The sequence below is a fragment of the Eumetopias jubatus genome, unplaced genomic scaffold (assembly GCF_037043125.1).
Source record: "Eumetopias jubatus isolate StellerSeaLion01/CBP00866 unplaced genomic scaffold, mEumJub1_p1.0 scaffold_1, whole genome shotgun sequence".
Taxonomy (NCBI): domain Eukaryota; kingdom Metazoa; phylum Chordata; class Mammalia; order Carnivora; family Otariidae; genus Eumetopias; species Eumetopias jubatus.
This window is the reverse complement of record NW_028274807.1, coordinates 41,996,449-42,140,627: the sequence shown is the minus strand read 5'-3', so window position 1 is coordinate 42,140,627 and position 144,179 is coordinate 41,996,449. Positions and strand designations below refer to the sequence as shown.

Sequence of the window (144,179 nt, the reverse complement as noted above, 5' to 3'; positions counted from 1 at the left end):
TGTTTTATTTTTCTTTCCAAAGTTCTACTTCATTTCTTCTATTTTGTAATTCAGATTTATGGTATTTTTAGGTCTTGTATAATTGTTTTAATTTTTTAGTTGTTCTTGAAGTAGTGCATTAAGGTTTACATTTGTTATTATTAGTATTATAGTTTACATTATTTTCATTGTAGGGGTTTTACTGTGCTCCTTATTTTCTCTCTCTCTTTTTTCTTATAATAACTTTGTATAGAATTCACTATGACCCTTTTGTGTTGCCTTTTTTTAACTTACTAGATTATTATTATTTTTTTAATAAAAGATACAATGTAGGAACAGCCAGTTGAAAGAGATGAATAGGGTAAAAAGCGGGGATAGGGTGCAGAGCATTCATGCCCTTGCTGGGCATGCCACACTCCCAGCACCTGGATGTGTTCACCAACCCTGAAACTCTGAACCAATTTGGTTAGGTATACTTAAAATTTTTTTTTTTGTAATTTTTTTTTTATTTGAATATAGTTGACACACTGTTACATTAGCTTTGGGTGTACTTTAAAATAGTGATTCGACAAGTCTATATATTAGGCTATGTTCCCCACAAGCGTAGCTACCAACTGTCCCCATACATCACTATTACCATATCATTCTCTCTATTCCTTATGCTGTGTCTGTTATTCCCATGACATAGTCATTTGGTAACTGGCAACCTGTATCTCCTTCCTTTTACCCATTTTGCCCAACCCCTTACCCCCACCCCTAGAGTTGCTCTTTTTTTAAAAAAATTAGTTTTATCTTTCAAAAAGATTTACTTTACTGATTCACTTGAATGCACTTAAAAAATAAATTTTCTTGATTTTAAGCCTACATTTAAATCCAAGCGGTTTGAGTGAAGTCTTTTTAATTACTCACAATTACTATTTCTAAACCTCGAGGGCATTCTAAGTCAAATTGCCTTATACAGGATTCCATCTTTGTGCTCTTTTTTGTTGTGACACGGTTCAAAATTAGTACTGGCATAAAAGCATTGAGACATAACATGTTTCATGTTAACTTGGCCCTGAATCACTGAAGCCCATCTTTACCATAGTACTCAATTGGTAAAAGTAATGTATTATATCTATGTTGTAGTTTCTCATAGGTATGTTTTCTTTAGTCTTTATTTTTATTAAATAAGAATAAAACAATCATTTTATCTTAAAAAAAGATGTGATTTAACATAGTTCTAGCTTTCCAGAGCTCCCTCTCCTTTCTTTTAATTTCAAAAAAAAATTTATAGTGCTGAAAACATGGTGATTTGTTTTCTGAGATTTCCCGACTTTATTCCCCTCCCCAACTTGAATTTCAGTGTTCCTTGTCTTTGTTTCTATTGCCTCTGCAGATTTATTCCATTCTCAGCAGCTTCTTCTCACACCATTGTTCTGCTGTTATGAGGAGATTGGAGAGATTCAAAACCTGTACCTCTGCCCATGCTATTTTCTTTTCTTATTGTCAGAATTCTAATTATAGAAACATAATGAATAAAGAATGCAATGCTGGGCGCCTGGGTGGCTCAGTTGGTTAAGCAACTGCCTTCGGCTCAGGTCATGATCCTGGAGTCCCGGGATCGAGTCCCCCATCGGGCTCCCTGCTCAGCGAGGAGCCTGCTTCTCCCTCTAACCCTCCCCCCTCTCATGTACTCTCTCTCTTTCTCGTTCTCTCAAATAAATCTTTAAAAAAAAAAAAAAAGAATGCAATGCCAACCTGTCAAAGTAAAGTTACCCGGAAAGAGAGAGAGAGAGAATGGCATGAGACAGGAAAGTGAAACTAGAGAGCATGGTAAAACAGTAGCTGGGTAACATTAGAGATGTTCTTTGCAGGGATAGAATGCAATAGTAGCATTCGATCAGGTAAAGGTGTCTAGAAAAGTAAAATTTGTTAATGAATTGGACTCTAGGGGAAAAATATGTATCCCTTATGCTAAAACCCATAAACCATGTGATTTTGTTTTTTTCAGATTATAACAGAAGAAGTAGCATCAGCAAGATGCTTAAAATACTTTTCCTTAAAATGCGGAGATGCAAGTAGGCGTGAGTGAATAGAAATCACTACACAGATTGATGTATATATTGGGACTCTTTATTTGCATGGACAGGAAAGAAATTTATTCTTAACATTTAAAAAAAAGGTTTTATCTTTCAATCAAATGTTCAAATCTGTGGCATTGGAAGAATAATTGTATGTGTATATAGGAAAAATAATGATATTATATTCACAGTGAAGTAACGATTCCATCAAAATTATTCTTAACCTCCCAAGCAATACCAATTCTACTTTCATCAGATGCAGTTAATGCTCAAAATGACATTATCTGGAGAATTATTCATAGGGAAAAAAAACAACAAAAAAGCTTTACAGTTATAGATACAACTAATTAAAAAGAAAAGTCAAAATTGCTCTTCTCTATAACTGCCTATCAGAATTGAAACTACTTTAAACTCTTATGTAAAGAGTCCCATTTTCAGGTAGGTTTTCAGGATTTATTAGTTTTAAATCTTTGAGTAAATCAGTCTTTATGCATACTTTCATTTTTTTTTAATTTCCATTTTAGATAGTTAACATAACAGTGTAATATTGGTTTCTGGAGTAGAATTTAGTGATTCATCACTTACATAAAATGCCCAGTGCTCATCACAACAAGTGCCCTCCATAATACCCATCACCCATCTCGCCCATCCCCCACCCACATCCCTCCATCAACTCTCAGTTTGTTCTCTATTGTTAAGAGTCTCTTATGGCTTGTTTCCCTCTCTCCTTTTTTCTTTTCCCCCTTTCATATGTTCATCTGTTTTCTTTCTTAAATTCCACATATGAATGAGATCACATAGTATTTGTCTTTCTCTGACTGACTTATTTCACTTAGCATAATACACTCTAGCTCCATGCACATCATTGCAAATAGCAAGATTTCATTCTTTTTGATGGCTGAGTAATATTCCAGTGTGTGTGTGTGTGTGTGCGTGTGTGTATGTATTTATACCACATCTTCTTTATCCATTCATCAGTTGATGGACATTTGGACTCTCTCCATAGTTTGGCCATTGTTGATAATGCTACTATAAACAGGAAGGTACATGTACCCCTTCAAATCTGTATTTCTGTATCCTTTGGATAAATACCTAGTAGAGCAATTGCTGGGTTGTAAGGTAGTTTTATTTTTTTTTTAAATATTTTATTTATTTATTTATTTGACAGAAAGAGAGAGAGAGACAGAGAGAGAGGGAACATAAGCAGGGGGAGTGGGAGAGGGAGAAGCAGGTTTCTTGCCCAGCAGGGAGCCTGATGCGGAGCTTGATCCCAGGACCCTGGGACCATGACCTGAGCCAAAGGCAGATGCTTAACGAATGAGCCACCCAGGCACCCCAGGTAGTGCTATTTTTAACATTTTGAGGAAATACCATACCATACTCTTCTCCACAGTGGCTCCACCAGCTTGCATTCCCACCAACAGTGCAAGAGGGTTCCCCTTTCTCTGCATTCTTGCCAACATCTTTTTTTTCTTGTGTTGTTAATTTTAGCCATCCTGACAGGTGTGAGATGGTACCTCATCATGGTTTTGGTTTGTATTTTCCTGATGATGAGTGATGTTGAACATCTTTTCATGTGTCTGCTACCCATCTGGATGTCTTCTTTGGAAAAGTATCTATTCATGTCTTATGCCCATGTCTTAACTGGGTTACTTGTTTTTTGGGTGTTATACTTTCATTTTTAAAGGCACTACTAACACGGGTTTTTTTTATGTGAAAAATTTTAAATAATGAGCCAGACAGAAGTACAAATTTTCATTCATCAAATATTTACAAGGTACTGCGGATAGAGCATCATAGATGACAAAAGTCCCTGATCTCCAGGAAATTCCATGACAGAGTTATAACCAAGCTGTTTGCTGCCTGCTGATGGGCCAGCCATTGTGTACTATTTCTAGGACAATGGGCTGCCTCCCCTTCAGGATACACAAATAAGGAAATAAATTAGCAATAGGAAAGATCCTATGTTACCAGTTTATTAAATACCACAGCACTTTAAATGAACCTGGCATAAATAGTGTTTACATGAATAAAAGTCACATATGTAGTGAACTATTTTCCAAACATCCGACTTTCTCTCTCTTCTAATATATATTGGAAACAAAAAAAAAATAAATAAAACTTGAACTTCCATCCCAGGAAATTCCGGGAATTCCAATATGTTCACAGGATTTCCCTTGTAAAAAAGAAGAAACACTCTTATTCTTGCTCCTGTCTTTTGCTTGATTAGGTTGAATTGTCTCTTTATTCTTTCTGTATGTCTCCATTCTTCAGTGCACAACTAACAGAAGTTTTTTTTTTTTTCCTATGTGCAAGATTTTAAGTAGATATTTAGGAATGATGGTGGTTACTTACAAATCTAAAAAGGAAACAACTTGAGAGTTGAACATTAGACATTCCTTGAATAGCCACTCATTGACCCTGCTCTGTGACTGGGAATTTCTTTCTGAAAGGTTCACATCTGAAGCTTTCTTCCATTGTAAGTTGATGTGGCTGTTTTTCTTTCCCTCCAGAGAACCTGCACCCATCTCTTGAGTTATCAGGAGGATAAACGAAAATTTATTTTATTGAATATTTAGAGGGATTTAGATATCATCCTTCCTCTCCACTCCTATCATGGATAACCAGGGATTTCTCTTTCTTAAAGGTTAATTACTGAGATAACTTTGATCTCCACTAGTGCTTCCCATTCTTACCAAGTGTCATTTTAAGTGGGAAAGGGAGGTGTTTTGTAGTGGTGGAGGTACTATTCTGTCCCTTATCAGAGTAAAACCTACAAATGATGGCACTTGTTCTTTCCCCTGTAGCTAGCAAATTTGATACAAGAAGAGTGCACAAACCACCCTCTGCTACCCAAAAATAGAAGAGTTAACATTCCATTTCCTAATGTCAGCTTTAAGAAGGGGGAAACAACTGTAGTAGCTTTATTTTAAGAAGCTTGAAGTATTTTCAGATCCATTACTAGTGAGCAAAAGTTGAATAAAATGCATATAATAAGTATTGTTTCTATAACTAATACATTTTAATATTATAATATATTTTAAATAGAAGGATAAAGTAAGGAATGCTCTATCAAGAAAATGAAATTTAGATGAGTTGAAACTATTTTTAGCCATGCTACATTTCTCAATTCAACTTTCTATTATTTTTTGATTATTTTATTCTATTATTATTTACTTTATTAAGTGTGCCTAAAATATAAATATGATATTTTTAGTTTGAAAAACGGCCAAGGTTTTAGAAAACGAACAAAGAGATTTTTGGTCCCTGCTGATCCAGTCAGACTTTGCCTGAGTTAACAAACCAAAGATAAAAAAAAAAAAAAGCACACCCTGCATTATTCTTCCAGCCTTCCTTTCCCCCCGGCCCCCAAACCTCATAATGTAGCACACATTTTCTAGGGTCTTATCTATGCAAATTGACCACCTGGTCTCTCATGCAAATTAGTCATGTTTTTTGAAAGGATAAGAAATAAGGTAATGTAATGTTCTTTAGCTCCACTGACTTTCCTAGAACATTTAAACATGACTAATTCAATTCCAATGGTTTATTCTTGAATATTGCCTTGATAAAATCCCAACTCATAAGATATTATTGTCAAACAGCAATAGAAATCCATAGGGTGTCAGACCTAAACTACAGATAAATATCTTTCTTTACCAAAGAATTTTATGAAGACTGAATGAGACAGGATATTTGAAGGGGCTTTGTTAATAAAAAGAATTATACAAATTATGAGATATTATTATCACTCATTACATTTATGAATTTTAACTTCCATTTAAAATCTATTACTTGTTCTACTTGGCATTTGCTTGGATGCATATGTGGTTACTTTTGCTCAATAGAATCCCTTTCCCTAAAATGAGCCTCATAATGGATTCTTATTAAAACAGTATAAATGTCAATTTAAGATTCAGATGGGGCAAATTAGTTCTAATAACTGTGGCACAGTTCAGCACTCAATCAATTTACATATCTTGAGTTAATTTCTCTTAAATATACTGTCATTACAAGTTCCATGTAAGCCTGGGTGAGGTATATTAGAATTCTATTAATGTAGTAGAGCTATTTATTTCTTGAATACATCAGCGGTCAGTCTCTCACTTTCTTAAAACTGAGCTTTTATCTGGTTTCTCTGACAGTGTGTGTCCAGAATGAAAATCTGGTCAAGTTGCCAGGTGTAACATGCCTATCCTGGCCATCAGAAAATGGATTTATTGTTATTATTAATTATTATTATTACTACTATTATGATCCATTAAAGATCAAAACACAAGATAAAGGATAAACATCCATTATATTTCCATTGCCAGGAATGTATTTATGAAGATTTACTTAATCAAATGCAGTGAATCACAGTCTTTTCAAGCTTGCATCTCGAAGGAAAGTATATGCTTCAATTCATGCTGGGAGAAGAATGGTGAATGCTATTTTCAAACCTGAAACCAGCTCTGATTGACTTCACAGAGTGAGATATGTTATGGAAAGTTGTAAGAAATGTACTTTTCTCATTAAATAGAGATAGTGGTTACTAATCAAGAAGTTATCTCCAGGCCCAGGCAGAAGGAATATGGTTGTCAGAGGGATATTTTGGAGCTGATATCTGACTGGTCAGCTTTAGGAAATTTAGGTAACAAAGTTTGCTTGAGAAAAGTAAAATAAAACCTCAGGGTGTTTTTAGGGCACATGAAATTGAGCCTTGAGGATGGAAAGTAAAACATGGTGACTAAGAGTGACAACACTGTATACCTGGAATTTGAGGAGAGAGTAGAACCTAGAACCCTTTCATAATGTCGATCAGATTGCCACAATGCCCACCTTAAATATCTTACAATTTTGTCAATTATACCCCAGTCAAGTTCAAATTAAGGAAAAGAAATTGAGTCTTTCCTATATTCTGAGGAAAGTTTATCTCCTTTGGTGAATAGAGAGAAAGCCTGAGGGTAGTTCTCAACTTCGTGCACATGATAGGTCTGTGCTTAGTATTGCAATTCTAAATTAATACTGATGATGATGGCTAACACATGGCAATGTGTTCCATGTTTCAGACAATGTTTAAGTGCCTTATGTGGATTAACTCATTTAAATCTCACAACGATCCTATAGTGGAGATTGGCTGAGGCCTGGAGAACTACAGTAACTTGCAAAACATTACACAGATAGGAATGGAGCAAAGCAGGGTTTGGATTCAGAGCAATCTGGCTCTGGGGCCCATTCTCTTAGCTATTATCCTGAAGCTCCTAGTCAACTGTTGTGACTGATGATGACGATCAGAATTATGCCCAGATGTAAGGGAAGAATAAGTTCTGAACTATGCTGAGTTGCTGCTGAGGCATCAACAATCTTGGCGCCACCCACAAAGGGTCAACTGTATAAAGGAGTCATTCTTTTTTCTATTCCTTCATATCCCAAACATTTCTGTGCAAAGGCTATGCTAGCCACTATAACAATATAAGGGTGAATCAGGTGCCCGAGGAGTGTACAGAGAGAGGGGAGATATCGTAAATAACTATAATGAAGGCAGGGTGTGATAAGAGCCATAAAAGGGGTACAGAATTACTCTGACATAAAAGAGAAGAAAAGATGTTTTCTTTCAAGGAGGGGGCAGATTATATTCTTTCTTGCATGTCTGAATGTCCAAATCAGGATCATAGCTACTATAACTTAGTTTTTAATATTAGCAGGGAATTTGAATCAAGTGCTCAGGTTCCATGGACATAGTTCACTGGAACATAGTCAAGCCTTCCCCATGTTCTTGTTTGGGAAATCCTTTTCCCTTTATTATCTACACACTTGAACTTCTGTGCTATTCAGAAATGCAGACATAATTAAACATAAAGTTAAACATTTCTGTTGAAGTAATTGCTTTCTGATAGAAGGCAGGCTATGTTCACAGTTAATACAAGTTATCATTTAGTAAACTGAAAGGGTAAATATTAAAATATATGCCCCATTTGGTGGATGACTGCTTATAGCATTTTTTTTATTTCCTTAAACTCACTTTCTTTCTCTCTCCTCTCTCTTCCTCCCTTCCCTCCCTCCCTCCCTCCCTCTTATCTTTCCATCCTTTGTTTCTCCTTTTTTTTAAACAACCCAATAGACTTACCTATCATCTGGTTAAAAAACGATGGAGCCTATTGAACTACTGACTTCATAAACAGATACCCATTAATCAAGTGAAGGGGAGCTTTTACCTCACAGAATCTATTGCAAAAAGTAACACTAGTGATGTATAAAATTTATACTTTAAAATTCATAAATCATATGGAAAAAAGTCCCTCTTTAATAAGAACCTTCAATTATAAGGTTATGACAAAATAATCCCTTAGAAATTTATGACTGATATCAGACTTAAAAAGTCTGATTTTAAATATTATAATATCCCTTTAGCAGGTGTATAAGAAGTGAAATAATTTTACATCGCAATTTAATTAAAATAACATGAAGCATTTTCATAAGAATGTATACAAGGATCGCTTATTTCTGTGTCTGAAAATATTCTTTAAACATTATTTGTGGAGTATTTCTGACTCTAGTATGTAACAATAAGAATCAGTTATAAAACTCATTTGAGACAAAAATAGCAACCAACTGAATTATCTCACTTGGAGTTTTGCCAACTAGCAGACACTGGAAGTTTGAATCCTTGTCCTGAGGTTGTTCTGACTATAAACTTTAAATGAACCCAAATATATTAACTATATTGATATTCTTGAATGAGATGCCCCTACTAGGATTACATCCATATGTGCCGGCTGTAATTGGGAAAAATTAGATTTAATATTTACAAGAAGTCAGGCCCAAAAAACCAGCTGTTCCCAAGGCCTACGTCCCTTTGGGCCTTTATACTCAAATGTCCCAGAATATATATTCCCGCTATCCATTCCAGAAAGGATGAAGTACATTTTCAACTGGAAATAATTGTAGAAAAGATCCAGATCACAAAAATTTTAAAAATAATTTCATAGATGATCTTAAAACATAACAGCTTTTAATTACTCATATACTGGCATATTCATAACTCAAAGCAGGCATATACATAGATGGACCAATTGAAATGATCACGTGTTTGTACATAATGCAAAAATCTACGGCACTCAAGAGGTTCAGTATAACTGCCATGGGACTGGATGCTGCCCACAGTATTTCCTTTTCTAGTATTTCGGGAATTGTATGAATTGTTCATTATAGACACATATTTTGTGCAGTTGGCAAAGCAATAGACTAAGAGTTATAATCCCACTTTAATAACTTCCGAAAAGTATTTTCCTTAACAGTTGCTACTCTCTTATTTAGTATATTAATATTCTGATTCAAAAATATTGATTTCCCAAATTGTATGTATGAAATGAAGGCAAGCCTATTTATATTAAGTTGCAAATTAAGTAAAGAAATACATATATATATATATATTTCAGTTTGAGGTTAGGTAGTGAGAACTATGTTTTTGTATATGTCTCTGCCTAACTGAGAGGGGGAAATTTGTCCATGAGGAAGAAAAAATGCACAAATTAACAAAGAACAGGGCGCCTGGGTGGCTCAGTTGGTTAAGCGACTGCCTTCGGCTCAGGTCATGATCCTGGAGTCTCGGGATCGAGTCCCGCATCGGGCTTCCTGCTCAGTAGGGAGTCTGCTTCTCCCTCTGACCCTCTTCCCTCTCATGCTTTCTATCTCTCATTCTCTCTCTCTCTCTCAAATAAATAAATAAAATCTTTAAAAAAACAAAAACAAAACAAACAAAAAAAACCAAAGAACAACGACGGAAATTATATGCAATTTTTTTTCTCATTCTGGACTCCCTCCCACCCCCATCTCCCATGCTAGGTACATAAGTTTGTTTTGAAAGTTCTGACCACTATCAAGAATTGTAAAGGGTCAGAAAGTATACCTTACTAGAGAGGCCTAATGAATTAGTCTGCTGCCATTTTTTTGAATTCTGGTAGAAAACATGAAACTTCTGTGTCAAAGACAAAGGGCTTGTTACCCCCATCGCAGCGAGCACTATGAGCTTCATGTGTATATCAGTTCTCCTTACCCCTCTGGACCCATGATAGGGAGATGCAGAAAGGCTCAAGTGAATGCTGTGTATGTAGCAGATTTCCATCACAGCCAAGGAACCCCAAGTTTAAGAAACCCCAATATTTTATAAGGAGCTGCAAGCAGACCTGTTTGACTTTGCCTTGTAGGAGACAAGTGGGTTTCTTTACTCTATCTTGGAGGGAAACACACTATTTCTATCTGCTATACAGACATCCTTAAAAACAGTTCAGAAAAAAGTGTACTTAGTCGTAGTGTCCTTGCTCACAAAAATGTGCAGAAATATGAGATATCCATGGGAAATGGTCTCCAAATAATTGTACCTTTTTGTTTCTGCATCATCTTTGCTATGGCATTCATTTTGAAGGTTGCAACATTTTAGTTCATCTAACTGATAGGGGCTGGGACCAAATCTACTTAGTTTGTCTCAAATAGCATTTAATTAAGGCATTCCCAGCAAGATTCCAAGCAGAAGGATGGGGTTGACATGCACTATTTACCTCAATCATGCCATACCTCCATGAACCATTAGGGTGTCTTGTAGAAAGCCAGATGGTTTCTCCTTTAAGTTTCCATATTGACCTTTCCACCTGGCTTAAGGAATTAAGCCAGGTGCATAAAACTGTTTTCAAGATTGCCCAGCCTCTACATTGTCTTGCAAGTAAGAAATATAGGGCAATTGTCTCATTCATATCAACCCTAGTCAGTGAGTTCTGACCGAGCTGGATGCCTTCTAGGGCAGAGGGGGTATTTCCTTAAACACGGAAGGTCTCTTATTACCCTTACTAAGGTGCAAGCCAATATGTTTTTTTGGGAGAAAGACATGTTAATGCCTAGCTTCCACCTGAAAATGTAATTCTGAAGATGCCCTTGGAAAGTGTTGCTTATAATTGATGGTGACCAAATAGAACCTGCATCAGTGAGGGGGCACAAGTTGAAAGTGCTTCCAATGTAGTCCACCCGGCTGGATTATTGCCTTGAGAGTTCAAAATTCGGTTTAAATAATTGAGTCTATTCTTTTTTTTTTTTTTAAGAAGGACTACCAGTTTTTCCACAGTACCAGCTGGTTGGCTTTCCTCTGCCCAACTAAATGATTAAGAATTGGGGTGGGGAAGACATCCAGATGTATTTTGGGAGTAAAGGCCATCCGGTGCTCTTTCACGTAGACATCTTGAGAAAGTTAAGAGACATGGTCAGACTCATCTGGAAGGGGATGGATGGGTGACCTAGGATTCAGTTGACTTTAAGTAAATAAAGTCAAGTAAATAAAGTTTTAAAGAGCCATACTGAGACATTTTCTTTCATGTGAAAGTTTCCACAGAAGGTTCTGAAAGAAAATTATGATTAATTTTCCTCCTTTCCTTATTCTTTTTGGTACCTAAGATGTTCTCTCCCCAGGTGCCAGGATTTGTGCTCTCCTTCATGTTCATAAAATCAGTGTCTCCATTTCAATAGCTAAAACCTCACCCCTTTTCCGGTCATCCCCTACTCACACCAAACCCTTTCAGACAAAGGATCATTTGCAAGAGCAGCAAGGGCATTTCTATAAGACTTACAGATACCTACTATGTCCTGTACTTTGTCCTGTATGGGCTACTGTAGGAGGATTCAATAAGCAGTGGGCAACCAAATGGTCATTATCCTTATGATGTAAGACCATATCAAGCAAGAAGAGATCCAGGTGGCTAGACCTGAGTTTGGTTTGAATCTCTTATGTCCCGTTTTGGCTCAGCAGTCAAGGTGTGACAACCAAGCTAGCCAAGGATTGCCCTTAGGAAAAAGAAAATAGCATTATGGTAAAAAATAGAGCAGAATCTCACATTTTCAAAAGATGTCTGTATGCTACCCCCACACCTTGTTCATCATTGTCACCCAGGAAGTGGCTGAGGGAGGATTATTTGTTTCTGAGATGACCATACTCAGTGACCAACCTACCTTATTAAGTTGTGGACAAAGAGAAAGTATGAAAGCTAAGGATAGGAAATGTTCTTCATTATTTTTGAGAAGATAATTCTAAAACTAAGTGATACCAGATGTTTGCGGATATCAGGGAGTGTGGAAAGTCCATCCACATGGACCATTGAATATTTTTACCCTCAACAAATTTTTCAATCATTTTTGAAATAAAAAGCATACCATTGTCTGATTGATTATGGTCTGAAAAGAGAGGGAGAGCCTTTATCTTTGGTCCCTGAGAGGTAATATCCAAGCCCTTGTAATGTTCTGCCTGCTAAAAATATCTTTGTTTACTGGCAGGTTTTGAGATGTAGTATGATTTAGAGTGGGGTTTTTGGGTCATGAGGTCTCCGTCAATCACCTGAGGGGCTAGAGACTGTGGTCAGCCATGTTGGTGGTCAATCAGGTTTATGTGATCAAGCCTCAATAAAAACTCTGAACTACAAGCAACAAGTAAACTTCCCTGGTTTATAATATACCATGCATATTATCACAAAGCAAGTTTGAGAAAGTAACACTAAGACTCTTTGGGATAGGACAACTGGAAGCTCCATATTTTGGAAATTTCCTGGGCTCTGCCCTATGTACTTCTTTGCTTGGCTGATTTTAATATGTATCCTTTGACTAAAATAATCCATAACGTGAACATAACAGCTTTCAGTGAGTTCTTCTAGTGAACTGGTGAGCCTAAGAGTAGTCTTGAAGGCTACTGAACCTATAATTGCTGTCAGAAGTGAGGGTGGTCTTATAAAGTGTGCTTCTTAACTTTATAGTTGGTTGCAGACATGAAGGGTGAAGGGAGTCTGTGGACATCACAGTGACTCATATTAATTCAAATGCCAGAATGTTGTTGACAGAGTGGACTGAAACACCAAGTCTGTAACCTAAAAATGTCTCAACAGTGGTGAGGCACCACTGAGAGCCCTAAGATGAAGTCAAAGGTAGAATGCAGTATATCTGCCTTGAGTTTTGCCCACTGAGCAGAGTAAACATTGCCATTTGTAAAAACTGAGATATAATTGACAAATATAACATTGTATTAGTTTTAAGTGTACAACATAATGATTTGGTATTTGTATATATTGCAAGATGATCACCATAATAAGTCTACTTAACATCTATCATCACATGTAATTACAAAAATTTTTTTCTTGTGATGAGAACTTTGAAGATCTACTCTTTTAGCAACTTTCAAATATACAATATAGTATTGTTAACTGTAGTCACCATGCTGCACATTATGTCCCTGGGACTTCTTTATCTTATCACTAGAAGTCTGTACCTCTTGACTCCTCTCAACCATTTCACCCACCCCTCTCCCCTCACCTTTGGCAAACACCAATCTCTTCTCTGTATTTGTAAGTTCAATCTTTTTCTTTCATTTTTTAAAAATTTTTTTAAGATTCCACATATAAGTGAGATCACACAGTATTTTCCAGTTTTGATTCTATAGAGCTGGTACTGAGTTTGGATATCCTTAGCAGCCCCATGGACATCATTGGATTCAGTTTAGTTGAACCAGGACCAAGCCATTTACAGGAATCTGTGAGTTAAGGGCCTAATGAGCCAGTAGCTTTGATTCAGTAAGTGTAGTGGAGGATAAAGTTTCTCCCAATGGGAGAGTTGCCACTTTTTCATGTAAAGTTGAAATACCACTGGAGCCAGGCCTAGTGTGTTTTTGAATATGTCAGGTGAGGCTTTCTGGTCCCTTCCCACCTTCATAGCCATTGAGTGCAAGCTGACCCACCCCAAAATGGGAATATCAGGCTGCAGAGTCATAAGGCCTCCCTCGGTTAGGTATTTGTTTTTGGCAAGAGCTCATCAGTGAGCTGATAGCTGCTTCTAAAAGGAGTATACCGAGTAGCTGTATCAGGGAGGCAACCAAGTACAGAATCACAAGGGGATGTTCTTGGTGGAGGCTGTTTTCTATTGCACAGTGTCTCACTCACAAGATCAGATATTCATAGCTCAAAGCGATTATTAAAACTATGGGGTTGCCAAGATCTCAAGTGTTCCATAGCTGGCTGGACAGGTTCCAGTGCAACCTGATGGCTTGAGCTCTGCTCAGAGGATGTTGACTTGTGCATTTTCTGATACAAAGAATCAAGTTAAATGGCCAAGTGAGATAGTGCTATCTCCAATGCCTGAAGTGTCATAACATGATGATTCTCATTTTTTTGTCATGGAAGATCCAAGGAAATAGTAGGATTTCTTCGATTTCTGGAAGCACTGAGCATTGTTAGTCTACCTAAATAGTCCCAATAAATTACTTGGTGTGAAGGCCCCTGTGTATTTTTGTAAGGATTTATTAGCCACTCTTGGTGATTGAGATTGGAGCTCCTGACTTGCCAACCAACGGACATTGCCTATCTAGTGACAGCTTTGGACATTAGAGGGTAGAGGCATGCATGCTAATTTCTGACCTGCCCATTGGTAGAAAGTTTCAGGAGAGTTTGTCACACTAACAGTTCTTTCACTGTGGCTCTTCCCTGACTGAGAGCAGGCCCTATGGCACTTATGGGATAGTGAAGTATAAACACATAACACATCAATCCTACTGTACATTCAGATCTAGAAGCAACAACAGCACATTGAATTGACCCCACAAGATCCATCTACAATGTTATGTTAGATTCCACCCCTCTCCCACTGCCCCCCCACCCCTGGAATACTGTCAAAACAGCACCCCAGTTGAATTTGGCCATCTTCTTGCCCTGGTAGGATGATGAGCTGGGTGCTTATATTTAACAGAGTCATAAAAGTTTGAGTCTCCTTTGTTCTTGAAGTTTCCCAGTATACATGAATAGGTGCATATGGTTTTCAGTACCTCTTGAGGACAGGGAAACCTCAGCCCACCTCTAATTTTCTTTCCCCATAAACCAACTGAGATTAGAGTAGTGGGGGGAGTGAGGGATAGAGGACACGGGGGTGAGGGGGAACGCTCTGCATTAGTAAGCACAGCATATTCACTTTTGGTTTCAGATGGTTCAGGAACTACACATGACTCCATTGAAAACATTCCTAATGTTTTTGACCTGTCCACCTGTCCAAGTTCGTCATTACCATCTATTTCAGCCTGAGGGACTCCTGGACTCAGAGTTGTAGCCACATTGCCTTTCAGCAAGGGTAGTGATGCTTCTTGCCCCGTTGCCATGATAATATCCCTACCTCCTCCTGCCTGGAGGACAATGACCAATAATTACATAACTACTGGGGCAACTATATTCAATCCTGCTTTTCATCAGTCACTCAGCCTGTAAATACTCATTAGCAGGTAGGACAGTAGGGGACACTTACTTCCTCCCTGCCACCCCTCTCCCCTGCCTCTGCTTACTCTAAGCAAGAATGTTCCTTCTCAAATCCTAGGGAGTCTTTCCATACCCTTTTCATATGAGGCCCTTAGTCCTTTTCTTCCAGAAAGCCATGGCTCTCTTAGCATCTGATCTCCGTTGATGAAGGCTACTTGCAAACTAATAAGTTAGCCTGGCATACATTCATGGAAGCTGGAAGAAGATATGAGACTCCAAATCAGAAACAAAGGACTCTTTCTCACTCAGAGCACAACAGGAAATATGAGCCTCCTGTTTGCAGTGGCGCACTTTGCCCCCAATCCCACCACGTCCCACAGGGTGATTTTTGTTACAACTGAGAAACGCTGAGCTTAGGGAACCTGAATCTTTTATAATGAGCTACAAGCAATTCTGAACAATCATTGCCTTAGAAAAAGGTATTATCTTTTTTTATACTGGACAATTAACAAACCTGCATTCTTCTTTGGAGGGAGATACTATTTTCCAAGGCTGTTTTCCATGTCAACATACTTGTAAAGGTTGTTTGGAACTAAAGGGCAGTAAAAGCGTTTGTTTTTGTAAGATATGCAGAAATGCTAGATTTATGGAGAATTGTCTTCTATCAACCAGTTCTTAAAAGTAATGATTTTTTTCTTTTTGCATTCCTACCAAAATATTACTCTACTTACTTTTATTCTAATAAACATATGGATTAGAATAGAATCTGTCATGGGGAGAAGAATGGCAAAACGAAGCCTGCTGGAGGTGGGCATGTTAGTACAAAAGTGAAGGGTCACAAGTAACTCAGCTTACAAGTTGGGGCATGATGATCTACTAATAGGGGAGAGTTCATTGATTAAGGCAGCATATGTTTATGAGCACCTACAATGTCCTATATGCCACTTGTTACTTTTAGACATACAAAAGTTAGAGAGAAGGCACATAAAGTAACTAATGCAACTGGTGGTACTTCAGTTAAGGGACTGACTCTGAGTAGTAGGAATCAGGTAAAGAATGTGTGTCTTGAAGGGATAGTGTCAGTTTTCCATGGGTAATGCAGTTGGGTGGGGAAAGGAACTCTATGAAGAAAAAAGTATGAGTACTGGCAAACATCTACAGAGTATCTCAAGAAACATTTGGTAGTTTGGCTGAAATGGAGATGAAAGAATGGGAGAGGAGATATCATTGGGTAGGTAAGTAGGTCCAGCCAAGGGCAAGCTGTAACTTCTATACTAAGAAGGTTGGGCTGCATCTCTAGGGTAAGAAAACCTTGAAGGTTTATACATGGAGTTATGGCACCATCAATTTGCATATGCTGAGAACATTTTGACTATTGTAAAATAAATATAAGAAAGGATTGGAGTTAGAGACATTTGAAAGGCAAATGTGATCATACTTGCAAAATGTACTAGGGGGCAAAGTCAAGGTAATAGAAAACAGTGGGAGACAGTCTTTTCAAACTAGAGGGGAAGGTTTATGTATAAGAAGAGCAGGAAAAAAAATGACATCTCTGTTTTAAAACTTGTTTATTGGAAAAGTAGCCAAACAATGTCATTTTGATGATTATATCACTTTGATAATGATAGAGGCTTATTCACAAAACTTTTAAGAATAAACTTGTTAAATACTGTAATGTAAAGAATGTGCTTGAATTGGTGCTGCGACTTTCTACCCTCCCATTTTGTTTTATGCATTTGTAATGAGGCATAGATTGCACAAAACTTTCCTCATTACCAATGTTACACATTTTTGAAGTAATCTCTTGCAAAAACAGAATTAATATTTGGACAGTTTTTCCTGTGTTTAACAGTCATGACTTGAATTTTTTTATGACTTGAATATTTTTATTTGAATCACCTGAAAGTAGAATAACACTATTTGTTATAAATTCTAAGGTTTAAAAAATATAGACCAAATACTCAAAGAATCACCAGAAACTAAAGCTTTATTAAGTCTGAAATCAAATTTCTAATCTATCAAATAATCACAAAAACTATAGCTTTGTTAAATTTTGAAGTCAAATATCTTTATTTCTATACTCAGAGGTTATTAATATCTCTGTTAAGGGGAAAACTTTTTATTTATAGTAATCAGTGTCCTTATGCAGAGATAAAAATACAAAGAATCCTTGCAAATAATTAAACATCCTAATTCTGGATAGTCTTTGATTAATACATTGGAAGGCAAAGCACCTCCAATGTCTTGGAATGTGGCACTGAGATAACGCTGCAGCTGATCTTTCATTGTTCTAGCTGAAGATTAATTACCTCCCTTCCTCCTATAATATCCGTTTAGTACCTTATAAATTGGATCCAGCTATTAGCACTATTCATTTATTTCCTGTGAAGATGGTCAAAGTTTTATCTACTTGAGTGTTAGATTTAGTATAACTTTTCATTTCCTTCTTAGCTAAATACATGTTCTTCTAAATAGCTTTATTCTAATGTCTTTCCCTCACCTCACAACTCCCCCACCCGGAGACACAAACACAATGCACACACTCACACACTAACACAAAAGATCTTTCCCTCTTTTCCATGGTAGCTTTGTAATAGATTTATCGTATTTATCAGGATTGAAAAAGTATCACAAAATGAGGGAAAGATCATGACTTTTAGTGAGGCTATGCCTCTGGACTGTGAAGTTTACAAATTGTTTTTTTTTTTTCTCCCCCTATCTTGGTAGGACAAGATGGGTAGGGTGGCCTGGAGTTGGGTATTTCTCCCACCGCAGGTCAGTTAGATTCTGATAAAACCCCAGCCTGTGAGACTCTGGTTAACTGGTTTTCCCTGAGGGCAGGACTTGTTAAGAAACAAGTGCTTTCTGGGTGTTATGAACAAACAATGAATCATGGAACAGTACACCAAAACAAATTATGTAATATACGGTGATTAACATAACAATAAAAAATTAAAAAAAAAAAAGAAACAAGTGCTCTGGTGTATTTCGAACAGTTCTTTTTCCCCCAACCATTGCCGTAAGGAAGAGGGGATTTTTCTGATATTTACTGTGAGAACCTGGTTGTGCTCCTGGAGGTAAGACTCACAAAAGCATGGGGACCCCATATGACTGGGTCTCCGTGGAGTTTTTAACTCTTAGACTTGTCCGCACTAAGCCTCCAGCAATTTGTCAATTACAGTTCAAGTTTTCCTCCTCCAGCACTGGTTCCCCAGGCAGTTTCACTTAGTTCCCGTAAGCTGTGACTCCCCATGTGCCCTTGTTTGTCTCTCCAATCTGGGGAGCAGGGGTTTTCTCTGTGTCCTCAGCTCCTTTATGGATCCAAGAAGAGTTCTTGATTCTTCACTGTGTTCAGCTTTTTACCTGTTGTTGGGACAGAGTGATTTGTTAGCAACACATGGTGATAGAGAGATATAAGCTGGGCTTCAGAGGCTGCCCATCTTCTAAATTTAAGCAGGTATTGGGCATCCAGGTAGGCTAGGTTCAGTGCTTCGCATAGGGCAATTTTCTTGTCCTACTTCTATGTTGAGAGGTCATGGAATCAGGGTGGTATGACAGGGAAATAGGCAATCTATTCAGCCAAGTGACTTGTACTTCTAAGACATCTTATCTAACTGATGTGTACCCTGCAAAGAGATGGGGAATGTGAAGGTGGGTAGAGCTCTTAACTTGGCAATAATAAGCTAGGGGTCCAAGTCCATGACCGAATGATTGCAGTCATCTTCGGGGTAACCGTGTACTTGGACCCCTCAAAGTACAGACAAGGGAAATGATCAGCACAAAGGAAGATGTTGGCTTATTTGGTAGTGTCATTTATAGTGTTGGTTAAAATGAGTATTTGTCCTATCTTTGCAAGATGGAATTGTTTTCTGAGCTTAAAATATAATAGAGGAAAAAGTAATATGCAAGATCACCCACCAAAAAATGGAACTGACTATAAAAAGTTATAAAATCTGTCTTAGGCTTCTGTTGCTACTGTCCAAGTTCTTTTGACTTCATTAGGCTTTCTAAGACATAGCAATCTCCGTATAAGTAGGGGGGCCTGGGGGTCAGACGAAATGGGTTCAGATATTAGTTCTAATATTACTAGCTATGTAATTTGGGGTAAATGATGTAAATTCTCTGTGCCTTTATTATCTCATCTATAAAACAGGTAAGATAATTTATGTTGTGAGGTTTTACATAAGCTAAAAAAATCAAAGTACTTAGAATAGCACCTACTTACTCCATTATAAACATTTAATAAATGTTAGCTATTGCAATTGCTATCTAAAGTTAACAATGAAACTGTAAGATGAGATTTTCTAATCATTAATTCCAAGCAGACAGCCTTAGTTTACCATTACTGAGAGCACCATCAAGCCCCCCCAAATGGAAAATATAACTTGATGATTGTTATTTTCTATGTTGCAGGCCATAAAACTTCCTTTTAAAAAAAATTAAAATAAAAAAAAAATCAGTGTGGACATCCTTAAATATTTGCTCCTCTCCTCATAGGTCCTAAAGATCCCAAGTATCAGATCCCCTTCCTTCCGCCAGTGGTGGGCTTGTTCTGGAAATTACTGCTGCTCAGTTCGGTAGTTCCTCACTGAAACAATTGAGTTGATTTTCTTTCTCCCTCTGGTTCTTGCTACTCATTTGTGGAGAAATTCATACTTTAAAGTTTATTTCCCACTTTGGTTATGGGTTTCTGCTGTCTTTGTGAGTACTTTCTCTTATTTGGCAGCAAGACATATTGAGATCCTATAGGGCAGGGGTATTGTTTATTTTTATAGTTTATTCTTTTGTGAGGCTGTTACTCAATTTAGAGAATACATTGTATTTTGTGTGAAATGCTACAAGGCAAGTTTAAGCAGATGACCCAGGTAGACTTCTATTTTTTAGACATACTTTTGGTTACTGTCCTTTTGGAATGCAAAAATGTTCTATGTTTCTAGTCTGCAATGGACCATCTTAACCATTTTCAAACCCTATTTCAAATAGAAATAGGGAGATACAGAAAACACATAATCAGAACCTACAATATTTTCTCACGCTGCTAAAGCTTCTTTTAAATTTTAGAGGTTAAACTGAAAGTTGATTTGGTTATGCTGACATATGTTATTATTGTATTTACTTTTTATAATAATTTATTAAGTGGAAAAAGGGATTTCCCTCTTTCTTTAAGAACTATTAAGTTAAATAATTTAGAAACCTGGTATGCAAATTTAGGAAGATTTTTAATATTAAACATAAGTCTTTTCATTGCTGGTCCCAGGAGAAAATATGGTTGGGGTTAGGCGGGGAGGAACCGTCAAGTTTTCAAAGTTTTAAGAAATTCTAGCATTGTTATATGCATAATTTGGGAATGATCCAAAGATCTTAGAGATATTTTTCTTTCTTAAGAAGTCACTGCAATCTTCTGCAATTTTTTTTTTTTTTTTTGCATCTACCCTCTTTCTAGAATGTTATTGATTACCCAGTGAGATGCTTGGTGTAAAGTAGAAACTTGCCATGAGGTTGAGAATAAAACCATGTTCAGATTTTTGGAGATTTGGTGAGTCATTGCATCTGCCCTCTTTTCTACATAATGCATAAACTATTTCTTTATTCTCAAGGAGACAATTTAACATTTTTGTACAATAATGGGAATAAAGAAACCTACCATTTCAGTTAGTTAACCAAATTACATTGAATACATGAGGCAAAGTTTCATTCGAAAATGAGAACAGTCTGATACCAGAGTCTGAAAGATTCTTCATGTCTTCTTACTATAACACAACATTTCAAGCTTTAACAAATCAGTTTAACGATAATGTAATTAACTTTCAATGTGAGAGAATTTGCAGATGGTGCTGAAATTCTAATTTTATTTTACAGAATAGACTTATAGTGGTTGCTGAGTAGAAGAACATTTTCTTAATTGGTGCAAAGCAGAGTATTAAACTGATTGCCTCGATTCTATTTTTCTTTAACTATATAAACATTGACCTTTAAATGATTAGTTTTATGAACTTTGTGTTGCCAATTTGCATAGGAAACCTAATAACTGATTTATTGTCAGTGAAGTGGGAATTAAATATAAGGACATTAATAGCTATAGGTATATAATATTTTCACCAGGGAAGATTCGTTCAGTCTTCCTCAGAAATGCATCTCAATTAGCTATAACATTGAAATGGAGGAAGAATCACAAGACCAAAAGAGCCAAATGTCTGGGAAAGAAAATGATAAACTTTGCTACAAAATTATTAACTTCCTGGTTTTCAGTTGTAGCAAGGAGGGAGTATCACATTACTTTGTCTTAGAAGCCAGTGATATAAAACACTGACCCAAATTCTCACACTGGTAAAATTCAGTGTGTAGAAGCATAACCACAATTATTAGATGCTTTTCTCCTAGGTAAATTAACTCCCTGGTTGTTTAAATAGAAAAAAAAAGTTCTTTGAAACTATTCAATAGCAAATAGACTAAAAAGATATTCCCTTATAGTGACAACTTCTGCTTCCTTCACAGACTTATAGTGACAACTTCCGCTTCCATCGCACTACTTACAGTGACAACTTCCGCTTCTTTTGCACTACTTATAGTGACAACTTCCGCTTCCTTCGCACTACTTATAGTGACAACTTCCGCTTCCTTCACACTACTAGCTGAAACAATCTTTCCCTTTCCCAGTAATAGCTGTTACTATGCTCGTTTCAATTCTGCAAATGAAATGCCCATGGACCAGCAGAAGCCAATAATTTAGTTCAATAAGATTGTAAATTTAGATTCAGGAAGACATTGCTCTTTTCTATTACAGTTTTACATTCAGACAAGCTAAACCACAGTCATCTATGCCTTTTTTTTTGAGAAACAAGTATATATCAGACTATTGGATTTCCATTTGGTGAAATTAGGAGTTGCAAGCTTAATTTTCAAAGCCCTACATTTTTAAGTGCCCAATAACGTTGGAAATTTCTTTTTTCACACTTTTATTTGATCGTTATAAATTTTGTTTGAGCAGTGATTTTGTTAATTTGAGAAAGCAGAATGGATATGGTGTTTGTAATTAGAAAATTTGGTTCTAATCCTAGTTTTACCACCAGCTGACTTTTTAACATTCTTCAATACACTTAACGTCCTTGAGTCTAATTGTCTTCATTAGTAGAATAAGGAAGTTGGATAAAATGATCTTTTTTTTTGGTTTTCACCTCCTGGGCTTGTACTTCCTGTGACTTGCTCCAATACTGAGGCTACCTGTTTCGAGAGATTTTGAAGTTTCTGAACAGAACCTTTAAATTTATTTTAAATTTATTATTTATGTTGTATTCATTTCCTGATTTTTGTGCACTTTGTGATGTACACAAAGCTCATATTTCTTATATGTAAGTGACAGAAGCAGAAATCTGATTATCTAATTCATTTAACAAGTATTTTAAATTAAATTCACTTAAGTGTCTTAAGATGCATCATTATACAAAATAGGCGAAGATCAGAGCTTACATTTCACTGAGAAGAATGATAGACAAGAAACCAAAAAACCCCATGACATATAAGAAACAAAAAATATACATGCATAACATTATATTAGAAATTCTTCCATGTTATGGAGAAGGAAAAAGAACAAGTAAGGGGGGGTTTGTGGTGGACTGCTTTATTAAATAGAGTAGGCAGATAGGGCTCATTGAGGAGCAGTTAGAACAGAAACTTGAAAGAAGTGGAGGAGTTAGCCAAGCTAATATCTGATAAAGAGCAGTTCTGGAAGAAGAAACAGCTAAGTTAAGATCCTCATGCAGGAAGGTGTCTGTTGTATTCACAGAACTGTGTGAAAGTTGGTATGGTTGGGATTGTGTGAGCAAAAGGAAGGGTAGCAAAAAATGTGAAAAAAGTGTGCATGGTTTTCACTGATGGCCCCAATATTTTATGCCTTCCTTTCCCCAGACACTTTGATAGTGATTCTCCAGACTGACTCCTTCTCAAGACTGACTCTGGGTTTGGCCATGTGATTTGCTTTGAGCAATGGGAAGGCAGCAAATTGGATTCAAGGGAGCTAGTAAAAGCCTTTTCCTTTCTCTTGGAACCCTGCCACCATGATGGAAGAAGGCTGGGACAGCCTAGGGAGGGTGAAAAGCCCCGAGGAGTGGTGCAGAGGCTTCTGGCATCTGCCTGGGGTCATCCTGGACCAGACAGCCCTGGGGAACCCACAGCTGATATTTGACACTGCCCAGCTGCCCAGCAGGTTCATGAGAACTAATCAAGTGGTGTCTAAAGGCAATTTATTTTTTATTTATTTTTATTTTTTAAAAGATTTTATTTATTTATTTGACAGAGAGAAACACAGCGAGAGAGGGAACACAAGCAGGGGGAGTGGGAGAGGGAGAAGCAGGCTTCCCGCCGAGCAGGGAGCGGAGGCGGGGCCCGATCCCAGGATGGTTTGTTTCATAGCAGTAACTAGCTGATCCCAGAAGTGTTGTCAGTGTGATAATAGAGATGGGGAGTAAATACCCTGTTAGAATTGTATACGTTTTTGATTTTACTGAGTAGAATAAGAAATCATAGCAAAGGTTTGAGCAGACATATGGCATGATCTTTTATTTAAAAAGACTCACACTAGTTGCTGTGTCTCTATACCTCTTCATTTGAATTCTAGAAGCCCTGGCCTATCCTTAGAGCGCAGAAGAGGGATTGGTACCTTGTGTGGTACATTTGCTCAACTTACGAAGAGAAATGTTATTGTTAATTTAACTTGGATTTAGTACGACCTTCTCATGGATGCAAGAGTTTGTTCTGACTTTTCATCTTTCTTCCAGAGAATTTTTTCTATTCCCTTTTGCTCAAAGATGACTGCTGTGTGTCAGGTATGACCTTGTTACCTAACTGTCATGTTTAAGAGAGCTAGTGGCTTTACATGGGAGTTAAAGTCTCTTGTATTTATGAGAAAAGAGCCAGGGGATGTAGAGCCTATGACATTTTTCTAATATTGTAGAATCTCAGATTCCTGGGAATAAAGCAACCAGATGAAATATCTTCTCATTGTCTAGAATCCTCATTCTTCTAATATTCTAAGAACCAACCTTTCCATGACACTTAGTTTAATACCTCACACAAAGTGATACTTCTTGGACACTGTTGGCAAAAAATGTCTTCCAAAGCTAGAGCTTCAGATCTATATTCCAAGTTATAGGAGTCATATTGCTTTTGCTAAAACAAAAACCTCTAGGGTTTCAAAGATTATCTTACTTCTTTTTTTTAAAGATTTTATTTATTTATTTGAGAGAGAGAGAGAGAAGCAGTATGAGAGGGGAGGTCAGAGGGAGAAGCAGGCTCCCCGCTGAGCCGGGGGCCTGATGTGGGACTCGATCCCGGGACTCCGGGATCATGACCTGAGCCGAAGGCAGTCGCTTAACCAACTGAGCCACCCAGGCGCCCAAGATTATCTTACTTCTTGCTTCGAAAATAATTTTTTTTAAAACAAGTAAAATTCTTTATTTAAAGCACATTTCTTTTACGGGGAGAAAAGTTTCTTTAAAGCACATTTAAAAAGTGCTCCTTAGCCCTTTCCTGTAAAATAATTCAATTTTATAAAAAGTAAAACTAAAAGCCTAGTCCTCTTTAAACATTTATTTTTCTCTTAGGAAAAAAGCCCAATGCAGCTAGAACACCAACCTTAATCATTATCAAGCCTAATTTTGCCTCTGTTGGCAACATGAACAGCGACATGTTGACAAACATGAATTTTAAAAAGTAAAGGAATTTCAAATCAAAAGATTTCATTTATAGCTTACCAATCACGTACTGTTAGCTGACAAAAATAAAATCTGCTATAGGATAGTTGCCATCTACTTAAATGTACATAATCATGGCTTTTTTCATTTAAGATTACCTGAAGATCCAATTCCCCCAAACACAATAACCTCTTATTTTTATTTTAAAGATTTACTTAAAATATAAACCATTTGGTGCCTGATTTTAAAAATAAAATATAAAGGCTAGCCCAGGGACGTGCCCTGCTTGAGAACCAGCTGGCAGCTCTGAGCAGTATTAGGAGCTCTGACGGTCTTGGTGGCCTTTATGAAGAAGTCTCATATTCTGTATGCTTTAGTTTAAATAAACATCAATATTTCGTTCTGAAATTTGAGTACACAATCCACAAAATAAAAATCACAGTAGTGTTTTCTCCTGTTACAATGATGTAGTATATCAATTCCTCCATATAACCTACCTTTCCAGACAGGTAGAAATTACATTTGCAAAAATCCAGAACAAAATTACTCAGAAGATAGAGAACTCTTATTTGGAAAACATTTCACAAGATTACATCGAGATTGCACAGGAGACCCCAGTGATCACTAGGAAATCTACCACAGTCCAGTTTTTCCAACCCGAGGAGGTCCAAACTTTGGGGAACCATATGGACACTTTCTGCTGCTGTCCTGAAAAATATTCGCTCAAAACGAAACTTACAAGTAGCAGATATTCCAAGATTAGAGTTCATCTGTGTATCCCACGTATACTGGCAGTGCCTAGGTTTGCCCAAGAACTCCCAGACATCCAAAATGTTGCTGGGTAAACCACCGCATTGGGTGTCTTCATGATCCCCTAAATTTGTATCTCCTGCAAATATAACGGTAGCTGACTCTGGAGCCTCTTGCATTTTCTTTAAAGCCATTTTTAACTGATTCATTCGTTCCTTAGCATGCCCTCTGGTGCTCTCCAAATGAGAAGTCATAAGGCAAAGTTCATTTCCTGACACATTTGCATACACACACAAAAGGTTTCTCATCATTTTTGTATTTGGAAAAGGGATAATCTTGGCTTTTAAATTTCACTCTCGATTTCTTCAACATTATAGCTGTGAAATATCTTTCTTCATGACCTGTAATAATCTCATAACTACTTGCTCTCTTCTTTAGGTAGCTATAATACGGGGGAATAACTTGTAGGAATATCACATCTGGGCTGTACAAAGTTAGATAGGAACACACCCCTTGGGCCCTCTCTTGCAGATTGTTTAGGTCCAATCCATCAACATTCCAGGTAATGAAAGAAAACAGGCTGCCATCTTCTTGCTGATTCCCTTCAGATGTACTGGCTTTAGAACTAATGGAATCAGTTGTCTCCTCATTCGTGAGTTCAGCACAGGACTCGGGCCCCGCCGCCGTGTGAGGGCGGCTCTGCGGCGCGCTCTCCTGCCCGGGCGGCTCCAAGGAGTTCAGCGCTCTTTCCGTCTCCCAGTCGTTCTCGGCCAGGTAGCACTGAGCCACGGCGGCGTCGCAACTCGCGACCGAAGCAAACTCCACACACAGAAGTCGCTGCTTTTTCACCTCGGGCTCGCCCTCTGCCCGCTCCGCCTCTCGAAAATAATTTTTTTAAGAAAATTTTTAGCTTAGGGAGAATCTTTCTCTTTCCTAAATTTTTGTTTGAGTAAAGTATATATTAAAAATTTCTTCAATATCTTTGTCTCTCTCCTCTTTTCTTGTTTTTGTGATCTATCTGGTTATCATCTACCTAAGAAATACAAGATCCTGATGGACTATAATTCTTTTTTTTTAAAGATTTTATTTATTTATTTGAGAGAGAGAGAATGAGAGATAGAGAGCACGAGAGGGAAGAGGGTCAGAGCGAGAAGCAGACTCCCTGCTGAGCAGGGAGCCCGATGTGGGACTCGATCCTGGGACTCGAGGATCATGACCTGAGCCGAAGGCAGTCGCTTAACCAACTGAGCCACCCAGGCACCTGGACTATAGTTCTTAAGAAACTAGTTGAGTTTCAGAGTATCTGAGCTCTAGTCCTGGTTCAATCATATAGTGGGGAACATGAAACATATCAATTAATCTGTTTTCTTTATATATGTTTAAAATTGTTAATAACTGTTTAAATGATATTTCTTTTACAAAAGCAACTTTGTATTATTATAACTAATCCTCATAACAAACATTTGAGGAAAATATTAACATCATCTACATCTAAGCTATAATATATTTCTAGATATTAAAGAAAACCCTGACTATAAGTTAATTATGAATTTTTTTCAAAGAAAAAACTTATCTGCCCAATATTAAAAATTAAACTATTAAGGCTGTAAATGAAATAGTTAAGTGTCTAGCATAGGTTGGTAATACATTAGGAGATCTTATTTCAGAGACTCATCAAATAGGGATTCAATTTTTTTCACATGAAAGAAGTCCAGAAGTTAACAGTCTAGGGAAAGTGGTTCCACTCTGACCTCAAGGATACAAACTCCTATTTTTCTGCTCTGCCATGTTTTGTGTGAGGCATTCTTGTCAACATTGTCATCTTATATTTCAGAAGATGACTTCTTCTCCCCCACTGCCTCCCAGCCCCCACATATTCTGTAGTCTTGGCGAGAAGAAGGGCAAGGGAAATGACAAAATGACGTGCCAACTTAGTCTCACTTATTTATTTATTTATTTAGAGAGTGAGAGAGCACAAGCAGGTGGAATTGCAGGAAGAGGGAGAGGGAGAAGCAGGTTCCCCGCTGAGCAGAGAGCCTGATGTGGGCCTCAATCCCAGGACCCTGGGATCACGATCTGAGCCGAAGGCAGATGCTTAACCAGCTGAGCCACCCAGGCACCCCTTAGTCTCACATTTTTAAAGTTTTTCTGGAATCCATACTTAAGAGATTTCTGCTGAAATTTCACTGGTCAGAAGTGGAAGACAGGTTGAGAGATGTAATTGTTTATAGCTGTTCTAAACAAAATCTAGTTTCTGTTGGTTACAAAAAAAGGAAGAAAAATAGACATTGGGTAGTATGATGGTGAATTTTATGTGTCAACTTGGCTAGGTTATGGTCCCCAGTCGTTTGGTCAAACACAAGTGTTGATGTTGTTATGAAGGTATATTTTAGATGTGGGTAACATTTAAATCAGTAGACTTTGAGTAAAGCAGATTATCTTCCACAGTATGAGTGGGCCTCATCCAATCACCTGAAGGACTTAAGAGAAAAGACTGAGGTCTCCTGAGAGGAACAAATTTTCCAAACTCAAGACTGCTAGCAACATCAACTCTTTCCTGGGTTTTTAGCTTGCTGGCCTGCCCTGCAGATTTTAGACTTCCCAGTCCCCACAATCATGTGAGCCACCTTCTCAAAATAAATCTCTCTTTATCTATATAGACAGCTTATTGATTGTGTTTCTCTGAAAAATTCTGACTGATTTTGGCACTGAGAGTGGTTTAGAAGAACCAAATCTTAAGGATAGTTTTCCGAATTGATTCTGACTTTTCTGGAATTGAGTCTCTAATCTGATCAGTTATAAAAGCATTAATGACTAAATTTCCAGTAGTAAATGATAGTTCATGGTATGATGTGGCAATAAAGATATGCAAAATATCATCTTGGATACTTCCAATCAAAGACTTATAGAAGGCAAGTTTTGGGGTGACCATGTACCTGATACCTTACAACATTTTTGTCAAACTAACAAGTATAATGAAATTGGCTGGTTGCCCCTAATTGTGCTGGAAAAAGTGGGGAAAGAAAATGATGAGTTCAAGGATTTGAATTCCCAGTCTGAATACCAGTAAGTAACCTGAAAGATTCTATGTCTGCCCTGACAGAAACCTTTATATCCTGTAGCCACAGAGATTGCTGAAAGCCAGACACAGAGTCTCATCCTGCTACCGGCTGAATTACAACACAAACTGATTCCAAACCTCACAGAATATCTACTGGTAAAGTGAGGGCATTGATTGAGAAGGAATAGAATTCTGAAGGCTAGAATGGGGCCATATAGGAAGATCCTGATGAGACTGGGGACAGGGAACCTCTAATACTTCTAGTATTTTTTGTCCATAGATGCAGCTGTCCTACCCCCACCTGAGAAGATTAATGCTGATATGCCTGAAGAACCCATAATGGCCTCCTGTGAAGCAGTTTCCCTGCAAAACACTGCAGATTCTCCTCAGGACTCACTTCTTTTCTTCTAGACTAAACTCACTTCCCAGCAGGCACTGAAAGTTGAGGTACAAAGTGGACCATAAGGAGGTGATCTCAAAAACGATCCGACGTTTCCAATTTATAAAGACAGAAATCCAGGAAATATGTGTGAGAATGGATATTAAGGGCTTTGAATAATGGTAGAAGGAGCATAAAGTTGGATCAGTCTTAATTGATTGATATATATCAATAAGCAGAGATTCCAGATTTAACGTTGCAGCTCGGAGGGTTAGATAAGGCTCTAACAGTTTGTTTGGTTGTTTGGCTGAAATATGGACCAAAAGGTGACCTATATTAAATAAGTTGAAATACCAGAAGTACCTTGGTATATAGTAGAGGAAGTAATCAAAAGGTTTAGAGAGATGAGAATGTAAGAATTGTGTTATCATGTAAGACCTGCTCACCCACCCTAGGTGCATCTAGAGAACACACCTGTCATCACTACTGTGAGAAATAAATTTGTGATGTGGCAAGCATCTTTGAAGAGCTCTGTGGTCACTCTTCTCTGTAGGTCAGAAATTATATGAATTGGGAAACCTAAATGCAATGGGGCTTGTTGGATCTTGGGGCGGCAAGACCCAAGAGGCAACACTCGATCACCAAAGGCAAGGTGGGTGTGGTTATCATAATGGACAACAAAGTCAAACCAGTAATCAGAATAGTCTGACTGGTAAAAATTTATGGCATCATGGTGTTCCTAGAAGTGAAATAGATGTGAAATGTACTAAATTCTTCCTTGGTTTGTATACACAAAAGAGTTATAGGCCAAGTAAATAAAAGTCTTGAATCATAAAAACTTGAATAATAAAAACAAGAGAGTCATGGTCCCTCAATCAATTCTAAGACTCAAGCCAGTTTATAGACCCAGAACCCCATGAATAAAAAGGAAGCTGAATCCTCTTGAGTAAGAACTTAGCTACACCACCCAAAATTTATACCATTACTCTTTCTCCTAGTCTTTCCCAAAGGGATCTACACCCTTTTACTGGGTGACTGGACACTGGGGAAAAAGAAATAATCAGACTTTTCAGGGATTCCTAAACACTGGCTCTGAACCGGGGTGAGACCCATTTGGAGACCCAAAATGCCACTGTGACCTATCAGGTGGAATAGAAGCTTTAGGAGTTCATTTGTTGTTGTTGTTGTTGTTGTTGTTTGTTTTAGCTTAGGGGGTCCAGTGGGTCCCTTAGCTCATCCTGTGGTTATTTCTCCAGTTCTGGAATACATAATTAGAATAGACATACTTAACAATGGGCAAAATCCCCACATTGGTTTCTTGATCTATGGAATGAGGGCTATTAAGGTGAGAAAGGCAAAGTGGAAGCCTTTACATAGGAAAACTGCCCCTCTAGGAAAATAGGAAATCAAAAGCAATACCTCATTTCTGGAGGGATTGCTGAGATTACAGCTGCCATCAATGACTTGAAAGATGCAAGGGTGGTGATTCCACTGCATTCCCATTCAGCTTGCCTATTTGGCTGTGCAGAAAACATGAATTTTAGAGAATGACAGTGGATTGTTGTAAGCATAACCAGCTGGTAACTCCAGTTGCAGCTGCTGTACTGGGCGTAGTTTCATTGCTCGAGCAAATTAACACATTCCCTAGTACCTATATGTATTGATCTGGCAAGTTATGTTTCTTCATCCATGTTCGTAAAGACCAGCAGAGTGGTTTGATTTCAGTTGGCAGAGCCAACAATACACATTCACTATCCTACCTTAGGGATATAACAGCTCTCTAGCTCTAGCTCTATGTCATAATTTAGTTTGCAGGAAGCTTGATCACCTTTCCCTTCCACAAGATATCCCACCAGTAGTTATGTTGATGACATTATGCCATGGAGTGCCACTGAGCAAAAAGCAACGACTGCCCTAGACTTATTGGTAAGACATTGCATATCAGAGGGTGAGAAATAAATCTGACAAAAGTTCTGGGGCCTTCTAGATCAGTGAAATATCTAGGGATCAGGTGGTGTGGGCCATGTCAAGATATCCACTTTAAAGTGAAGGATAAATTGCTTCATCTGGCCCCTCCAACAACCAAAAAATATACATAAAATGTAACGGGTCTCTTTGGATTTTGGAGGCGACATATTTTTCTCATTTGGGTATGTTATTCGAGCCCATTTACCAAGTGACCAAAAAACTGCTCTTTTGATTGGGGTTCAGAGCAAGAGAAGGCTCTGTGACAGGTTCAGTCTGCCATGCTAGCAGCTCTGCCACTTGGGCCATATGCTCCGGTGGATCCAATGGTGCTTGTGTGTCAGTGGCAAATAGGATTGCATTTGGAGCCTTTGCAGGCCCCTATAGATGAATAACAGCTTAAAACCTTCAAATTTTAGAGGGAAAACTTGTCATCTTCTGTGGATAATTATTCTCCTTTTGAGAAACAGGTTTTGGTTTGCTATTAGGCCTTAGTAGAGACTGAATGCTAACAATGAGCCACTAAGTTACCAGGCAACCTGAAATGTCATCATGAACTGGATGTTGTCTGACCCACCAAGCCATGAAGTTGGGTGTGCACAGCAGCACATCACCATCAAATGCAAGTAGTGCATATGAAATTGGGTTCAAATAGCTCTGGAGGATCCAGTACGTTCACTTAAGAAATGGCCCAAATGCCCACAGTCCCCACTCCTTCCTGTTACATTGCCTTATTTCTCACAACCTGTAGCTATGGCTTCATAGGAAGTTCTTTATGATAAACTGATAGAGAAAGAGAAAATTTGGGCCCGGTTTAGAGATGGGTGTGTATGATGGGCAGACGCCATTTGGAAGTGGATAGCTCTAGCACTATAGCCCTTCTCTGGGACATCCCTGAAGGACAGTGATAAAGGGAACTCTTCTCAGTGGGCAGAACTTCAATACTGTATCTGGTTATTCATTTCTGTGGAAGGAGAAATAGCTAAATGTGCAATTGTATACCAATTCATGGCCAGTTGCCAATTGTTTGACTAGATAGTTAGGGACTTGGAAGGAAAATGATTGGAAAATTAATAAGAAAAAGATTAGGGAAGAGATGTAGATAGGCTTCTCAGAATGGGTGAAAAATGTGAAAATATTTGTGTCCCATGTGAAGGCTTACCAAAGAATGACTTCAGTAGAGGGAGATTTCAATAATCAAGTGGATAGGATGACCCATTCTGTGGATACCAGTTGGCTACTTTTCCTAGCCACACTTGTCAGTGACCAATGAGCTCATGAACAAAGTGGCCACGGTGGCTGGTTATGTATGGCTCGGTAATACGAACTTCTACTCATGAGGGCCAACTTGGCTACAGCCACTGTTGAGAATCCAGTGTGCCAGCAGCAGAGACCAACACTGAATTTCTGTTATGAAGACATTCTCTGGAATAATCAGCCAGCTACCTGGGGGCAGGTTGATTAAATTGGAGCACTTCCATCATGGAAGGTCAGCATTTTGTTCTTACTGGAACAGACACTTACTCTAGATACAGATTTGCCTTTCCTAAATGCAATGCTTTTGCCAAAACTACCATTTGTGGGCCCAGAGAATGCCTTATTTACTCTCATGGTAGTCCACATGGAATCGATTCTGATCAAGGAACTCACTTCACAGCAAATGGGCCCATTCTCCTGGCATTTACTGGTCTTACCAAGATCTGCCTGTGTGAAGCAGCTGGCTTGATAGAGTGGTGGAATAGTCTTGTGAAGATTCAGTTGCCGTTCTGGCTAGACAGCAACACCTCACAGGGCTGTGGCAAGGCTCTCGGGCGTTTGCACATACCCTAAATCAGTATTCAACATATGGAGCTGTTTCTTCCACAATTAGGATTCATGGATCCAGAAATTAAGGGGTAGAAATGGGAGTAGCATCACTCATTATTACCTCTAATGATCTGATAGTAAAACTTTTGCTCCTTGTCCACATATCTTTATACCCTCCTGGTCAAGAAGTCTTAATTCCAAAGGGAGAAATGCCTCCACTAGGAGACACAGAAATGTTTCACTAAACTCAAGTTAGAACTGCCACCTAACCACTTTGAGCTTCTGATGCCTTTGAATCAACAAGTAAAGGAGATATTTACTATCCTGGCTGTAGGATTGATTCTGATTATCAAAGAGGAAATTGGACTACTACTCTACTATGGGGGTAAGGAGGAGTATATCTGGAATACAGGAGATGCCTTAGGGCATCTCTTGGTACTACCATGCTTTGTGATTAGAGTCAATGGAAAACTACAAATCAGTTCAGGCAGGACTAATAGTGGACCAGACCCTCAGGAATAGAAATTTGGGTAATTCTACCTGGTAAAGATCCATGACCAACTGAGGCAACTGCTGATTGCAAAAGGAATAGATTACTGAAGAAGGTAGTTATAAATGCCAGCTATGGCCATGTGACCAGTTACAGAGACAAGGACAATAACTGTTATGGGTATTACCTCCTTATTTTGTTAAGAATATGTGTGTGTGAAAAAAAAAGAATGTGTGTGTGTGTGGCAATATCTTTGTTTTCTTCCCTTTCTTATCATCTTTTCACATAACATAACATGTATTAAGTTTACATCATAATAATTAAATTATAGGTCATCAAGGAGAAGAGTGAATATCACCTAAGGACTTCACATACTCTTTTGGGAAAGTATTTGTGTATGTACAGATTTACACAGGTGTAAATGTACACAGGAGATGTACACAGGAGATGTACACAGGAGATGTACACAGGAGAATGGAATGTGGAATGTACACAGGAGAATGGAAGGTGGAAATATGGCCTTGTTATTGTCTTTATTTTGAGAATAAGTATATTTAAAGAGATGCATATGGGTGCCTAAATGACAAAGGGTAGACTCTAATGGTTAATTGTATGTGTCAACTTGGCTAAGCTATAACACCTGGTTGTTTGGTCAAACACCATTCTAGATGTTGCTGTGAAGGTATTTTTTAGATATGATTAACATTTAAATCAGTAGACTTTGAGTAAAGAAAGTTACCTCCCATAATATGGGTGAGTCTCTTCCAATCAGTTGAAGATCTTAAGAGTAAAAACTGAAGTCCTCAGAAGAAGAAGAAATTCTGCTTCTGGAATGCCTTTGGATTCTAGACAACAAATTAACTCTTCCCTGGATCTGCAGCCTGCCAAACTGCCCTGCAGATTTTCGACCTGCCAAGCTTTACAATTCCATGAGCCAATTCCTTAAAATAAATCTCATCTATATATACATCCTATTGGTTCTGTTACTTTGGAGAATCCTGACTAATATAACTAGCAATGTCTGCCAGAGTAGACTTCAGAAGTGTTTGGATTTTTTTTTTTTTACAATATAGTTTTACATTTTACATTATGCTTTTTTTTCAACTATAATGCACTTAAAAATAAAGACAATTTACATGGAATAATGTATTATTTAACAGGTGAAGGAATTAAGATTCTTGAGTGGATAAATGAATCTCTAAAGATGATAGAAACCATAGATATTAGGTCCAGGCTTGACACTCATATTCTAGAACAAGTATCACAGGGGCTTTCCAAGGGGCAGTGTTCACTTAAACCTATTAGATTTGACTTGGGCAACATAATTGCTTATTCATAAAATGGACATAATTGTATCTAAAATCAGAAGATTGTTTGAAAATTGATTGAGTTGTGTGTTCTGGGCATCCTGGATAGTATCATATATTTAATAATTTATATTGGTACTTCTTATTAAAATGGAAATGCTACTTTTTTGTATTAAATCCATTTTTTTATAAAGAAATCATATTTTGCTAAAAATTAAAATGATTTTATAATAAAAGTCATGGTTTGAAAAATTTTTGCTTTTTTTAAAAGGATTTTTAAATGATTAGGTTTAATTGAGAAATCTTTTAAAATAGAACTTAGAGGAACTATTGTAAAATCTAGTTATGTAATCTTTACTGATAAGGCAAGATATTGTCTGGGCACCTTGGGTTTAGGATGCTTCAGGTTTGAGAGAGTCAGTGAAAAGTGATACCAAGTGTGAATTCATGCTCCAAAAAGTCTTAAGAATGCCTTTAGATTTTCCTTGAAAAACTCTAGCATTAATGTGTAGAAAGCACTTACGAAGGATTTTATCTGTAATTTCCCCAAAAGACCCCTTTGGAAAATGATTGATTGGCACTTGGCAGACATCCTTTATTGTGTTATAGTTTTGTTATGGTCTTTTAAGCTTCAATATTAGGGAAAAAATTTCAAAGTATGCACTTCTGTATTATTCCCAAAGGTAATAATAAGAGGATTAAATACAATCAGTTTTCTGAGTCAGGCAGGGCCATAAATATGGTATTGAACATATGTTGAAATGGTCTATAAAGTTTCAGAGAATGAAGAATGAGCTAAAGATTTTTTTACTCTAAAATCTCTTCTATTCAAGAGCAAAAAGCAATTGGAGGATGCCAAAAATTGTAGATTCAGGTTCAGTAACCACCACTATCGTGGAAATTTTGGTGCTGAAATCCAATTCAGATACATCTCATGCATGGAATAATAACATCCTTACTAAAATCAAGAGTTTCAACAGACAGCAGAGAGATGCTAAAAGGAACTCTGTAATTTTTGATAGATCTTTTATTTAAAAGTGATGCTGGTTGGTAATTTGATCACTGGTTTTCAGAACAAAAATGTAATTCTGGCTATATATCTGAATTCTAACATGATAACCTATCGGCAACATTGGTATAGTTGATCTCTCTCTTCCTCTACACTACCTTTTAAAATTTTATTTCCAAATCACTGCACTTGATTGGTTTTCTTCCCAGTTTACTGGTTGTTCAGTTGCCTTTGTCAATTCATTCTCTTTTAACTGACCCATTCACATTGGCCTAGAGCTTAGCTTGTAGACTTCTCTTTTTTTAGCTAAAGATTTATGGTGATCTCATCTAGTCTTGTAACTTTAAAAACATATGCTGATGACTCCCCAACTTTTTATACCTCTTGGCCAAATTGTGCTCCTAAACTACAGACTCATATGTCCAATTGCATACTCAACATCTCTACTAGACTGTCTAATAGACATCACAAATGTAGCATGTATAAAACTTTTAATATTCCAAATAATCTGTCTTCTGGACATCTGCTTCACTTCTATTCTTCCTCATGTACAAGCTCCCCTTGAGCAATAATTACCTCCTTTCTTTCTCTCACATTCTGTATCAAATCTGTTAGGATATGGTGGTAGCTCTGTGGTCAAAAAGTATCCTCCACTGTTATCTCCCTGGTCTGAATTATTCTCATCTCTTGCCTGTATACTGACTTTTCCCTGTAAAATATAAGTCAAACTATGTCATATCTCCATTTCATGCAGGTTAGAAGCCGAAGCCCAGAAAATGGCCTATATGGTCTCTCATGTTCTGTCACCTACCCCACCTCTCTGACTTCTACCATTTGCACACATGCTTAGTCAGCTTCAGCACACTGGTTTCCCTGATGTTATGTGAACATACTGGATATATTCTTATTTTAAGGTTTTTGCTCTATCTATTCTGGAATGTTCTTCTACCAGATATCAATTTGGTTAAACTTGTCACCTTGTCTAAATTTCACCATTTCAATGAGCCCTACCTGATCACCACAATTAATACTAAATTCTGACCTCCTCCCACATCTCCCCTACTGCTCCTCACTTCCCCAAACTGGATCTTTCGACTCCCTTTACCATGCTTGATTATTTTAATTTTTTCCATAGAATTACTTTTGATGCCTTTCTCCAACTAGAATATAAGCTCTTTAGGAAACTTTGGTGTTGGTCACCGGTGTGTCTAAGCATCTATAACAGTGTTAGGCACTTAGACATTTGAAACAACTTTTGAATGAATAAATAAATAGGAGAAAAGGTATGCATTCTGGCCCAAATTTCATCTGCAGGCAAGAAAAATTAAGTAGACAGAGTGAATTTGAAGGGGACAGTAGTTTGGGGAAAAAAAAAAAGGTTTCTCTTTGCAATCTACCAAGTTCAGTTTACTCTATTATCTTTTATAAATTTAACATTTTCATGCAGGAAATAACACTTTCAAATTGTCTATTATAGGTAACAGAACCATGTATTTTCGTATTAAAGGGAAGAAGACACAATGGTTGACATAGGGAAACAAAAGGACTGCATAGAACTAATGCAGGCATTGCTGTGATCTGAGGAGTGACCAAAACTCCAAAACTGAGAGGACTTCAAAGATAACTTCAAAGCACCTGAGTTTTAAACCGGGTATAATGTCTGGCGTGATCTGGCAGGTTTTGAAAGGATAACGTTTTGTCTGAGTTATGATAAAACGTCATAAAGATTTATGTGTTTCTTGGAGCTTATGATTTGTATATTTCCTTCATCTTTCCCTTCATTTGTTATTATAAATCCCAGCTGTTATTGTCCGCATGTTTAAAGGACTATGGGCTATATATTTTTCTGCTAGAGACTGTGTGGATGTTTTCAATCCATGAAATGTATTCAGATTTTGAAAACTTCACAACAGAAAGGGACTCCTTGGAGAACAGAAAAAAAAATCAAGTCCTAGCATCGATTGTTAGCATCACTAAGTGTTAAAAAAGCATAGTTCAATGTTAAAAATTTCTAGTAGAAGTAGGAATTAAAAAGAGATGAAGGAATTAAATGGAAAACAGCAGAAATCTCTTGGGACCAGAGGGGGGTAAAAACTTGAACAGATGAGCATTGACAAAAGTATTTTTTTAATGTTAAATTGTTTATTATTTCTTTGAGAATTGGATATGTGTATGTCAACAGTCAAGTTTTCAAAGACACCCTTTGGGCTAACCTAAAGCAAATTGCTTCATTAAATTTAATAATTAAACATTTTTGGCTCATGTTAAAATATCCATTTCTGATATAAAATAGGTTTACTTTATTCTTGCTTCTTAACATGCTGAAAGGCAATAACAAGTTGCTTTTGAGTCACTATGAGGCAACCTTAGGAAATCATCATGACTGTTAACTTCTGACACTTTGTAGTTGGAGTGGGAACATTACTCTGAGAGTGATGCAGGGGGCAGAAGAGGGAGCCAGCATCCTGTGTGCCATTTTTCTGACCTGGATTACTTTATACTCACAGTGTTACTATGAGATTATGGTGATAAATAAAGTTGTTTTGAAATTGTTTCTATGAAAAAAAATTGGGAACATTGGAAAAATGCTATTGTAAAATATGAAATTTTTACCATTTACATGAAATTGTAAGTTCTTACAAAACCGAAATTAGTATGAAAGTTTTTGTTTTAAGTCTTCTAATTTTTTTGTAATTTTAATTATGCATCAATTAAGTCAACTATAAAATGCACGCGTTATGTATGAAGTCCACTTGAAATCATCATTCATAAATGTCCATCCTTTAATAAAATATGCCAAAGCAGAAAAAATATTTAACTGCTTTACAAACACTATGGGATTATATATAATGTATTGAGGATATGGGAAGAAAGTGAAATTTTCATCTTATTCTTTAGACTTGGTATTATTATATTTCCTAATACACAATAATATCACAATTATTGTGTGTATAAGTAATTGTAATATTATTATACATTAGGAAGGAAAATAATACAAAATTTTTCATTTTAATAAAATTAATAAAGAGCTTTCTTGTGTTAAAAATATTAATGTTTTCTTATATTAAAAATACAAAGTATCACAAAATACTTACAGTGTGCAAAAACTAAGACTGTGGTGCGCTGTCTAAAGTGATTTATGATCTTCCAACGCTTATAGTACTGTCAAGTTTCAGTTTTGGATCACACTATCATGACGTGTCAAACAATTTTAAAAAATACTCCCAACAGTTGACTACACCTGTTTCCACTTTGCAAATCCTTTCAAGTTCATAGCACTTTGATCGAAAAGGAAATATTTAACTTCTGTCTTTCTTTTTCAATCTAAAAGTTGAAAATTTTTTCTAATTGTAGTTTTTGTATGATATATTAACATTGTGGAATAATAAATTGTTGAGATTAGTAAGTCTCTCTTTTTTTAAAGATTTTATTTATTTATTCATGAGAGACAGAGGAGGAGAGAGAGAGAGGGAGAGAGAGAAGCAGAGGGAGAAGCAGGCTCCCAAGGAGCAGGGAGCCCGATGAGGGACTTGATCCCAGGACCCTGGGATCATGACCTGAGCCTAAGGCAGACGCTTAACCATCTGAGCCACCCAGGCGCCCAGTAAGTCTCTTATTTGATCATTTGTAAAAAGATTTTTCACAGAATTTCAATGGGTTGTTTTCAAAGACATGGGTAGACCAAAATGTAGTAAAATTTTACGAAATTATATTACCACATCCTAATGAATAAAACCTTTTAATACTTACTCAAAATATTTTGGGTATGAATCTTTAAATTTGACATATATATCTACTTATATGCATGTTCTCTATTTAAATATTTAAGAGCATCTTATGGTTAGGCCAAAAGTGGGACACATTCATCATGCAGTTATTATTTAACATTTTGGCCAGCTTACCGATTTTTGGTGGCTTCAAGCAAATGAGGTTCTTATTATCTTAACACTTTCATGTGACCTGTCATTGGAAGTCATCATTTCTCCGTTTGGTCACCCCTAGTAGGCTGAAATCATGGAGATGAAATGAAGCCATCTTACTATTATTTCCCTCATTCTTTTCATCATGCATTTGATTAATTCTAGATTGCACTAGGAAGGGTGCAGGGAAACACATTTAAACTGTGAAAATAACAATAACATAAATTTTCCTAAGAAGACATTGAGAAGAATTCTACAGATTAAAAAAAAAATTGTAGAATGCTGCAGATGAATTTGGAAATGTTGACTTAGTAGAAAATCATTTTTTTCATTATGCATTAGATTTTATGGCTATTGATTCTGTTTTCAGACATTCTCTAGTTCGGTGAGGCACTTTGAGAAATTCTCTTTTTTCAGTCCATTGTGGAATTTTAATAAAGGGCTTAACAGTGTCTTTGCCCGAATAAGTTATCAGATAAATATAAAAGAACGAAGTGTAGCCAAGAAATCCCCCTTGGCAGGAATATTGTAAAGGTAACAGTTGGATGAGAAATTTCAAAATATATTATTAAAATGCTCAAGAAATATTTCTAAGAATGTAATCTAGTGTGCTATTTAGGTAACTTTTTTTTAAAGATTTATTTATTATGTAGGTAACTTCTTAAAGCTATAAAGTACTTTTTTAAAAGAATGAAGACATTTATTTCCTCAATAATCTCAATTTTTAAAAAAAATCAAGCTTGAGAGTAAGAAACATAATTCTTGCTGGCAAGAACATAATTTTAAGAGAAGCTTCAGTATTTCCATAACGGATCATTCATATACGCCAAGAATGACTTTTGTGCTAGGCCTTTGTTGAGCTGTATTTATTATTACTTAGAAGTTAGGCTCCGAATGAAACTTGCAGGCACAAGCAATAGTGGTTTATGCTTTATAGAGTTACATAGTGAACAAAATAGAGGGATTTAAAATTATATTTTCTTACTTATGGTAAATGAGACAACCTTTAAAACTCTGAAATATTTTCCGAAGAAAGTTAGACCTGCACCTCTCTATAAGGTGGAGCTGGTAAATCAACAATGGTTTGCAGGAAGAAGAAAATATATATAATGTTTCCAATATTGACAATCTTTTCTCTGTCCTCCAGTTTGTAGCAAAGAGGATAATAGTATCTACATTATGGTGTTGGTCTGAGGGTTGAAGACCATCTTTGGGAGACATGTAATATACTGCCAGGCATATAATAAGCTTCTAAACAATGATACCCTAATATAAAGAAATAGAGTGTATTAACAATCTCAAGATATTCACTCAAATTCATAATCATACTTTACAGCTACATTATTTGCATCACCTTTATTTTCCTGGAGAACATCAGCATCATAATCACTTTCTCTGATTAAGCTTTTGGCTCCACTATAGCATCTTCCTAAGACGTGTTGATGGTCTGGAATAATGTTTATTTAAAACATTCAGCACTAGTTCTACCATTTGTTTTTCTTTCTTTCTTTCTTTTTTTAAGAGAGAAAAAGAACATGCACATGTGTGAGCGGAGTTGGGGGGTGCTGTTGTGGGGCAGAGGGAGAGGGAGAGAGAATATTAAACAGACTCCACGCTCAGCATGGAGCCCAATGTGGGGCTGATCTCACAACCCTGAGATCATGTCCTGAGCTGAAATCAAGAGTCCGACGAACCGATTGAGCTATCCCGGTGCCCCCAGGGTTGTCTGACTACTTTTATATATTTTGTGCTCAGTAATACCTAAACAATGGATTTATTAGAAAACCACTTTAGCTACATTTTGTTACCTTTTAAACCCTGTTTCATTTTAAATTAACCCCCAAACACTCTTTACCGCCATCCTCTTTATTATGCCTCCCACACTGGTGTTCATGTCTACTGTCATGTCTTAAGGGATGGTTAATTCCTCAGGTAGGCTTAACTACCACAACTTGTTAGTTCTTTCTTTAGTTATGATGAACATAAATATAGTGCAAGTAATAGCAGAAAAAATAGGAAAAAAAAGCCCCATTTTCAGTAAATCACTTACTAGCATGGAATTTAGCATATAGTATAATAAAGGATGCTATAGACTATGCTTCTTTTATCTTTGAATTCTTTTTTCACTTGCTCTCTTGTCAGCCTATTTTGATAAATCGCTAGGGATAAGTACATAAGTACATAATGTAGTTGTATGTTTTAAAAACATATTCAATTCATTCATTGATGCCAAATGGCCTTTCAACCAAAACTCCAAGCTTTTTTTTTAACTTTACTTAATAATAGTACTTTTAAACTAAAATATAATATTCGTAGTTATAATTTGGATACCTTGCCCAAGGGACCATTACTCAGGACAACAAAACATCATGTCTTACTTCATTTTATACTCTCTATGCTATTGGCAATGCCAACTCAATATCACCACTAGAGACCACATACTACATACTATTTGTTTCTTAATATGTATTTCCCTTGTCTCATTTTTCCTGGCTTAAGCCATCCCATTCACAATTTTTCTGACTTGGCCTTTTGGAGTCTTTCTTCCTATTTTGTCATTTCCTTCTTTTTCTTGACTTCAAGTCTATTGTGTTTTTTGAATGCTGCTTCTTTGACCTTGTCGAATTGCATTATATTATGTTTGAAATTTTAAACTATGTGTAATATGCTATTAGGCCTAAGGGTGGCTTCCCATTCTGGCCCACATGCTGAAAAAAAAAAAAATAAAAGACCCTATTAGTTTGCCAGGGTTGCCAACACAAAGACTGGGTGGCTTGCACAACAGACATTTTTTTTTTTCTCTCTCACGATTCTGGAGGCTAGAAACCTGAGATCAATGTCTGCCGGGCTGCTTCTTCTGAGGTCTTTTTCCTTGGTTTGTAGATGGTGTATTCCTCTGGTCTGTCTGTGTCTTAACCTCCTCTTTTCATGAGGACATCAGTCATATTAAATTGGGGCCCACTCATATGATCTCATTTTATCTTAATTACATCTTTAAAGGCCCTATCTCCAAATACAGTCACATTCTGAGGTACTGGGGGTTAGGGCTTCAACATATGACTTTGGAGGGGACACAATGCAGCTGAAAATACTGATGTAGAGCTTTGTCCTTTTCCTGAATAACCTCTAATAGAAATCCAGTGTCCTCATGAGCTCATCCTTCTGGCTGCCCAAGGGATCTCCCTCTACCACCCCAATTACATATCTCATTTTATTCTGTTTTATTTATTTATTTATTTATTTATTTTTGTTGCAGTCTTTTTTTTTAATGATTTTATTTATTTATTCATGAGCGACAGAGGTGGGGGGAGAGAGAGAGAGAGAGAGAGAGAGAGAAGCAGAGGGAGAAGCAGGCTCCCAAGGAGCAGGGAGCCCGATGCAGGACTCGATCCCAGGACCCTGGGATCATGACCTGAGCCGAAGGCAGACGCTTAACCATCTGAGCCACCCAGGCGCCCTTATTTTTCTTTTTAAAAAGATTATTTATTTACTTATTTGAGAGAGAGAGAGAGAGTATGAGAGGCAGGAGGGTCCGAGGGAGAAGCAGACTCCCTGCTGAGCAGGGAGCCCGATGCGGGACTCGATCCCGGGACTCCAGGATCATGACCTGAGCCGAAGGCAGTCGCTTAACCAACTGAGCCACCCAGGCACCCCTACATATCTCATTTTACAATGTGCATTGCATTTAGGACTTTACCAAGCTGCACACCCTCCTCTCAAAAACTTATCTTGTTATAGTTCTTAATCTCTGGTGGAAATCTAAAAAAAAATCTAGTTGTACCAATGAGATCGTGAGGGCCAAGATGATAAACTGCTACACATTCTGGATAATGTATTCCCTTACACAAGGACCCTCTGAAAATGCATACATTTAATAATAGAAGCAAAAATAATGGAAGTTGTTTGTACTGCAAGATACATACTTTGGGGGATTATATGAGTTTTAGGAACCTTGAAGTTATGTCGCAAATGTGGTCTTTTATTGACTATTTCTTTGTCATTGTGCATAAGATCATTTAAGGTGACCTTCATTATTTATGGGAAAATGTCCTGTTTGCTGGTTGGCTTGCAATTTTCCCTTGTGAAAAACATGGATCTTTAAACTTCAGTGAGTCGATATGCTTGAGGGATGTAGACTGACAATGATCAGGCATCATTGTCCATATGACCTTTATCATTGTGCTAAATCAAGTAAAATTAGTAATAACTAAGTACTGTGTCCAAAATAATACATTTGTGTCTAACTGATTGTGCTAATTTGATAAGAAGAGACTTCACAGTATGCCTCAGAGTCACCGTTTTTTTCTCCCAACCCTGTCAGGGCTCTATTTTCCAAACTAATGGAGACAGAATAGCATAAACATGGCTTTCCGGGTGTAAGTGTCAGAATGGAATAGGCACTTTTGAGGCAAAAAATGTTGAAATATCTGGAATATTTTAATGCTTGATGAAAGATACTTGAAATCTGGTACATATGGTAAGCATCATACCTACCCAAGTATTTTTCCTTTCTACCCTCACCCTTGGTAATTTTCAAAATGTGTGGAGTTGAGGTGGGAATTACATAAGCATCTGGAGCCTGTTCTCCCTTAAGATAGAGCAAAAGGTATGGAATAGGGAACACTTCTATATGCTGGTGTATTTACAAATCACTTTTGGTATCCCCCATGATTCATTCATAAAGTGATGGAAGGGTGATGATGTTTACAAATTAGTATTTCCTTTTCCGTGAAGTTTCAGGCTTAAGACTTAAACATCTTCAGGAAGATAGTCGAACAGCTGCTGCTTTCCTGATGAGCTATAGGAATCAGAGATGGGCAGGTACAAAAGGAAATCAGGACAAGAGTGGAAATATGGCCAGAGTGGAAGAATGAACGCTGACTCACCTTCAGGGCACAAACCCCTAGGCCCAGGCTCTGGCAAGTTCTTTTGCCTCTCGTCTGCACCCAAGACATCACATCAGATTTTTTTTTTTTTTCCAAGAGGAGTTTCCCTAAGTAGGATACTCTGATTTTAACTGAAAGCTGATTCATGTTCTTAGAACTGAAGGCACATCTGCTGCAAGTTCTGATTACAGTTTCAAAACTGGAAAGTAGAGTATGTATTAAAATAAATATCTTGATTTTCTTCAAACCGAGATTACTAAGATCTCATCTAGGCAAACTGTTCAAATCCTACCTAGACAAATCAGTTATGTCACAACAAAACAACTTAAAAAATTAAAAAAAAATTAGAAAAAATCCATCTCCAGACATCACATACATTTCTATCAGTAGTTGATTTTACAAAATTGTCAACTTTCACTTTTCTTAATTTTGAGATATCAGTAAATGTTATGTTGCAGTACATTGCTTATAATGATCATTTAATGCTATATTTCAAGAACCTGATGAATTATATTATTGGTCTTCCAGTTTTCTACTTAAATATCTAATGTTGCTGACCTAAATAATTTAACGAAAACAATGATTACTTAAAATAAAATGATGCTGGTATTTTTATATTGTGGGAATACTTTAAAAATCTTGCATAAAATTTGCCTATACCAATGTCTACACTGCACAAAGTATTACAATAATTGACTACAGTAATCCAAATATTTTATTCATCATGCTCTCTTTAGGATATAAAATTAATAGCTAGCACATTGCACGGCCAGATTTATATAATTCCATTTAGACAGGCACCCTGATTATAAATTCAGTGTTTTAATTTGCCCTGGGTGTGAAACATACTTATATATTACTTTTAAAACGCAAAAATAATGATCTTGTTGAGAAGCGTTGGCATTATCTATTCTCAAAACAGTCGACAAGAACCTAGCTGTCTTTCTTTTTTTAATCCCCTTCTCCTTTGGGAATGTAAAGCTATTACACAGTTGTCTCAGCTGCTACTTGGCATTCAAACCAGATCCTTGAGCTGCCAGACATTTCTAAAGCCCACTCTCTCCACTTTTCTCAAGTAGTTTACAGTTCTAGTGTGGCACCCATAAGCTGCCTCTCTCAAGGGAACGTCCGGCTGACAGCAGCAGGAACAGGCCGTCCCGCTGTTCGGGTCTCTCTCTCCACCAAGACTGTGGTGCACTTAACAAGTTGACATGCATCCAGCCATCTAACTCACTGGACTTCTCAAAGGCCAATTTATATTCCAAATCCATTCCTCTAAGGCATTCCTCCACGACAGAAATATTCCAAATCCACAATCCAGAAATTTCAAAACCTCATGAAGTTTGTAGCACGATGTGTGGCAATAAATTATTTTTTTTTCCCACATAAATGATGACATGTCCCTCTCACTACTTTAAATGCTTTGCCAAGGTTTCAAATGACCAGTCTTAGCTTTTTGGAGACGGTGGCTTCCACATGCATAAAAAGTGATGGCGTGTTCTTTTCCCTCATTTAATCAAATGCGTGTGCGTGTGTGTGTGTATGTGTGTGTGTTTGTGCATGCGTGCATGTGCGTGCAAACACAAATGTCTGAAGCAGGAAACCAAATTAAAAAACCTGTTATGTTGTGTTGAATATTCAAGTGACCAGGAACTTGTCTTTGAGATCTATATTAACAGACATTTTATAAGAAGGCAAAGTTAATATGCCCCTGGAGCTACTATTTAAATGACTCTAGCTTTATGGTCTTTTAATGTGGGACCTTTCAGCCTGGAAATGAGGTGGATTTTCCATCCTCTGACTTAAATCTCTCAGCAGGGTAGCTTCCCCACTATCCTCTGAGCAGCTGTTAGTAGCAGGAGGAAAAGTGTCCTGCAATAAAATTGATTGCTTCAACCTACACTGCTCTCCAGCCCTCCACAGCTCCGCTTTTTGTTGGATCTGTTAGCACCTGCTCCCCAAAGCACCAGATCTTATCTCCAATTGGTCTAAATGCAAATTCCAAAAAGAGAATGGATGCCCAGAAAAACCATAAGGTGGTTCTGTGAGAATTGTGAGGAGTTGAGTAGCTGTTATTGCTGAGGTCTTTATGAAGATAACAGGAAAGGTCTGCCAAGGCAGGGGTTTTATTGTGATTAAGATCTTAGTTCTAAATCAAGACATGGCAGCCGGTATCCCTAAATCATTCCTCTGTAGACACTAGGGAGAAGGACAGAATGCATTAAGCGAATTTCCAGCAATATTGAGCCTTACAAATTTCCCTCGTCTTCCTGGAAGCCTCACATGTGGATAAGTAACACCTACTTGATATTTCCTTTCAGATTCCTGAGGATCAGTTGTCAACCTTTTGAAATGTCCCTCTCAGTATAACACAGGAGCTGGTATTGTCATAATTTGGTAATGTAAGAGAAGCAGTTCAGCCTTAAGTGTCAAGAGTGATTGGTGTGATGGCAAATTGTTAATCTTAATTTTAAAATGCCACAATACTTCATTTTAGCAATTAATAACTGTCACGGAGTCTTTATACATGGCATTCTGGTTGTACCTTACTCCAATTTAACGTTAGAGTAATATTCAAATCAACTTGCAGACTTTTTCTGATGAAATACTCTGAATTATTAATTCTTATCTTAATGCAGTCTTTGAGTTGCTGTATTGTTCTTAAAGACATGTAATGTGATTTGCACATTCATTTATTTCATTTTTTCATTTGGATCACACTTAGAATATTATAAAATTTGGAAAGTTAGTTAAACATAGACATTATAGGCAACTTTTAAAGTGTTCTACCAATAACTTGGATATTTGGAATGACTTATCCTTTCCCATGCCATTTTAGTGAAGAGCAGTTCATTTTTTTTTTTAAAGAAAAATATCTTCCAGGTTTGGAGTTTAAACAATTTATTCTAGAAAAAGCCATCATGAAGCACACAGTAGTTGGCCAAGCCAAAAAACAGCAATGAAATAATTAGTGGGAGAAATATGTGTCCAGTTTAGAATAGAGGCATAGAGTTTATTTCCCCTTCAAGGAGAACTATCTGTCTAAGACAGTACAACAATTTTGCCATTTTGTAAGAACCCAAAGACATATGAAGGGTTAGATGGAAAAAATATAGAAACTGGATTTGACCAGGGTTGTTAATATTACTCTTTGGGCATTCTGTTTGGGAGTTCCTTGCATGTAACAGTGAGATTTCAGAGAAGATAATTTGACCATTGACAGAATTATGACACTCCTAAGACTGTCCAAGTTAGGAAGTCATTATTTGCCTTACAGTTTTGCTTACCAGGGAACTCAGTGGGTTTCCTTGCTGCAGATAATTTCACATTAATTTTCACTGAAGAATTTGTATTAAAAGGTGAATGAGCTGATACATTCAAACAGAATTTTAAATACAGATCATTCTCCATTTTAATGTGATACTAAAATAATTTATGTAAGAAGACCGCAGGTTCATGCAATTTCATGTTAAGATCAGAGCGAGAAGATTCAGAGGCATGGGAATAAAAAAATACTTATTTGTGAATAAAAATCTAATGGTCTGATTTCTGAGGAACAGACAATGCTGCTGCAGAATCTCTTCATTGAAAACCATAAAATGGAATATGAGAAGTTGACTTAAGTCTGCCTAAGCAAAAATGTACTAGATCTTTTATTCTAATATGCCAATTTCAGTCGGAGAGAAATCCAACAGAGTAGAGGATTAGAGTAAGAATATTGGTAAGGTGAAATGGGTAAGAAGAGTTGGGTTTGTTAGAAGGAAACAGTTACGTGTTTCCCCAGAATGTTTTCAAAGATTAGCACATGTCAGGCCATGTTTATTTCTGGACATTGAAGGATATGATCCTTTTGTCAAAGTCTATAAAGGAAGCTATTTCTTTTTTTTTTTAATATTGTATTTATTCACTTAGAGAGAGGAAGAGAGAGCGAGAGCTCATGAGCAGGGGGAGGGGCAGAGGGAGAGGGAGAAGCAGACTCCCCGCTAAGCAGGGAGCATGACGTGGGGCTCAATCCCAGGACCCTGAGATCATGACCTGAGCCACAGTGAGGTGCTTAAACAACTGAACCATCCAGGTGCCTCAAGGGAAGCTATTTCTAATAGTTATCTATTCCTATTTTACAAATTATTTTGAAACTTAGCAACTGAAAACAATAAGCATTTACTCTCTCATAGTTTCTAGGGGTCAAAGACTTGAAGATGGCTAAGCTTCATGGTTCTGGGTCAGAGTCAAGTTTTTGGCTGGGGCTACTATCATCTGAAAATTTAATCAGGGCTGTAGGATTCACTTCCAAAATGGCTCAGTTACATGACTTTTGGCAGAAGATCTCAATACCTTGATGGGTTTTTTTGCAGGAGGTCTCAGTTCCTGGCCACCTGGACCTTTACGTAAAATTGCTTGAGTGTCCTCATGACATGGCATCTAGCTTTCACCAGAGCCACTAATTCAAATGAGAGTGAAGAGAAATTGCAAATTCTTTAATTATCTAATCTTGAAAATCATGCACCATCACTTTTTCATAGTCTGTTTGATAAAAGCAAGTCACCAATCCAGCCCACATTCAAAGGGAAAGGAATTAAACTCTACCTCTTGAAGAGAAGCATATCAAAGAATTTGTGGATGTATTTTAAATCCACCACTCTCTTTTGTTTTCATTCCACTTAAATTTTTCTAAATGACACTTTGTCCTATCTCAATGTATTTTTCAACATTGTTGTCCTTAGTCATTATTCCCAAAACTCGGATACAATGCTATTTTTAAATGAGCTGAAAAGCACAATTTCACAATGACAGCTTTCTTATCTAAAGAAACAAAATTCCTTATTAAAATATTAAAATGTCAAAGAAGAGTTAAATTTGAGAACATATCAGGTAGCATATCTGATTCACTGGATACATGGACTGTTTAAGCCATGGAGTGTTGATTGTGAGCCCTCAGAAAAATAACAGTCTTTTATAAAAAAATCAGTGTGAAGAATGTATTTTCTATAGACCACAGACACAAAATGACATGTTAAAAATTTTTAATATTATTTGATAAATCCTATTTTAAGGCTAGAATTGTTTGAATACAACTGCTTCAGAAAGTCATATATCTAATTTTGCTTAGGACTCAGTCTTGTATAAAGTCACCCAATGTAAGAATGTCTAAAGGAATTAAAAATGAATAATTCTAAAAATCTTTTCCCACCAATTTAAAGTTTAGCAGTTAATCCTTTTCTTAAATTCTGTTTAAAAATAGACTCCCCTTTAAAGATATTAGACTTTCACGTCTTTTTTTTTTTGCCATTCAATAATGAATATAGTATCTGTGTCGTCCAAGATTTTAGAATCATGCAATGTTATTTAAATGATATGTAATGCATTTAGAGGTATGATTAATATTTTAAGATTGTAATTTGCTATATTAAGCTTTTAAAAATAGTGTTTCCATAGATAAATGATTTCTATATGTGTGTGAATAATTTCACCTATTTTATATAGGCCAGAATTTTATATTTCTATGTGGAATTTCTATATTTTTCATATCTACACAAGAATCAATGCTATGTTAAAAATTAATGAAAAAGATATCAACAGTCATAAAGATCACAGATTATGTTTGTTGATTTATTTTGTGTGTGGGGGGCAAATTGGAAGTGAGAAAAACGCAAAATATTACCGATAATATGGAAAATTATGTTTTAAATGTACTGTTGGGCTTATAGTCCAGACAAGATGACATTGGACCTATTTCTCCCCACTAAGTCCAACTATTAGTCTTGGACTTGGTGCAGGGTACAACTCAAGGAGAATTCTAAAATGTGGCAAGAAAAAGACAAACTGGTTTGAAACTTCAAGACCAGAAGAAACACATAGTGGCAATGCATCTGCCTTCCCAACAGAGAAGGTCACCCAGACCTAGTGTTTTCTGACTCCAACTTGGCAACCGAAGCCACCCAGATAGACTCATCATTCCTCCATATCTAAAGGGAGTCTCTCTGGCAGCATGAGGTGAGCTGAACACCACCTGCAAAGGTGATTGATGGAGAGCTCCCCCACCAATAAGTGGTCCTGAGATTCCTTTCTCCACCAAGAGATACAGAGGCAGTGGGAAGAATTGGCAATAAAAACACAGATATAGCAAATGGTCTAGCCTGGGTAGCCACTTTATTCCCCTGGGCATCTTTCACCCAGAGATACTAAAGCATGTGGGCAGAATGGACAGGAAAGACCTAGTCAAAATAAGTAGCTGGTGATAGATCTTCTTTGTCTTCAAGAGCATAAGACTCTTCTCCTCCATGCACAGACATGGGGCAGGTGGGCAGAACAGGAAAGAAGGACTCACTCACAGCAAGTAGCCTGACCTCAGAAGCCTCTTTGACTCCATGGGCATGAGACGTCTTTCCCTGTCCAGAGATACCAAGGCCACCAGGGACACAAGTAAGAGGGAACCCCACTATATTTTTCATCCACTTTGAGTCCCAAGAAAACTCCTTCCACCACCTCCAAGAGCACCAGAAAGTGACAAGTGGGAGTCTCAGTAGCATCTGAAAAATCAAGCAGACCAAAGTATACCACAAAAACTCTGCAAATTAAACTGACATTGGAACCAAAGCATGTAAAAGTAGGTCAAGAACTGTGTGGTAAACCTAAACAGGGTGATAGTCTCCTAAAATAAAATACTTAAGTAAGACCTAGAATCTCCTCATATGAGAGATTAAGTTTCCATGATATAACTGAAAATCACCTATCATACTAAGAAACAAGAAAATCACAACTTGAATTAGGAAAGATGTTAACTGATGACAAAACTGAGATGAATCACATGCTCAAATTATATGGCAAAGATTCTAAAGCAGCATTTATAAAAATACTTTATTGATAAATTACACATTCTTTTGAAACAAATGAAAAAATAAAAAATTTCAATGAAGAAATAGAAATTGTAAAAGAGAACCAAATGGAAAATATAAGATTGAAAAATATAATAATCATAATAATTTTAAAAACCCTAGCTGGATAGGTTCAACAGTAGATCGAAGGGACAGAGGATAAAAATCAGTGATCTTGAAGAAAAATAAATATAATATACCCAATCTGAGAAACAGAAATAGAATAAACTGAAAAAAAGTTGAACAGACATGTGGATCTGTGAGACTATAACAAAAGATCCAATATTTATATCATTGGATTCCCAGAAGAGAAGAAAGGGAATGAGGCTGAAAGAATATTTGAAGAAATAATGTCTAAAAAAATCCCACATTTTGGATAGATACAAATCCACAGATTCAAAAAACTGAGCAAACCCTAAATAAGACACACTTCATTTCCCAAAATTCCACACCAGACACACCATTATTTATTTTTGAAAACTGAAAACAAAAGAAAAATTCTTGAAAACAGTCAAAGAAAAAGAACACTTACTTATTGGAAAAAATCCAATTTATACAACAATGAATTTTTCATCTGAAAACATGGAGGCCAATAGGAGTTGGATCATTTTTAAGTTGTGCATTTTATATCCAGTGAAACATTTCGTCAGGAACAAGAAGAAATAAAGATATTCAAAGATGAAGGGAAACTAAGGGAATTTGTCACTATTCGACCTACTCTTAAAATTTCAAAAAGTAAGAAATGATAAAAGAAACTTGGAGCATTAATAAAGAAGAAAAAACAAAAGAAAGTGTAAAATTATAGATACATACAATGGACATCCTTTATTTCATAAATTTTATAAATCATGTTTGATGAGTAAAAGAAAATTATAACCCCATCTGTTACTCTAAACAATGATGTTTAAAGATGGAGAGACTGAAGATCTACCTAAAAGGAAATGAGGTTTCCACATTTCACTCAAAGTGGTAAAATGTTACTATCAGCAGACTGTTTTAAGCCACATTTGTGTCAAATTAAGTCACATATCAATAACTACCTAAAATGTAAATGGTCTAAATACACCAATCAAAAAACAGAGACTGACGTGAGTGAATTAAAAGAAGGAATGACTATATACTGTTTACATAAAACTCACTTCAAATTCAGTGACAAAAGTCAGTTGAGAATAAAATGTGGAAAAAGATACACTATGCTAACGTTAATAAAATAAAAAACAGGATTGGTTATATTAATATTAAAGTAGATATCAGCGCAAGGAAATTACTATCAAAAAAGCGACAATATATAATGGTAAAAACATGAGTCCATCAGGAAGACATAATAATCCCAAATGTGTTGCACAAAATAATGGGGCCTCAAAATACATAAAATAAAACTGATAGATCTGAAAGGAGAAATAGCCAAATTTACAGTTAGCATTAGGGGTGTCAAAGTCCCCTTCTCAGCTACTGATATAAATACTAGACAAAAAAATCAAGAAAAAATGAAGATGGGAACAGTCAACCAACAGGATCTAATACATATATATTGTATATTTTATATGATATATAAATATATATTTATATTATATATATAATATATTTTATATATACATATATATATCTTTCCCAATCACTCATGTAACATTCACTAAAATAATGCGGGCCACAAAAAAAGCTTCAACACATTTTTAAAAAATGAAATAATGTAGAAATGCTCTTTGAGCAGAATGTAATCTAACTAGATCAGTAACAGGATAAAAACAGGAAGTTCTCTAAACACATAAAAATTAACAGCACTTTTAAATAATCCATAAGTATAAGAAAAGGTAAAAAAGGGGCTCCTGGGTGGCTTAGTCAGTTAGGCAGCTGACTCTTGATTTCAGCTCAGGTCTTGATCTCAAGGCCCTGGGATCCAGTCCTGAATCGAGCCCACCGTGGGACTCTTGCTCAGTGGGAAGTCTGCTTCATTCTCTCTCCCTCTGCCTCTCTCCCCTCTCATGCTCTCTCTCTCTCAAATAAATAAATAAAATCCTTAAAATGTATTAAAAAAGAAAATGTAAAAAATACATAGAACTTAATGAAAACAAAAACATAATTTATCAAAATACATAGGATGTAGCTAAAGCAGTGCTAAAAGAAAAACTTCTGTAGTGGCATTTGTACTACAAATGAGGAAAGTTTTCAAATCAGTAACCTAAGTTCTTACCTCAAGAAAGTAGAAGAAGAAAAGTAAAATAAGTCCAAAGCAAGCAGAAGGAAGAAAATAATAAAGAGCATAAATCAATGAAATTGAAAATAGTAAAATAATAAAGTTAATGAAACAAAAAGATTGTTCTTTTTGAAGAATCAATAATATTAATAAAAATAAAAAGTCAGAAAGCAAAAAGTCATCCAAATAAGGAATGAAATATGAGATATCACTACAGATTCTGTAGCCTTTAATAAATTAACAAAGGGATACTATGAACAACTGTATGCTAAAAAATTAGACAACTTAGAAGAAATAGAATACTCAGCAATAAAAAGGAATAGAGTGTTGATATATATATGCAACAGCTTGGATGACTCTCCAGAGAATTATGCTGAGTGAAAAAAGCGACCCTGAATGGTTACATACTTTGTAATTCCATTTATATAACATTTTTGAAATGACAAAGTTCAGAAATGGAGGGCTCAGTGGTTGCCAGGGAATAAGAATAGTGGGGAGTAGGTAGGTACGATTCTAATAGTAAATCAGGAAGAACACCTTGATGATGGAATTGTTCAGTTTCTTGACTGTTGGTGGTAGATACATTAATCTACACATGTGAAATAATATATAGAACTAAATACACACATACATGAATGACTAAGTAAAATTGAGAAAGTCTGACTAAGATTGGTGGATTATAATCAATATCAACAATGTGATTCAAAATGTTACCTTTGGAGGAAACTGGGTAAAGGCTACACATTATTTTTTACAATATCAAATCAATGTACAATTTTCTCTAAATTTCAGTTAAAAATGTACTTTTGCTGAGATTTAAAATAGCCACGATCCTCAGACATGACATTTTACCCATTTTTTCATCTTGATGCCATGATTTTCTACTTTTTTACCCATTTTATCTCTCCTTCTTCCTTCTTCTAACTCACTCCTATTTTTGGTTCTATATTATATTTTTTCTTCTATTTCCAAGATTATAAAGACTACGTATGAAACATTTTAAACGGAAAAAAAAAAGTGTTAGACAAAATTCCTGAATATAGTCGTTGCAAAAAATTGTAACCTCAATATCTGGTCAATATTTCAAAATCAAGAATTCTTATTGCTTTCCAACTTGGGATCCCTTTCTACTGCCAAGAAAATTTTGTAAAATAGTCCTGGCCAAGTTTTGTAACAGTGAATATCAGTTCTTATTACCTATGCATTTACTCTCCTTGGGAAAAATTATCATTAATGTCATTTCACTGCCAAGTTACTATTATTTATTGTTTATCTTAATGGAAAAGAAAAAAAGAACACTTATGCAAGTTAAAACAGCCAGCATGGAAACTCTGGCTTGGCAAAATTCCAATTATGACCATTTTATTATCATGTGATCCATAATAAAATGTGCCTCTATTTAATATTTTAGTCAATGAGAGGCTCCTGATGGCTTGGAACAGTGATGTATCATAATTCACATTTGTGGGCTCAACATGAATGCAGAGAGGGAGAGAGTCCACTTAGGAGGCTGTTGCTAAAGTGCCAACATAAAGGTTGCCAACATAAAAAGAGGATATTCCATAGGCAGTACAACCTTTACATTTCTTTCTCTCTCTTTTTTAAATCAAATTTATTCTTAAATTCTCATTTAAAACATTTTATTGTTACTTGTTTAGGTTTTATATAGTAGTTTGAGTGGTTGAAAATTAATATTTACATTCATACTGATATGTAGGATAAACAATAATATAAATGCTAGAATGCATATTTCTTTGAGATTATTAGTGTGGTTTAATTCTGGCTGGATAGCAAATACTGATTTACATTAAAAGATTTATGGGTATTCCTTAAAAGATAAGAATTTTATATCTTGTAATTTTTCTTGTTAATGTTTAGGGAGCCCAAAAATACTGTGGAAATTTCTATCCTTTGTTTATAGTGCTTGTTTGCAAGAGAACCATGGAAAGTTTAGGGTGGTTAAAAGACCTGCGATTTTCCTGGGAAGATTTTTAGCATCATGGGAGGAAAGAGAGCCTGACTTGTTTCCCATTGTAACCCAGGTGTTTCTTTTTGCTTCCTTTTTCTCTGAAATCCAGGCAAATTAGACTTAAACTCTACATACCTATATTTAGTAGCTCAAAACCAACCCCAAATTCCCAGACTTCACTTCCTTGTAAAGTTCCACCTTCTAATTTAATTACCATGGTCATGGTCATGGCAAAGCCTCCTTTGAAGCATGATTCTCCCTGTTGCTGGTCACCCCTGCAAGTGTAGCCCAATCACGTATTTTGACTTTTTTTCTTATGAGTTATAGCCTCCTTAGAAAGACCACCATTTTGAAACTTTATCCGATAGAGGTAAAAATAGGGTTTCTTGGTTAAATTCTTGATCACCTGATGTGTAGAAGGCATTAAATCCGATAGCCCTGAACGTATCATGCATTGTTTTCATGATCCGGCTTAATGGGGGCAGAGGATTTAATATCCAACATTAAACTGTGTTTTTGTATTTTGATGAAAACATAGTTACTTACTTTATCAAGTCTCCAAATGATGTACTAAATGGGATGGACACGAAATTATTAACACTGAATTGATTTAAAACACATATGTTCTTAGACCTAGACACATATTTGTGGTCTGTGGTGTTGTAAGTTTGAGAAAGCTTTTGGTGCAACCAGGAACCCAGTGCAGCAGAAACTGGATTATGTTACTGTGGGACAGTGAGTAATTATTTGCTTAACCACAGGGCTGCATGGGCTGAACTGACCAGTCACCCTGATCCCTCAGCCTAAGAGCAATTAATATCAGCAACCAAAGTTCTGGGTTCCTCTAACATGGCGGATAGTGAAGATCACCAACAGGCGGTTTCACCCCTGTTTGTACATCAGAAGTACTTGCCCTGCTTGCCACTTGTGACAGTTAACTGGAGGGGAAATAACTTTACAAAGGTCAACTGTTGGAATGTGGACCTACCTAGGTAGTCTGATCAAGAATATAGGATAAAATGTGGAGGAGATTGTATGATGGTCAAGAGTGGACCATGGACTTTGCAGCTAGAGCATCAGTTCAAATCCTAGTTCTGTCAATATCTGTGTCACTTTGCACAAATTATTTCCCTTCTTTATGCTTCTCTGTTTTTAAACAATAGTCAGTACTTCACATGATTATTATGAAGATTAAATGAGCTCACATATGTAAATTACTCAGGACATTTGTTTGGCATGTTTTAAGCCCTAGATAAGCATATTCTACTATTATTTAATAGAATGCACAACATATCTTTTCATTCTTCCACTTTTCTATTGTAGGACAGAGCACATTGTTCAAACTTACTATTTCACAATAAATCAAGCATCTGTTTATATTTTTGTAACAGATTTTTTTTTAACTCAAGGAACCTGTCACATTTAATACAATTTCTTGATGTCTCAAAGTGTTCTTTTATCAGGAAATCATAAACTGTTATAAAGTTTGTTACCAAGATGGCAGCTCCTATCAGGCACAAATAACTTTTGCAGGTGATGGTGAAGCTGAGAGAAAAGGAAATGCAGACTGTCTCAATACTGTAAATTTTAAATTTAGTCATCTACCAAATGTATTTTTCCTATCCTTTTTCCTAGACCCTGGAATCTGTGCTGACTGAGCCCATCTGGGAATGCAAACCAACCAGATGGCCATTGTGAACTGCTGGGGAGGCCCCGCGGCAGCAAGAGCTGGTTTCAGAAAAGAAAGCTCTTTGGGACACAATGAATACAGACCTAATTTATATTTGAGGGCTTTAGAAGGAGATTAAGGCCAACAGTGGCATGATTTTAAACCACAGTTGGGAGGGTTTTTTGTCTTTATGCCAGTGAAGCTGAATTATAAGTTTGGGGAGCTTTGCAAGTGTGAAGAGAGATGCCATAAAAAGCAAGGGAAGCTGAATAATTGTATGGCTGTGCAGATTACAAACAGTATGTAAAAGGATTGAGGTTAAAAAGCCTCATCAAAGCAATGCCCTCTTCAATCGATTTTTGTCACAAGGATTTTGACTTTAGGAGAGGTATAACCAGCAGGGGATAAAGGAGTGGCATTCCCCCTCCTTTTAATGCCAAAGTACTTGAGCAATTGATAACAAGGGATTAGAAACTGAAAATATATTGTGGCCTTGCTCTATTCAGACTAGTGTCAAGGTTGAAGGGACATGGTTCATGAACTTGAGAAGCATTAGTGCACTAGTTATGGGGCATCACAGACCTCCTGTGTCTAGAGTCTCAGCAAATACCATGATGATGAAAATTAGTTCTGGACTAAGTTAATCAGTAAATCAGATAGAGATACTCATCTGGCATTTCAGACATGATCTTAATCTTCCCTTCATCTTTTCTTTATTAGATGGCATATATTAGATTTAGTTATTTCATTGAAGATCCTTTTCCTGTGGGAGGTGTTTCATAAACACTGATGAAGGATTCTAGATGAAGCTCAATCAACACCAGTCTAAATGAAAAATGCAATTAATGTTTATCATATTTTTCCATGCTTGGTGACTCTAATTACTATTAAACCACATTTCGCAATTCACAGTTGTCTTAGACAGTTTGTGACTGACTCTATCATGACAATTAATTATCCATTCATTAATTAATAGCAATGTGTTGGGGACCTATATGTGCTAGGCCCAAGGGGATGCAAAGATGAACACTCTTCCTACCTTCAGGCATCTCACTGTCTAGTAGTTTGGAAAGAAATATTAGAAATTATACAAAGTGCTAAATGCAATGATAGAGATACATTCAGGACATTAAGCTACCACCAACCTCTCTGACATAAAAAGGGTTATAGAGAGGAATACAGTGAAGTGGGCAGAGAGGACAAACGGAAAACATCATAATGTACGAAAGCTTGTCTGAGATTTCTGGACTAGTGATATAAATTTGAGCACGATCCACGTGGGTATGTGAAATTCTCTAGTGAATGGCTTAGAGTGAGTTAGGATGTACTATATCCTTCTAGGATGTAGAAGGCTTTGAATGGTCTTCAGTCCTGTTGCATTAGTTATCTTTTGATGTATGACAAGTTACTCCTAATCTTAGCAGCTTAAAACATTATTATCCCACACACTTTGTGTGGCTCAGGAATCTAAGAGTGGTTTAGCTCAGTAGTTCAGACCCAGGTATCTCATGATCTTGCAGACAAGTCCCTTGGGCCTGCACTCATCTAAGGCTTCAATGTAGAGGGTCCAGTTCCAAGAAAGTGCATTAGTGCAGCTATTGAGTCTGCAGTTTCTGAATATGTGGGCCTCTAACACAGACTCCCTGAACATTCTTAAACCATGGAAACCAATTCTCACAAGGCAACTGATCTGATCAAGGGAAAGAGCCAGAGAGAATATGTTCCCCAAGCTAGAAGCTGCAGTATTTGGGAACATGATAACACTTTTGCCATATTTTATTAAAAAAGTGGGTCCTGAAACCAGCTGACATTCAAATGGAGCGGAATGAAGTTTCATCTCTTGAAGGGAAAAGAATTTCAGAGTAATTGTAGAAATATTTTTAAAATGACCAAATTGTTGTAATAACAAGAAATCCTGGATAGACAAAAATAATCACGTTTTTCTTTAAACCATAAGAAACTCTTAACTCTAGGAAACAAACTGAGGGTTGCTGGAAGGGAGGGGGATGGGAGGATGGGGTAACGGTAACGGTGATGGGCATTAAGGAGGGCATGTGATGTAATGAGCACTGGGTATTATATGCAACTGATGGATCACTGAACTCGACCTCTGAAACTAACAATGCACTCTATATTAATTAATTGAATTAAAAGAAAAGAAAAGAAAAAAAATAAAGTCATTGGAGAGCTGTGGATGCATTGAAATCTGAAGAAACTAAGTTCTAGAGGGATATTGTCTTCTAAAAAGATTGAGGGCCAAAGGATGTTTCTATGCCTGGAGTCAGTCGATAAAGTTGGGTAAGGATGGTGCTGACTTTTTTTTTTAAGTACTTTCTCATTTTTTTTCTTGAATTGATGATTAATCATAGACAGCCTTCATTATCTCTCTTCAACAAATTAACACAGTTCAGGAGTATCCACATAATTCCAGGCCCTTATTTTTATAATTTTCCTAGTTTCTTTCTAGTATTAGATATGTTATAGCAACCGGTGGGACCTCTTTACCAGTATGCATCCAAATTTACAACCAGTGAAATTTGTAACCATTGTACAATCACAGGATGCCAGGGAATATCCACATTCTGTAGGCTACCAGTGTTAAGAATCTCATTGCTAGAATGGCCATCATCTGAGATGAACATGGTAACGAGGGGCTCAGACTACTCAGAGATGAGGGTCACCCCACCAAAAATTCTGCCCAGACTAAGGGAGGTGTTAGCTGAAGGAAGGGGACTTAGGCACAGATAGAGAAGGGGGATGACTAAGTATCAGTTATGCCTTCAAGATCAACTGCAACAACAGATCTTAAAGAAGCTACCCCAAATGGGGCAAAATTACTAACAGAAGCAAGTGGTTGTTAGTGGCCCAAGGAACGCGCTATAGTGGATACTTTTCCCAAAGACACTCACCCTTCTGTTGCTAGAAATATTGATTTCTGATGGTTCACAGATGTATCTTTTATAGGAATTTCACCAGGTTGCTGAGAACAGCTCCACCCAGTGTTTCTCTCCCACCCAGAAAGCAATTCTCAGCTAAAAACTGGCCGAAGCAAGCATACAAAGCCCTGGCCATGTAGCTTTGATTGGAGACAACTCTCACTCTAGTTCCCTATGAGATCAGCTGATATCCTGGTTGCAACCACATTGTGGGTCAGCTTCTCCCTCTTCCTAATGTGCCTTCCTCACTTCCTTATACGCAGATCTCCCAGATCTCTTATAGGCATAAACTGTGTCTCTGAATCTGTTTCCAGGGGTCTCAGTCTAAGATGCGATTTTGGAGGAAAAGAGAAGAGAAAAAATATTATTAACTTAAAAATATATATACATTTTCAAAGGCCTGGTAATTCAGAACTTTGCCATCTGTCAGGTTGTCACTTGGAGAAATCTGATTGACTCAAGTGACATTCATTATCTACATACTTTTCTTAGTCATTACTTCATTTAAATGAGTGATATATAGTTACTATAAAGTGTATAATTGTAATTATAATAAAGTGTAATTGTAATAAAGTGTAACTGGGTATATTTTTGGTTTAGAAATAATAAGCCAATCTTGGATTATGTTCTAGATCCAAGTGTCTTTTCCAAATGCTGCCCAGCTGCCCTGCAGTGATCAGAGGCCCATCACTAGATACTTTGCTGTGAATTCACAGAAGGGTAAGTGTAAACAATAAACAGGCTTTCATAGACTCAGAGACCAGTCCACTTTGCAGTCACTCTTTAGCAGCTGGACATGCATAAATTCCAGATTTTTCTTCTAGCTTTGAGTCATTCATTCATGTAGGTGCTTGTTAGTGACCCTTCTCTGATTCTTCAGCTCCTTTCTTTGGACCTTATTTTCCATGATCTTTCCACAATTATTTATTGTCTAATTTTGTAATAAGTTACTTTCTTCAAAATACCTACAATGGTTTTGCTTCCCTGATTGAGTCCCTTGACAAGTTCAAATGTCCTTAAAGTGCATTATAATTTATCCAGTGTTCTTTTTCTTCTTTCTAAAAATGTATCCATGTAATTTGGCTCTTTATAATCCCTTTTAATATCTTTCTCAACTTCAGGAATTTTGCTAGACATTTACTTGGATTATTTCTTCTTAATCAATTTATTCATTTATTTACTTTTTTTGTTCTCTCTTTTATTTGGACTCTATTGAAAAGGATATTGGCATCTGTACTCTTATCCTTTTGAGCTCTTAGTTTTCCACTTATATTTTCCACTTTTTAATCTTATATTGATATCTTATGCAGGTGTTCCTAGTAAAGTGTTGCATATTAATTTATTCTTCAGGTATATCCATTCTCATATTCAACCTGCCTTTCAAATTATTTATTTCTCATATATTATATTTTATTATGAATACATCCAGTTGGTTCTTCTTTAAGACTTTTTGTCCTTGATTTTATTTTCAAGATTCTCCCTTATTTGTCTGATGATGATAGGCTTATTTTAAATACTTGTTCTCTCTGGTCCTTTATTTTTCTTTGTCTGCTATATAATAGTTTGTTGCTTTTCCCTTAGGGTGTCACAAGCTATAATAGTGTTTCCTTTGTGTGATAAATCTACACAAATTATAATCAAGAAACATTCAATGTATTATCATTAAGATGGGCAGGGGGGTGGTGGGAAAAAGAGAAAGGTACCTATTATCACCAGGACTATCAAAGTAGTAGTGGAGTCTGAAGTCTGTGGTTAATGCAGTAAGATACAAAGCATGTGAAGAAGTACAATGCATATCCTTGTAGACAGATAAGCAAACTGTTATTATAGATGATAAGATCATTCACCAATAAAACAAAAAATTTACTTACATACTCTTTTTTACAAATATAAAATGCAACAAAATTGAATACAATATCAACCTATATAAGCTAAGCGTTCCTCTACATTGGCCAAAATTAACTAAAAATATAATAAAGTTATATTAGCAATAAAAATACATAAAAGACCTAGGACTTTACTTAATGAAAAGAACAAGAACTTTAAAAAAAAAATCCACTCTTTTAAAAGACATACAGGAATATTTGAAATAAAAAAAGAAATGCAACTTGTTTACGGAGAGAATGACTTAAGAGTTTATTCAAGAAGGTCATGGACATACACTATTAGAGCCATGTGGTGCAAGTACAATATAAAGTTTATTGGAGGAAAACTTACAGCTGAGTAGTGCAGAGCTTGTGCAAAACCTTCATGATAATACAGCCTAAGGTAGTGTATATAGATAGTCTGTGTACACAGTGGCCAATGATCCCACAGAGAGTTACCTGCTGTGGCCAATAAGTTGGATGTGCAACTGAGTATACTCCAAGAGCAAGAGCAAGCTCTGCCCCTAAACTTCATTATATATCTGTAATCTATCCTAACAAGAATAGGGAATACCTAGCTTTTCTAAGTAACAAGAATTATATTTAAATGATTTTCTAGTCAAGAGCAACCCTAAGGACTATGCATATGAAAGGCCAAGGTCTGTAGACAAGGGTCGTGGGAACAGCGTTGCATGCCAAGAATACTGACATCAGCTGAAGGCTCTGCCAGTTCTCTGATAAACTAGTGATAGAGGGCACAAAAGGAGTCTCCAGGGCCAGCCAGAGTTGTCTCTCATTGTTAACATTATAAAAATGTTTATTCTTCCAATTTTATTCTAAAAAAATCAATATGTTATTCCACATAAAATTCCAGTAGGTTATTTTGAGGGACTGAACACTTATTATTAACATTTATCTATTACAACCTATTTTTTTTTCTTAAAGAGCGGGAGCCTATATCCTAAATGATATGAAGATATACTATACAAATACATAGTAATAAAAATAATGTGGCACTGAGATAGTCGTAAGCACAATGACCATTGCGATAGGCTAAAGCCAGGTTCCTCAACCTCAGTATTATTTATATTTTGAGCCAAACTGTTGGTGGGGTGGGGCTTGGGCTGTTCTGTGCATTGTAAGGTGTTTAGGCCTCTACTCACCAGATTCCAGTGGGACCCCCTCGCTCTCCACCCAGCCTACCCTGGTTTTGACAAGCAAAACCTTGGAAGTGAAATTACCTCTATTTGAGAACTACTAGACTAGATTGCTCAAAAATAAGGCTGTGCATTATGAAAGACCCTGTTTTTGATGAAATTGGCAGTATAAACTAAGGAGGGAAAGATTAATAGATGGCATGAAGAAAACTGGCTCCCATATAGAGTAAAATAAGGCAGGATACTTGGCGTACTGAATAATGGCTCACCGAAAGATGTCTGAGTCCTAATCCACAGACCCTGTGAATATCACCTCTGAAAGGGGTCCAAGGAGACTGTGCATATCTTCAGGATTTTGAGATAATTTGGATTATCCAATGGGTCTGATGTAATAGGAAGGGTCCTTATAAAAGAAAAGATGGTGTGAAGATGAAGGCAGAGAAACTTAAAGATGTTATGTTACTGGCTTTGACAATGGAGAAAGGGTCCATGAACTAAAGAATGTAAGAAATACAGCTCTAGAAACTGAAAAGGAAGGAAATGAATTCTCCTTTAAAACCACCAGTAGGAGCCCAGCTTTGCTGACATCTTGATTTTCGCCCAGTGAAACCCATTTCAGATTTCTGTTCTTCAAACCTGTAAGAGGATAAGTTTGTATTATTTTATGTCTTTAACTTAGTGATAGTTTGTTATAACAGCAACAGGAAACTAATACAGACATCTACATCTAAACCATATATAATGATGAATGTTAAAAGGATTAAAACGTATACATAAACCAATAAATGGACTGAAGCTAGCGACAGAAATATTTGGAAACTAACTCTTGGCATTTGGGTTGGGAGAGGAGTTTTTAAACAAGATCTCTAAAGCATAGATTTCCTCAGGCAAAAACCAAATGCATTTCACCACATCTAAAATTTAATTCAATGGACATTGGATAGAGGAACTATTTACAAAATCTGGACTGAATCGAGGGACAGAGTTTTAACTATGAAGCTGCCTAAAGTGGTGATAACAGTTGGGATCAGCAAGAAGCTGACCAAAACACTTAAAAGGAAATGCTGGGTACTGAGAGGACCAAAAAGGGCTTTGGAGAGCTTCAAAGTAAACTTGGGAGTCTACAAGGCTACACACACACATTCAAATGCAAGGCTATGTGAGTGTCCAGGAAAGAGCTGAGAGGCCTCTGATCTCTAGTCTTCGATGGATCTTGGAGCTCTGTGCAAGCGGAAAGTAAAGGCTGAAGCAGAATTTTGACCACCAGGGGGATCACTGAAGGTGTGCCACATCACACAAACATAGTCCCGTGGTGAAATGCTTCAAGGCATTTAAGGAAATCTCTGTTGAATCACTGGCTGACCACTAAAATAATCCAGCTGAGTCTTCAGTGACGACTTGCGACAAAAAGTACATAATTTACGGAATTTAAGTCTGTCACTAACTAAGCCACTGCAGCAGCAACAACAAACGACAACTGAATCACACTGAGGGTGAGTGGGATCTGAATCCCTATTTTACATTATTTAAGGTATCTAGATTGAGGGGCACCTGGGTGGCTCAGATGTTTAAGCATCTGCCTTCGGCTCAGGTCATGATCCCCAGGTTCTGGGATGAAGCCCCACGTTGGGCTCCCTCCTCAGCCGGGAGTCTGCTTCTTCCTCTCCCTTTGCCTCTCCCCCTGCCTCTCCCCCTGCCTGTGTTTTCTCCCTCTCTCTAATGAATAAATAAAATCTTAAAAAAAAGTATCTAGATTTTAATAAAAACATATCACAGGAGTAGCAAGAAATAAGAAAGCACGGCCCATATGCTGGGGGAAAAATGCAGGCAGTAGGACAGAATTGTCCTTGAGGATGTCCAGATATTGGCGTTACCAGGAAAAACTCTCTATCAGCTACTTCTACTATGTTCAAAAACTAAAGAAAACCACTTCTAAATAATTAAGGGAATGCATGAGAACAATGTCTCACCAAATAGAGAATATCAACCAAGAGATAGAAATTGTTAAAAAAGTTGAAATTCTATGATAACTGAAATGAAAATTTCACTAGAGGGCTCAAGAGCAGATTTGAGCTGGCAGAAGCAGCAGCAACCTTCAAGATAAATCAGTGGAGATTATCCAGTCTGAGGAACAGAGAGAAAAAAGAATGAAGAAAAATGGATAGAGCCTCAGAGACATGAGACAGTGGCTTGAGCTCCTGTGTTCCTCTACCCAAGGCCACTGCTTCTGTCGGGAGGTAGACTTCAACATAGTCATCTTTTTTCAGGTTTCAGCAACCACTCCCTGCACTCAAGCTTTTAAACCTAGGGATTGTAGAACTCTGCTTTTAACCTTGGGCTATTAAAATAACCTTTGTGGTTCCCTTAAATCCTATCCACACCTTAAAAAAAAAAGTCCATTTGTAAATATTTGCTCTTAAATTGTCTTATATGAGTAATAATCACACATGTTTATTAAAGTAGACAGATGGAGGACACCTACTTGTCTGTCATCAGGGGAATACCTATGTAAAACATGGTGATATAGACCATGGAATACTATTCCATCGCTGAAAGGAATAGCTGAGACATATTTATAGCAACATCCTATACCTTACAAACAGTGTTGAATGAAAAAAGAAACAACATAAACCTGTAGTTTTATGTACATTTAAATGCCACAGGATTCTATTGTGTTTTTAAAGATACATAGATACTCAATGACAGATACTATAGTGGGCACCCATTGAGAAAATGAGAGTGATATCAGGAATGAAGGGAAGAATAAAATTATATATGTGAATATCTTTCATGGACAACTAGAGTATGTCATGAGCTGAGGGGTTTGACTAATTGAGCTCATGCTTAGATGTCCAGCAAAAGGCAAGTACATAAAAATAAAATTAGGGGTCTGAGTTAAATGATTGACAAAATATTTTTTGGTTTTGAAGTTCTTTTATATATACTGTAATTATGAATTTAAGATTTCTTAAGATGAAATAAGGGAACCCATTTAAAAATGGCATATTAATAATTATTTTGCCTATGATGTACGAGAAGTGGAGAATTTAGCTCAATGGAAATTGCCATTTTGACCAGATAGGAGAGGATGTGGGATAGGGTCATGGGTAGAATAGGGGCTGTGGATGGGTTGAGGGTCAGAACTGTTGATGGGTAGAGTAGAACTTTGGGATGTGATAACTAGGAGACGTTGAGGGGCAGAATGAGGATATGGATAGAGCCAGGGATGAGGTGACACTTCAGAGAAGGGGGCATCACCTCTTTGCTTGTTAACTGGCTGTACTTTTTCAGAAAGCTACATCATATTGTTCTAATGCTGCATGTCAATGTATTATTATATTAGGTCACATAGAATTGTCTCTGAAATAAAATAATGATATTAAAATGACATTCATCTTTGTCTTTGAATAATCTAAATGAACAGAAATGATGCAAACCACTGATCATTGATGGGAAGGATTAAAAAAAAGGAGTAAGTTTGGTGAAGGAGAGGTCTTTGAGGAGGTGGTGAGGAAAGAAAAACACCAGTTGTCACTCTCTTCAGAAAGAAATGACTATTTATTTTGATTAACATTTCATGTGCCTGTCAGGCAAACCCAAATAATTTAGATGTGGGCGAATGTGGGCTGTGTAAGATTTATTTGGGGTGATAAGTGTGGGAAGGAGATTTGTCAGGAAGATTCTAAAGATAGAGAACAGATAATTTTTAGAAGAAAACTGTTTTGCTTATGACATTGATTTAATAATAAGAGTAGAAATTGTTTAATCCAGGTGTTTCTTCATTTTGGGATATCGTATTTTTATGGGAATGATGACTTAACTTTATCACACACTAACTTAAAAGCAGTTGTGTATTCTTAGTGGATTGGTTTCGGTAGGCATGTTCCCAGAACATAGTAGCCCACAAATAACATTAGAATGTCTTTCTTCATGACTGTCTTTGGAAAAGGAATGTATGTATATAATTGTTTACGTTATATGATCTGAGATTAAATGAAATAAGCTTTGTTTATTCTGTGGAACAAAAAGGGCCAGCTGGTTTCCTGTGGTGCTAGCCCCTAACCAGAGACAATTTCCATCAGGTCCAGTTAATCTCTTTCCCCATTGATGGAATATTCTCAGAGGTAACTCTAAGCATTGAACTGCAATTTGGAGTAGGCTCATTCTGGACAAGAGGAATCTTCATTCACAGAAAAGGTAAAGGGTAGAGAGAAATGTGCTCTCTTAAACTGAGAAAATACCTTGGAGTTCAGTCTTGCCAGACAGTTACAGAATTGGCAGTCAAAAGCACTGTTAAGATTTTCAAGACCCAGAAGTCAGAGTCTTTGGTATTACATCTGTTTCACATGTATGCTCAAGACCCCAAATCACAATAGTGGAGATTACTGTTGTTTTATTTTCCCAGCCAGTTGCTATTTGTACTCTACTGTGCAAGAAGCATGCCTCTCGATTGACGTAAGTTTCTAGGCGAAACAGAAAAGCAGGTGAGGGCAATGCTTTGATTCTGCAAGCTTTCACAATCATGCAGCGTCCCCCTTATCTCTGAGCAGGGAAGTGTTTCCTGAAGTGATGCGAACATTCACCAGACTTCTCTGTTACTTTGAAGTGCTTGTCTTTCTTAGCAGTTGTGACTGGTCTTTACGGGGAATCGGAATTCTCTAAGCTGGGTGCCTTATGGAGCATGGAGAGTAGCTGGTAAAAGTAGTAGAAGCTGAAGGCCAGGACAATCTCTCCTTGGGAAGTTTAAGTGCTCCATAAGCTTGTAATGAAAGCCACACAAACCCTTGCCTGATTGACTTTTCTGCTTCCCTGATGAATTAGCTCGTGTGAAAAGCAGGAGGGGCACTAACTTGTGGTGTAGACTGCCATTAGGAATCCCATACTGCCCGATGCCCTCCTTGTTCTTTTGAATATTCATTGCTTGTTAACTGAAGGACCAGGGACATTGAGTTATCCCTGAGCTGTGCATGTTACCAATAAAAAAGTCCCCAAAGCTGCCTGTGTTCTACATAAGGCTAACAGAGTATTTACTCCGAGTCCTTTCACATTCTCAGGTTTGAATAATACAAAGTCTGTATACTTTTCATAATCCAACATTTTATAATTGGATTTCCAAGTGGTTAGAGTTGTAGCACAGATAAAAATTAGGAGTCCCAATTACTGGGTGTGTGTGAATGGATGGGGGAGTTCTCCTCTAAAACGTGGATGGTTACCGGAATATAGAGCTCTTTATCATTGGTCCTTGACGTTTTAGAAGAGGACTAAGAAGCAATGCTGTAACTGGAGTAGACAGCATATTTGGGTGTGAAGATTGGAAGGCACTTTCGTCTATTATTAGCTATGGAAATCCTGGTCAACTGAAGGTCAGGTCGTGCCACTTCTCCGCTCAAAATCCTCTAAGAGCTTTCCACATCAGAGTATGGGTGATTGAATGGCCCTTCCCCTCAATGCCCACGTGATCGACTCCCACGCCCCTATTGTTCCCCATGTGCAGCTCACCTGTCTGACCTCTTGTATCACACACCACCTTGCTCACTCCCTTCCAGACACACTGATCTTTTCCTTGTTCCTCTAACAGATCAAACATACTTCTCTCCACTTTTGTGACACGCCTAGAAAACTTTTCACCCTGAAAAGACTTCTTGGTTTGCTTTCTCATTTCCTTCAAGCCTTTTCTCACCTATGGCACCTTTTCAGTGCTATTTCCCTAGCCATCCTGTCTCAAATTGCTTCCCTCACCCTGAGATATCTTGTCTTTCCTCTATATAGTACTTTTTCACCAGCAGAATATATACTTAAATATTGGTTATTGTCAATTTTCCCATTAGAATGTCATCTTCATGAAGGAAGCTATTCTAATCTGTGTTCTTTACTCTCTCAGGCGACCAGAACAATGTCCAGAGCACAGTCATCACTCCATAAATATTTGTTTAAAAATAAATAGCTGACATTTATTTATGTTTCTTCTCTGCTATGCACTCTTTTAACTGCTTTTTACATGTATCATTTATTATTCACAAGAACACAATAAAAGCAGTGGATCTGCTTCTCTTCATTTTGCTGAAGGGAAAACTTATGCAGATTTCAAAATACTTCACGATTATATTACTTGAAAGCAGTGGAGTAGGAAGTAAACTCTGATAGCCCAAATCTTACAGATCAAACTCTTAGCACTATTTCACTCTGTTAACCACAATAGTACTACCTACCTGAAACCTATATTTTATTAAGATTTTGGGGGAGGATATAAATTTGTTTTCCTAAGTTTAATCTTTAAAAGATTCTCATAATCATGTCTCAAGCACAATTTATTTAGGGTGTGAATACTTACAAATGGAATTTGCTATTTGCTCCAACAGCAGAATTCGTAAACACTTTAAAACCCTTCGTAACACTGCAGATACCATAAAACCAATGAAATCAATATTTTTGGGGGGATAGGAACAATACATCTGAACCACAGCGCTATGTATATCTCTTAGTTTTATTTGTAGACATTAATTATAGAAACTTTATTCCTATATTTATTATTTTTTATTTTTAAAGAAAAGTAATGACTTCTTAAGACGTTGTTACAAATATGTTCTTCATGTAGTCCTTTCAGAATGCAGATAAGAAAATAAATCAAAGCTCCCACTGACCCCTTAACCCAAATAACTTCTGAGCAATAAAACTAGGAGCAGGGTAGTGACATGATAATTACACATATTGTTTGCTGACTGAAGAAGTATCTATTGCCTCCTATAAACTGAAGTTAGTTGTTTATATTTGTTTATCTTGCAAATAAGAAATGCATAAAATGTTTTAAACAAGAAAATACATATGTATATTGTTTAAAATATACTTAGCCATCACTTAGATTATTCTTCCATGCCTATAAGTTATTTTCATTTGTCTTTACACAGGCAAATGGAATGTTAACCTTTACACAGTGGGCAGAAGAAAGCCATAAATGTTTCTGATTTGTTTATAGTGGATATAAATGAAATAAAGTAAATTCTAAACTTTTTCTCCTAAAGCTTTCAGAAAACATACCATGGGAGCAGCAAAAGATGCTTTAAACTTCTTATATTCAAGATTAAAATTGTGAAATTGGTTAATCCCCCCCCCCTTTGCCACCCTACCAAATGATATGACACAGAATGATGTACACATGTCCTCATCATGTTTTGTGTTCAGGACAAATTACTTTAGAGGATGTTGAAATGGACATATTTTTCAAATGAGAGCATGCCCCCTCATTGTATTGCCACCAAAGACAGCATGGGCATTATCTCAGCCTGTTCTGTGTGTCTAGTGCAAGCCCAACGTTTTTGTTGGTTTGTGGAGAGGAGATGGAAATTAGAGGAATATGGAGGAAGTAAGGAGGGAAGAGGAAGGTAAAAAGAAAAAGAGAGGAAAAAGTGGCTTTTTTTTTCATTTTCCCAAGAAAATTTACCATTTCAAGAGCTTTGACTTCCTATATCAGGCAAGTGACTTTGGAATACGCTGGTCCTATTAGGGTAGCCACTATCTACAGGAAAGCATTCCTACTCCAGGAACCAGAGGAATGCGGGTTCAGGGATACAGTTCTCCAAACAGAATAAACGAGACTCCTTTTATTATATGATCACAAGGAGTTTTCTTAGTGAGGTATGAAGAACTGCCATTTTAATATTTGAGGTAGTGCCTACTGTTGACATATTCATTTCATCTATAACTCTTGAACATCTGCCTAATGGGATGCAGTACATTGAGTTCATTTCTTGGCATATGGACAGAACTAATAAAGCTCTGCTGTTTTACTCTTCATTTTCTCACTTGTGTTTCTGAAATGAGGGAGGCAAAGTACTGCATCATAGTCTTAGTACCATACTTTCACTTCTCAAGCACCTGCCCCCTTCCCTGCTTCCGCAAGTTGACCTTGCACTAATTTCTCAGCAGACTGTGCTGCTGGTCCTTCAGATGGACAGCTTCTTGCGGTCTGCTCCGTAATCAGACTTCCTTGTTACTTTCTCACTCTTCCCAGATCCCATCTTGACTCGGTTCCTGTCTTATGTAAACTCCATGGATCTGCGTTGGTGAGATGTTAATTTGGGAAACATGGCTTGCAATTTGCAGAGCAACAAGAACAGTGGGTGCTGCTGCTGTTCTGTTTTTCTTGGCAGATGGACAAAGAGGGAATTACGAAAGGGGAAATTGACCTCAGCTTTGGCTTCTATTTCCTCCATAAACGTTCCATTCGCTAGCACTCCTCCTCCTATACCACTGGAGCACCAGGGCTTAGTATTTTAAAGCATTCCTCTACATTCATGGTCCAGAGCTTCCTGTGTAGACTGCTCTAAGCTTCATCCTCAGTAGCCTTCTGACTGGCCACTTGACCACACAGAGGCAGATTCAAGTATATTTAAGTGGCTTGAAGTATACATCAAGTATATATTATTCCACATCCTTAATAATTTTAGGTCAATACTTAACTGTGTTATTGTCTATTTGTTTATTAATATACGCTTCAGGGAGCGTCTTAGTCTTCTAGTTTGTCAGAACAAAATACCATAGACTGGATGGCCTCTCTGATAGACATTGATTTCATATGGTTACAGAGTCTGAGAGGTTCTTCTATCAAGGTGCTAGTCAATTCAGCTCTTGGTGAAGGTCTTCTTTCTGGGCTTTTAGATGGACAACTTCTTGGTCTATCCTCACATGACAGAAAGTGCAAGGTCTGGTGTCTCTTCCTCTTTTTATAAGGCACTAATATCAACATGGGGGTTCCACCCTCGTGACTTCATTTAAACTTAATTACCCCCAAAGACCCTACCTCCTAAATCATCACATTGGAGGTTAGCGTTTCCATATGTGGATTTTAGGGGGACACATACATTCTGTCCATAACAGTGAGTTACAATCTATGTACCATAAGTTAAATGTAGAAGTTAACATGGTTTGAACCATCAGCAGCATCATGATATTAGAACATTTCATCACCCCCAAAACTTCCTGTGCCCCTTTGCAGTGAATCCCTGTTTCCCACTCTTAGCCAGCCTTTGGCAACTACTATGCTTTCTGTCACTATAATTTTCCTTTTTAGAATACCATTTAAATAGAATCATGTAGTGTGTAGGTTATCTTTACTGCCTGACCTCTTTCATTTAGCTTCATGATTTAAAACCCATCCATGTTCTAGTGTATATCATTAGTTTCTTCTTTTTTTGACCCTGAGTTTATTCATTCTCCAACTGATGGACATGTGGGTTGTCTCCAGTTTTTACCTATATGAATAAAAGTCCTGTAAATATTGATGGACAAGTCTTCCTGGAAACATAAACTCTCATTTTCTGCGGCGATGATGAGGGGTGGAATCAGTGGGTTGTATGAGCGTAAGTTTAATTCGATAAGAAAGTGTCACCCTAAATTTCAAGTTGTATACCATTTTGAATTTCCTCTAGCAATGTATGAATTCCAGGTGCTCTATATCCTCACCAGCACTTGTCAGTTTTTAAAAACTTAAACCATCCTAGGGGCACCTTGGTGGCTCAGTTGGTTAAACGTCTGACTCCTGATTTTGGCTCAGGTCATGGTCATGGGGTCCTGGGATTGATTCCCACGTTAGGCTCCGCGCTCAGCAGGGAGTCTGCTTGAGGATTCTCTCCCTCTCCCTCTGCCCCTCCTCCTACTCATGTTCTCTCTCTCTCTCTCCAATAAATAAATAAATCTTTAAAAAAAATCTTAACCATCCTAGGGGGTTTGCAGTACAATGATGTTTTATTATGAATTTCCATATTGACTAATGATATTGGAGATCTTTTAATACGCTAATTTACTATTTATATATCCTTATTTGGTGAATTTTCTATTCAAATATTTTATCCATATCTTATTTAAGTAACTTGTCTTATTGTTGTACTTTGTATTTTTGGTATACCAGTCCTTTATTAGACATATGCTATGCAAATATTTTCTCTCAGTCTGTGGCTTGTCTTCATTTTTTCTTAACAGTGTCTTTGAAAGGGGGAAAAATAACCTTTACTTTTTGATATCAATATTTTGTTTTATGGTAGTGCTTCTTGTGTCCAACTAATGCATCTTTGCTAACCCAAGGTCACATCAATTTTATTGTTTTCTTTTGAAATTTTATAGTTTTAGGTCTTCATTTAGGTTTATTATTCATCAACTTCCAGCTAAAATTTTCTATGGTACATGGTACGGTTTGAGGTTCATTATTTGCATTTGGATATTCAAATGTTCTAGCGCCATTTGGTGAATCCAGTCCCTGTTAAACTAAGATGCCCAAAAGGAGAAATCCCCTAAGTACGGCTTTGATAGGTCCTAGATATAGTTTGTATGATGTAATTTAATTTAATATAATTATATTTCTCCAAACAAAAGGTTAGTTGACATGTTTTATTTTATGGCTTCTCATTTAGAATAATCACAAACACAAACCACAAATAAAATAGTTATTTTAAGTTTATGAATTACTAGTTCAGAAAACATGGTCAACATATATTCTTATTAGGTTTTTGTATTGATTTCTCTCCAAATTTTAGAGATAAGCATATTGTGAATTCAAAAGTAGCGTCTGTAAATAGTAACTGTCTTTTCATTGCAAGACTTCGTCTAATAATTTTCCATGAATACTTATTAGAACATAAGTTCTGACTTTTCAAATGATATAATTGCCAGCTCTTTCAGAATAGAAATACTTACAGTCTTTATCCAAATGGAAGCAATGCTATTACTAAATTACTTTGGTTGCTCAATTAGGTTAATATAGAAAATAATGATAGGAGGGTCTATGTTTTCCATAACCATGAAATGGATCCATCATTTATTTTCATGGTTTGCATTTGTAGCTTGTCATTGTAATGAAAGTCTTTTCACTTTGTTTCAATAATAGATTATTTATAGATTAAATTGATACATTAAGGCTTTTGCCTTTCTGTTGCAGGACTCTAACTTGATTTGTCACCATTTTAAAGTGGATAAACTCCATGCATATGCCACAATAATCAGATGACCTATTCTTGAACACTGTAGGATGACCTGACAAGAGATATCACAGCTGAACACACAAATTTAGTTCTGTTCTTTGAATAACCATATGGTGTGACAGACCTGGGGAGTTCATTTAGGTCTTTCTTATGTGATAGAGATGTAATGTACCCTAAATCTATTTTTAATTCTGCCTTATGCAGCGTCACAGCAAGATTTCGCACATGCAAATGAGCTTGTTAAAAAAAAGCCTTCTGAAAAAAATCTGTTAGTTTAAGTGGTGTTGAGATGTGAGAGCCAATTTTGCAATTTAATGCCTAATTAACCAAATAATTACTCTAAACTTATGCCAAATTTTCCTTTGCATTAGGATATGTGATCTAACTGGTTAAAACATACACAATTAAACTATTGGGACTTCACCAAAATAAAAAGCTTTTACACAGTGAAGGGAACCATCAAAACACAAAAGCAGCCTACTGAATGGGAGAAGATATTTGCAAATGTTTTATCTGATAACAGGTTGATATCCAAAATATATAAAGAAATATATATATATATGTGTGTGTGTATTCACTGCTGCTTCAGTGAATTGTTGAGTTATATATTATGTATATTACATATACATAATATATATACATAATACACAAATAATTAGATTAAAAAATGGGCAGAGGACCTGAATAGCCATTTTTCCAAAGAAGACAAACAAATGGCCAATAGATAAATGAAAAGATGCTCAACATCACTAATCATTCGGCAAATTTAAATCAAAACCACAATGAGATATCACCTTGTATCTGTTGGAATAGCTAAAATAAACTAGAAAAAAATAAAGAAATATCAGATGTTGGCAAAGATGTGGAGAAAAAGGAATACCCTTGCACTGTTGGTGGAAATGCAAATTGGTGCACCACTGTGGAAAATAGTAGGGCGGTTCCTTAAAAAATTGAAAAAAGAGGGCGCCTGCGTGGCTCAGTCGGTTAAGCGTCTGCCTTCGGCTCAGGTCATGATCCCAGGGTCCTGGGATCAAGTCCTGCATTGGGCTCCCTGCTCGGCAGGAAGCCTGCTTCTCCCTCTCCCACTCCCCCTGCTTGTGTTCCCTCTCTTGCTGTCTCTCTCTCTGTCAAATAAATAAATAAAATCTTTAAAAAAATTGAAAATAGAAATACCATATGATTGCATAATTCCACTACTGGATATTTACCCCCCAAAATGGGAACACTAATTTGAAAAGATATATGCGCTCCTATGTTTATTGCAGTATTATTTACAATAGTCAAGATATGCAAGCAACCCAAGTATCCATCCATAGATGAATGAATAAAGTGGTATATATGTATACAATGGGATATTACTCAGCCATCAAAAGCAATGAAATCCCACCATTTGCGACAACATGGATGGATCTAGAAGGTATAATGCTAAGTGAAATTGTCAGTCAGAGAAAAATAAATACCATATGATTCACTCAGACATGGAATTTAAGAAATAAAATGAATGAGCAAACAGAGGGAAAAAAAGACAAAAACAATCGGAGGGGGAGATGATCCATGAGAGACGATGGACTCTGAAAAACAAACCGGGGGTTCCGAAAACAGACTCAACTATAGAGAACAAACTGATGATTGACAGAGGTGAGATTGGAGAGAGGATGGATGATATAGATAAAGGGAATTAAGAATACACTTATTATGAAGAACATTGAGTAATGTGTAGAATTGTTGAATCATTATATTGTGCACTTGAAATTAATATAACATTATGTTAGTTATGCTTCAATTAGAAAAACCACACACGGTACTTAAAACAGTGCCTAGTACATAGTAAGTATTCAATAAATGTTATTATAATTGCCATCACCAGTGGAGGGAGGAAGAAACCCACAAACTTATGTTTTAGGGTTGCCTAGTAAAGAGAAGTTACATGGTACCTGGAATAGTTTGGAGTGTGTCAACCTTAACTATTAAATAGGAATATAATCAGTTGCAACTAGAAAATAAAAGCCAAGAGTACAAAACCAAAATTATTTAGGTGAGGATACAGAATCTGATCATTGCATAATGTATACTTTATAAAATACTTATGCTCAATTCTGTGTATTTAAAAATTAACCATTTGACTGCAATAACAAATTTGTAGGTAATGCAGGTCTTTTATCAAATTCTCTTTTATATTAGTTGATACAGTGTCCAGAACTATTTCTTTTCTGTTTTTCTCTTCTTATTGTATAAAAATACCTCTTTATTTTGGGGAACCCATTTCCTGCTGCTTCAGTGAATTGCTTCCTTCTACCTTCTCTGAATTGGATGCATTAATAAGGAATGGCAAAAGGCCAATCAGGATACCCTATTTTCCCTGGCAACAGTCATTGATTCAACATGTGGCATATCAATTTCACTTTCTCTAAAATACATGCCATTTGAGCCTTCCTCCTACTTCAGTAGGTTGCAATGATCACTTGCTATTTCTAGTGAGGTGGGGCTTGCTGGAGTATGTCCTTTTGAGATGGTTAGTAGACAGTGTCTTAAATAATAGGAAGATAAATTATTCTACTGAAACAGTGAAAATGACTGATGACTGTGTGTTTCAAGCACAAATAGAGTGAGGATTTTAGACACACTGTGGAACATGTACCTAAGGAACACGTGTTCCTTGATCTGTTAGCCCGAAGCTGTGGTGTTAGGCTTAACCTCCTATTTTAGTCACTGCTTTTGGAAACTTAATGCCCCTCACAATATCCTTTTTCTGGTCCAAGTACATCCCAGATCAAAATTCTCATCTTAAGCTAAGCACCTTTTCATTTTGTTTTGTTTTCCTTTTCAAGTCCCTACTCCATCTCGGATCAAACAGAAGAATTGATTCTCAATTTTATCCCATGGAAACTCTTATATGCCCTGTTGGAGCATCTTAGGGTGTGTGTGTGTGTGTGTGTGTGTGTGTGTGTGTAGCTATCTGGAAAGTGAATACCTTTGAATACCTTTGAAAAATGAAGTAGCAGGATCTAATCTATGTCTTAGCTTGGTAAGTTTGGAAGCAGCATGAAAATGGAATAGAAAGTGCACACATTGAAGGGCTAGTGAAAGAGAACAAGAAAGGACCAAAGTCAAAGATTTGTTGAAGCATAGAGATGAAATGTTTAAAATGTTTAGAGGGCGTGAACCCAAATTTGTGGAGGTTGTGATGTTGAGTTTTTATTGTCTACATTGCTTAATAACCTATGATTATCATAGCAGAAAAAACTAAATGGTGACTTTGGTTTTACAATTCACATAGTTTTATGTACTTTTGCTAGTTTCTCATGTTTTTGACAATTACATAATATATCTTGAAGTTGGAAAACACGGGTTTTGCAATGAAGAACTAATAAAACGTGGTTGCTGACTAGAAGTAGGTCAAGAGTGAGAGAAAGAGAAATATGAAAGCTCTCCACGAAATTTCCAGTGGAACTTGTCTAGAAGTCAGTGGAATGGTGCAGAGATTAACAGACTGAAGAAATAGATTTATAGAGCTTCTAATTTTAATAACCTCTTGTGTATGTTAGCTTTCTAAATCTTAGTTTCCTGTTTAAAATGAATATGATGAGCCAGAACTCTAAATCCTTTCAAGTCCCACTATTCTGTGCCTCTGTGTGATTGCTAAATATCACAGCTTGGTCTGCTATTTTCCTGGACTCTATATATTTGCTGCATTGCTTACATTTCTTATAGTTTTTTTTTCCTTATTGGGGTATAATTGACAGATAAAATTGTATGTATTTAAGTTGTACAATGTAATGATTTTTAAATCTTTTTTTATTATTATGTTCAAGTAACCATCATATAGTACATCATTAGTTTTTGATGTAGTGTTCAACGATTCATTAGTTGTGTATAATACCCAGTGCTCATCACAACACGTGCCCTCCTTAATACCCATCACCCGGTCAATGTAACCAGTTGATATACATATACTATGTGAAATAATTGCCACAACCAGGTTAATTAGTACATTCATCACCTCGCAGAGTTATTTTTGTGTGTGCACGGTGAGAATGTTTAAGGTCTACTCTTATAGCAAATTTCAAGTATACAATTCAGTGTTATTAACCATAGTCATCATGCTGTACAATAGATCCCCAGAACTTACTCTTGTAACTGAAGCCCTGCACCACTTGAAGAGCATCTCCCTACTTCCCCCACTCACCATCTCCTAGTGATCACCATTCTACTGTGAACCACAGGGAGATATCACCTCACACCTGTGAGGATGGCATTTATCAAAGAGATAAGAAATGACAAGTGTTGGTGAAGATGTGGAGGACAAGGACCCCTTCAGTACTATTGGTAGAAATGTAAGTTGATGCAACCACTATGGAAAACACTATGGAGATTCCTGAAAAAAATATAAATATAACTACCATATGATCCTTCATTCCCACTTCTGGGTATATATCTGAAGGAAACAAAATCAGTATCTTAAAGAGATATCTGCAACTCTGTGTTCATTGCAGCATTATTTAAAATAGCCAAGAAATAGAAACAACCTAAAGGTCTGTCATTGGGAGAATAGAAAATGAATATGTGGTGTATTTATATACCTAATTTGATATTATTCCACTATGTGGAAGAGAGAAATCCTGCTATTTGTGACAACATGGGTGAAACTACAGGACATTATGCTAAGTGAAGTAAGCCAGAGAGAGAAAGACAAATACCATATAACTTACAAGTAGAATCTTTAAAAAATTATGTTTATAAGTACTTTGGAAGATGGCAAATAACACAATACACTGTGCTTATTTATATACCTATACATGTTATGGGCCCTTTCTGGGGGAGACTTTTGGGATTCTACGAAGCCTTAGCAATTAAAAAAAGAAATCTTTTTCTCTTATTTCTCTAGGACTTTTGCAACTGGATCTGCCAACTTTCATATCAGACAAGTCAAATACCTGACAGGAATTTCTTCATGATTTTTATAAGTTTTGCTTTATTACACCCACTATTCTGGCTGATCTGTAATCAGTATATTTTCCCCTTTATATCATTTATTGCTACACTGGTTGGAGTGATGTATTACTATTACACTTTTTAATTTTGAAAAATATAGAAAAAACATGGAAAATTACGAATGCTAAAATGGTATTATTGACTTTCTAGAAATAATAATTGCTAATATTATGTCATAGTTGTTTTATATTCCTTCTTTCTATTTTTTCAAAGAAACTGAGCTTTAAATAAACATGAAATCTCTAATATTTCTTTATTTTTAGAAGATTTTATTCATTTATTTGTGAGAGAGAGAGAGAGAGAGTGCGAGCAAGCACAAGCAGGGGGAGCAGGAGAGGAAGAAGCAGGCTCCCTGTGCAAGGTTTGATCCCAGAGCCCTGGGATCATGACCTGAGCCAAAGGCAGACGCTTAGCCTACTGAGCCACCCATGTGCCCCTCTAATATTTCTTATGTGAATGCTATTCTTTCCTTCTCTTCTTAGTGGTAACTCACTCTGATATATTTACACATGGAGAAACTCCGAGTTTCAATGTATTCCCACAAACCACACAGGTAATGAGTGACAATGCAAGTTTCAGAGCTTAGACCTCTAGATTCTTGATATACTCTTCCATCTGCAAGACCAGTGATTTAATTATTGGCTGAATTAAAAATAAAATCATATCAGTGGATATCATAATTCTATGATTTTTAAAATTAAACAAAACCATATGGCACTTTTGGTTTTAGTTCAGATTTGGGAAATGACAGGAGATTTACCCTAACAACCAAAAACAATCCAGATAACTTACATAGAATCTAGTTTTATAAACCCATCAGAGATCTGAGTATTCAAGGAAAAACAAAAGGAACTAAACTCCAAAAGTATTGTATGCTTAACAGGAGAGAAAATTACAGTCACTTTTACCTCTAGTAGAATGGCAAGAGGAAGAAGCAACTGCTGTAGAAAAAAATGGAAATACTAGAATGAAGACAACATCATCAGAAATGAAAAATTCTGGGCACCACCTGGGTGGCTCACTTGGTTAAGCATCTGCTTTTGGCTCAGGTCATGATCTCAGGGTCCTGGGATCAAAACTTGCATCTGGCTCCTTGCTCAGGGGGGAGTGTGTTTCTCCTTCTCCCTCTGTCCCTCCCCCCAACTCCTGCTCACACACACACGCTCTCTCTCTCTCTCTCAAATGAATAAATAAAGTTTTTTAAAAAAGAAATGAAAATGCATTAAACAGACTTAACAGGAGCATGGAAAGAGCAGAGAAAAAGATAAGTGAACTTAAAGAGAAGTTGATGGAATACATACACTGAAACAAGAAGAAAAAAGGTTGAAATGAAAGAGATTTGTAACAATTCTCAATTTGTTTATAAATGAACTCTGAAGGAAGAGAGCAGAGGGAGAATGGGGAAGAAAAAATATTTGAAGAGAGGAAGACCAAGAATTTTCCAAAATTGATGAACACTTTTAACTACACTACCAGAAAGCTTAGTGACCTCTAAACAGGGTAACAGGATTTTATTTTATTATTTTATTTTTTGTGGTCTTATTACTTTTTATTTTTATTTTTTATTTTTTTATTAACATATAATGTATTATTTTTTTCAGGGGTTCAGGTCTGTGATTCATCAGTATTACACAATTCACAGTGCTCACCATAGCACATACCCTCCCCAAAGTCCATCACCCAGCCACCCCATCCCTCCCACCCCTCTCCTCTCCAGCAACCCTCAGTTTGTTTCCTGAGATTAAGAGTCTCTTATGGTTTGTCTCCTTCTCTTTTTTCAACTTGTTTCATTTTTTCCTCCTTTCCCCTATGATCCTCTGTCTTGTTTCTCAAATTCCTCATATTAGTGAGATCATACGATACTTGTCTTTCTCTGATTGACTTGTTTCGCTTAGCATAATACTCTCTAGTTCCATCCACATTGTTGCAAATGGCAAGATTTCATTTTTTTTTGATGGCTACCTAATATTCCATTGTGTATATATACATATATATATATATATATATACACACACACACACACCACATCTTCTTTATCCATTCATCTGTTGATGGACATCTAGGCTCTTTCCATAGTTTGGCTATTGTGACATTGCTGCTATAAACATTGGGGTGCATGTGCCCCTTTGGATCACTACATTTAGGATAACAGGATTTTAGAAAGACATTATGAGAGTCACAGTTCCTTTTCTAATCTCTGCAATCATAATTGACTAAATTGGTGTCCTTCAGGCTGTCAGACTGATGTCACATTCACCAATCATATCATTAGAAGATGGGCAAAGTTCCAGAGTTTTTTTCATTATTACCAATTTTAGTGATGATTGGGCTAATCTTCAACTAATTTCAGTGGCCAAGAAACTGTTACACATTAACTGAATTTGTCTTAGATTGCCAGACCATCTGCTGTATGGGTTGCTGTGACAATGGTTTTAGTAAGGAATGTGACATTAACCCAAAGGATGTGGACCTCTCAAGGTCCTACCCAATCCCACCCAGACTTCACAGTTGCTTCATGATGAAGAATGTTCAGGGATTGTTGAGGAGATTACCCCAATGTCCATTACTGAAAAAATACTCTAAAAAGTTTGAAATATATACAAAACCCCCATGACTTTATGACCTTAACTGAAAGTTTATAAAAGATACTAAGGCTCAGAAATAGAAATTGTCAGTTTCACAAATGGAGTTGCCAACCACCTTATAATTATTGCATTCACAAAACTTTTATTTTCAATGATAGAGGTAACTGACAGATTTATTGAGTGTTGGAAAACAGAGATTACAAAGTCCATTGTGCCTTCAAAATAAATTGTAAAGTTACCAAAGACTCAGTCCAACATTCACATACCTCAGAAAAAATAGATTCAAATGTCTACTGCCATCATTGGTTACAATGGCTGTCAAATGAGCTACTAAAGAAATAAGTAACAACACAACAAGCCATGTTTTTTTGACCAAGAATAATCCTCAGATAAAACTCTATTAATCCTTAAAGATAGATATCTTCTTTGGGATTTCTGTCACTACAGACCATGAGTTTAATCTAAAATGAATGATTTTAACTGACACATACTTTCAGTACCATTGGTCTTTTTCCACGTATCTTGAAGAAATAACTACCATCAGTTCTCACTCTATCTCCTTGAGTCTCACACAAATTGCTGCCAAACGACAAAAGAGAAATACAGGAACTCAATCATCACAGTATTGAATATGTTTTCTATATAAATTGGTTTTGGAGAATGAATTATTGTGTCCATTTCCAGTAATAGCACAGAAAACTTAACTTTCATTATCAAATGGCAGAAAGCCATAAATTGTGTCCTGTGATGCAGAAGTTATTAAAGGAGATTTCAATCTTTCTTTTCAATATACATCTCTGTTGGTCTAATGGTTTGAAATTTAAAACCTGTAGTTGTATCATTTCAGAATATTATTTGCTCTTTCCCAAATATTTTAATAGTTATTTAAATGATTATATCTATATTTCCGGTATTACATGAAAAATGGTGATATAGGAAAGGCAAGGAAGCTCTAGATTAGATTTTAGCTCTAGCATTTAGTGTGAGATAAAATTGAAGACTCACTGAAGTTATCGTGGCACCTTAGCTTTCTTATGTGTGAAATGGGGCAATTCTGTATGCATAGTGTTCTTGTAAGCATCAATGATATCAATCATAAATCACAGTGTTTAGTCATAGTCAACATGTTAATTCTACTTGATATAACTTACAGGGTTATATAAGAATATTAGAAAGAAAGCATATAAATGAGAGTATTATGAAGATAATTTTGTTTTTAATAATATTACCTTACAACTATTCTGGTATTCACTCAGTTGTATTCACTACAGCAGAGGAGTGTATCTGTCTCAGAACTATAATTACACAAATTCTATTTGGCTTTTTTGAAGATTTTATTTATTTATTTGAGAGAGAGAGGGAGAGCACAAGCAGGCAGAGCGACAGAGGCAGAGGGAGAAGCAGGCTCCCCACTCAGCAGGGAACCCAATGTGGGGCTCAATCCCAGGACCCTGAGGTCATGAGCTGGGCCAAAGGCAGACACTTAACCGACTGAGACATCCAGGCACCCTCAAATGGCCTTTGATTTAAATTGCCTGCAACTGGAGAGAGGAAAGCTTCCATATTGACTTTTCTAATTTTTAAGATTTTCTCGATTTGGTTTTGAGTATCAAAAGCAAAATTTGGAGGGTGCCTGGGTTGCTCAGTCAGTTAAGCTTCTGCCTTCCGCTCAGGTCATGATCCCAGGGTCCTGCGACCGAGGCCGGCATCGGGCTCCCTGCTCAGCGGGTAGTCTGCTTATCCATCTCCCTCTGCCTCTCTGGCTGCTTGAGCTCTCACTTTCTCAAATAAATAAAATCTTTTAAAAAAAGCAAATTTGCACACCTCAGATCATATATTTATATTATAAACAAAAGAATGAAGAGAAATGAATGAAAAATATTTGTATCATACACATACTTGGTTATACTTCCACATTAAAAAAAAAAAGATAACAATGATTTCTGGGCTCAGGGGAGAGGTTTAGAGAAGACTGAGAAAGGAAAGCAGAATTTAACCACTAGCATGGAGCTCCCTTCCCTGTCATTCTCTGCTACCATTACCCTCCCAGCGGGGAAGATGGAAACTTCTAGATGTGAGAATCTGTGGATGGATGTGATACTTGCCCCAGATTCTGTCTGGAACTATGACAAAATTTCTCATTGTGGAGTATTCTACGTTAACATAGAATCATTGCAATGCAGAAAAAATGTTAGCAGAGCATGTCTACCTAGAAAATGTTCGGGGATCTATCCCCTGTTTCCACTCACCATTTAAATTTTTTCTACCGGATATAGAAGAGATCTGGAAATATTCATAGCAACACCAAATAGGGAATGAAAAGAAAGAGTGAAGATGTTATGCTTGCCAAGGACGTGTCATAGTAAGGGATGAGGGACTCCTTAATAGAGTGTATGGGACAAAAGGCCTAGTTGGCTTCTGAAGGGAGACTGTGGGAGCTGAGGAGAATGCTGGGACAATCAGACGAGACTGCTGGGTGTTCTCCCTCTGTCATACTGCCTGCCCCCGGCTGGGGAAAGAGTGGAGGAATTGATTACTAATGATTACCTGAAGATCATGGTGGGGCAGGACACTATCCAAAAATATGGCTGGGCATATTAAATATCATAAGCTAGAGGAATTTTAAAAACCAGCAGAAGCAGTCATTCTGACTTTTGCCCCCTCACTCTTCTCTGAAACCAATGATAAAAATCCCATGTGAAAGGTACCCTCTCTGTATGAGGAGGAGCAAAGAAATGATCACAAAGCCTTTCTATACAAATAAACCGTGTCAAACTAACCTTTACCTTCTTAGTTATTTCTTCACCATTTACCACCCTTTGCCCAAACCCCTTTGTTTAGCCAGTTCTTCACAAATCTATTATTTCTTTGTCTAAAAGGTATAAAAGTTGCCTGCACTGGTCAACTCTTTGGGTCTTCATTCTCTTGTGAAGGCTCTCGTGTACTTGTAAAAATTCAATTAAAGTTGTACACTTTTCTCCTGTTAATCTGTCTTAGTTTAATTTTCAGCCCTAGCCAGGGACTCTAAGAGGGTCAAGGGAAACTTCTTTGTCCCATACAATGTGAATCTACAAAGTAAACTCTCCTTCCTCAAAGTCATGCTAGTAAGACTCTGAAGCTTAGATTACTTCCCAGAAAAGGAGAATGGAGAGGGAGAGAACCCTCTATCCAAAAAGAAACTTCTATACAAAGAGGAAGTGAACATATTTCTTATCTAGATTGTTGCCTCCAGTTGAAAGAAATGAGTACTTGAGAATTATGTGGATTTATTAAGAGGAAAATAAAGTTCTATTTTTGATTATCTGAGTTGTTTGAACTACTGTTATGACAAATCTTAAGGTTGCTAAATAAAGTTTTCATATTTATCAAACTATTTATTAAATAGTTTTTTCAGTTTTAATAAGTGAAAGTAAATTTAGTTAACACTCATAGCTTCTGATCACCATAAAATAATCAGAATTTTTGTCAGCCCATAATGTGCCAATTTTTAAAACTCAAAAATAGTAAAAATCACTTATTTGTTTTGTTGAATTTACTAACTACTGTCATTTTTTACTCTGGGTTGAACAATATGAAATTGCTTGCTGATGTTTGGCCATTTTTGAGCTACAAAAATGGCAAGGTCGTATGGTAGAACTTAATACCTTCCAGAATATCTAGACCTTTGGGCACTCCAAGTTGGAAATGTCTAGAATAGATGATAAACAATGGTTGACAAGATTTACAGAAAGATGTATTTAGCAAGAAACTTGTTTATGATGAACATAAAATTGAAAATAATTTTTTGAAAATCATTAAATCTACAAGACATATATTCATGTTTCTCAAAATTTAATCCAATTTTCCAGTGTGGTCTGCTCAACAAAGAATACAAAAAGAATTTTTTTCTGGTATTGATACTTTGATTAAAGCAGACCATTAAATTAGTTTGAAAAGTCTTACTTTTGCAATACTCTTGATTGATTAAATCATTCTGTTTTCTACTAACTCTTATCTATATAAATGTTGAAAGCAATGTTCAAGGAAGTCTCAAACTTGGTATATGTGTGTATCCTGAACAATAAGTATTAGACTCATCAACTGAAAATAAGTGCTCATTGTGCAAATATGGTGGAATTTTAGGAAGCACACTCATGGAAGTGACAATTCAAGTAAAAGGAGGATGTTTTGGGCAGGTGGGCCAATCCTGTCTTCTTATATCATACTGTACAGTTTTGTTTTTTGTGTTTAATTCCAAATTCAAATGATTACATATGTTTGCCTTTCTGAGGTGTATAGGAAAGTAAATTGTTGGGATCATTCATTTCTTATCCTGTGTTCACTCACAAAGCTTCAGGAGAGCAAATGATAAGAAAGGTTATCATCACAAATATAAACCTACACTTATGGACAGCAATTTGGAAAAACATTGTTTTCTTTAATGGGGATTTTTGAAGTATATGGGAAGTTAGCAGCTGAAAGAGATTTATTTTCTTTCTCTTTTTTCTTGAGCACCCTTCTGCAAAGGCCTCTTTTACCCCCACAGAGGTCCAGGCCAAAACCCCTTTCAGAACAGTCTCAGCATTGAGCTGTAGGATGACTCTCCTCCGTGTGAGGAAGCTTCAGAAACCCCAAAGACCAGTTGCCTCTTAAATCTGGAGAAGGGAATTGCATTCCATATATTCTTTCCACCTGTGATGTGCTAAGGACAGAAATGTGTATGATCAATCTTGAAAACATTCCAGGAAATTTTGGTGATGCAGTATTCATGATCTGTTGACATCTAAGATGAATTTGAGATGCTACAGTGATTTTCAATGCCAAATTTATTAATATCCATCTACTGGGATAATTTAATATTTAAATCTATATCATTCTCATCTCTGTTTGTATGCAAGAGACCTTTCATTTCTCTTGCTTACAAAACATTCCTAAATACAGCATCATGATTCTGTTAATAATCCAAAGAAACAACTTTTCATGTTCACTAAAAACCATAATACCTCAGCATTTAATTATTTAGAAATAATAAACAATGGCATCCACATTTTTCCTTAATCTACAGGTGCATGTTGCTGAGATTTGAAAGTCTGGTTCATTTGACTTGTGAGCCCCCTCCAAAAATCCAGTTGTTTAAAACATTGTATTAGTTTGGTCTTGATGTGAGTTTTTATGGAAACTATGTTTGCCATGTGAAACAAAATTATTAAAGTTTTCTCATGGCAAAATATCTTCCTTAAATTATTGTGGATTCTATTTACTATGGGTTTTGTCACAGACAAGATTATCAATGTAAAAAAATATGAGTGTTTTAAAATGCTAATGTCAGAAGTGGTGAACTGGAGAGAAGCAAAACAAGCCAAGGGAATTTCTTTCCAACTCATGATAAAGGCCAAAGTCTAAGAAGAACCCAAGGAAAATAATGTCCCACATTTTTTTAGACTCCTTTCCTATTTTGAGTATATGGAATTCTCTCTCATTTAATATTAAGCATATATGCAATGGTCTTGTCTTATTGTTTCCTTGGAGAATGAAGGAGAAAGCCTTGTGTGGGGCATAGTGACCAAAAAGAGGATAGCAAGTATCAGCTGTTGTAATTCATCATGAGGTGATGAGGACAATGACTGTAATCCTCAGGGGAATCATGAAAAATCTTGGAATTCTGAAATGTCCCTTAGCATGGGGGACATGGACTTGATTTATTTAATTTAGATATTTATGAAAATGAGCCCAGAAGAATAGAGGATTTGGGGAAAACAAATGAAATGTATTTCTCCCTCATAATTCTACTTTAAATTGATCTTCTTCCTTTCAGAAGATGAGAAATAGAGGTTTATAAATAGTGTAACTAGGAGGGTAAAATTGTGTATTTATAAGAGAGGTCTTGAAACTTGTTAGCTATCTATAATGTCACGTGTAATTAAAGTGATATTAAGTACAGTGTCTCTGTTCATTAGGAAGTTTCAACTAACATGTGTGTGTACGTTTGTGATAACAGTGAACAGCTTTGCCTCTTGAAACAGTATCCCACAGGCTAGATATAAACTGTAAACACATTACATTTGCTCTGTACGGTGTTTTAAAACATTTAAAAGAATTAGTTTCCAATATTTAAAAACTGGGAGTCTTCACAGAATACTCGGAAATTTTGGCCTTTTTGTGAAAAATGGTAAACACTAGCAAAGGGGGATCAAAATTCAGAGGGAATTGAACAGCTGGGGCTGGTGACCCAGACCACTGCCTCCCCTGGGTGGGGTGCCGAAGCTCCAGTTGTCTGTAGCCCACTTAATTTGTCCCGTTTGTCTCCTGTTTAGCCTCCTGTAGACATTCCGATCATTTATAAGAGACTTCTCTATGTTTAGCCAACCATCTTGAAACAAACTATTTTGATTATGGAAGTACTGTTCTCTCTCCTCTCATTTCTCTGGCTTATTAGACCCCAGGAAATGGCTGGGTAGCCAAGAATGATACACACAGAGACAGCAAAAAATGTCTTTTATAAGAAATCAGAAATTTTCAAGTTGGAGAAGCAGATGGGGAGCAGGGGAAAGGAAGATGTTCTAGAAATCAAGTAGAAGCCATCAGTATAAGCATTCATTGGAGGAGAGAGTAATTGGGAGTTTAAATAAAGGATGCCTAATATTAAATTTTAAGGTGTTTGCTGTCCTTCACTAGTAACATCATTCTATTTTGTTCTAAACCTTGTATAAAATTCCTATTCACATGGCTTCGAGTTGGTGGACATTGGGAAAAGAAAGGAATGGGACGTCTCACCAGCATCCCATCCTTTGGTGAATAAAGAGGCCCTCGGGGAAAAATAGAGAATTTAGCAGAGGAAAAACTGAAGCTGATGAGGAACTGCTCTCACCTCACCTGTCCTGTGTAGTGGGAGGGAAACTGGGCTCCCTATATCTCCTGAAACAGAGAATCTAGCTGATGTTCCTTTAAATGTGATGTGAAGGGGTGCCTGGGCGGCTCAGTCAGTTAAGGGTCCAACTCTTGGTTTCGGCTCAGGTCATGATCTCAGGGTCAGGAGATCAAGCCCCATGTCAGGCTGCTTGCTCAGCGGGGAGTCTGCTTGTCCTTCTCCCTCTCCCTCTGCCCCTCCCCCTGCTCATGCTCGCTCAATCAATCAATCAATCAATCAATCAATAAAATCTTTTAAAAAATGTGATGTGATTCCTGAAAACCAGAGGGAACACTGATGTCCAAGAATCTGACAAAGGAGTTACATTTAAGACATTCTGTTACAACCTAAAACATGAGGGGCTTCTTTAATGTAAGACTTTGTTTAAAGACTTGTTATTTTCTAAATCTTAACATTAAGCAATTGGTCAAAAATAATTTGCGTCAGTTGAGATGGCAAATGGAAGCAGCAAGAATTTAGCAGAGGGGCGCCTGGGTGGCTCAGTCGTTAAGCGTCTGCCTTCCGCTCAGGTCATGATCCCAGGGTCCTGGGATCGAGCCACGCATCGGGCTCCCTGCTCGGCGGGAAGCCTGCTTCTCCCTCTCCCACTCCCCCTGCTTGTGTTCCCTCTCTCGCTGTGTCTCTCTCTGTCAAATAAATAAATAAAATCTTTAAAAAAAAAAAGAATTTTAGCAGAATACTTTGAGGTAAGTGCATAATAGGGTGAATAGGGTGGACTCACACATCTAATGAGAAAGTGAGATTCTAAAGTAAGGACATAATACAAAAATCACATACACTTAAAATTATCCTTGAAAAACTCCTTCACTGCCATTAAATCACCAGGGTGGGATTCTTTGCATTAAATCTGTAGCCTCATAACCCGGGGAAAAGGGTAAAAAGATAAATAAAAGAGTATTTTCCCATGCACTCCACCCACACCCACCCCTCAGAGTACAGACACACAGGATGAAAACCTGAATGTGTATAAGTTCCACTCCATTGTGAACCAAATAAATGGATTTTGAGAAATCTATGGTGGTGTGATTTTTGGTACTCTCTCTTTTTGTTTAAAGATTTTATTTATTTATTTTGACAGAGAGAGACACAGTGAGAGAGGGAACACAAGCAGGGGGAGCGGGAGAGAGAGAAGCAGGCTTCCTGCCGAGCAGGGAGCCCGAGGTGGGACTCCATCCCAGGACCCTGTGATCATGACCCGAGCCGAAGGCAGATGCTTATTGACTGAGCCACCCAGGCGCCCCTGGTACTCTTTTTAAAGTGCTCTCAAGTGTTGACTTTTTTTTCATCACACTGTTTCTAAAATTTAAATGAAAGAACAATTTTGTAAGGCAATTAATGAATATGGTTTACTTTACAATCTCATTGTTTTGAGTAACTGTGAACCTCTTTTGAAGGGACAGGCTGTGTTGCATCTAAATACGGAAGAGCGAATGTTGTGTTCCTTAATGCAATGGTTATCCTTTGTATGTGGGATGTGTTAATGTGTATACAACAGCCTGATGAAATACTATATGGCCTCTATTTTCTTTTCAAGCTTGCTTTTAAAAGAGACTGAAACCATCTAAAGGAGAATTAATCAACTCAAATGCTGTCTGCACATTACTACATGTCTCTTCAGAGTTTGTGAGATACAGTAATTCTCTTGCTTTTAAAACCACACAAGGCAGTTGTTTTCCCACACTTTTTAACAGTGGTGAGCAAAAGATGGGGGGAAGCATGTAGCTGGACAAGTTTTATGACTTAAAATACAGTAAGAGTGACCTGATTTTAAGACCTGTAACTTCCTTTTACATTCTATTCTCACATATACTCACATTTCTCTTCTTATAATTCATATGTACTTCTTATCTGTGGCCTTGTTGACTTTAAGTAAATCATATAAATATCTAGGATTTAACTAAAACATTATTGTTTTCTTTAGGATCCTGAAACAAAACTTCATAAAGAATTTATAAATGTTTTGAATAGAGCTAAAATCAACACATCTGTTTTTTGTTTAGTGACAACTTTTAAGGTGTGGTTGGGACAGGATTCATCCATCTTTGGGTTCACTCAACTTAGCCAAACTGGAGCTTACATACCAATGTGTCTGTGTTTCTATAAAACTGACGTCATGTCAGCATGATTCTGGGAAAAAGTTTTTTGTTTTCTTTTCTTCTTCCCAGATTGTATTTTACTACAGCTGCTCTAACAAAGATCGAGCAAACCTTAAAGGATTTGTCTGGAGTGCATTTCGGCTGAAAGGAAGGACTGGGATAGAATTAACCCAAAATAAACTTAATTTGTTAAAATATTTTTTTTTCTCATGGGTACACTCACTCCAAATTTAGAGTGGGCTTATATTGTAGCTGAATGCTGTACAGGAAAGCAGTCTAAATAAAGGGATGATTTGCATTTATAAGACTAATATTTGCCAATATATTTTTCACAACCTCTGGAACCTGCACTACTGACAATTGAATGTGTGTCCCCAAGGAGGATCTCAGTGAGTCGACCAGGTTGTCTCTGTTCATCTGGAAGATTCATGGAATATGTGCAAGCAGCTACGATAACTCAGCGACCAGCTTTGGCACCTTCTCGCTGAGTACTTACAATTCTGCATCCCTGCAAAAATATCTTTCCAGTGATTATATTTGCATTTTAGACCAGAAAGCATCAAATATAGATGTGCGCTGCTTATTATATTGGCCATTTCAGAATAAGGAATTTAGACAAAGTGGAGCTTATAAACCATGGTGCAGATGGAGTTACTTGAGCTACAAAGAAGCTACGCTAAAATATATTTACATCTATCTATATAATTAGTTCATCATAAATTGAAGCAAGAACTATAATCTATTCTCTTTACATTTAGCCCCCAATGGGAAATTTACTAGGCTCCATAAAAAGTATAAAATGGCAATAATCAGTGTTCTCAGACCATTAGCTGTCTATACTGTCATGTATAATTAAAGTAATAGGGCTCCTGCTTTGAACCTTATATTCATGAGTACTTTTTGGACTCCAGTCATAATCGTGGGCATTTCAACACACGACTTTTATTGCATCTCAGGGCCACATATCTTATGCAGCTATTCTGCCATTAATTTTGGCAATACTTTTGCTTAATCACAAGGAGGAGATGGTAAACTAAAAATAGTCACTAGCTGATCATCAAGTAAAACAAGCCAAAATGCATGGTCTTCCTAGGCAATGGGTTATGTCAGCCAGCGAATGTACTGACTGGGAAAGGATTTCTTACCCAGGGTGTTTGCTTCCATCCTATTCTGAAAATCTTGGCTATATGAGTACTAGAGTGGTGTGAGAAGGATGGTATGGAGCTGACATATCAGCCTTGGAGGGCTCCGAGTTGCCTATTGAGGTGTTCATTTGAAATTTAGTTCTGTCTGATTTCACTTGGAAATCTGGGAAATCTTTCGAGCCTACCAAACTCTTTCATTTTGTAGGAAGTTTCACTGGTCTTCTTTTTCCTTCCATCCTTCCTCCCAGCTCATTCTCTCTCTCTCTCTCTCTCTCTCACGTACACACACACCACTCCCATAGGACCATAGGACATATACACACAGAGCTTCCTCCTACATTATAAAAATATCTTTTCAAATTATTTCACCATTGTTAGAGAGTTTATCTTTCAAATCAGAATGGGTGAATTTATGATGGTGAGGAGAATGTTTATGTTAAAACCATTAAAATGAATATGCTGCAAACAGACATTTCTTTGGGCAACAGGAAATGAACCAGATTGTGATTGGGTTTGAAGTTTATATCATTTCCAGGGATAAGGAGACTCTTGGATGAGTAGAAACTGATTTGACTGTAGGTTTTCCTGTCAATTCCTCGCATCTGTGAGTTATGAAGCTTTATTCTGACAGCAGAAAATTAACTCACTCTGCTGTCTTGATTGCTTTCCCCCAGTGCTCCCTCCATGGCTCTGCACCAGCAATTGTTGCAGCAGGAGAGTGAGAGTGGGTTTGCTTCATGGTGGGTTGGCCCCATTCCCCGTGAGGGTAGGGAATCTGAGATGGGGAAGGCTCACCAGGAGGGAAACTTTTCTTATTACTTCAGTAGTCAATGGCAAAATTTTAGGTAGAGAGTTTTATCCATGTAGAGATGTGGTGGTTTTTTTTGCTTTATCCAGCATAAGAGGGAAAGGCTAAACAGTTTTATGACCATTTGCTTGCTAATTAAAGTGTAGGGTAAAATCATTCCCCCCTTATAGAGGCCAGTGGTAACATCTAATGCAGGAGGATTTTGGCCCAAAGCCCAGTGCAAGATGTAGTGCAGAAATACTTTCCAGTACTGGGGGCATTTGATGGTCACTAAACAAACACTGGAACACTATCTTGTTTTCAAATTGAAATGCCTGAGAAAGTAGAATTTTCTAACCCTGAAAAGTGTGACATTATTTATATACTCAGGAAGATTACAAGGGGCTCAAACTCACCAGGAGCTGTCTATGAAGAAATGTGTATGAAGGAAAAAAAGACAGATTGTGAGTAATGATTTTCACACTCTTTATGATTTCTTGAAAGCTTGATTGCTTTGATAAATTTGACATCAATTTATAGGGACCATGCATGGGATAAGTAAGTAAACAAGGATTTTGGTTTTCTTTGAAAGCTTTATAATGTAAAATATCACTCCTTGGTTCCCTTTCATTTGCCTGTTGGACAACATGAAAAGGTTGATTTGGGGCCTAGCAAAAAGGGACTGATTATTGATATAAGGAAATTCACTGAGTACAGATCATCACTTCTAATATATACATGCATATTTTCTTATCCAAGTCCCTCTATCGTTACTTCTAATATATATACATATTTTCCTATCCAAGTCCTTCTGGCAGGGGTTAGGTGGGTTAAGGAATGGCCCTTTCTAGGAATCTGGGCATATAATCTGAAGAAACTAGTTCTAAGCACATAACCCCTTAAAGATATCATGTTAACCTAACATTTTATACAATTTTTCCATTCTTCTTTTTTTCTTAGCTGGCTTTAAATTAAAAATATTAACCTATTATAAGAAATAAAAACTAATTTTTTTACTTGTTTCATTGACTTACTTATTTCAATTATTCATTCACTTGCTATGTGTGTGTTATGTATGCTTGTCCATATAAACATACAGGTATATTTATTTATAATCTCTGATCTTTAACAAAAATAGATTTTTTTTTCATGTGGGAAAGTTTGATTTTGTTTATTTTGCACAGATTTTATTTTAAAAGCGATGTCAAGCCACTAGGAGAGTTATGCCATCAGACACATGCTAAATGGAAAATGAGCTGAATGTGGATAAGGGTAGAAGCAAGGATATCAGTTAGGAGGTTACTGCTGAAATCTAAGTAAAAGAAGGAGGGGCCTGAACTAAAGTGGCATAGTCCAGTTGGAGAGAAATGAGCAAATTATATTTTCAGAATGAAGCCAGTTTGACTTGCTGGTGAATAGGATGTGGAACGTGAAGGAAAGAGAAGAGTCATAGATGACGCCTTAGATTTTGTTCTAAGTAACTGCATAGGTAGGGGTGCCATTTACTGAGGTGGGAAGACTAGGCAGAAATGGCTTTTGGTTGAAAAAAATCAACCCTGGTTTTGCTATGTTAAATTTGTGGTGCCTATTTTCTGTTTTTAATTATAATCATTAAGTAGCAGTTAGATTTATAAGTTTGGACTCAGTGCAGAGAAAGGGACCTGAGATTAATTTACGTCTACATTTGCATTTTATTTAAAGTCAAGGTAGTGGGTGAGGTATGTGCAAATGGAGAAGAGAAAAACCATAAGACCAGGCTCTTGGCCACTATAATATTTATGTTGGGGAAAAAGAAGGCCAAGAAAGAATAGCCAACATTCCAGGTTAGGAGAGGGTGCTTTCCTGGAAGCCAGAAGACAAACATTTTGAAGAAGCAACTTGACAGTCAACTGTGAAAATACTATTTGACTAAGAATGAATTATTTGAGAAATGTGAGGATGTAAAAAAGCATTTATCTGAACTTGCAATATGGTACTCATTGTTAACCAGGGCAGACTGTTGGCATGGTAGGGATTTCAGCCTCTCTGGGGGTGGGTTTGAGAGAGTGTGGGAGAGGAGAAAACATACTAAACATGGGCAACAGGTTTAGAAAAAAAGAGGAACAGACAAAAGAGGCAGGAAAGGAAAAGGAATATATGGCCAAACGAGGGATTTCTCAGATGGGAACTAATTCAGCCTGTTTTGTCTGCTAATGGGCATGATCCAATAGAGCACAGGAGAAGATGATGCAGGCAGGAGGGGGTGGTTTCAGGAGCGAAGTCACTGGGTAGGTGAATAATTGGTGTTGAGAGCATGGAGGAATTCTTGTCTATTCATTTCCATTTTTCTCAGTTAATTAAAAAGTGAGATTATCACGAAAGGGAGAAAGCAGTGTTGTTGGAGTTTTGAAGAGAGAGGTGTGAAATGGTCTGATCAGAAAAAGGGAAATTGAATTGATCAGGAAGAGGGAAATTGAATTAATAGAAAAAAAGCATTAATGGTAAGGCTGTTGGGTATGATAACAGACCTTGGCACTTGACAATTCAATGGTCAGGTTTTCAAAGATGTTAAGATGTCTTAGAAGATATTTGTCATTTTGCAAGGGCATGAATTTGAGTCACATGCCAAAAAAATGAAAGTGTCCCCCCTAGGTAGTAAATAAGCTTCCATAACAATTCTTTTAGAGAGATTCTTAAAGAAAAACTAGCAAGAAAAGAGAACTTTTTTCTTTTTATATTACGCCTAAAAAGAAAGCATTAGTGTTGAGGTTGAAAGTGAAGCAATTATCAAGGAGTCTAAAAGGGTCATGATTCTCATCCAGATAGCAGGAGTTTTAGGTATATTAGAGAGTAAAATGTCTGTTTTAGTGAAGACTTGGTCCAATGATACCCCACGGTGTTGGAAACAAGATAAAGTATGACTGGAATGTTCTAGTAAATGCTCAAACCACTCACATAAGGATTATTCTCAGGAAACATGTGGCTTGACTGAAATGTGATTTGAGAGAAAACCAAGAGCCTGGACAAATATTTCTAGTTAGCAGATTCACAAAGGTCTCGGAATGTATCCTTCACTACATCCAGGATTTACTTCACCCTGTAGGGCACAGTTTTCACACCTCTCCTTCTTCCGGGTATATTATGGGTTTGCAGATCCCAGTGATAATCACTAAGTTTCTCTTTCATCACCATTCTGAACAAGAAGAAAAATAAGTGTTTTATTTTTACATTATTGAGTGTATTTAAACATAACAACCAGCATTTGTTTCATATTTTCCTTTAAAAATCACTTTCAAATTTATGACGTATGATCCTCTATTAAGCAAGCATTCTTCTTTTTATTATTATTAATGAAGTTTGAAAATATTTGATGATATGTTTATGCTCATATACCTGGAGAAGAAGCAAAGAGCACCCACAGCCTTCTAAAATAACAAATAATAATGACCTTAAATCCTGCATTTTTTATTATGCTTTTGCTAACCAGGAGGTTTCTCAGCTAAGTTTTGCACTTAATTGCAATATTTTTTTCCAGTTTAAAATCTTATTTTGTGTGTGTGGCAAAATTAGGGTGTGTAATTTGGTAAATCTTCAAAAACAATAAGTTATGAATAAAATAAGCTCCGAAAGAGACACTTAGATGTCATCCAGTCAAAAGTCCACCTTTACATATGAGAAAAGGGAGTCCCAGAAAAATTAAGAGACCTGCTTAAGGTTGTTCAACTTGTTAATAGGATTACAGCTGGGATTATATTTCTTGACAACTATCTCCATGTGTTTTCCATTGTGTTGCACAGTCTACAGGAACTTGACTACAAAACCACCAAGTTTGAGAGCTGAAAAGGACCCTAGAGATTGAGTTTCAATCCTCTCATTTTATGAAAGAGGAAATACAGATCCAGAAAAATTAAATTGTTGTTGCAAAGTTATATAGTGAGTGTAATAGGAAGTTAGTAGGGGACTGTGCCTGCCTCAGGTTTCAACGGAGGTACCATAAGGAAAAGTATCAGATAGCAGGGAGTGTAGGCAGTCATCTCTGTCCCCATATGCTGATTTTTAAAGGAAATGGTATAGAAAAAGGGACTCTTGCACCCCTCTGCCAGAGCAAGGACATAAGAAGATATCAGAGGCCGTGGAAAAAGGAAAAGACTAGTAAGGAAAAAATTTCTTTGGAGAAAGCCCCCACACTTTGGAGGAAATTTGGGGGCATGCTAATTTCTAAGCCCAAGACTAGTGAGGAGGTCTTTGAGAAAACCACTTGATATGCTGTCTCCATATTTGGCAGTAGAGTCAGAAGAGCATTGCCTTGGGATTGCTTGAACTCTCAGAGTGTGCACAGAGTTTCTGACTATTTCTTATAGACCAGGTGGACCATTGAAAGTCAAAGAGCCGGGGCACCTGGGTGGGCTCAGTCAGTTAAGCCTCTGACTCTGGATTATGGGTCAGGAGATGGAGCCTGGGTTCTGCACTCAGCATGGAGTCTGCTTGAGATTCTCTCTCTCCCTCTCCCTTTGCCCTTTCCCCCTTCCCCACTTTCACTCACTCTCTTTGTCTCTAAAAAAAAAAAGTTGGAAGAGCCAACATGAGATGAGACTTTTGGGTCCTGTCCCACAGTGCCCCCTCAAGGTCAAGGAAATCTCAGCAGAAAGAGAAAGATCACTCTGGAATGCCCAGAAGCTGAGGTTGCAGCAGGAAGCCATCCCCAGGATAGAGGTTCATTCCCCTAGGTGAAGGAGTCCTCACGAAATCGGAGCCCAGAAGGGACACTCTGCAGAGACCAAGAATTGACTTTTATCACCCTTCAAGGCCAGAGAGGACAGCCAATCTGTGATGTCACCAGTCCAGGTAAGAAACATCTAAGTCTCTTCATTCACTGCAACTAGTGAGTGAGAGAAGGTCTTGACCAGGACAAGTGGAGGGCAGAGCGACAACCCTGGGCTTCCAGTCTGAAGCCAATCTGGGAGGGGAAGAGGAGAAGACTTGGTGATAGGCCAAGTTCAGACTTTTTCAATGGACATTCTACATACTGATGTGAGACTTTGACTTACAGAGATTGTAGAATGTTGTGTTTTCTAGGAGTGAGTGGGAACACAAGCCATGTGAGCTGAGTTTTCATCAGGGGTAGAGAAGGTTACAGTCAGAGAGAGATGGAATTGAAGCTGCATTTTGTTCACAGTCCCTGGGTTAATACGTTCGGGGTGCTGTGAAATCATCCCGCAGTCTCATCTAAGACTTCTTTCATGGAATTCTGCTGTCTCAAATGAAAAGTGTGAGAATTGAGAGAACACATTTATTTAGTTTTTATGTCTATCTGCCATAGAAAATGAAGAAAATATTCATATCTTGAAAGTTAAAAAAAAAATCTCAGTGTGTATAGATTTCCAGTCCTGTCTAGTGAATGAATGAATGGGTGGAAAAAACACGGCCATCAGTGAGAGGCACAAGATGGGGAGTCATGACCGCCAGACAAGCAGGAACAGCTGCAGACACTAATGCCAATCAGAAGGAAAGCGAAAGTTGGGGGCACCAAGGAAAGAAAAACACAAACATTGCTCTGTGTGTCAAGACTGGCCACCAGGCCCATCCTGCTTGTATTTAGGACACCAGCTGCTAAATGTAAATATGGGTCAGCTGAGTTAGTTTACTTAGGCCAAGTTGTAGACACAATGCTTTCAATCAGGAAAAGAACACATGGAGCTTGCTGGCTTGTTTTGAAGGCCATGGAGCTTGCAATAAATCTTGTTCATCCCACCTCAGGAGGGTCCACAGGGCAATGGAAGCCTTGCCTTATTCCCACCACAACTGACTCCCCTTATTCCCACCACAACTGACTCCAGCATATGCTCAAAATCGTCATCCCTGACTTGCCCTCCCATCACTGAACTGTGGCCAACAGCAGGGCTTCTTCCAGACTGAGGGTGGGATTACAGCCTTTCTGCCAGCCTGCAGGACTGAAAGATTGAAATGAGTGACTCTTAGCAAAAGTCCAAGTGTTACCAGCCTGTCCAGTCTCACACATGGGAGGAAGAATCTGGTGATAAATGTGGGCTCTCATTTTTAGACTCCAGTCAGTATCCTGATGACACGGGCAACATTAATGCTACATCCTCAGAGTCACGCCATGGTGTCTCTTAATGGTCAGAATGAACAGAAGCATATAGAAAAGATATGGCAAGTAATTGTTAAGAAGGCAGCTGACCATATTGCTGGAATTTCAGTGGCAGACATTAGAAAGGGAAACTTTTCTTTATAGGCTTATAGATTAGCCATAGGATGTTTGATATTATAGTACAAGATCTTAAGTCTAGAGAACAAAGAGGAGACTAAAGAATGTTTGTTCTGACCTGGGTCTCAGGGGTCTCCTCACCGTCTTTGAACTCTATGACTAGGGTAGCCTGTTGAGGGATGAGAGACATAGAGTCATTTCTGTCACCTTGGCCAAAAATATATCAACTGCCATACAGGTGAGGAAATCTGATAAGGAAAATCTGTGCCCTAAGATGACCAACCAAGCCAGCGAGAGAGAGTCCCAGTCTTTTCCCTGGGTCTCTTCCGGGTTCTTCTCCCTGCCCTGCTTTGCACACACGCCAAAAGTGCCAAGTATGTGGAAGTAGAAGTGTATAAATTGCCCCCTTTGTTTGTGCTCGGGGCTCAGATGTTTGGAGATCACTCTCCTCTGAGCCCTCTGGAGTTAAATAAACCTTCTATCCTCCAAGATCTCCAGGTGCCACTTGGTTCTTCCATTGGGCGATCCAGTCCAGGTTCCATAACATTTGGTTCCCTGGCCAGGAACCCAACAGCACTGGCCCATTGTAGCCACCGGTTTGGGGTGGTGACGGAACAAGGGATTGTAACGGAGAAGGTATGCCATGCCTAATTTTCAGCAGTCTCCCGTCCCGGTCACCTTGGGCTGGCCCCGCTCCACTGTTCCCGCCAGACTCGAGGAGACTTGGCAGGTGAGGACCGACTCCTGATGTCAGATTCTGGTAAGGCCTGGGGCCCCAGGACCCAGACAGGCCCACCCCCACTGGGGTGGAAGGGGAGCCTGATCACCTCCCAGAGACCTCTTAGAGGTCTCACAGGTAGGGATTCCCAGGGAGGGAGTGTAATAACTTCTGGAATGCGAATGCGTGCATGAATGTGCAGTCCGACCTGGCTTGCTCAAGCAGACTGATTCTGTGACTCCACGGGCAAGCACCCTTAAGGTCCCCAGAAGCCTACAGAGTCTGAGTGGGCCCGTCTGTGATTCTGTGGTGAATGGCTACAGTCTATGACGGCATCGGAATAGTTTTTGATCATAAGTCACAACGCTGAGACTGCTACTGTGGCAACACCCCCCTTTGTCTGTCTCTGCACCACCACACACGGGGACATTACCATGGGGTCAGGGCAGAGTAAACCTCCGGTTCTAGAGACCATGATCAAAAATTTCAAGAAGAAGTTTTTGGGAGACTATGGAGTCAGGATGAACCCCAGCAAGTTGAGAACCCTATGTGAATTGGAATGGCCCACCTTTAATGTCAGGTGGCCTTCAGAAGGGACACTGGATGTCTCAATGATTTGTAGAATATGGCGAGTCATAACAGGAGAACCAGGACACCCTGACCAGTTTCCTTACATTGACTCCTGGCTAGGAATTGCTCAGACTCTTCCCTCCTGGGTGCAATTTGCTTGCAATAGGCAGGGACAGGCCAGGGTCTTAATCGCCTTATCCAAGTGACCTAAAGAAACTCAGCAAAAGCCCCAATCTCCACAAATCCTAGCCAGAGATCCCGAGAATGAACCGACTCTGCCCCCACTGTATGTATCTCCAAGATTGTCTACACCTGGCCCTTCAGCTACAGACACTCCGCCACCATTGGTTTCACTGGTGCCCCCCAGGCCCAGAGCATCCACCAGCGCCCCCAAGCCCAAAAGATCCACTTTCTCCAGGACCAGTAGCCAGGCTGCGCCCCAGGCTGGGTGCAAGTGCCCTCCAAATGCCGGTACGAGAGATGCGGGAACCTGAGAGGCATGATGAAGATGGGATGGTCCAAACTGGCAATTCCATGATGTATTATCAGCCCTTCTCCACCACCAACCTCCTCAACTGGAAACATAACACCCCATCCTACTCTGAGAAACCACAGGCTATGGTAGACCTCATAGAATCGCTCTTCCAGACTCATCGGCTAACCTGGAAAGACTGCCAACAGTTACTCCACACCCTGTTTAACACAGAGGAAAGGAGGAGAATAATGAAAAGTGCGCGGCAGTACCTGAAAGAGCACGCATCAGCGGGAGTCATCGACGCTGCTACCTGGGCTAATACGGCCGCACCCAAAGAGCGTTCAGCATGGGACTTCACCACAACCGAGGGACAGGCCCACATCTGCCGGTACCAGGAGGCCCTCCTCCAGGGAATCTGGGCAGGAGTTAAGAAACCCATGAACATGACTAAGGTATGCTCAGTCACTCAACAACCAGGGGAGTCTCCCAGCAACTACTACAAAAGACTATGTGAAGCCTACAGGATATACACTCCATTTGACCCCGAGGCACAGGAAAGCCAACAGATGGTAAACACCTCCTTTGTGGCTCAGGCCGCCCCAGACATCAGAAAAGAACTTCAGAAACTAGAGTGTTTTGCAAGATGAACATCACCCAACTAATAGAGATTGCCAATAAAGTCTACATGAACAGGGAGGTCGCAGCTGAATGGGAAACCGAAAAAAAGATGAAAAAGAAAGTCAGCCTCCTTGCCACCTCCCTGAAAGAAAAGGATAACACAAAGATGAGAAGACCCCAACCACCGAAAGGGGGAAGCCCAAAACCCCCTTGGCAAGGGATCAATGTGCCTACTGTAAAGAGAAAGGGCATTGGAAAAACAAATGTCCCAACTGGGGAAAGGCTCAAAATCCCAGCTGCTATAAGGAAGAGCCCCGAGAGGAGGACCTCATAGGCCTTGCGGGAATGGACTCAGACTGAGGGGGACCGTGGCCCCCATGAGCCCACGGTCAAAATGAAGGTAGGGGGCTAACCAGTGACTTTAATGGTTGATACTGGGGCCGAGCACTCTATTGTCACCTCCCCAGTGGCGCCTTTCAGCAGAATGACTGCAACCATCCGCCAGGCCACCGGGACGCGTGTGATACAACAGCCCTTTTGCCAGGCTCGCCAGGGCAAATTGGGGGCCACAAGGTCCGACATGCCCCATCCCTCTCCTGGGCCGAGACATACTCTCCAAGCTTAGGGAATCAGATAACCTTTGAGCCCACTGGACACACTAGCCTCCAATTGAACCCAAGGCAAGAGGAGACAGGGTCTCTAATACAGCAATTACCACACCAAAGGAAGAAGGCACAAATCTGCTGATGATAGGTCTGATACCTTGGTTTCCTCCTCACCCAAAGGAAAAGAGAACTAGGGCCAGAGAGGAAAAGGGTCATCATTTCCCTGCCACAGCCCCAGACAAAAATGGGTCTACGAGAATTCCCGGGGGTTGCAAGATTCTGCCACATCTGGATCCCTGGGTTCTCAGCAGTAGCAAGACCCATTTATGATCTCTTAGGGAGACCAAATCGAGAAACCCCAGCCTGGACTGAGGAAGCAAAAACTGCTTTCACAGAGATAAAGACTGCCCTGGGGTGGGCTCCAGCCCTGGGCCTACCAGATGTAGAAAAACCCTTCTGTCTCTTTGTGCGTGAAAAGGAAAAAATAACACTCAGGGTACTCACCCAAACTGTTGGACCCTGGCAACAGCCAGTTGCTTACCTGTCAAAGAAGCTGGACCCCATGGCAGCGGGATGGCCACTGTGCCTCAGGGCGCTGACAGCCACAGTCCTACTCATCAAGGAGGCGGACAAACTTACCCTGGGTCAAGAACTTAACGTCAAGGTCCCTCATGCAGTTGTGTCCCTCATGAACACACAGGTACACCGTTTCCTTTCCAACTCTCGGCTAGCACAATACCAAGGGCTCCTCTGCGAAAACCCACAGGTCACCCTCGAAACAGTAAGGACATTAAATCCAGCAACACTGCAACCCATGGAAGAGGGGGAACCAGACCATGACTTCTCCGAGATGACTGATGAATTCTATGTGAGCTGTCCAGATCTGCAGGATCAAGCCATAAAGAATCCAGAGCTCATGCAGATCAGCGATGGCAGCAGTTACCTACAAGAGGGTGCCCAGAAAGTGGGCTATGCAGTAACCACAACCACTGAAGTCCTAGAAGCTAAGGCATTACCAGCTGGATAGTCAGCTCAACAGGCTGAGTTATATGCCTTAGTCCGAGTCCTCACCCTCGGTGAAGGCAAGCGAGTCAACATCTATACTGACTCTCATACGCCTTTGCTACTGTACATATACATGGAGCCATCTACAAGGAAAGCGGCCTCCTAACCGCAGCATAAAAAGCTATCAAGAACAAAGAGGAGATACTGAGACTCCTCAAAGCCGTCTGGCTTCCAAAGGAAGTAGCAATCCTGCACTGTAAGGGACACCAGCTTCTGGCAGATGAGGCAGCCAAGACCGCAGCCAGTGAGGACATGGACAGAGGCCCTTCCCTCACCATGGCCCTAACACCCCCGGAAGAAATCCCTCCACCCAGTTACACTAAAAGGAAAAAGGAATGGGCCATGGCTGAGGGAGCCACCCTGACTGAAAAGGGATGTTGGATGATGCCAGACAGGTTCATCTTTGTTCCAACAGCAACTGGAGGGTATCTAGACAAGTAACAGCACCAACTCACTCCTCTGGGAAAAACTGCATTAGAGGCCCTTCTCAAGAAGCACTACTACATTGGTTAGCTGCCAGCACTATGCCGAGCAACAAGTGAACGATGCATAACATATGCTAAAAATAATGCTTGGTCTGTATCATGGCCCCCACCAGGTGTCCAGAGGATGGGAACACCCCCCTTGAAGGTCTAGAGGTAGACTTCACAGATGTGCTGCTGAGGAGGGGGTTCAGATATCTCCTAGTAATAGTATGCACATACTCTGGGTGGGTTGAAGCCTTCCTGACCAGGAAGGAGCAAAGCTGGGAAGTAGCTAAAATCCTCTTGTGGGAGATTGTACCCCAGTTTGGCCTGCCATTAACAATCCGTAGTGACAATGGACCCGCATTTATGGCAGACATTGTACAGGTCTTGACCAAATCTCTCAACATCACCTGGAGACTCCACACCGCTTACCGGCCCCAAAGTTCAGGGAAAGTGGGGCGAATGAATTGCACCCTCAAGGGAACCTTAGCAAAGTTTTGTCAGGAGACTAACCTCCCATGGCCGGACCTGCTACCCCTAGCTCTCCTGCATGCTTGCTGCATGCCTGGGACATCAGGTTTCTTCCCATTCGAATTAATATATGGATTGCCTCTCCTGTGCTTGGGAAGCCTTCCAGGAAACTTGCATCAGGTTGGAGATAAAGGGATAAAGGAGCAGATTCAGGCCCTGGGGGCCACCCTAAATAAATTACAAAAGTACACCATTGAGAGGACCCCAATCTCCTTAGGGTGTCAGGTACACTCCTGAGACAGGGGACTCAGTTTGCACCTCAAACAGTGCAGTGACATCCAGATTTCCTTGTCATGTAATGTCACCCCATCCTCTTGCTCTAACAATCACTGTATACCGCTCACCCTCTCAGTCTTAGAACCCAATGCCACATCATGGGCTACAGGAACCATTCTCCTGTTGGGCCAATATCCCTATGGGGACTGACCCCATGGCCAAATTTATGATTAAGTCCATGTTCACTCCAAGCCTTACAGTCAACCCCCAGAGTCAGACAGAAATTAACTTGCCCTGGCACATTCCTGGGTCCCCCATCCACATGCAGCAAGCATCTATAGTGCAACTGTTAGGTGTGATTAATGCCTCCCACCCAGCGCTTAACCACTCTAATCCACCCCTAGCATCTGACTGCTGAATCTGTATGAAGCCCAGTCCTGTCCAATACCTAGGTGTCATCCTCAACCAATCTACCGTGTCGCCTCCTACCTCAGCACTGGAGACCTCAGATTATCCCTTTCTGGATCCAGTACTGCTGTATGGCAACTCTTTCCCTCCCATCACGGGCCACAGTCGGGTCTGTGTACCTAACACCACTTTTCTGGCTTGTGATCAAGGTGTATACATCTGCATCACCCTGCACAGTCAATCATGCACGCTTGTCAGTCTCTTACCCTATCTTTTAGTCCTTCCCCGGGAGCGATGCCCCAGTCATATGGAGACCTCCTAGCCACTCTTGATGCTCCCCCATGGCCATCCCTCTTATCGTGAGCCTGCTGGTCACATCAGGTGTTGTCCTCGGTGCCACTGGCATTGGGATGTCTCAGGTTCAGTACCAGGGGTTAACTCAACAACACATGGTGGATTTTTCCTCCCTCACTCAGTTGGCCCTGGCCCAGCAGTGCCAACTCAATTCGCTGGCCTCAGTGGTCCTCCAAAACAGGCACGGGCTCTACTTGCTCATGGCCATGCAAGCGGGACTCTGCCTCTTCTTACAGGAGGAACGTTGTTTCAATGCTAATGAGTCGGGGGTGATCCAAGAAACTCTGACCGAATTACAAGAATGAGTACATTGCCAGTGGGAAACACTCTAGCGGACAACTTGGTGGGATACCCTCTCACAATGTTTCCCTTGGTTCATCCTCCTTGTCGGCCCCCTCCTATTGCTTCTCCTCATAGTAGCATTTGGTTCTTGTATTCTTAATGGCCTTACTAGGTTTGTCACTACTCAAATTGCTAAAATCAGACTCCAGTTACTCCTTTCGCACTATCACCCCTTAGAAGATGAAGACGATGCCCTCTAAAGTAGGTGTTTAAAAGGGCATCAAAGGGGGAATGATAAGGAGAATCTGTGTCCTAAGATGGCCCACCGAGCCAGCGAGAGAATCCCAGTCCTTGCCCCAGGGCTCTTCTGGGTTCTTCTCCCTGACCTGCTTCACACACATGCCAAAAGTGCCAAGTATGTGGAAGTAGAAGTGTATAAATTGCCCCCTTTGTTTGTGCTCGGGGCTCAGATCTTTGGAGACCACTCTCCTCTGAGCCCGCTGGTGTTAAATAAACCTCCTATCCTCCAAGATTTCCGGGTGCCACTTGGTCCTTCTGTCGGGCGATCCAGCCCAGGTTCCATAACAAATCTACCCTAAATTAGCGAGGGACCAACCCACCAGCTAACTGAAGAAGCGTAAGTGTGCCCAGTGGAGATCAGCTAACTACCCACTTGACCCACAAAACAGTAAGCCAAGAAAAAGAAAGGGGAGGGGTTATTGTTTTAAACGGCTAAGTGCTGGATAGTTTATTATATAGCAATGATGAATTGATGTGCCTCTTTCTGTCATTTACAGAAGTCTCTTCTTTTTCTCATTCTTACAAGTCCACAGGCCATGGCTAGAAAACTTTAAAATCATCTAAAGGCCGTTGGAAGAGAATATAGCTAATGGTAAAGACTGTATCCATATGTCATTGCTCTGATTCACTATAACTTCCTCTGCTTAATGAATATTATTATTTTCATAAACACAAGAGAGAAAAGAAAGTAAAAAAGATCCCTTGTCCCACGGCTTTCCAGCTGTAATATTACTGACCATGGGGGTCAAGCATCTGAGTCCACCATCCATACTAACTTGGGGTCATGAGCCTTGAGGGTCTTACTTGTGTCTTTTCCCACACAGGTCTTACTTGTGTCTTTTCCCACACAGGTCTTACTTGTGTCTTTTCCCACACTGTGTTCTACATAGTCCTTCGCTATATTAACACACCATAGTGACTCAAATACAATTATCTGAAATGAAATAGAATTCATTTGAACCCATTAGTGTTTCAGGGAAGATACAGTGCCTTCCTCATCCAGCAGTTGCATTCAGGTTTCACACATACCACAGAGCTTTCTGAATAGGCTTGAAATACTTTATAATGTCTTAGACATTTGGTCAGGATGGTGCAGAATCCATCAGCTGTCATGGAATTTTCAATCTCAATTTAGGAAAATCTCAAAGTTCCAAGAGAATTATATTAGCAGGTACTCTGAATAGACCCCACATGCGGGGGTCCTGGAAAGTCCTGGACTGAAGAAGAAACCTCTCAGCTACTGTCTAAATTCTTAGTCCTAAATCCATGAATTAAAATTCTTTGGGTACAGGCTGTGATCTGAGAACTGATTACTCACCAGGCCTTTTTACATAAGCTCAATATCCTAGAGAGCAGACAACTTTTCTGGACTCGTGCATAAGAGCTACACCAAATGTAAAGCTATAGTATAATAATCAATATCTCTTTTCAGGACGTTGCCCTTAGATGCCCTCTGCTGAGGCCCCTGCTCACCTCATCATTCATCACTGCCCACTCCATTGTACTTCAGCCATCCTGAGCACTTCCCTCCATTTCCTGCTTCTGTGCCCCCACACATCTTATCATTCTGGCCTGAACTATACTTCTAGATGTTCTCCAGGTGACCACATTTTCAACTTTCAAAACTCAGTCCAAGTACATCCTCTTCTGTAAAGTCCTTCCCAACTGCCTCCCTGCATGCTCTTCTCTAAGTAGACTTCTTTATTTCATCACAATTTCTTCTGTGAGTGTGTGTGAGTGTGTGTGCGTGTGCACACAGTATTTTCTTGTTGTCTTTATGGGGCAGTTTTGCCAGATTTTATTAACAGATTTTCACCTCTTTAAAGGCAGGAACCATTATTCATTAACTTTTTTTTTATGTGGAATTTCCGGCTTAGTGACTGACATATATTGATATTCAACGAGTGTTTACTAAAAAATGTATAAGTGAATATCCTTATATTGTCTCACATTCTCCTTTTTAGAAGAAATGCTTAAATAATTTTAAACATATGATTTTTCCACTGTGGTAGGTTTAAATGAGTATTATTTCATTATGGTTCGTTACTTAATATCTCCACAGTGAAAGGACAGACTCTCATGAGCAGCAGTATTTTATAGTATCTAAGGGAAATATATTTTCTTTTTTTAGTCAGAGGTTTGTGCTTTAAGCCAATAATAAGACAAAAGATCATTTACATTGCTGACTCATGCTTTATTCAGTTAAAATTTTTATTAATGGAATGAAATTCTATATATAAGTGTGAGGAATAAGCAAGAAATGCATATACTTAAGCATATATATAAAAGTAATAAGTAGTCATAGATAATAATGCATAAAATTTATTTTAAAAGCACTTTGAATCAGGAAAAAAATACCATATGGATTATATCAGCAAGTGACTAAATCACTGTGATCAGATTTAAATTCTCTTCGTTTTAGCTTTTTTTTTGAGGTAAAAAATAAGGGTAACAATATACAATTCTACTATTCCTGAGATTGTAGTTTGGAGTGAGGAAAAAAATATAGTCTAGAGTAAGAATTTTGATCACTTTAGGAAAATGGCAAGCAACATGTATAGGAGACATATATGCAGCCATCATGATATAAATAATATATTTTAACTTGGAAATCAGTGTGTGATGAGTTGAGCTGACATGACGTTAAAATGTCAGTATCCAAAATCTATAAAGAACTTACCAAACTCAACACCCAAAGAACAAATAATCCAATCAAGAAATGGGCAGAAGACATGAACAGACATTTTTCCAAAGAAGACATCCAAATGGCCAACAGACACATGAAAAAGTGCTCAACATCGCCCAGCATCAGGGAAATCCAAATCAAAACCTCAATGAGATACCACCTCACACCAGTCAGAATGGCTAAACTTAACAAGTCAGGAAACAACAGATGTTGGCGGGGATGCGGAGAAAGGGGAACCCTCCTACACTGTTGGTGGGAATGCAAGCTGGTGCAACCACTCTGGAAAACAGTATGGAGGTTCCTCAAAAAGTTGAAAATAGAGCTACCATATGATCCAGCAATTGCACTACTGGGTATTTACCCCAAAGATACAAATGTAGGGATCCGAAGGGGTACATGCACCCCGATGTTTATAGCAGCAATGTCCACAATAGCCAAACTGTGGAAAGAGCCAAGATGTCCAATGACAGATGAATGGATAAAGAAGATGTGGTATATATACACAATGGAATATTATGTAGCCATCAAAAGAATGAGCTCTTGCCATTTGCAACGACGTGGATGGAACTGGAGGGTGTTATGCTGAGTGAAATAAGTGAATCAGAGAAAGACATGTATCATATGACCTCACTGATATGAGGAATTCTTAATCTCAGGAAACAAACTGAGGTTTGCTGGAGTAGGGGTGGGGTGGGAGGGATGGGGTGGCTGGGTGATAGACATTGGGGAGGGTATGTGCTATGGTGAGCGCTGTGAATTGTGCAAGACTGTTGAATCACAGATCTGTACCTCTGAAACAAGTAATGCAATATACGTTAAGAAAAAAAAAGAAGAAGAGGATAGCAGGAGGGGAAGAATGAAAGGGAGTAGGTCGGAGGGGGAGACGAACCATGAGAGACAATGGACTCTGAGAAACAAACTGAGGGTTCTAGAGGGGAGGGGCGTGGGGGGATGGGTTAGCCTGGTGATGGGTATTAAAGAGGGCACATTCTGCGTGGAGCACTGGGTGTTATGCACAAACAATGAATCATGGAACACTACATCAAAAACTAATGAGGTAATGTATGGTGATTAACATAACAATAAAAAAATTTTAAAAAATGTCAGGATATCTCAAAGCCTCTCATGAATATGAGCCATGTAATATAAGCTGATTCATTCTCACTTGTTGGCAAACTTGAAGAATGTGACAGTATCTTCAATGGAGAGTAAAGAAAATTGCCCAAATATATTAGGAAGAAAAGCCTGCTGATGAGAAAAAAGAAATATTCTTGCGTCTAAATTATTTAGGTTGGCTTTCAGCACTGGTCAGGTTTCCTGAGTACTTTTCAACTCCTCCTCCATTTATATTAATACATAAATCTACATATAGGCTTGACCCAAGAAAAGTACTGGGGGTAGAGTAAAGAGCAGGAAGGCAGGGAGAAGCCATGTTATTCTTTCACTCTTTCCCAGTTTTCAGATGCTTTTCTGCAATATCTATGTTATAGGTTTGCCCTGCTATCTCCAAAAGTAGAGCTTTCCCATGAAAACCTTTATAAACTGAAATGGCATAAAGAAGCAATTACCATTAAATTATATGGAAAATTGTTTTAGGATTCCCAGACCTAGACCCAAAACATAAACCTCTCTTAGGTTTTTCCGATACCTTGGGATATATCTTGCTAATAGATGTACAAAGTTAAGTCGAGGCAAAGCACAGACGCTCACAGACACAATTCAAAACTAGGGCAGCCTGATGCCGAGATGCTGAATATGGGTTCTCCGGGAAGGAGTTTGGAGGTGTCCCTCTCCCTGCTGCTGGTGCAAGCTGCCTACTATAAGGCTAGCTGCAAAACACACACTGAACACTCTTTTAGCCTTTCACCTTTTTTCATAAAAACAAAAATCCTCTTCAGATTTCTCTGGTTTTCAAAGACAGGTACTAATGTAGACCTTTTTGTAAAAGCAAGTGACACAAAGTAAACTTTCAAAAAACAAGGGATACCTGTACCTTTGTAGCTCCCTTTCAACCAATTCACTGGCACCCTTTAAAGTTCCTCTACCCACTGCATGGATCAGTGGATTTGCAATCACCAGTGAGAGTTGTTTGTTTGTCACTGGGATCAAATGAAAAACAAAACAGTCTCTCCTCTTGCCAAACAAGTGTTTCACAGTTCTATGAACTGGCAATAATTCTACCTGCATTTGACTTTTATGCCACAAATTTTAAGATAGAAAACCAGGTTGTTGCTGAATTCTTACATGATAAGGGATATTCCCTTATAATTTCAATACCTAAGGGATACATCCTTTTCTCTCTTTCCAAATTGATGTAAAGGGAAATAAACACTCCATTGATACTATCACATCAGTACACCCCTGAATTTTAAATATAGCAATACAGAAAAGAGGAATTATTACCACTCAAAGAGGGATAAGATATTTTGAGGTTAAAAAATGATAAAGTAGTGTTAGAAATGATTGCAATTAAAAGAACAGCATAACGGTATTATTTAGTCTGACAACTCTGTTGGCCTTTTTAATTACATGGGCCCTACAAAGGAAGAAGAAAGATACTGTCATCAGATTCCGTAAGAGCCTCCATTCACTGTGATTATGCAATAAGAAGATCCAGTAAGTATTGAAGAAGGTTAACTTTTGAGAGAGTTGATTATAACAATATGAGACATTCAGGGGAAATCACTAACAATTTCTGGCTTTTGTCACATACGCCATAAATTGCATGTACATCAGTACAATTGCATTTAAACAAAATTTAATTTAAATGTGTTATGTCATTTTAAAGAAGAACATTTCTTATTTAATTACTAAGATTCCACAAACTCTCAAATGCTATCTTTAAAAATATATCCAAAGTATACTCAATTGCACGAAGACATTTTGTCACGTGATGACTTTCCTGTGAAAATAAGGACCCTTTCAACAATGAAAATCTTCTCAATCTCTTTAGGCGTTTCTTCCTCAGTGCTTGTGGGAGATTAGGTGGTCCATTCAGGCACTCTTCTTTCTTAGGATGGCATTTTCTATGGAGCATTCAATCTTTTGTATTATCACTTAATCTGCAACACAGAAATACTAGTAATTACCTGAGGATCATCTCGAATTCAGGGCCACTAAATACTTGTCAATAGATCAACATAAAGAAATATTATTCATGATGTGCTGCCTGATGCCTATTGTGCATCTTATCTCTAGACCTACTTTGTCCTGTATGGTAGGCACTAGCCACATGTGGCTCTTGAGCAGTTGAAATGTGGCAAGTCCAAACTGAAATGTACTGTAGGTCTTAAATACACACCAGATTTTTAAAGACTTCGTACCAACAACAAAATGTAAAATAGCTCATCAATAATTTTTGTATCTATTACATGTTGAAATGAGAATATTTTGGTTATATGAGGTTGAATAAAATATATTAAAATTATTTTTATCTTTTTAAAAAATGTTGCTATTACAAAATTTAAAATGACATAGCTAGTTCACATTTGTGGCTTACGTTATATTTCTGTGGACATCACTATTCTACAACAGATTCTTTAGAGTCTCAGGCACCTTCTAAAATCAAACAACAGTATGCATACATAGTGAGTTCATGTTCCTGTTAATTCTGTCCATTAACTACAGGTTAAAATTTCATGCTCTGGATAATTTACAATCTACCTTTGTATTAAATAAATACCAAATGCCATACTTGCATTATTTTTGTCTATTAACTCATCACCTAAAGTTTGCTTTTGTGAACATATTTGGAGGTAATAACCATAGGCATTGATTTCAGAATGATATAAAAAAATGGCCCAAGTTTTTTACTGTATTTAGCAAGGGTGTTGTTAAGATGTTGGTCATTGTATAATAAGGCTCCAGAGACATACTACATTTCATATTACAGATGCATTCCTGAAACATTATGGGCAAATAATCTTGTAAATTTAAGTATGTTTTCACTTGACAAGCTCATATTTAAAAGTAACCTCTAGTAAATCTTTTAATAAATTAAATGATAAAATTAATCACTTTGTTGCTCACTATTTGACCAAGACCTTCATTTAACCTCTAGAAAAAAAATAAGAATAATCCCCAAATACCTGAAATACAACATGTCATTTGAAAAAAGACTAAACCTTGATTAATTTCTCCTCTAAATTCCTTTCTGATGACTCACAGCTTCTCCAGCTCTGTTGAAGCCAGAATGCTGAAACAAATAAACAAACAGAGTCCTTAGATTTCATTGGTTTCCATTTCTTTATTCATAGAAGTAGCAGATTGTATTCAGTGATCTTCGAAGTCCCTCTTATCTCTAATTTTCTGTGACATTTTCTTCTAAATCCAGATGTTTAATGTATTGAATATCCTTAAAGCAGAAGATATAATATTTAATATGGTTTGTGATTCAAGACTAAACTATAATCATAAGTTTTGTTTGCTCCAATACAATAATTATGTAATCCTCTTCATATTTGAGGAGTGTTTGGCTTTAAGTTTTGTTTATTTTGAACAATGACACTTGCAAAATATCTGTAGAGTTGGCAGAAGCTACTCAAGGTTGAGAAGTAGGGAATCTGGAACAACTGATTAAAAACTTTCTATTTTTTCCACTTAAATATTTTTGTTATTTCTTGTTTTCTTTTTTCTTTCTCTTTCCCTTTTCATCCATTCTGAATTTATCAAAGGAATTGACTTGAGGTGCTAGAGATACAGAAACTTCCTCTATCCTAGAGAATTTATTGCTTTCAAAAGAAGACTGAATAAAATCCATTTCAATAGCAGGGTGCTCATTATAAAAATTGAAATTTAAAGCTTTTTAAACATCCTCTAGCTGGATAAAATATGGCTGGCACTGAGTTTCTGCAATGGAGTAAAAGGAATACACTGATTTTTTTCCTTTTTACATTTTTATTTAATCTAGTTAGTTAACGTACAGTGTAATATTAGCTCTGGTAGTAGAATTTTGTGATTAATCATTTACATGCAATACCCAGTGCTGATCACAAGTGCCCTCCTTAATGCCCATCACTCTTTTAGCCTATCCCCCCCCACCCGACTTCCCCTCCAACAAACTTCAGTTTGTTCTATGTAGTTAAGAGTCTTTTTTAGTTTGCCTCTCTCTCCTTTTCCCTCCCCCCGACGTTCATCTGTTTCATTTCTTATATTCCACATATGAGTGAAATCCTTTGGTACACACTGATAATTAACAATATCTTTTGTTTGTCTCAAGGCATGAGGTGTTTGCTTATAGTCTCATTTGCCTTAGTTCATATGGGTAGTGACCTCAGGAATTGCTGGGAGGGTGGTGGTGGTGGTGGTCATAGCAATTCTTCTAATTTCACAAGTACATCAAGGTTTGCCTGGCTATGGTGAGCTTGTCCCTGAATGCTTTGTGGACCAAGGATTGCACCATAGATTTGGGTGCAGGGACAATGATTGCTTTTTGTTGGGAAACTTGGGAAACTTTTATTGAAGACTTCCCAGAGCCAGTGATGAAATACGAGTATACTCCCTTTACAATTTAACTTTTTTTTTCATTTTTTATTTGTCAGAGAGAGAGAGAGAGAGAGAGAGAGAGAACAAACAGGGAGATCAACAGGCAGAGAGAGAGGGAGAAGCAGGCTTCCCGCTGAGCAGGGAGACCCATGCGGGGTTCTATCACAGGACCCTGGGATCATGACCCGAGCCGAAGGCAGATGCTCAACAGACTGAGCTACCCAGGTGTTCCTACAATTTAACTTTTTAAAAGATAAATAATTCTTAAAGTCTAACAGGTGTTAAACATTTTTTCAGTTGTTTGTTAATTGGGGAAAGTGAGTTTATTTTTTTTAAAGATTTTATTTATTTGAGAGAGAGAGAGAGAGTGAGAGAGTGCACGAGATGGGGTAGGGTCAGAGGAAGAAGCAGACTCCCCACTGAGCAGGGAGCCCGATGCGGGACTTGATCCTGGGACTCCAGGATCATGACCTGAGCCGAAGGCAGTCATTTAACCAACTGAGCCACCCAGGCGCCCCGGGGAAAGTGAGTTTAACATAGGAAGCTTTTCCAGGATATTTGAGAGTTTACAACTGTGGTTGAAAATAATCTGATTATTAATGCTGAGGGGAGAAGACATTACAAGTCCAGAATCAAGGAAGCATTGGCCAAGTAGGAGCATCAGTTTTGTTGTGCCACGACGAACCATCCCCAAACTCTTAAACTATAGCGGCCTTCTGGCCTTTACCAAGAAGTCTCATTTTAAATATGGTTCACATTAGCAATGGATTTCAACCTGTCCTCTAACCTGGAAGGATCTTCTAATTCCTGGCAAGAATCAGGCAAAAGGTCTGATACTTCTGCACAGTCAACAGATCAGTAAAATTTCGTTGCCATTGTGATGAAAAAGAAACAGCAACAGTTCCCTGCTTTCAGACTTGGAGAAGCAATGCAGAAATACCAGTCTGTGGTTTCACTTGGCATTCCAGAGCAGTGAAAGTGATCTCACTTGCATGTTTGAGAAATCAAGTCACACTGCTTTTACTGATATTAATTGGCAAATGACATGGTGAATGACCTGGGAATTCAATGTAGTTTTGCATCAATTATTGCATAAATCATACAGCTGTTACATATTGCTTTTCTTCCAGGGAAGAAAGCAAAAATTAGCTAGGGAAAGAAAAAAAAAAAAAAGAGAGAAGAAGAAACAATGTTGTGTAGCAATGTTTTTCCCTGATGACTTCTGAAATGTATTTGTTTCAAAGAAGTCTTGAAACCACAGCAAGATGATTTTCTTCTTAGAAATACCGAAGATTATGATCTAAAAACAGTTTCAGAATGTGGTTCCCTGATCCCTGCTTCCTCCCAACATCATACTATCTTTCTTATATATAGCTTTCTGGTTTGGGGAAGGAGACTGGAATATGTCAACAATAAAGAACAATTCTTGTCATAACTAATAGGTTGTATTGAGGCAGGATGGAATTATTCCTTCCTGAGCCTGCCCATCCTGAAACTAATCTCTGTGTTTGAAGTGGATTGAAGTTGTAAGGAGTGCAGTATAAGAAAATGGCAAACAGCCTACATAGTATGCCTTTAGGGAATGCTCAGGTATGCTTTCTTCCAGTGAATTCTATTCCCAATACTAAGACTTCAAATTTTATGAGGAGATAATTCTTTTTCCCATTTGGGAGAGTTAGCAATATAATGAGGTATATAGATTTTATTGGCATCGATTCATGGCTGTTTATCCAAAAAAAAAAAAAATCATGCTTAAAAAACATACCTGAGTTACAATCAAACTGATGACTGTCAGCAGCAACAGTTCAATGTTAAAATTTTATACCAGTAATGTGAGGAATCTGTGATGTCACCATGCAGGTGGCTTCATCTTCAATGAGGTCAAAGATTTTTGTGTACTGCTTTACTCATAAGAAAGACTTTGCAAGTAAATATAGGGTAGCATCCATTTGGATTTTAAGTGTCCATTTCACAATATAAGGTTTTCAAAGTAAATATGCATTGTAAATATACATTTACTAGCATGAATAGTCATTGAAATCATAGTAATGCAGTCAAAATTTAATTTTGCAAAATTAAAAGAATGAAAGGCATCATATTTATCAGTTAATAATCAAGCTCTTAATGTTATACTCTGAAGCAAAAGATTATATTAAACTTCTGTAATATGGTAGGTTTCTTAAGAAAAAACAATTACTAAAATTAGCATGAAAATTTGGTCAAAATCGTATTTTCTTTTTTGTGAGAGAATCATTTATTTTGACCCATTGCATAAAATTATGTATTGACGCAATTTATTTTTATTATGAAAATAATGATTCTTTTTATCCAGCTATTATATCTACTTCCATCCACCTCCATCGGTTTAGTCTTGTGTTCCCAACTGGTTGCTACATTCCCATTTTCTTGTGATACTCATTTCATTTTGGAGTCTGTGGTCATTCCAGAGGCTAAATTTACACTGATTTGCTGATTGAAAGAAATGTTTCACACTCTGCCTTAGGATAATACTGTATTGGACTAATGTGAAAATAAAATAGATTTGCCTTATTTTGATCATCTAAAGCTCCTCTGTCCAATTCGGTAGCCTTTAGCCACATGTGGCTATTTAAGTTTAAGTTATTAAAATCAACAGTCTTTTCCTCAATAGCTGTATTTAAAGTGCTCAATAGCCACATATAGTTAGTAGCTACCATATTGGACAATGTAAAGCATTTCCAGCTTGCAAAAATTTCTACTGGAGAGCACGGATACTTTATGTGTATAAACAAATGTATATGTCTTCTGCAACTTCTTTTGGACACATCTAATAGAACTTTATATTATTTTCGTGAACAGAAGAGAGTAATGACTCTACCTCTCCAGAGAAACTCTTTAATAACAAACCCAGAAGGCCCAAATATGAAAGGTAGAGCAATAAACTAAAATTACATTCTCCTAGGAGACTAATAAATTACTCTATTGCCTTTATCTTCTTGACTTTCCGCTATCTTCCCTCCCTCCTCTACCCCTAACTGTTTCATAACCCAAGTTTATGTTATTTGGCCATTTACTTTTTTTAGTTCTTTTAAACAAATAGAACTATTAAAAGATAATCTCTGTTAGGGATTCTCTAAATTCCTTTCTTCACTCACCATTTCGGCTGCATCTCCGTGGACAAAACTGACCTTCCAACAGAAAACAAAGTTTGCACACTATCAGATGGTTGGAATCCTAATGGCAAATGTACAGTCTAAGCTTATTCTTCATTCTTTAATTATTCAACTTATTACCATATCAATTTGTTATGTATCACTATGTTTCAGGAACTGTTCTTGGAAACTAGAGCAACATCAAAAAACATCCTGTCTTCATAGAAGTTATGTTGTATTGCATATGCATTTGTGTATTGGGGGAAATGAAGCTTACACTGGAGTGGAGTCAATATGGACCTTCTGGACTACAGCCTTAAATGGTTTATAATAAAAATTCTTACTGATGCAAGTTTGTATTTCTTCTTTATTTTACATAAAAAACAATGAAATAAATCTTATTAAAATAGTAAGAAGAAGCATATAGGTTCATGATAACCATATGTATTTTTATCAAAATGTGCATTTACTTTGTACAAAATGTTCATACAAATGATAAATTTAAATTCAAGGCAAGTAAAGCATTGGAAGTAAAGTATATGCAATTGTTACACCTTTGAATGGTGACAGATGGTAAATGGGTTTACTGTGGTGACCATTTCCTGACGTATATAAATATTGAATTCCTATGTTATACACTGGAAACTAATACATTGTATTTCAATTATTCTTCAAAAACAGAGAAAGCATATATACATATGTTTGTCTGTGTGTATATATATTATAAATTTTAAAATTTTAAGTTAATACACACACACACACACACACACATACACACATATATATATCTTCTTCCAAGGATAAAAAGCTGTTCAATATATTTTGTTTAATTATGCTTTAAAGTTCTAAAATTATACTATAAAGCTTACCATAAAAATATTCCAAATCTCATTAATTCATTCATCCATTCAACACACATTTATTGGGCACCTCCCACATGCCATATGCTATTATAGATAAAAAGATTAGTTTTTCATTTTATATTCAACAATAATATAAACAACAATATTAGGTCTTCACAGGCCAAATGTGATTTTAAATTTAGTGCTTTAAATAGGACATTAGAAAAAACTGTCTGTTTTGATTTGCTGTTTTACATTTGTCCTTTTGAAATAGTAAAATGGAAAAGTTCTTTTTCTTTTGATAAAATAAGCCATGTTTTTAGCTTTTTGTTATCATGCACATGTGCCTTTTAACATTTAAGTTTTCTTGAGCACTTATAGACATTGAGCCTTCTTTGTATTAATTGCCACCTCCATCATTTTTGGATTTTCTTATAGCTTTCATTCCAATTCGGATTACAAAGTCCTTCTTCCCAGATCCCTGCTCTCTTCCTCAACCCCCGTAATTTACCATCATCTTTTTTTCTTTCAAAGATTTTATATGTTTATTTGAGAGAAAGAGTGAGAGAGAGCATGAGAGGCGAGAGGGTCAGAGGGAGAAGCAGACTCCCCGCTGAGCGGGGAGCCCGATGCGGGACTCCATTCTGGGACTCCAGGATCATGACCTGAGCCGAAGGCAGTCGCTTAACCAACTGAGCCACCCAGGTGCCCCTTACCATCTTCTATTTAGGCTATAATCAATTGTTGAATTCTGATAGAAGTATTTTTCTCATACACCCTTTGAATGCATCATTTCCTAACTTAACTATTTCTTTACACTGGGTGTTTAATTCTAAGATTATAATTTTTCTCTTTTAGTTTTTAATGTGATTAATTACACTGATTGATTTCTGAAAATTGAACCAATCTTGCTCTCTTGTAATTAACCTCACTTGATTTGGGTCTATTATCTTTTTTATGAATTGTTGGCTTTGTTTTGCTGGTATTTTCCTAAAAATTTTTGCCTCTATGTTTCTAATTGATATTGTCATTAATTGATTTTCTTTTAATGTGTTTGTCAGGTTTTGTTTGCCTCATAAAACAAGTTGGGAAGTATTCCTGCCTCTTAGATGTTCAAAAAGAGTTTATATAAGAAGTTTGTGTAAGATCAACTTTACTTCCTCCTTAGGTGTTTGATAGAATACACTAGTGAAGACATGTGGTACTAATGGTTTCTTTCAGTGAAGATTTTTAATTACTTATGAAAGCTTTCTTTCTATGATAAGTTTCATCTACAATGTTGAATTTATTGCATAAAATGTTTCATAATATTCCCTCTTTAATGTCTTTAAGATTTGTAAAGATGTTACTTCTGTTATTCTCGATAGTGGCAATTTGTGCATTTTATTCTTTTTTTGAATAATCTAGCGGTTTATCAATTAAATTAATATTTTCACCAATTTTTGATTTGTTGATTTTTTCTCTCTAGCTTGTTTCCAATTTTATTGTTTTCCTGGATTCGTTGCTTTTTTGTTTGTTTGTTTGTTTTACTTTTCTTTTACTTAATTTGAATTTGATTTGCTCTTCTTTTTTTACTAGCCTCTTAAGATAGAAGCTTAGATCATCTATTTAAAAACTTTTTTCTTTCCTAATATAGAATTTCAAGTTATAATTTTTCATCTAGGTCCTGCTTTAGAGGTCTCCCATCATTTTTAATATGTTGTGTTTACATTGTCATTCAGTTCAAAGTATTTTCTAATATCTCTTGTGAATTCTTCTTTGACCTGTGGATTATTTAGAAGTATGTTGCTCATTTCCAAATATTTGAAGATTTTATTACTGTTGTATTTTAATTTAATTTTGTTATGTTCCTTTATATGTCTAGTAAATTTTTAAATATACCCTACACATTGTAAATGATAAATTGAAGAGGGCTTTGTCTCTATTTTATCCTTGGTATGAGATCCCTCTGCTAAATCTTGGTGGAGGCAGCCAGCCAAGTGCACCTCCTCCCATTAATTACATACCGATCACTTTCTAATTTTTTCTCTCAGATTTACTTAACTCATTTATGCCCCCAATTTTGTCCCTGTAAGCTTTTTAAAAATGCTGGCACCTCCCCTTGAGCACTTCGCACATAGTCATTTTTCAAAGTCCTTCTTTCATGATTTTAGAGTCGATATATTGAGTTCTTGACTTTGACATACAATTTCAGATTCTTCTCTCTCTCTCTCTCTCTCTCTCTATATATATATATATATATATACACCAGTCTTACAAACCCTTTAGTATTCCCTTTATTCATAGTCCATTATTTTCCATAGATAGATCAGACACAAATGCCTCCTAAAATAGCAGTGAATTTTTTTCCCTTAATATTCCTGTTCTAGACAGGAATTCTGCCTATTCTAAACAGAATTTTTGTTGCCCTAAAGCCAAATATTATTTCTATCCACCTATCAACCATAGACTTCTCAAGAATGCTGCCAAAACTTTACTTAAAAGGCAGCTTGTTTTACGTGCATGGTTAAGTATAACCGGTCCTACAGCACTTCTGTGACTTTCCTACCGAATCCAGGATCCCCACAAGAACTTCATGAACAAAGAACTGGAGGAGTTACACCAGCTAATGTCACCTTCCAGAAATTCTGAAAAATAATTCTCTTGAGAGTATTAGAAATACAAAAAGAGGAAGTATTACATTTCTTAAGTATCACAGAGATGTGTCCAACTAAGCCACTTTTAGATTTAATGAGAAATGCAGTTTTATATGCTATTTGCTCTGTATTACCCTTTCTTTTTTAACATCTGTCTCATCCACTTTAAAATTATTATTATTATTATTATTGTCATATCGTAGGTATCTTTAATCATTCTCATATCCCGGAAGTCTTTTTTCTTGAAGCTGTGTAAATAAATACATTTACCTAACCTCTCTCAACATCAGACAACTTCCCTTTGTGATAGGGAGAGTAATTCTTATTTCATAAGACTTTTATGAAGATTAAATGAGAAAACACGTGTAAAACATCCAGCAAAGTGTTCAGGCTGTAGTAGCTGTTTAATACATATCAACTTTCTCCCCTGCCCCATTTAATTTTTTTCTTTTCATCGTATGGGCTCCATATTGGTAGATTCAGTGATGCCAGGGAAACATCTAATTACCCAAAGCCTATGATTTTAAACTGGCTTCATTTATTTAATTATTTTTTTCTTAAAACCCTTAAAAATACAATGACATTTTTCTTTCTAACAAGTTCTTTTACTTTACTCAGAGGTCCCTGAGGAAAAATCCTTAGGGAAGCTCATTTTTTTAAATAAATTTACAAATTCAATGTTTCATTCTTTTGCTGCCATTTTCCAACCTGTCAAACACATCTGTTTTGCTTTTGCCTCAGTGGGTTCTCTGCAGGAGCCGACTTCTTGACAGGATTACCCCAGCAATCTCATTTTTAGCTCTCACCCTGGCAGCTACCTCCTGAAATGCTTTAAGATATTTTACAGATTTTTCTGTTGGTGACTCTTGAGAGACTACTTTTATGGGGGATAAGATTCCTGAATTAAATCATCTGCTCAAGTGTCTTTCTAATTTCTATGTTCAGTCTTGTTCTTAAATGAATAATTTATGTTCTGTGGTTCCTGTGTAAAGGAAGGTGCAAACTTGCATCTCTCTTCAGGGGAGAACTCTGAGCAATCCTAACTCTTGGAAACTTAGCTGATGGTACCCTGAGCTCCAATTCATTAACAAATATGTTGTGGCCATAGGGTGCCTTTGAGACAGTGAGGAGATGTCAGATTCCCTTTGGGTCTGAGAAATCCACAAAAGACAGCATTCTCTGTTACTGAGACATTTTCCTCCAGAAACCAGGAATTTCTGTTTTACCACCTGCAAGCTTCACCTTCGTCAGTGCATTCTCCTAAATGACATGTGACACCTCCCACTTCAGAACAGCTTTATCACATTTTCTTCTCTACCACTGTAATGCCATTCAGTAGCCACCGTTCACTTTGACAATCCCACTAAGTTATAAATTTCCTATAGTTTGCGACTTCCTCTTTGAACCCATCCTTTTCACGGACAGAATCGACAAACCTATCTTCTGTGTCTTTTATGTATATTGCACACAGTTCCATTCTCTTTTTATGGTTTCGATATAGCACTTATGTTTAGATTTTGTCAGAGTTAAGATTCTCATCATGACATTATTGGATGTGTATAATTACTTCCTCTTTCTTCCTGCCGCTTATCTTTTCCTTTCTCCAATTCATCTTCTACACTGTCACCAGCATGCCTTTTTAAACACACAGAGCTGATTACATTATTCTCCTTTTAAAAATCATTGAGTAGGTTTTGGAGGCATTTTTGAGCTCGCCGAGTAGACACCATGAGCAAAGCTCATCCTCCCGAGTTGAAAAAATTTACAGACAAGAAATTATCATTGAAATGAAATGGTGGCAGACATGTCCAAGGAATACTGCGGGGGTTCGATCCATTTATGAATCTTGTGATAGATGAATGTGTGGAGATGGCAACTAGTGGGCAAGAGAACAATACTGGAATGGTGGTAATATGAGGAAATAGTATCATCATGCTAGAAGCCTTGGAGCGAGTATAAACAATGGGTGTGTTCATCAGAAGAGATCAACTGCTTCCACATGTCCCCTCCATAGTACCTGTTTTACTACAATATAAAAATCAGATCGTGTGCATTTTCATATTGAACTTTTTTGTTAAATAAACTTTTATAATAGTAAAAAGTAAAAAATCATTGCATAGGTCCTTGCTCCCCATAGGTAGAAGCTCTGCTCCTCAATGTGCCATAAAGGGTCTTTGCAATCTGACTCTTATCTCCCTTTTGAACTTCATCTTTTACCACTTCCAAAAATGCATCCACAGTCCAGTCTTCCTTCAAAACTCATAATACAATTTCATATTCTGTGATTTACATATTGTGCAACGTCTCTCTGGAATGCCATGGTGTTTTCAATCTCCTGATTCTACTTTTAAAATTAGTTCAAATATTAACCCTCCTAACATCCCATCCACACCTACTCTCTCACTATGTTCTTACCATTATTGTGTTCCTGAAGGTTTTTTTTTTGAATTGCTTATTAAGAAATTGCACAACTTGTACTTATATTTCTCTTTAAATTAGAGAAAGTTGTCTTGGAAAAAAGTCTTTGAAAGATGGCATATTTTTGTCCTCCACAGCATAGCCCATATTTGGCTACATAGCAAATATTTGCTAAATCAATGATTGGAGGAAAGAGTGTAACAGAAAGCAAATGAGAATATACTATATTAGTATGTGAAGTTATATTTTAGAAACAGATTAAAAACAGAACAAAACTGGTCTCTCAGGAAAAACAAGGATCAAAAGTATTAGGAAGGTGGAAAAATACCATCGGAGGGACTGTGTGGGAAACTAGGGAGAATAAAAAGAAGAAATTATATAGGGGGGAGGTTTACAGCTCTGAATAAGTGTGACTAGCCACGCTGTGGCCTTTAGAATGTAAGGCTTGCCTCTCCCACTAGTGTGTATCTCCTTAGGGAACATGGAGTTCATGTAGCCAGACAGCTCCTTGGCCAGGCCTCTTCTGGCATTCTTAGGTAATTAACATTAAAGATGTTAGGGACTCAATAAAGGCATAAGTTTCCTCTAGTAGTACCATGTTTGAGTTGGCCAAGGGTCAGAGTATTCAAATAATCTGTTACTTAGATGACTTTGCCTGACACAAGAGGGTAAAGTCTGCAAAGATTGAGGGAAAAAAACAGAGTTAACAAAAGTCCTGCTTGCTTAAAAGAGTGGGGGAGAGGAAATAAAGAAGAAAAGAGAGCAACACAGTACACATTTGTAGTGGAAAAAGAGTACTGAACATAAAATCAGGAGCCCTGAGTTGCATATTGAATTTGCCAGTTTCTAGTTATGGTTCTCTGAAAAAAAAACATTTAATCTCTTCAATTCCCTGTAAAACTAAGACATTGATACCCACTTAGCAGTGGGTATAATGATTAAACTACTTTATGAGGGTAAAAGGAATCTGCATATGTTAACATACTGTATCAATTTAAGTATTTTTCACAATTTTGCCCATAGAAGTCTATTCTTTATTTTTTATTTTTATTTATTTATTTTTAAAGATTTTATTTATTTATTTTGACAGAGAGAGACAGCAAGAGAGGGAACACAAACAGGGGGCGTGGGAGAGGGAGAAGCAGACTTTCTGCTGAGCAGAGAGCCCGATGTGGGGCTTGATCCCAGGACTCTGGGATCATGGCCTGAGCTGAAGGCAGATGCTTAATGACTGAGCCACCCAGATGCCCTTATTCTTTATTTTTTAAAGGTTGAAAAAAGCACACATTAAAAATACAATGGTATAAAACAAAAAAGCTCAGATCCCTCTTGCTTTTGTATTTATCGACACAGCAACACAATTTTATTCATAATACTGAAATAAACAGAGAAATAAAATGAGCGAAAGCTTAGTCCTTTCCTCTAGTTTAGGAATTACTTTAATTTCTCTTTGGTTTCATGCTTTCCCACAGGCAGTTTAGAATGTCACATACGCTTAGCGTGGACACGTTGTACAATGAAATTGTGCAAAACGTTCATGACAATCCTCATCTGAGACATAAACACTTCTTGTTTCCTGCTCGTGTTTTCAATAAAGCTGCATTATTTCAAGCAAAATTACTCAGAATATGACTAAACACATGCTCTGTAAGAAAACATATAATAGAGTCATTTCCTTTTATTGCATGAAAGAGAAAAAAAATGTATCTTAAGAGTTTCTTTATTTAACTGACAGTCTTTGGAATCAAGCTAATTAAATTACCATTGAACTCATATCTACCAATTTTTAGGATCTGTCCCAAACTCTCTTTGCTAACAGATCTTCCTGCCCTTTTTTTCCACTCAAGATGTCTGAGGTGCCTACTTCTTTTCCAATAAAGATTTTTTTTTTTTTTCTCAGTCTCCTCACAACTTCTCATTTTTCTTGTCTCCTCCATTGAGAGAAAGAAGGCACAAAGCAGGAAGCTGCTTTGGCAAGTCCTACTCAGGCCAGGAAAAACAATTGTCTTCAAATTAATTGAGTAACATCCTAAGCTCGACTATTTGTTCCTCTCATGGTCCCTAGTGTATGAAAAGATCTGAAAAGATTCATCACCGCTTTGGACAGGTTTTTACCTACTCACGGAGGAAGCAATTTCCTAATGTATCAACAAGAAAGATATATTCCCTCATATCTGTTTTAATATATATTACTCAGAAGGTTAATTTTTTTTTAAGATTTTTTATTTTTAGGTAATCTCTACACCTAACATGGGGCTCGAACTTACAACCCCAAGATCAAGAATTACATGCTTTACTGACAGAGCCATCAGGTGCCCTCAGAGGTTTAATTTTTTAGATTTTTATTTATTATCATGAAATTCATGAGTAATATAGGCATTCCTTAAAGGTCGATAGCTTCAGGTGTCTAGATGGGTAAATCACACTTCTTAACTAATAACATTTTAAATTCTTTCTGGACAGGGATCATTTTTATTCTTCTGGGTATCCCAAAGTTCTAAGAACTCATAATAGAATTTTGATAAATATACATTGAATTGAGTTTATCTTATCTCCTAACTCAAGAGAAAGATGTGAATCATAGAAATAGTATTTACTTTTGGTAAGAGAATGCAGTGATCAAGGGGAAGAAAGATCAAGAATGTTAGACTATTACTGTCCTGTTTGAAGCATAATTGATAAGTTGTTCTCTAGATCAAAGGTTAATAAGGTAGTATTATTGCAGCAAACAGATCAAGAATGCATTCTTACTCCTCTTCCTCCTTTTCTTCTTGGGATTTTGGTAGAATCAAAGGTAGAAGCATCACAATAGTTGCAGTTTTGACTTAAGGAATTTGGTCCGATATTGCCGTATAATGCAGATGTACCATGACAACAAAGTCTGCCATCTCCGGTATGTTTGAAGTATAAGTGAAATTAATATTTAGTTGTTTAATAACCCCTTGGTTTTTTATTTTGGTTTTTTCTTTAGTCTTTATTATGACTTTATTTTTATTGACCAAATTATCATGTGCTGTTACTCATGGAGTGACAATCTTTTGGGAAGACAATGATGTTTATCCTTGCTTTGGTGCCTTTTGGGGTTATGCCATTGCTATACATTTCAGCCAGCAGCGCCTTATACAATTAATATCATATTAATACACAGCCCATACCACTAAACTCAAGTTATGTAACTTTTCTTCAAAGTTTTAGACAGATGGCAAGGTATTATGACAAAACACTTTTTAATTGGATACAAAAAAAAAATCCTTTTTGGGTAATTGATGTGTGTTGAGCAGTTAGGTTTCAGTGTGATTTCACCGCAGTCCATCCAGAAGGACATGCAGCTATGTGAATCGTACTCACTGAGCATTCCAATCCTTTGTGCATAGTTACAAATCCCCACCCCCTTCACACCACAGCTGGTGCTTGTTTCCAACACTGAGTTTTAAATAATTCAGTGAAATTCTTGAGAAATAGGGAATGTTTTGCATAATTTTGAAGCTTGATTACTATTTGCACCAAATGTTGCTGATCAGCAAGATTGCTTCAATGGGAATTGTGAAGATTCCCTTTGAATTGAAATTCAAAAAAATTCATTATCCTTAAAGCTTGAAAAGAGAAGGATTATTCCAATATCATTTTGGGTTTAATATAGGAAAATTATGAAGGTAGATCACAATGCAATGAGAGTATGAGGCCTATTTGGTGGGCTTTGCTTCTGAACCATTAAAAAGGAATAACACTCGCTTGTGGCAGTTATATTAAAATTTGCCATTTATTTTTCTTATGGTCTTACTCATTCATTTGTGGGACTTTCTCTATTCCATCCATTAATATTAATAGTAAATATTCCATTATTATTCAAGAAATATGAAGCACCCCATTTGAATGTTCTTTGTACAAAATTTTATTTGTTATTAAACAAAACCCAATTCTTTAAAGAACATGAAAGGCAATAAAACACAAGACTCATGAGAGATATAGAGGAGTACTTGGAAATGATTATAGTTTATATAATATGGAAATAATATAGAATGGAAATGATTATATTTCCAATGGAAATATATGGAAAATGATTACATTTTGGAGTATACTGACTAAAGTGGTGCTCAGGCCCAGAAATAAAAGGAAAATAGAGCAAAGAAGTAACAGTCAAGGGAAGAAATATCTCTAAACATCTTCCTTACATTAGAATTGGAGGATGGACTAAATCTATGGCCTATGCAAAGGGTCCAAGAAGACTGGTACTGGGTTTGAGGATGGTGGCAAAGAAATTTCTAGATTCAATTAGTTCCATGGATAAGCATTTTTAAGCAGTTGTGTTGGCATTCATGAGTAAGAACAGCTTTCTTAAGTCTGTTTTCTGTCTCTCAGATGAAAGTACCAGTGGTCATCAAGCCGGGCAGGATGAGTAAACTTCCAGTCTGAGGAACTCTGAACAAATGGCTACCCTCACACTAACTGGAATGGTCAGGTCATCATGCATGAAAAAAAATCTATGCTCTGTAAAGTGATCATTTATACTGCTACTCAGGAAGTGCAGTCAAGAAGGTCCAGATATCTGGGGATTTTCAAGTCCTGAAATTCCTGACATACCATATTTATGCAATATTCCTTTTGATGCATCTGAAAGACATTTTATGCCACCTTCCATTATCTATACCTACTCTCCAATACCTAGAAATTCCCTATTTATGTCTATATAGGGCTCTCAGCAAAGACAAAGTGATGGTCTGCACACCACCTTTGTCAGCTTGTAATTTATTAGATTTATCCCACATGAATTTGCTAGTCTTTATATATTTCACATAAAAGGAGGAGAGATTTTTGTTTTATTCAGTTGTTAATCTCAAGCAATACCTGAACGAGTAGCCATTCAATAAATATTTGTTGAATAGGAAAATAAAGGAATGGGGGCACCTGGGTGGCTCAGTCAGTTAAGCATCTGACTCTTAATTTCTGCTCAGGTCATGATCTTAGGGTCGTGAGATTGAGCCCCACATCAGGTTCCGTGCTCAGTGCAGACAGAGTCTGCTTGTCCCTCTCGCTCACCCCATTTGCTCTTGCTCTCTCTCTCTGTCTCAAATAAATAAATAAATAAACTTTTTTTTTTAAGATTTTATTTATTTGAGAGAGAGAGACAGAGATAGTGAGAGAGAGAGCACAAGTGGGGAGGAGAGGGAGAAGCAGGCTCCCCACAGAGCAGGGAGCCTGATGCGGGACTCGATCCCAGGACCCTGGGATCATGACCCAAGCCGAAGGCAGACGCTCAACCTACTGAGCCACCCAGGCGCCCTAAATAAATAAAATCTTAAGAAAATAAAGGAATGGAAATGGCATTTAATCTCTAGAATATTCAAGTTGCTCTAATAAACCATGTTATTACATGATAAGTTGACTTTGGCTTTTATATAACAACAAAGAAGATGATTTTCTACTAAGGTAGCAGTCCTTTGGTCACTGCATTGCCATATAGATATTCAACATCTGGGGACTCCATCATATGAAACATTTATACACAGAATTAAAGAAATGGTAACTGGCAAAATTTTACTGTGAATAATATAAAGATGACACATTAAGCAGAAGGAACCAGAAAATGGTTCAGATTTTCTCAAAATGAGAAAATCTATGTTTTTTATTCCCTCTTATCATTTAGTTGTCAAAGAGGGGGAATGCTACTTACTGTCCACATTTGCATCTTTAATATGTGAAGTTTAAAGAAAAAGAATGAGCTTCTTGCTCTCCCTTCCTATCCTGGGAAATCACATATTTATTGGCAGATACAAGAGAAGATACCTTGTCTGAGTAAACTCTTTCTGAATTTGGGGCTGAATTATACTAATATTTTATTTGGGGCTACTTTTCATCCCATTTGGGATCACTGACTGACTACAAAGACTTCAGATACTGAAGCTGGATTCAGAGATTGCTACTCTGTGTTTTAGGAAGATTTATTAACTTACCTAGCTGCTTCTGCAAAGAACTCAGTGTGGTTAGTGGATGAGTGGTCTCCATCATAAGCCCCATGAAATAATTTCTGTGATTTAATGAATGCATGTTTAATAGGAATAATTATGACCTAGTAAACAGTAGAAACTAGAAAGCAATTAGAATAGTCCAGGATTCCCTTAGATCCTTCAGCTTTCTAGGAAGCACATATAAAATAAGTAATGAACTAATTTCCTGTCTGCCCTATGCTGTGGGAACACGTGCTGGACCCTAGGATACCAGAATTTATGTCAAATGCCCATTTTGCCTTTTGTGCCAGATATTGTAGCTATAGTTGTACTAAAAACAAAAACAACAACAAAAAAGAAAAAGAAATGAAAAGATTATCATTTGGAGAAGGCATTTCATTTAGGATTCCATAATGGTGGCCCTTCTTAAAAGAAGTGATAGCAAAACCTTATTTCTTTTCTTTCTTAGAGAGAGAGAGAGCATGAGAGCACGAGTGGGAGGGGCAGAGGAAGAAGGAGAGAGAATCTTAAGCAGACTCCACACTGAGTGCCAAGACTGACATGGGGTTCGATCTCATGACCCTGAGATCAAGACCCTAAGATCATGACCTGAGTTGAAACCAAGAGTCAGACACGGAATGGACTGTGCCACTCAGGGGCCCCTGAAAACCTTATTTCCATCTACTTGTTTCAAATAACATCTGAAAGCAAATGCAGGGTATGAGAAGCCCCAGACAAATGAATATACATTAAAATGGGTTGGAAAAGTCAACCAGTAATAGTAATAACAATATTTATTTCAAAATTTATCATATAAATATGTTACGCATATTATGTATATACAAGCCAGTGCATTAATAATTTTCTAATTAATTTATAGCCTGAGTTTGGATTGAACCATGAAGCAATCTAGAGAGGAAAAGAGCAATAGATTCTAATTCCGGGTCTGCCATGAACCAAGTCTTTAACTTAGAACAAATATCAAATTACCTAAAATTCAATGTTTTTATCTATAAGATTTAGGAAATAACACCTGTCTCAAATTGGAATACAAATGAAATGAGACAGGTGGAGCTTTTGAAAATGCATATGCAATCACAAGTGCTATAGATTATATAAGCATTGTTCTCAGTACTACGGTTTTTCATTTCCTCAGAACATATCTCCTTTCGTCCCTAGTCATCAAGAACTTAACCAGTCATAGTTTTCAGGAAATTTTTGGAATTTCCTTTTAAAAGAAAGTCTAAAACTTTGAATTCAGTGTCTTCTATAGTTTAAGTTTTAAATGTCTTGACTTTATGAAAAAAGCCAAGGTAACTCAGATCACCCTATGTAGAAAATAAAGTTGTCAGGAATTAAAAAGAATATAGTTTCTTAAAATAATCAAGAATCAAATCCCAAGTCATTATAATAAGTTTTAATAATCCAATTGCGTTTTATTATCAAGGAAAGTCAATACTGTACAATCATAATATTTCAATCAGTAGAGGAAGCAAAATTACCCTAAATGATAATCTCATTAGTTCCTATGAGGGAGTCAATAAACGAGAAGCTCTTCTTGAACATGTATCCAGCTTCCTGATCCTGACTGTCCAGTTAAGGAACTTGCATTGTTAATTCAAGTCAAATGATGGATACACTCTTCAAATGTAAAGCAGATAATCAACTGTAGCAGATTCTTGCATTTATTAAAACTACAATGTCAAAATATGCCAATATTTGCAGGAGTGATTAGAAGAGCTTGTTAGATCAGATTTCTTTGTAAACTTTGTTTTTAATGTATTTCATTGCTGTTTGTCTCCTCAATCCATCTAGGAACAAACAGAGCTGGATGAAGTGCATTTGTTGAGAGAGAAAAATGCCATATTGAAGTTTCTTTGAGGTTTCACTGACTAGATTGCTTTGAGTGTTAGGGAACTTTTACCTTATATTTGTGAAAACATGCACCTATATGTGTAAAGTATTAAAAATGAAATTCCATAGGCTGTTTCCTGATGTAGAGGACCAAAAGAGACCCAGATTCTGACTACACATACTTTGAAGTCCAGAGGCAGGCAGGCTCCCAGTGTCACCACAAAGCATGGGCTTCATCCTGATGCTGGCTCCATTCATGGTTAATAGTTATCTGTCAACAGTGGCAATTGAGAGTATATGTGTTTTTGCTGATGGCTGGAAGGAGAGAGGAGAAACTCCATCACAGACATGGACTACCATTCTTTCCTTCAGTCTGACGGCCAATTGAAACCACGAGTCTACTCCTGCGCCAATAACAGTCACAGAGGAATTTCATGCACAGATTAACTAAAAATCTGTCCTTGGAGTAGGGTTGGGATCACCGTTGTGAGATGGGCAACTTCCATCTCCTTCAAGAGAACTTGCTGCTGGGAAGGCCCAGTTGCCACCTTTCTGTATTTACCATTTCATTTGTTCCAAGGTCATGCTCCTCTAGGCCACACCAAGACAATGACCTCAGTGCAGGCTCATTTTTGCTATGTTTAGATGCCAGGACTCTTTTAATGGGCAACATCTGAGACTCCTTATTTTATGATATAGATTCTTGTGATGACAGGACACAACACTGACACCAGGATAGATAAAAGGCAGAGCTCTTTGTTTCTTGCAGTTCTAAAATAGAAGTGGTCATCAAGCAGGGCCATACAGAGGGTTGCCCCCAGGGACAGGAGAACAGCAAGTTGGAACTGTAAGGGGTAGTGTAAGCGTGGCAAGTGGAGTGGGATAGCTAGATTTCCGGGATCCCCATGGATTGGTTAATTTGCATGATTTTGAGGGTCTGGGGCTAGCCCCAGTTGCATGGTGCCTGGCCCTGGGTATATTAGGGAAGATGCATAGTGTGTATAAACCAGTATGTGAAAGCCCAATAACAAGTGGTCTGGGTATAGACTTAGTGGCTCAAGAAGGGGCACTGTAGTCTTCTGGCTGGCGCCTCAAAACTGGGCCAAGACAACCTTGAAAATAAACTGTATTGCACCCCTCCTGGCCAGTCTTCCCTCCTTTCCTCTGTCCTTTCACATGCCCTCGTGGGGGTCTGGAGGATCTATCTGTGTTGTACTGATGCTTCTGTTTTATCTATCTTAAATTTTTCTGTCCCAATGGTAAAAATGAGGTGTATGTTTTCTGTTACAAAAAAACATACAAACAAACAAACGAACAAACAAATGTGGTGACCACTTCGTCAACTGAAAATTTTTCTAAAAGAGCTCTATCAGTTTTCTCAGGTTCCAACAGATGATAACTATTCCTGTTTGAGTCCAGTAATCTTTAAAGTTTTGCCAAAGTAAACATACTTAAACTTTCTTTTGCTTTGCAATATACTGAATGTCTGGCAATTTTATTTACTAAGAAAAGAATAAACCTGTTTGCATGTTATTAATTAGTAACAACTTCGTTGTTCATTTGCACTCATAAGGCATGCCATGTTTTCAAAATGCTTTAGTTACTTTGCATTAATCTATTCAGCAAACTCATTAGATAGTTTCAGTGTTTTTTTTCCTTCAGTCACATGAGATAATTACAAGTGGAACTTTAGGTACATGAGCAAAATAAAATATTTGATTTGCAAAGACTGGACATTCAAGTTCTGTTTTTATTTTATTTTAAAAAAGAAGTTGCTGCCGTTGGTTCTTACTGTTTGATTTTTTACTAATATATTTAGATGTGGACAATGACAGAGGCACCCAATATGTACTTTTTTCTGGGAGCAGCTGAAGGAAAGTTTGCATGTGTGTGTTTGTGTAAGTGTGTTTATGTGTATGTTATGTGTACTAGCAGTATTCCTCAATGTTTGGTTATTGCTTCTACTTTCAGTTTCCCTGGTCTTCAGAAGCCATCTAAAGGGTTTGAAATATATTAAAAGAAATTTAAAAACATGAAATCTGCTAAATGAATTATAATAAAGCCACCCACTTACAAAAGAAATTAATCAGTTAAAATTTATTTTTGATGATCTATGTTAAAGAAGAAAGTATTGAGACATAGAAAAACTCCTTATAGGTGGACACATTCTCTCAGACGGTGGAAAACAGACAAGCTGTCCTTCCCAGAGCACTTTAAGGTTGTATGTCAGAGAAAACCACTGGGTCTGGCTGAGGCTAGATTCATCCGGCTGCTCTCATTAGGTGTGGAGTAATAGGAGCAGTATGGGTAGGTAATACAATGTACTTCTTCAAGGTCATAATTCTCCTAGATTCTCACCCTAAAATTCTACATTAATTTTAAGGACATTAGAATTTTACTAACCAGCTAGGAAAAGGTTATGTAACTTTTCTTGCTTTCATTTTCCAGCACTTTCGACTCAGACTTTGTGTAACTTCAGATATATGAATTCTATCCATCTACAAAATTCTTAAATCTATAACCAAAATTTATAACTACCCATTTGCAAAATGTTTAAGTTCAGGTGCACGTATGAATACAGAAACGACATACACAAAAACTCAAAACATAAAACTAAAAAATCATACATATGTAATGCTCTGAAACACAGCTACTAAATTTCTACATTATCTTTTATATAAAGCTATGTATTTATAATGTTTGTTTTGCTTGTTTTTGTGGATGCATGTTAACATTTGTCTTAGATATTAAATAGCTAGTGGGAAAATATATTTGAAATGAGTGGGGATTAATTTAACAAATGATTTGAGGACAATTTTAAAGAAGCATGATACATTTTATAAATATAGCTAATTTTCCTCAATACCCATACAATATGAATCATATTACTTAAAAAAAAACACATTGACTTTACTTTTGAGAAATATATAGAAATTGAAAATTTACCTAAAGATAATTACCTGAAGGTAACATGTATTTCTCCTTTACGGGGACCTTGATAACATTAGGGTCTTTAAAATTGCATATCTGACAAAAATTTACCATACAAGAACGGGCACTGAAATGCAATTTCAGAGAGAGAAAACTTATAATTTGGTTTAATTCCTTAGTTAAAACTAGTTTGAATAAAGTAAGAGTTGACTGAAGAAAATCTCTACAGGAAATTACTGCAGGCAAGTAGAAAAAGTCCTATACAGGAAACATTTGTGAAATAAACCATTATTGGAATGACATCACACATTCATTTGCAAATGGTGGCTATTCAAAGGTCATGGGGCATCTTGGTGGATACATACAGATTCTTAATCTTACACAGGAGGATGGGCCTATGTGGGATGGGCAAGTGATGGGAGGAGGGGACTGAATAGATATGGCCAAATAGAAATAGAAAAGATTATGTCCCCAATTAATTCAGTCATGCCCCCACAGTCAAATAAGCAAGCAAACTAAACTAAAGGAACCAACAAAAACCTGGTTGCACTGGTTATTCCATCGTTATTTTCCAAACACAAAAAGCACACGCTTCTCCTTATAAAACAATAGAAATCATTTCTACTAGTGTTACTAAAATAAGGTTAAATTTCACTAAAAATAATCAAATTGTAGAAAATGCTAAAATATATCTCTATATCTTTTATAGACTTTTCCTCTGTTTATATAGGTAAAGTTTAATGGGGAGATTTCCATGACTGACTTTGGATATCCTTTAAGCCCTTTATCAAAAGTGAAACATTTTAAATATATTTCTTTCATCAACTGCGTGCTTTGCCTTTAAAGTCTTATAGACTCCCCAATTTGCTGAAATTTGTTTCTCCCCAAATGAAGTCATTTATACCAAGAGGTTAAAAAATGCTCACAAATCAAGTCAGATTCCTGTTTAATATGCTGCTGTAAAATGTTGAACTATGCAAGGACTAGCAGACAATAAATGCTCCCCTTACAAACATTAGTTCAAGGCACTGCTAATGAGTTCACCTCTATTATCTTTCAGACTGCAGCTCTATTAGCAGTGTTGTAATACCAAAGATAATTAGTGCAGGCTTGTCAGCTTGATTTTTGCTAACATTATGGCCTTTATTTTGTACTATATTTTTTAAGGATCCCTCTGGGAGACTGTGGATCACTTTGTTGACCAAGCAGAAGCTATTCATCCTGACCTAACAAAAGCACAGTTTAATTAAGAAGCATTCTGCCGTTTATTGTGTATTTTAGACTACAATTTTGATGTTGGTCTATAAATGTTAAGATTTGTCAGATTCGATTTCTCTGCTCTAATTTCCTATCGGAGAAAATGTGATACCAGGCATGGATCCAATTTTCCTTTTCTATTAGCATTTATATTGACAGAACTAATGATTTTATTACCATCTTTGGCTTGTTGCTAAATAGTAGACATCATATCCCTCCTTGTGGACGGTTATATACATATTGTAAACCCATTGTCCCAAGGGGGATTATTACTCATTCTATTAGGTTTATTTTAAGGTGGCCAAGTTAAGTGTAGGAAAAGCAGTCAGAAGAGCATTCGAAAAAAGATAGTATTCCCAAATAAGAAGAAAAATTAATATTTTTTCTATATGAATAATGTATCCAAATGGATAGATTGGGAAAGCTCTGTAAGAGTCTTCCCATGGGTTGAATCTAATGCTTGTGATCCCTGATACTGCTATGGAAATGAAATATTTGAGAAAATGGAGATCCTATATATTTTTACTACCCAAGAAATATTCTAATGGAACTATGAAGCCCCATTGGATTTGAAACAAAATTAATAATACCAAGAGCTCGTATACTTTGCATATATTTCTCACCTTTTGGAACTAAAATTCTTCCATAACTAATCTAATCATCTCTCTGATTTAGCAATAGTTTACGTGTTAATTTATTTCCCAAATATTCAAGTTGGAGTGAGCTTTAAGTCCCTATTCATGAATAACTTACTCACTACTTAAGTGCAAACGGATTAGTTTTACAGTTTTATGAGAAAAAAAAAATCCATGATGTGGCGCTCCTGTTTAATGTATTCCTTTTCTTTGCAGGTTACTACCATGAACCTTTTCCTGGTACTCTCCTTAACATTTAATGGGGCATCAGTGTTCTCAAAGTTTGCAGTAGTCATATATTAGCAACTTTTACATCAAGATAAATCTAAGAAACTTTATCCTGAAATTTTATTTTACTTTTTATTTAACTCACAGATAAGTGTATTTAAATATATTTCTCCGCCATTTGCAGTAATGTAAAATAAAAAGAAAGGGATTAGCTGCTTTCTTTGTGCTCAATCAGTGAAAGAATATTCATATTCTTGCCACAAGTAAAGTGAAATGGGGATATATTCATGGAATGTAATTAAGTATATTTAGTATCCAAATACTGTCTATATGCAAATTTCATGTCAACATTTTCTAAATTATATTCACCCTCTGAGACATGTATGACTAACATTATGATTTTAGTGTGGTGAACCAAATCAATCACTCCAGAGGTTTTTAAATTAATTTCTAGAGGCATTGAAAAACGGAACCCCTCTATTGCTCTTCACATCCATAGCTTGCAACTTAAAATCAAAATAATAGAATATAGTAGGCAGAAATAAACATAACAGGAAAGAGATTAGTTGGGAAAGAAGAGAGAGGGGAGAGAGAGAATATTATACATATGGCCCACTTAAGCCAAAAGAAAAACAGTAATTTAAATGTTCCAAATTGTCCTTTGCATACAGAGATGTAGGTTAAGGACTCATGACTAGGATTCCAAAGACTCAGACTCTAGTTCAGTTTCTTCTTTCAATGTATTGACTATTCTGAAAAGGAAAGAACAGTGTAAAAGGAAAGCTTGAATTTCAGCATAGCCCACCTGTGCACCTTTAAACTCTTTGGAATCCATTTTTCTTACCTACAAAGCAGTAAAAATAACATGTGCACAATATTATGGGAGAATCAAACATGAAATTACAGTATAAACTCTAATGTGCTTCACACACGTGTTGGTGGTAATATTGTCATTGAATTAAATAAATGTATTAGGTAACTGTTCTCATGTTTAAGGCATTATATCTTTAAAACTCACTTACCATTCATTGATATCCACACAATTATATTCCATTCAGCAGAGAAGAAAACATGGTATACTGATTTGGTCTTTGATTCTACCCGAGAGCACTGTATCTTGGAAAGATGTCAGCCAGCTTAGAATTTTTTGCTGAATAGTCATTGAATTTAAATCGTCATCTTTTTAAGACATTGTATAAGTAAGATAGGTTTATTACATCAGTATAAAGAAAATTACAGAATGAAAAAATAATCATAAAAATTCTACGAAGACTTTTAATTGGTTATAATTGCTGAGTGGCGCTAACAGAAGTCCCGGCTCTACCACTTTGTCACTGGAGATGAGAAAGAACCATTTAGATAGTCCATCATGTATTCAGGCAGTGGTACTGAAGTCACTTAGGAGGGAAATTAATCTTGTCTGTAGAAGTCAAGAATAGGTACTGTGGACTAAAAGTAAGAAGGTCTCTATCCAGACCTCTCAGCCTCCATTGATAAGTGTCAAAGAAAGCCTCCAGACGTGATTGCCCCTGTTAACCTCACAAATAAAACTGCCAGTTATTTTACTGCAAAAATGAGTTTATTTAGGAAGAGCAGAGAATTGCGATTCAGGATAAGCAAGCTACAACAAAACCATGGGCAAGTCCAGAGAACAGAGAAAAGGAACACGCTACGCTCTCTTACAGAGCAAAGCACAGAGTGTAGAGAGCTGTTATGAACAAAAGGTCCATTGGAATGAACTGGGAATTTGAAGTATAGCGGCTTTTCATTGGTGGAGTTGGCTAAGGTATTGCTGGGGGAGGAGAAAACCTTTCTTCCTCCTGCTAGGGGAGTAAAACAGTAGCTAAAATAGGTAGTATCAATTAGCAAGATATTCTTCTTCTTGTTGGATGACCAGGAGTGGTAGGGCGTGAGAGCGCCTCCAGTTGACCTCCTGACTCCATTTTAAATAAGGTTTCCATTATTAATTATCACACCTCTTCTCTAGTTACTGTGTTCCCTCCTACAAGAATGGAGAGGAGGCCCCCTGGCCTCTATCAATCCCAAATTTTTCTCCAAGTATCATGGCCTCACCTCTACTTGTCTTTAGGTTACTAGAAATAATACCGGCGTGTCTCTGTCCTGATCACACAGGTAGCCACGAGGAGCCTAGACTCCCAAGCCTCCTCATCTTCTGTGATTTCTCGCTCCTAGTCACTCTGCACATTTGCAATTCTCTATCTCTCAGCCACCCCCCAACTTCTGAAAGCCTTCCACTGAGTCTTCTGGAGCACATAGAACAGTATTAGAAAAAGAAAATCCCCTGTATCTTCAAACTTTTTCTGAACATTGCCTTTAATTACTGCTCTAACAAATTCAAATCTCCTTTGAGAACACTGCTGCCTCCATAGTGCTATTTCATAGCACTGAGCCTGAAAGTGAGGCAAGTGTCCTCATTGATATAAATTGCTGTTTTTTAGACCATTCTCCTTCCCTCTTCCCTAAGACCCATTAACTTTGAATTTCACGTACCAGGCAATACTATCCCTTACCGTCCTTGTTTTAACAATGTAGCTGCTGTTAGGTCATAACCCACCATTTCCGCTCCAACTAGTTCTGTATTTTGAAAACTTTTGCTTCTGACTTACCATCACTCTAAAACCTCGTCTTGGAGATTTCAGTACACGAGGCCAACACTTCTGAAACAATGGCCTCTCAGTTCCTTGAGCTCCTGACAATTATTGTATCTAGTCCATCCACTCTCCCACTCCCTACTCCTCTTCTCAAAATCTAACACCTCTCTTCTTTCTCTCTCATTCCTCACTCTTACCTGATGACCATCTTTCTAATTTTTGTGAGAAAATTGAAAATCAGAAGAGACATTTTAAAATCTCTAACCACTTTCTCTACCTGTTTGCTAGAAACCTGTACCCACACACGCTGTTCAGCCTCCCTGTGAAACCTGTACCCACACACGCTGTCCAGCCTCCCTGTGAAACCTGTGCCCACACACGCTGTCCAGCCTCCCTGTGAAACCTATACACACGCTGTCCAGCCTCCCTGTGAAACCTATACACACGCTGTCCAGCCTCTCTGTGAAACCTGTACCCACACATGCTGTCCAGCCTCCCTGTGAAACCTATACACACGCTGTCCAGCCTCCCTGTGAAACCAGTACCCACACACACTGTCCAGCCTCCCTGTATTCTAGATAAATCTTTTGTCTTTTCTTAAGGCCAATAGCTTCACTTGCTCTGAAGGTGGCTGAGAAATGCTACCCTCTGTCTTCTGCATCAATATTTCCCCCCACTGCAGATTCTTTCATGGTATCATGCATCTATATAAGCTTTTCCTCCTACCTTAAAAATAAACTCTTTTAGTCTTCATTTTCCTGTATTACCACTTCTCCATTTATCCAATTCTTTTTATAGCAAAATTCTTGAAAGGTTTTCTTTATGAGCTGGCTTCACTTCCTCTATTTCCAATATTTTGCTTTTTTTTTTTAAGATTCATCCACAATGTTGAGTATATCGATACTTCTTTCCTTTTTATTGCTGAGTAGTATGCTATGGATTATGTATATTACAATTCATTGATTTTCCTGAGGATGAATATTTGAGTTGTTTCTATATTCAGCTATTACAGATACCTGCTATAAACATTTCTGTATAAGTCTTTTTATGTACATATGTTTTCATGAATCTTGGATAAATGAATGGAATGTATGACTCATATGGTTGGTATATGTCAAGCTTTTATTTTCAAGATTTATTTATTTGAGAGAGAGAGAGACAGAGAAAGCAAGGGGAGGGGCAAAGGAAGAGGGAGAGAGAAACTATAAGCAGACTCCACACTGAGCACAGAGTCTGATGTAGGGTTTGATCTTATGACCCTGAGATCATGACTGGACCTGAAACCAAGAGTAGGGTGCTTGACTGACTGGCATGCCAATGTCTAGCTTTTTAAGAAAACACCAAATAGTTTTCTGAAGTGATTGTACCATTTTATATTCCTACCAGCAGGTTTTGAGATTTCCAGTTGCTCCTCGTCCTCACAGAGACTTGATTTGTTCAATGTTTATAATTTTAGATATTCTAAGTAGGTGTAGAGTGGCATCTCACTGTAATTTTTATATACATTCCCCAATGATTAATGATGTCAAACATTTTCTATGTGCTTATTTGCCATGCATGTTTCTTCTTTGGTGAAAAATATGCTCTTATATTTTGTTCATTTTTAAATTAGGTTGTTTATTTTCTTATTTTTAATTTTGAGAGTTCTTTGTGTATTCTGGATACAAGTCCAATTAAGTTATTTGCAAATATATACTCTCAGTCTGTAGCTTGTATTTTTATTCTCTTGATAGTGTCTTTTGAAAAGTAGAAGTTCTTGATTTAATAAACTCCAATTTATCACTTTTTTCTTTTATGGATTATACTTTTGATGTTATACCTAAGAAGACTTGCCTAACCCAAAGTCATAAAGATTTTCTCCTAGAAGTTTTGTAGTTTTACATTTAAGTTTATGATACATTTTGAGTTAAGTTTGGTGAAGGGAGGTATAGATCTAAGGGGTTGGTTTTGTGTTTGTTTTTTGGTGCACAAAACTTTTAATTTTTCCCTAATAGTTTGGTAGAGTTCAACAGTGAAGCCATCTAGGCCTGAACATAACTTTGTATAAAGGTTTTTAAACTATAAATTCAGTTGCATATATCTATATAGGGCTGCTAATATATATTTCTTCTTAAATGAGCTTTTGTAATGTGTGCCCTTCAATGAACTTGTTCATTTCATCAAACTTCTAAAATTCAATGGTATCAAGTTGTTCATGATAACCTCCTATACTTTAAATATCTGGAGAATAAGTCATTATGTCACTTCTCTCATTTCTAAAATTGAAAATTGATGTCTATTTCTTTCTTTCTGATTAGTCTGGCTATGGATTTATCAGTTTCATAGATCATTACAAAGAATCATCTTTTGATTCATTCGTTTTGTCTATTTTTTCTGATTTCTATTTCATTGATTTCCACTTTAATATTTCATATTTTCCTCCTTTCATATATTACCCTTCCTTTCTTATCTGAAGCTTTGAACTTCTTTTACTTTTCTTATTATAATTTTTTAAAAAGATTTTATTTATCTGACAGAGAGAGACACAGCGAGAGAGGGAACACAAGCAAGGGGAGTGGGAGAGGGAGAAGCAGGCTTCCTGTGAAGCAGGGAACCCGATGTGGGGCTTGATCCCAGGACCCTGGGATCATGACCTGGGCCGAAGGCAGACGCTTAACGGCTGAGCCACCCAGGTGCCCCTCTTATTATAATTTTTAAGGTGGAAGCTGAGGTCATTGATTTGAGACCTTTTTCTTTTCCAATATAAGCATTTAAGGTTATTAATTTTCCTCTGTTTCTGTTGTATCCAACAAATTTTGATGTGCTGTGTTTTCATTTTCATTCAGCTCAATGTGATTTCTAATTTTATTTTGGTTTCTTTTCAACCCATGGTTTAGAAGAGTGTGTTATTTAATTTCTAAATATTTGAAACTTTCCCAGAAAGCTTCCTGTTATTGATTTCTAATTTAATTCTACAGTAAAAATGCTTTGCATGAAGAAATACTGTATATGATTGAAGCCTTTAAATCTACTGATACTTGTTTATGACACATAATACAGTCTTTTCTGATCTATGTTCCATGCGCACTTAAAATAATCTATGTTCTGCTATTGTATGGAGTGGTTTGTAAATGTCACTTAGGTCAAGTTGGTTGGTGATGGTGTTCAAGACTTCTGTATCCTTTCTTTTTTAAAATTTTATTATGTTATGTTAATCACCATACATTACATCTTTAGTTTTTGATGTAGTGTTCCATGATTCATTGTTTGCGTATAACACCCAGTGCTCCATTCAATATGTGCCCTCTTTAATACCCATCACCAGGCTAACCCATCCCCCCACCCCCTCCCCTCTAGAACCCTCAGTTTGTTTCTCAGAGTCCATAGTCTGTCATGGTTCGTCTCCCCCTCCGATTTCCTGCCCTTCATTTTTCCCTTCCTACTACCTTCTTTTTTTTTTTTCACATATAATGTATGATTTATTTCAGAGGTACAGATCTGTGATTCAACAGTCTTATACAATTCATAGTGCTCACCATAGCACATACACTCCCCAATGTCTATCACCCAGCTACTCCATGCCTCCCACCCCCAACCACTCCAGCAACCCTCAGTGTATTTCCTGAGATTAAGAATTCCTCATATCAGTGAGATCGTCTGATACATGTCTTTCTCTGATAGACTTATTTCGCTTAGCATAATACCCTCCAGTTCCATCCATGTTGTTGCAAATGGCAATCTTTTTTTTAATTTAAATTCAATTAGCACGTGTATAGTACATCATTAGTTTTTGGTGTAGTGTTCAATGATTCGTTAGTTGTGTATAACATCTAATGCTATCCTTAAAGAATTTGTCACTTTAATTGTTCTTTAAATTATTGAAAGAGGGATGTCAAAATCTCCCTACTGGAATTGAAATTTTGTCTATTTCTCCTTGTTTTCCTAATAGTATTTTGTTTTACATGTATAAACACTTAGGATTGTTATGTTTTCCATATCATTATGAATTGAAACTCTTTATCTGTGGTGATAGTGTTTGTTTTGAACACTGATTTGGAGTTTCTTTTTTTAAGATTATTTATTTATTTATTTGAGAGAGAGAGAGTAGAGTGAGAGAAAGAGAGCATGAGTGGGGGGAGGGGCAAAGGGAGCGGGAGAAGCAGACTCCCTGCTGAGCAGGGAGCCGGACATGGAGCTCAATCCCAGGACCCTGGGATCATGACCTGAGCTGAAGGCAGCCACTTAAGCCACTCAGGTGCCCCATGATTTGGAGTTATTAATATAGTCACTCCACCATTCTTTTGATTAGTATTCATATGATATATATTTTGCTTTTAGTTCATTTGTATCTTTATATATTTTTTAAAGATTTTATTTATTCATTTGAGAGAGAGACTGAGACAGAGAAAGAGAGTGAGAGAGAATGAGCAGTGGGGGAGACAGAGAGACCCCGATGCTGGGCTTGATTCCAGGACTTAGACATCATGACCTGAGCCAAAGACAGATGCTTAACCATCTGAGCCACCCTGATGCCCCCAAATTAATACACTTTATATTTTGGAACAACTTTGGGTTCATGGCAAAATTGATTAGGAAGTGTGGAGAGTTCCCATATACACCCCACCCCAGACACATATAGTCCTGCTCACAACATCCTGAGCTAGTGTGGCATATTTGTTCCGGTCTGATGAATCAACATTGACCCATTATCAAACAAAGTCCACAGTTTACACTGGGGTTCACTCCTTGTGTTGTACATTCTGTGGGCTTTGACAAATGTATAATGACATGTATCCATCACTGTACTATCATACAGAATAGTTTCACTGCCCTAAAAATCCCTTGTGCTTCACTTATTTATCCCTCTTCCCACCCAATGTCCCAGCCTCTGGCAACCATTGATCTTTTTACTGCCTTCATTGTTTTGCTTTTTCCAGTGTCAAATAGTTGAAATCATACAGCATGCAGCCTTTAGGATTGGCTTCCTTCACATAGTAATATTCATTTAAGTTTCCTCCATGTCTTTCTATGGCTTGATAGCTCATTCCTTTTTAACTCTGAGGTATACACTGATTGTATGGAAGTACCAGAGTTTATTTATCCATCCATTTATTGAAGGACATATTGATTGCTTCTAAATGTTGGCAGTTATGAATAAAGCTGCTACAAACATCCTGTGGTGGTTTTTGTGTTTTGTGTGAACCTGCTTTCAACTAATTTGGGTAAATATCAAGGAGCACAATTGCTGGATTATATGCTAAAAGTGCGTGTGTGTGTTTTTAAAAGATTTTATTTATTTATTTGACAGAGAAAGACACAGAGAGAGAGAGAGGGAACACAAGCAGGGGAAGTGGGAGAGGGAGAAGCAGGTTTCCCGCTGAGCAGGGAGCCCAGTGTGGGGCCCCAGGACCCTGGGATCATGACCTGAGCCGAAGGTAGACGTTTAACAACTGAGCCACCCAGGCACCCCAAAGTGTGTTTGTTTTTGTAAGAAATTGCCAAACTGTCTTCCAAAGTGGCTGTATAATTTGCATGCCCACCAGCAGTGAATGAGAGTTCCTGTTACTTAACATTCTTGTGAGCATTAGGTGTAGTGAGTGTTTGGCTTTAAGTCATTCTAGCAGGTATACAGTGGGTATATATGTTTTTAATTGAGCAAATACTTCTATTTCTTTACTAACTTATTAATTTAATGAGGTATCCAGGGAGCTTTAGCCAAACTTTGGTACTGCTGATGTCAATTTCAAAGAAGTTCTCATTTCTTAATGAAGATATAAGTTAGGGCCTCTTTTGCTTGAGCTACCATCTGAATAGTGATGCATTATTGCATGCATTATAACACCTTTGGATACTTGTAGTCAGATTTTATCATATCATAATTTGTTAATATTCAAGATTAAATTGAAGATATCAATAATATCAGGTATCAGAATGACTTCTATAAAGTGGCAGACAACTTCTTTAAATTTTGTAAACTTAGCCTGAAAGTTAAAATCTTTCCATGTAGAAAATATTGTCTATCATGATACCAG

At 37.3% G+C, this 144,179-nt stretch overlaps 1 protein-coding gene and 1 pseudogene across 1 annotated transcript; one reads left to right on the top strand and one right to left on the bottom strand.

The window, feature by feature from the left end:
- Positions 1 to 25,556: 25,556 nt before the first annotated feature.
- On the bottom strand, positions 25,557 to 102,450 carry LOC114217961 (tyrosyl-DNA phosphodiesterase 2-like). The gene is given in 5 exon segments (XM_088022827.1): positions 25,557 to 26,061; positions 26,063 to 26,603; positions 36,319 to 36,451; positions 95,771 to 95,867; positions 102,428 to 102,450. Coding segments are annotated over 5 exon segments (1,299 nt in total).
- A 19,566-nt stretch (positions 102,451 to 122,016) lies between these two features.
- On the top strand, positions 122,017 to 122,247 carry LOC114217298 (small nuclear ribonucleoprotein G pseudogene; annotated as a pseudogene).
- Positions 122,248 to 144,179: the final 21,932 nt, after the last annotated feature.